Source organism: Rana temporaria, chromosome 2 (genome assembly GCF_905171775.1).
Source record: "Rana temporaria chromosome 2, aRanTem1.1, whole genome shotgun sequence".
In the NCBI taxonomy this organism is placed as follows: Eukaryota; Metazoa; Chordata; class Amphibia; order Anura; family Ranidae; genus Rana; species Rana temporaria.
In genome coordinates, this window is record NC_053490.1 from 398,048,739 (window position 1) to 398,192,917 (window position 144,179).

The 144,179-nt window shown below is 44.7% G+C and overlaps 1 protein-coding gene across 1 annotated transcript; it reads right to left on the reverse strand.

The window, feature by feature from the left end:
• Window positions 1-3,254: 3,254 nt before the first annotated feature.
• On the reverse strand, window positions 3,255-44,606 carry ATP6AP2 (ATPase H+ transporting accessory protein 2). The gene is made up of 9 exons (XM_040338109.1): window positions 44,379-44,606; window positions 24,150-24,277; window positions 21,808-21,936; window positions 20,108-20,203; window positions 18,422-18,559; window positions 12,941-12,994; window positions 10,980-11,129; window positions 9,370-9,489; window positions 3,255-6,250 (listed from the first exon to the last, which is right to left on the reverse strand). Exons 1-9 carry the CDS (start codon window positions 44,419-44,421, stop codon window positions 6,056-6,058), a joined length of 1,053 nt encoding a protein of 350 aa, XP_040194043.1. The 5' UTR covers window positions 44,422-44,606; the 3' UTR covers window positions 3,255-6,055.
• Window positions 44,607-144,179: the final 99,573 nt, after the last annotated feature.

The window sequence follows — 144,179 nt, forward strand, 5'->3', positions numbered from 1 at the left end:
CTCTAAGGGGGCCTGTTTTATGTAATGGGCTTGACCTTACGTTTTTGACTTTTTTTTTAACTGCGCATGCGCCGGGTGCCTACATTTCCCAGTGTGCATTGCGGCTAAGTACGCCACACGGGTCATTGATTTCGACGTGGACGTAAATCCCTATTCACGGACGACTTACGCAAACGACGTAAAAATGTTGAATTTCGAAGCGGGAACGATGACTTTAACATTACTATTCCATCTATTAGATGGAATAACTTTAGGCCTGATAATGCGTTACGGAAACAGCGTAAATGTACTGCGGCGGCCGGGCGTACGTTCGTGAATCGGCATATCTACCGATTTGCATATTCTACGCCGACCGCAATGGAAGCGCCACCTAGCGGCCAGCCTCAATATTGCAACCTAAGATGGGACGGCGCATCTTAGATATGTTTAGGACGTCGTATGTTAGATATGTTGAAGGGTATCTCTGTTTGAGAATACACTTAAACATAAGTCGGCGTAGATTCTGAGTTAGGTCGGCGTATCTACCGATACGCCGGCCTAACTCTACCTGAATCTAGCTAAATGTGTTAAACAATGTTACAGGTTCCTGTGTCTTCCATATCACACAGCCTGGGTATGGTTCCCCAATGTGCAACTGATCTGGTGTCCATTATTATATTGCCACAGTGGTGTCAATGCAGCCAGAGGGGGAGAAGGATTTCTCCATCTGAAAAATCGTGTGTTTTCAGTCTTCCAGAAAGATAAAAAAATTACAAGCCAGAACCTGCTCTTGCTGGAGAGAGGTGACTTATCACCCAAGGACGCTAGCAAAAAAAAAACAAAAAAAAACTGAAGTTTACTGGGGGTGGGAGGAGGTAAATGGGCTGTGCTGACAACGCACCTGAAGGTGGCAGCATAAAACCCATAATCAAGACTTCAAACGGCCCATATCCTGTACTGTAGGATTGGGAAATTTAAGTTTTGCTAGACTGTAGGGGAAAGGTGTGTTACATCAGCTATTTATAACTATACTGTATAGAAGGGGTCTCCAAACGGTGGCCCTTTGCTAGCCTTAATCCAGCCCTTGGGGCACAATTCCTTTCACTGATATGAGGCACTATTCCTCCCACTGACACCAACAATGGGGCACTATATCTTCCAATGATGGGATACTATTCCTCCTACTAATAGGGGCAATGCTCCTCCTATTGACCACCAACCCCAAGGCCATATTTATTCTCACTGATGCTGAGCCCGTGACATTTTTTTGCCCGCTGCTGGCCACAATCCAGCCCTCCTAACATCTGAAGGACAATAAAGTGGCCCTTTGTTTGAAAAGTTTGGAGACCCCGGCTGTATAGTATAGGTTTGGTGATTATTTTATTTTTTATATATTATATATAATCTCATTTCCATTTGCTCAATATTCAACAATAGTTCCCCCCCCCCCACCATTGTAGAGCATGAGCAATCATTGTTCCAATAGAATTTGTTTGAGAAATGCTCAAACATGAAAACTGATGTTTGCCCCTAAAAATAAAAGATTTTATATGCGTCTAATATATATATTTCTGGACAGTGTACAGATGCTCCCATTGTTTTGAAAGAGTCCTGGTCCAACACTGCACCTAGGCTTCATCAATTAAAGTCAACAATAGCTTGACCATTTGAAATATTTGCCCTATGGCATGTATGATACTACAGTGCCATCTAGAGTTTGAGTTAGAAAATGCTTCTTTCAAAGCAAAGAATGTAAAAAAAAAAAATGGTAAAGGGATACGGTCACGTGAGAATGGCTACCTAAACTAGCCTAGCAAACAAGGACTAAGAAGGAATTTCTGTGCCAGAGGGGACTTCACAAGACCAAAGAAGGAACTTCACTTGGGACGGAGACTACAAGAGCCCCTCGTTTTCTGCAACAATCGCTTGAAGTAGCCCGAGTCCGTTTGTTACAATGTGTGAACTAAGCCCCCAACACTAAGTAACTTTCTAGTGTATCCTTATTACATACATGCCATTGTCAAACATTTGCTAGGAATGTTAGGTAGCGTGTGCATATATGTTGTATGCATATTTGTAATAAATAATATGTCTTCTATTGTATTGTTTTTGCACAATTGCAGGTAGTATGTATATTCCTGTTTAGTAGGAACACATTAACCGCTTCAGCCCAGAAGATTTTATCCCCTTCCTGACCAGAGCAATTTTTTTACGATTCAGCACTGCGTCGCATTAATCGACAATTGTGCGGTCCTGCGACGCTGTATCCAAATGCCGTTTCACACAGCCGAGCCATGCTGCTGCAGTAAAACTGTGGTGGCTGGTCGGCAAGTGGTTAATATACTACATGGGTTTTGGCTTCTACGGGTAATTTCACACTGAGGCACTTGGTGCTGCCATTTTAAATGCCGCTTTACCGCTGTGTTTGCCGCGATTTTCAGCCGCTAGCTGGGAAAATTTTAACCCCCGCTAGCGGACGAAGTGTGAAAGCAGCCTACCGCAAAGTAACCTAAAAGAAAGAAAGAAAGAAAGAAAAAAAAAAAAAAGGGAGCCAGCAAAGCTATGTTCCGACATACAGTGGGACCATGGAGAATGATCGTAGCAAATTTATAGATTTGGAGGAGGCCGAGCAATTAAATGCACACTTTTGGAACATTGGCTACCAGGCTCCAGACAATTGTCTGGTCTCTGGGTATAGGTTTATGTACTGATGGATATGTACTCATACAGATGATATGCTGAGGGGTTGTGGAATAATAAACAAAATAAAGAGGCACAGAACATCCTGGGATTTTTATTGGTTTTAAAATTGTACAGTTGTTCAACCCTTACAGGAATAGTGGTTCAAGTAAAGCACACGGTCAAACATACACAGCACATTTAATATTAGAACAATAATTCAAATCTTAATAGATAGATAATTTAAAAATAAACCTGCACAGTCCACTAGACCACACACTCATTTACAAATGTACCCAGGGGGTGGTGAGAAAGGCTTTGTTTCAGGTACTAGAAATTGGGACTTACCATAATTACTTGAAACTTATTTTTTTTTAACTAGAAAGACACCAAACATTTAAGCACTTTTAGGGCCCATTCACCGCAGAAACTGCACATAACTGGGTGTTTTTGACTGCATTTTTGCATGTATTTGACACGCACTTGAATGCAATTTGCGCTTAGCACTGCGTTTGCAGTGCATTTTGATACTTTTTGGGGCTTGGTGTTTGTATCAAGTTACCTGCATTTGCAGTGCAGAAAAATGCAGCATGCTCTTTTTTTTTGTTAACTGCGATGAACTGCACTGCAATGATGTGCACTATGCCCATAGGATTACCTTGATTGTGGGCTGTCTATGCATAAAAAGGTTTAAAATTGAGGCACCAACTTTAGGGCCTGTGTAAATGGACAAATGCAGGGTACTTTCTGGCACATGGAATTTTTTTCACCTGCAGTTACCCTGTGAGATGCTTCAAGCTGCCTTTACTTTCCTAGGGACTGAAAAAAACAAAAAACAAAAACTAAAATACTAAGCTGGAATGTTGAAAAGCAGAACTAAACCCCCCTATCCCCTACAGCCAAGGAAGCAGACATCTAGCCCACTGTTTGACCTGCACTTGCCAGGGTGCTGCCTATGTGACCAGTTATGACACTAGCCATTTGATAGCTTTATAGTTCAGTTGAGACTTAACATAAATACACTAGTAGCTTTAGGCTACATTCACACCTAAGCGTCACATTTTCAAGTGTTTTTGAGCTTTTTTTGGAGCAGCTATGCAAATTTCTGCAGCTTTGAGAGGCATTTTTTCAACCAAAAAGGGGTGAATAGCTGCGGTTTGAGCAGAAAACATGACAAAATGATTGAAAGAAAAAAAAGCTTGGCGAGAAGCTCATGTCGTGCTTTTCAGGCATTTCCATTGAAATCTATGCAAAAACACACAAAATTCTGCCTGAAAAAGTAGCTTGTGTACTTTGAGCGACAGGCGTTTTGCTACAAGCGACAGGACATTCAGACGTAAAGAAGGGCTATTGGAAACGGTAGGTTTTTGCTTTAAGTGTTGTAGCTCGAAGTTCAATAAGCTCCAAAACGCACGTGAACTGGGCCTTAGGAGAGGGTTCACACAGGGGCGGCACAACTTTGGGGGCGACTCGGCAAGGCGATCTCAAGAAGACTTCAGAGGCGACTTGCAAAATTACTTCTGTATTGAAGTCAATGCAAGGCGCCCGAGTTGCACCCAAAGTCACACAAGAACCTTTTTCCAAGTCGGAGTGACTTGAGTCGCTCCTATTAGAACGGTTCCATTGAATAGAGTGAAGCGCGACTTGTCAGGCGGCTGAGTCGCCCCTGTGTTTTGGCTCTAACGGTTATCATTCAAGGCATGCCTAGAATGAAACCATTTTGGAAGCAGTTAAATTGGTGGGTTTAGTTCTGCTTTAAATAGCATAACAAGGGATTTGAAAACAATTTGATCGTTTTATGATCAGTCTAGAATTGAGGAACAGACCTGGATATTCTCCATAGGGGAAGGGTTCCCTATAATAATTATAAAGTAGCGAGTGTTATACCGTTTATTTTTTTATTTTTTCAGCCGCAACATTCAAATTGTTTAGGAATTTAACCACCATGCCAATCTTTCCAGATGTTTTTACTTATTAACATATAACCATGTATAAAGCATCTTCAGATCCCAACACTGTTGAAAATACAGCCTCAATATTTTGAGGTGTCTGCAGTTAAATATTTACATCAATTAAAATAAACCATTTACAACCATTAGAGGAATGCGAGATGAATACTTCCAACGGATTCTTGAAAAAAACAAACAAAAAAAACAAAAAAAAAACACGAATACCACTTGAAAGAGGCACAGAATAGAGCTGTACCATCTGCAGACAGGTGGTTGTTGGGCTGATTGCACCAAGATGCTTCAAAATTTCCCAAGCTTCTTTTTTGATGCCATAAGGAAATGTGTTTATCAAGTAAACAATGGCATGGCAGAATCCAGGCCAAAAAAAAAAAAAAAAAAAGTGTCCACAAGCAGAATATTTTATATCATTTGTGCATACGAGGCGAGACTATGGCCTTTTTTACATATGTAGCACAATGAGAATAAATCTAACATAAAACTTTAACTGTACACCCCCCTCCCTCCCACTTCAAGTTTTAAGTTGTTGTCTTTGTCCCTATTGAAAGGTTTCAGACAGAACACAAAAGTGATTGAAACCCCAATGGGGACAGAGGTAGCAATAAAACCACATTTTGGAAGGTTTAGAAACTGTGTGGTGGTTTCATTGCCGTCTGTGTCCCCCCTCAAGGGATATTTCACTTCCAGTCCAGATGATGGGTATCAGACATACAAATAGAGAGGAGGCATAGCTTAGATATTGGAATATCTATTAGTCACGGGTTAATAACCAACAAGTTACAGATTTTCAAAGTGAAAATATTGCTGCCCTTTGCCAACCTGTTTTCTCTGTGTCTCCAGTTACAAAGGACCATTTAATCTGAACAACCTCAGTAGTACATAATATATTTTTTGTATACCTTTTCTTTAAATACTCACAAATTCAAAAATGAGGAACAATGGAATTTATTTTTTAAATAATGCAGGGTAAAACCATGTTATTCCTCTTGCTATCCCTTCCAACACAGTAGGTGCACAGAGGCTCTTTTTGCTCCCAATCTCAAGACTCTAGCAATATGTAGATAGTAAATGTGAAGACGCAGACTGAAAAAAAGAACACCTTTTGAAAGCAGTCAGTTCTTCCATAATTTCTAATACAATGGCAGCTCCCTTACTTTCCAGATTAGCTAGAACCATTATTGAGGACAACCAACAGGGAAAAAAAAAAAAAAAAAACACACCCCTGTCTCCAATCAATAGGGAAAGAAGCGATGGTATGTGGTGGATTACAATGTTTCGCTGCCGCTATCTAAGGACGGTTAGAGATCTGTGACATGAGAGAGGTGCTATAAGGAGATTAGAGTCTCTACACGCAGGTACTGTTAGAGAGGTATAGGAATAAGCTGGGATAGCAAGAGGAATGGCATGGTTTGCTTTAGGAAATCCAAACTCTAGTCCATCCTAATCTTCTGATTGGTCATTCTGTAGATGATGCTGTCATAGCCAGGGTCCATGTTCCACAGGTTGTATGAGACTGCAATGACTGCTAGAGCCAGGCCAATCATAATCCACAAGATGATGTTGAAGACAACAGCGTAGTTAAAATTATATTCATAGGCCAGGTTGTATGGACTGCCAGGGTTACTCTAAAACAGATAATGAAAGACTTTAGTTAAGGTTTTGTGGCAAACAGGTTTTTCCACATAGTAAAGTCAGATGCCATTTATAGATAACGAGAAGGAATGAAAAGTGGAGCTGCTGCCAATGATGGTACTCCGGTGCATTGCACTGCAACACTGGACGAGGCAGTACAAGTAGCATCAAAAATTAAAAATGGGAACTTTTTATGCCCTGGGCAGATTATAAAACACCCCACCACATATATATATATATATATATATATATAAAGCTATGACTTGGAGCCATTTCACACTGGGGCGGTGGGGGCGTCGGCGGTACTATTTTAGCGGCGCTTTACCATCGTCAAAATCACCACAAGGGTCAAAAGCATCACATTGATTTCGATGGGCAGTGTATACACCGCTCCTACAGCGTTTCAAAGATGCTGCTAGCAGAATTTTTTTTCCTGCCAGTGCACCGCTCCAGTGTGAAAGCCCTGGGGCTCTTTCAGGGCGCTATTTTTAGCGTTCTAGCACCTGCAAAGCGCCTCAGTGTGAAAGGGGGGTCTAATGGTTTGCCAGTAATTTTACATTTATCATTGTGCGACAGACCCAAAAACCCAGGTCAGCCTCTCTTTATTGTCCTAAGCAGCTGCCCCTTTTGCTTCCCTTAGATAGGACCCTGGATGGCACCTAACCAGGCCTTTCTTCACTTTGAATAAAGCAGCCCTAGTACATTGGAACATTTATATCTGACATGCATAAGACTAGCTACACAATCTTCCTAAAAACACCCTTAGGCCCCTTTCACACTGGGGAGGGAGCCGCGGTGACGGTATATATACCGTCGGTTTTCCTGCGGGATTCGGCCGCTAGCGGTGCGGTATTAACCCCCGCTAGCGGACGATAAAGGGTTAATACCGCCCACAATGCACCTCTGCAGTGGCGCATTGCGGGCGGTATTACTGTGGTTTCCCATTGTTTTAAATAGGAAGGAGCGGTGAAGGAGCGGTATACATACCGCTCCTCTCACCACTCCAAAGATGCTGCTAGCAGGAGATTTTTTTCTCTCCTGCCAGCGCATCGCCTCAGTGTGAAAGCCCTCCGGCTTTCACATTGAGGTTGCTGGGCAGGAGTTTTTCAGGCGGTAAAGCAGCGCTATTTTTAGCGCTGTACCGCCTGAAAAACTCCTCAGTGTGAAAGGGGGTCTTAAAAGTAGAATTAAAGACAAACCCCCCCCACAAGGCAGAGTTAGAACAACCGGCATGTTTTTTTTGGGACCTGTGTCCCATCTGGGATGTTTCTCTTCACTTCCTGTCCCATAGCCAAAACAGGTAGGGAGAGGAAATCCCTCCAAAAAGGGGTGGAATCTCTGGTTGTCACCAGAACCAGCGTACTCACTGGAAGATTTCCATTTTACTCCTGTTCTGGCGACAACCGAGTATTAAGGGTTTTAATTTTTTTACTTCACTTTCAATAGGAATGGCAAATAAAACATGACAAAAAGTGAGGATGAATCTCCCCAACAGGGGCAGGGACAGTAATTAAAACCAGACAGGTGTTCAAATCTCTCTCCACTAATATTATATATACACACACACACACACACACACACACACACACACACAATAGCCTTTAGTTATAAGTTAATAGAGAACACAAATCTGCTTTGTAATAGAAGCAGGCCTTTTACACCTCTGAGAATAAACAAAGTCAGTGTCTAGTGCGCTCAGGAAAAATGGTGTTCAATGAACCATATGGTAAGATGTCCTTCCCTACTTTATTTAAAAGAGGTTTAATTGAAACAAAAAAAATATTGGTTTCATTAAAAAGTCTATAAAAAAGTCCAAAAACATGCAGTACCATATTCTTAAAACTGATGATTGATAGCCTATCCCTTTGTCACTTTAACTGTCTATTCTACCAGATCTACAACAGGGGTGCCCAATCAGTGGCCCGGGTCCACATGTGGACCGTGGAGCCCTCTGATGTGGCCCGCGACCTACTCTGGGATGGAATAAAATAGAAAAGAATACCGTTATTAAAAAGGCAAGTTTATTACTAAAATCATTGTATTTATGGGCATATCTGTTCTGCAGTGGTTACTGGGCTGCTATCAAACTGATCCGCAGAGCAGTGCACCTGCGGGTTACCTGCGAGTTTGGTGTGCTTTCTGAAAGTGCACCACACCTACAGGATATAATAGAAGCCTATGGTAAAGTTCAGCTAACCTACAGGAAAGCCACAGGTGAACTGTGCTTCACCCTTGAGGCGGGTAAACAGTGCATCACTATGAATGCAGCCTTTGGCCCCTTTCACACGCTCAGTCCGACCCAATCGTACCCTCCATTTACCTCCAAGTAAATTTGCTATAAAAAAAAGTGGACTACCACCCACCCTCTCCACTCATTGTGGCCCGCGACCAGTAATCAAGTCGCTTAAAGCAGAGGTTCACCCAAAAGTGAACCTCCGCTTTTCGGAACACTCCCTCCGGTGTCACATTTGGCACCTTTCAGGGGGAGGGGGGTGCAGATACCTGTATAATACAGGAATTTGCACCACTACCGGGTATAGACACCCGCGGGAGTCCCACCCCTTCGCGTCACCCCCCCTGGTGCGTTCTGGGAAACACACGGCTCCCAGAACACAGCGGGGACCACTGAGGACGGCACAGTGTGACTCGCGCAGTAGGGAACCGGGCAGTGAAGCCGCAGTGCTTCACTTCCAGATTCTCTCACTGAGGATGGCGGTAACTTGGCTTCGGTTGCCGATGTTGCGGGCGACCTGGACAAGCAAGTGTCCATTTTTTTTTTTATATAAAACTGGTGAACCTCCGCTTGCTCTTCAAAAAGGTTGGGCACCCTTGGTTTACAGCCTGGCAAACTTGCATAGCTAAAGAGAAAAAAACTGTAAAGGCACCTCCATTGTGCAACGCTACTAAGCAGGATGCAAAACATGTATATGTACAGAGAGGATTTTTAAAACTACAGATAGAAAAAAAAAGTTGTTTAAACATATTAACACTGTTTGGTAAAATATTTATATAAAAAGATTTCTAATGTACATGTAGAAAACAACAAAAAATAAAATAAATTACAATTTCCCCTTTAACTGCAGTCAAAGGGACCTGCTCAAGGTGCACTTACAATGGCCTGAGATTCCAGAATGGATCGGCTTTTCCTTACAAGGGGGGTTTCAAATGTTTCCACGGCAACAACTTCCACTATTGCATTTCCCCCATAAATACTGTACATATCATCTGCAAACTGGAAAAATATGAAATTAGTATACAGACTACTATCGCAACCTGCACATGGTAGTAAGGTCAGACATTATTACATATTTAGGTTGGGGAGAGGAGGGTGGGTGGGGGGAATGCAAATAGTTTAACCAATAGAAAAAAATTATTGGATATATAAAACCCTATACTAGCGATGGTGAACCTTGGCACTCCAGATGTTTTGGAATACATTTCCCATGATATGGAAGCACTCTGCAGTGTAGTGGAGTATCATGGAAAATGTAGTTCCAAAACATCTGGGGTGCCAAGGTTCGCCATCACTGCCCTATACCCATAGTTGATCTGGAGGAAGGCAAAAAACCCTATGGGGCAGATCCACAAAAGAATTACACCGGCGTATCTATTAATACGCCGCATCATTTTAAAATTTCCCGCGCCGTATCTTTGTTTTGTATCTACAATACAAGATATGACTGCATCTCGGATCGATCCGACAGTCGTACGTCTTAGTACGCCATCGGATCGTAGATGCATTTTTTCCGTTGGCCGCTAGGTGTCGTTTCCGTCGAATTCCTTGTTGATTATGCAAATTAGCTAGTTACGGCGATCCATGAACGTACTTCCGGCGCATTTTTTTACGTCGTTTGCGTTTTGGCTTTTTCCAGCGTATAGTTACCCCTGCTATTATGAGGCGTACTCAATGTTAAGTATGGCCGTCGTTCCCACATCGAATTTTGCATTTTTTACGTCGTTTGCGTAAATCGTTCGCGAATAGGGATTTGCGTAGAATGACGTCACCGTCGGAAGCATTGGCTTGTTCCGGTTTATTTTCGAGCATGCGCACTGGGATACCCCCACGGACGTCACATGCGCCCGTTAAAAAAAAAACGTTGTTTACGTCGGGTCACAACGTATTTACATAAAACACGCCCCCATCACATCCATTTGAATTCCGCGCCCTTACGCCGCCAAAGATACACTACGTCACCGTAACTTACGGTGCAAATTCTTTGAGGATTCGAAGAAAAAAAAGTTACGGCGGCGTAGTGCATCTTAGATACGCTACGCCCGGCGGATTAATGCGCCGATCTACGTGGATCTGCATTGAGCTGCATTTCCACTATCGAACATTAGGATTTCTCCATTTTCTGAAAGTGGAACCAAACAGGTTATAAACCAATAAAGCCCTGCAATGAACTAGTGTGAAACACAATAGAGCCTTCAGAAAACAGACTATAGGACCAGCCTGTATCTGCACTATAAACCAAATGGCTCTGGATGTACTTTTGGCCAAAAAACGGAACAGGATTATTTTTTACATGGTTCTAAAGAGGAGGAATAAACCCTTTTTTCAGTGATGTGTAAAGTCACATCGCAGTAGTGTGAACCTAAGCCCAAAGAGCAGGGTTAGTCCAGTATTTAAGCTTGCCCATTAGTGAAACAGCCCTGTGGCATTGCCGCAACCCACATTCACAAAAGCCGACTTAAAGGATGGAAATCTGTACATTTAGTTACCTTCTGAAGAGCTTCTGACAAAAGTCTACTTGCATCCTTGAATTTTACAGAGTCTTCACCATAACGCTTCTTGATCTCCTCCAAACCAGTCAGTTCCAGACAATAAATATCTGGGGCATTATCTTTGGCCAGATGCTTATGCCGAGAAAGCTGTATGAAAGAGGTGTGCATACTGAATATCAAAGTCTTTTAAAGAAATTTTCACAAAATATATTCACTCGAGTCTGCTTATACTCAAGTCTATACTCCCGACTGTGTACCCGATTATGTTGCAGAGTCAGACGGTCGCGCCTCCTTCTCGTTCTGTTCCGTGATAGGCGAAACACTTAGTTTCGCAGCATACATTGTTCCGCCTATCACGGACGTCCTCTTGTCCGAGGATGAAAGGACGTCCGAGAACACAGTGTCTGCTGGGAAACAGTGTTTCACTTATTACGGAATAGAAAGAGGAGGCGGCACAACTTTTTAACAATGGACGCCTGCCGTCTGACTATGCATGTCACTATAATCAGGTACACAGTCAGGAGTATAATCAGGAATGGCGATCAGCAAGGCTGCAATAGGCAAAGTGAGGCATGCAAATGGGCATGGTTGACCCTCTTTTCCGCTTACATTGCTGCTGCTGCATTGCTCTCCCTAGGCTTTAAGGGTTCTTTCACACGGAGCGGACCGTTTCTGGGTCCGCTCCGTGTGTCCGCCAAAGCTCAGCGGGATCCCCGCTGAGCTGTCGGCGGATAGGGCGGTCCCCGCACACAGTGCAGGGACCGCCCTGTCTCTGCTCCGCTGTCCCCTATGGGGGACCGGATGCAGACGGACCGTCTGTCCGTCTGCGTCCATTCCGCCGAACGGAAGAAAAATAGGGTTTCTTGCGTTCGGAAAACCGGATCCCGACTGACGCTAGCAGATGCTCCATCCGCTAACGGACGCGTTCCCATAGGGATTCATTACAAGTCCGTTAACGGACTTGTAATGAACGGACGAACGGTCCGCTCGTGTGAAAGGACCCTTACTCGAGTCAATACGTTTTCCAATTTTTTTTGGGGTAAAATTAGGTGACTCTGCATATATTCGGGTCGGCTTATACTTGAGAATATACGGTACTCATTTTGAATACCTATTTGTGTATTTATCTCTGTTAATAAAAATTATATTCAACCTTCAATGTAAATCTAGGTAAATATGGTGTAGGGCAGGGGTCTCCAAACTGCGGCCCGAGGGCCAGATGTGGCCCTTTGCTAGCCTTTATCCGGCCCTTGGGGCACTATGTTTTCCACTGATACCAATGATAGGATACTATTCCTCCTACTAATACCAATAATGGGGCACTACGCCTACTACTGACCCGCAACCCTGAGGCCCTATTTATTCTCACTGATGCTGGGCTCTGCACATTTTCTACCCCTGCTGGCCACAATCCGGCCCTAAAGTTTGAAGGACAGTAGACTGGCCCTTTGTTTGAAAACGTTTGGAGACCCCTGGTGTAGGGTAAAGAAGTGAGGTTTGACTAGATGGCCCTGAAGTCAGATTTGCCATCCAAAGTTATGAACATCAGAACGTAAACAGTAACACATGTAAAATGCAAAACTGTCTTTTCACCAAGTACAATTTGCCTTAAAAATTCGATATCTTAGCTGGATAACTCCCTTGATTTGTAGAATAGTTATTAGGGATTAGTCAACTGTTAAAAGCTCGATGCAGATACTGTTATGTATTTGAGATATCCAGCTTTGCTGCAATCCAAAGACATAACTGACATTCCAGCTGGTTCCCACCCAAGCACACCAATATATGAGTGCTTGGAATACAGATATTGAATTGCTGGATTCGTTGGGTGCTGGGACTCATTAGCTATATATTTTGTAAATCATAGCAAACATTCTCAATGGTATACAGGTAAACTTTTTTTACTTAAAATTCTGAAGTTGGATTACAGCTACAATAGTGTTTAATTGATTGCTTACCAGAGTTGTAATGTCCTGTAGAACTTGCAGTTCAGAAAGAACGAGCCGATCGGTCTATAAAAAAAAAAAAAAAAAAAAAAAAAGGATTAATTTACATTCAAAGTTTTATATTTCTTAAAAGCAAACTAATGTATAAAAAGGAAATAGAACAGAGATCCCTGCCATTTTTTTGCCATCTTGGTCCCGCTGGGGGCCATTGAGGAGATTTTGCTTTAGTTCCTGTCCTGTAGACACAACAGAAGTGAGGAAAAATCCCCTCAGAGCGGTCACTATAGAACAGATTGCTGATTGAAAGATTTCCATCCTGTTCCGGTGTAAACAATACAAAATGTTTGAATTCTCCCTCACTTTCAGGTCTTGAAGGCCATGCATCTCCCTAGCAGGACACAGGCTGCAAAAACCCTTCCCTATTCTATTCAAAACTAACAAAAAACTATTTGGCTTTAGATGCAGTTTAACCGCTTTAATATATCGCACACTTCCTGCCCAGGCCACTTTTTAGTGATGTTGCACTTTAAACAATTGTGTGGTCATGCAACACTACCCAAAATACATTTTATAATTTTTTGCCGCACCAAAAGCCTTCTTTTGGTGGTATTTAAATAACCACTGTTTTTTTTTTTAATAAAAAGAAGCGTTTTCATATAAAATCGGGTGTGGCAGTGATCAGGGACACTGACTGGTAAAAGCATGTGTAAAAAGTTATATATAATTTTTTTTCTTATTATATTCCCTCCCCCCCACACTGTGAACAGAGCAATATCATGTTTACTATACTGTACTATTCCAGGGAAGCGATCATGATTTTTTTTGTATCATGTAATCACTGACCAATCACAGCTACCGTGTTGCCCCCAAAAAATAAGACCTACCCTGAAAAGAAGAATCACTGTTATTTTCGGGGAGGGCTCCAATATAAGCCCTACCCCGGAAAAATAAGCCTTAGTTTAAAGTGCTGTAGTATATAATGGAAACTGTGTAGGTTTCTATAATATATATTTGTGTCAAGTACCTTCGGTACAGCGCCACTCAGCTGACCTCCCGCTGCTCTCCTCCACTTCTCCCAGCTTTCAGCGGGGGATCTCGGCCCCTCCCTCTGCAGTGCTCGGAGTGGGGAAGAGAGTGCCGGCGGGTCATGGAAGCGCCGAGCGGCGCCACAAGAAGGAATTTGACACAATTCTATTACAGAAACACACACACGGTTTACATTATATATTACTGTAGTAGAGTGAATTCTAGCATTTTACAATACTTTTACTCAGTTCCACTGGTGATTTCTGACAGACAAGGAGTGAGAGGGGGACAGACAACAGCACATGACATAAGACCTACCTTGAAAATAAGCCCCACTGTCTTTTGTTGCCAAAATTATTATAAAACCTGGGTTTATTTTTGGGGAAACACGGTAGCAACACAATTATATACAATGAAAGGAAGCCATCCATTGTTTACAATGGTCATGTAATCTACTGCGATTGGTTACAATGATCACAGAATACTGGCAGCAGGCTGGTACAGTGATCAGTCATAGCTGTGACAGATCTCGTGGCCGCCATTTTATCATACGCCGAGCGGGAAGGGGTTAATAAAAATATGATGCAGCAATGACATGGTAAGATTTGAAACATTAGGTTAGTGGGGCGTTGGTGAAATAATCAAGGAGAATCTGTTAGAACAGCACGCAACATTCTCTGAAAATTTTGACACAGCAGCCAGATGGGACCTCTAGTCTCCCTGCCATTGTCACCAGCATACAAAGTGAAGAGAAGTCCAAATATTTGCCACATTATGTCTTAAAGACTACTTTCATAAACATTATCTGGGTAGACTTTGGTGAGCAAAGTGTACGGTGTAAAATTCCACAGCATTCTTTGCAATACATGTAGAATAAACAAACTTTGCTCTCTACAGTTTACACCAGTATCCCAATAAGTTTCTGGCTCCTGCAATCTGCTCTGAATCATTGGACTAAGGTACTGCACCACACAGAATCAATAGGGATCCCCAATTACTGAAGACTCTGAAAAATGGAGTGCAGAAATGGGAAAAGTGCATTGAGTGTGGAGTTTTAAACCACTTGAGTCCTGGGCACTGCTTTAACCCCCTCATATGAGGTCCTCCGAGGATCAGGCCATGCTCCAGCGCAATCTGTCACCCACTTTATCTGTCTTCTCTGAAGATAGATGTATACATACATATGATGTTTTAGACACACACACACACACACACACACACACACACACACACACACACACACACACACACACGTAATGTTTAAGCAACTGACAAGGTTGATTACATATTTTATATTTAAATTAAGGGCATTTATTGTATTGCTGATAATTACAGTGCTTTTTCATTTGTACAATCAAAATAGTCTCTGCCTTTAAGGAGCTTACAATCTAAGGTCCCCATCTCACATACATAAAACACACACACACACACACACACACACACACACACGAGTAATTAACATTTTAGCACAGGAGTGCTAAACACCAAGCAATTTTGTATTCTTACCATCAAAATAAATAAAAGCAAAAAACACACACAAGGACAAAAGATATATGCATCTAAAGCCCTATCGGAGAAGGAACATTATATATTGTTTCAGTAGAGAAGGAGAAGTACAGTCAAGTCCATAAATATTGGGACATTGACACGTTTCTAATCTTTTTGGCTCTATACACCACCACAATGGATTTGAAATGAAACGAATAAGATTTACTTTAACTGCAGACTTTCAGCTTTAATTTGAGGGTATTTACATCCAAATCAGGTGAACGGTGTAGGAATTACAACAGTTTGTATAGGTGCCTCCCACTTTTTAAAGGGACCAAAAGAAATGGGACAATTGGCTGCTCATCGGTTCTATTGCCAGGTGTGTGGTATTCCCTCATTATGCCATTTACAAGGAGCAGACAAAAGGTCCAGAGTTAATTTCAAGTGTGCTATTTGCATTTGGAATCTGTTGTTGTCAACTCTCAATATGAGATCCAAAGAGCTGTCACCATCAGTGAAGCAAGCCATCATTAGGCTGAAAAAAAATAAAACAAACCCATCAGAGAGATAGCAAAAACATTCAGTGTGGCCAAATCAACTGTTTGAAACATCCTTAAAAAGAAAGAACGCACCGGTGAGCTCAGCAACACCAAAAGACCCGGAAGACCACAGAAAACCACTGTGGTGGATGACGGAAGAATTATTTCCCTGGTGAAGAAAAACACCCAACAGTTGGCCAGATCAAGAACACTCTCCAGGAGGTAGGTGTATGTGTGTCAAAGTCAACAATCAAGAGAAGACTTCACCAGAGTGAATACAGAGGTTTCACCACAAGATGTAAATTGGTGAGCTTCAAAAACAGGAAGGCCAGATTAGAGTTTCCCAAACATCATCTAAAAAAGCCTTCACAGTTCTGAAACATCCTATGGACATGAGACCAAGATCAACTTGTACCAGAGTGGTGGGAAGAGAAGAGTATGGAAAAGGAAAGGAACTGCTCATGATCCAAGGCATACCACCTCATCAGTGAAGCATGGGGGTGGTAGCGTCATGGCGTGGGCATGTATGGCTGGCTGCCAATGGAACTGGTTCTCCTGTATTTATTGATGATGTGACTGCTGACAAAAGCAGCAGGATGAATTCTGAAGTGTTTCAGGCAATATTATCTGCCCATATTCAGCCAAATGCTTCAGAACTCATTGGACGGCGCTTCACAGTGCAGATGGACAATGACCCGAAGCATACTGCGAAAGCAACCAAAGAGTTTAAGGGAAAGAAGTGGAATGTTATGCAATGGCCAAGCCAATCACCTGACCTGAATCCGATTGAGCATGCATTTCACTTGCTGAAGACAAAACTGAAGGGAAAATGCCCCAAGAACAAGCAGGAACTGAAGACAGTTGCAGTAGAGGCCTGGCAGAGCATCACCAGGGATAATACCCAGCATCTGGTGAGGTCTATGCGTTCCAGACTTCAAAGGATTTGCAACCAAGTATTAAAAAGTGAAAGTTTGATTTATGATTGTTATAATGTCCCATTACTTTTGGTCCCTTAAAAAGTGGGGGGGGGGGGGGGCACATATACAAACTGTTGTAATTCCTACACCGTTCACCTGATTTGGATGTAAATACCCTCAAATTAAAGCTGCAAGTCTACAAATTTATTGTGGTGGTGTGGTGTATAGAGATAAAAAGATTAGAATTGTGTCAATGTCCCAATATTTATGGACCTGACTGTATGCTGTATGTTGTAAGGAGAAGTATATATTGTTTCAGTAGAGAAGGAGAATAAGGAATATATATTGTTTCAGTACATTCCAAACACTTAAAAGGTATTATGCATGGAACAGAGATATTGCGGAAAGGAAAAAACTCTGGGACTCAAGTGGATGTAGGGAGAAAGGCCCAGAAACTCAAGTGGTTAATAAACATAGCATTAAGACCCCTTTAACACTAGGGGCTTGGCCGCTCGTTTTAGCACTCTTTAAGCAGCGCTTTTCGGCCGCTAGAAGGAGCCCAAAAGAAGTGGTTTCAATGGGCAGGGCATTTTGGGAGTGCCAAATTCAGCGCTCCCAAACATGCTGCTTGCAGGACTTTTGCCGCAAGTGCATCGCCCCAGTGGGAAAATTCACACCGAAATACATCGGAGGCGGTTTTCAGGTGCTATTTAGAGGCCATTTCTAGCGCTAAAGGATGCCATAGAGGCAAGAGTATTATTCTGTGAAAGTGGAGATCTGTGAATACTATGGGAACAGCAATTGATTAAAAATGTGAATGTTACCTGAACACATTAATGCGTACATGTATTTTTTTTTTGTAAAAGTCCATTAACACTTGCCAGTTTGCTTTTTGGGAAAAAGTCTATATAACATTAGTACCCAGAGAAAACTCTGAAGCTTGATTATCAATATTGTCGTCTTCTACCGATTATTTACTGGCTCATAGTGATTTCATGCACTCTTATGCCGATCAGATTTCTGATGGAATAAAATCGAATGGCTTTTTTTTCGTCAGAAATCCGATGAAGCTGACTTTCATCAGTCTTGCATACACACCATCAGACTAAAATTCCGACCGTGCCAAAACGCAGTGACGTAAAACACTACGAGGAGCCGGAGCCGAAAAAATGAAGTTCAATGCTTCTGAGCATGCGTGGATTTTCTCTCCGATGGAGTTCCACACAGACGATCGGAACTTACCATCAGTTTATTTGTCATCGGAAAAATTTAAAACAGGTTTTATTTTTTTACACCGATGTAAAAAAAAAAAAAAAAAGAAAAAAAAAAAAGATGGGGCCCACACACGATCGGTTTGTCCAATGAAAAAAGTCCATCGGACTGTTTTCATCGGATAAACCGATCGCGTGTACACGGCATTAGGAATACTGTATCGGCTCACAAAATAGCCGCCATTGCCATATGAAAGAACAGCTAATCGCTTCACTTTAAAAATATTTACATTCAGGACATAATGAACTTACCTCGTCATTCCTATATAAAGAGCTGGCAGGCAAAGAAGAGAGGATGGAGTTATCTTGTTCCAAACGGCTTCTCAGCTGTCTTAGGGTAACTGGAAGGTCTTCAAACACTGTATTGGCCTTCCCTACCATGTAAACTCTCTGAAAATACAATATTTTACATGTATTAACTATATGCAACTTCCAATTTTTTTATCTATAAATGGAATTCCAGGAAAATAGCTAAATACTGACTTGGACTACACAAGTGTAAATGTGTTTTTCTCCACTAAAAGGCTTCCTACTATCATTCCATTCAACAACTCTTGTGATTCAGACAACTCTGACACTGCAGACAGGCACAGGACACCAAGGATGAGCTCTGGCGTGTTCGCATAGAACACGTGCAGAGCCCGCCAGGAAGTATGCATGGCGCTGTGCCAATCACAGCAAGGGAGACATTGTGCCGATGCTCGGCTGCGGGGATCGTGAAATGTCTCCCTGGCTGTTACTAGCGCAGCGCCGTGCACACTTCCTGGCGGGCTTTCTGTGCCAGTCTCCTGTTCATTTGCAAACCAATCAAATAAAGTAGTTGTAACCCCTTTAAGGCACAGAGATATAGCACAGTGCTTTTGCCACGTCAATTGCCCCCTTCTATGCTGCACAATACCTGGCTGATCCTGCCTTCTCCTCTGTAAACTGACTATGGTTATCATGGCTGCTGATCCATGACAGAATGGTCAGTTTATGTGCCTCTGTCAGCCTGCTCTCTCCTCAGCATCTCCCCCTCTCCCTGTCACTTCCATAGTCTGTGTGTAAGCTGATCTCCTCCCCACCCCTCCCTTCTCCTACTGCCTAGATAGAGCAATGCTATTCCCCTGAAGCTACTCCTCCCCTCCTCTTGTTAAAACATTACCCCCAACACTTCATATTCCTGATATGTGCCTGCTGTACCATGTACTCGTATGAGAGAGTATTCTGTTCTCTTTGCATTCCTTCCTTTATGCAAAATCCCTGCTATCCTAATTTGTTTCTTAAAACAGACCACACTAAGCAGGAGAGCAAACCATGGTCAGTTCTGCTCTCCTCCAATGATCAGACTTGCCCTGACATGCCCCCACTGCACATCCATTCACTGGGAAGCTCGGTGTGCTTCTGCTTCTTCTTCTCCTCCAGCTCTTATGCAGCTGAGAATATATAAAGCTTTTTTCCCCTTTTTTATAGCTATACAATGTTTTGCCTCTCAGTTCCATTTTAAACTGAATGGGGTCGTTTTACAAGGTGATTGTTTACAATTGCTATAACCCGTTTCCACACCCAGGCCAATGGAGACATTCCTTTCCTACATGGAAAAAAAATATTTTTTTAGCTAGAAAATTACTCAGAGCCCCCCAAAAACATACATTTTTTGTTTTATTAAATTTGTTTAGGAGAGACCCTAGAAAAAACAAAAATGGCCGGCGTTGCAATTTCTTTTATGTCAAACAGTTTGTTTGTTTTTGCACACAAGGAGCAGATACGGGTCCTGCTGAAGTGTCAAGGACATTCTACGTAAAGTGTACACATTAATACTTAATGACTATTGTTAGTAAAATATGTGGCTAGCTTACACCAACACATGTACACTACTGCTTCTTGTTCCAGATTTTCTCCCATTCCTCATTCTCATTAAGGGTCAGCTGTAGATAAGAATAATTGATCAAAGCTTACCTCTTCTATTGGTGCCAACTGTAAAACGACTGGCATTTCCTCAGAGAATAGAGAATGAATAGAGTTCACAACACCATCAATAGTGAAAGGAACGGCCTTTGAAAAAAAACAAAAAATTAAATAAGAAAAAAAACAAAAAAAAAACATTGTTACTAGACGAGCTCCATAAATTCAATAGGCATGATTATTGCGAATAGAGAGCATGAAAACACCAGTGCTAAACAGTGGCAGAGGATGATAATCCAAACTATTGTGGGGGAGGCAAAAAAAAAAAAAAAACCCACACAACACACTTTTCTTAATAGCTGAGGTCAGGGCTCGACAAATCCCGGTCGCCAGGGTCCTGGCGACTTGGCTCGGAAGGGGGGGCAAAAAAAAAAAAAAAAAAAAAAGTTTTTTTTATGTGAGCTGGCGCCATCTGGTGGTGAGCCGTTGGTATTACAAATTATTACAACCGGATGTGTAAGCTGGCGCCATCTGGTGGTGGCCGTTGGTATTACAAGTTAAGCATTACAAGTTAAACAGCAATTCTAATGTAATTTTTCACTATTTTCACTGCCATCTTCTTCCCTCTAATTAGAACCCCCAAACATTATATATGTTTTTTATCCTAACACCCTAGAGAATAAAATGGCGATACTTTCTGTCACGCTGTATTTGCGCAGCGGTCTTACAAGCGCACCTTTTTGGGAAAAAATTACACTTTTTTTAATTAAAAAATAAGGACAACAGTAAAGTTATCCCCATTTTTTTTTAATATTATGAAAGATAATGTTACGCCGAGTAAATTGATACCCAACATGTCATGCTTCAAAATTATGTCCGCTCATGGAATGGCGACAAACTTTTACCCTTTAAAATCTCCATAGGCATTGTTTAAAAAAATTCTACAGGTTGCATGTTTTGAGTTACAGAGGAGGTCTAGGGCTAGAATTATTGCTCTCGCTCTACCAATCGCGGCGATACCTCACATGTGTGGTTTGAACACCGTTTACATATGCGGGCGCTGCTCACGTAGGAGTTCGCTTCTGCGCGCAAGCTCGTCGGGACGGGGCGCGTTTTCTGGCTCCTAACTTTTTTAGCTGGCTCCTAGATTCCAAGCAAATTTGTCAACCCCTGGCTGAGGTGATCAATCCGCCATTGCTCAAGGAACCACCGACAACCTCTGAAGGAACCGTAGGGTTCCACAGACGCCTGGTAGGGTTCCACAGACGCCTGGTTGAGAAAGGCTGGTATAGAGTGTAGAGCCCCAGTGTATGCAACGTGCAGCAAGCACAGTGTAGAGCAGTGATGGCGAACCATGGCACCCCAGATGTTTTGGAACTACATTTCCCATGATGCTTAATACACTCTGCAGTGTAGTTGAGCATCATGAGAAATGTAATTCCAAAACATCTGGGGTGCCAAGGTTCGCCACCACTAGTGTAGAGTGTCGTGCTACAGAGTATGTTATGCACAGCATGAAGTGGCCCACAGTTTATACCAGTTATTTTCCACCGCTTAAATCACCATCTTTGCATGCCGATTAAATTACCAGCAAATGTATAGTCAAGTACTCCCAGACTGCAGAAGATTAACATTTGCATTAGACAAAAAACACAATTTCACACACAGCTGTATTACAAATATTGTATCCACTTCATTAAAAATAGACCAAATCCACAACAATACTGAACCAAAGTCACCATCAAAAGACTCACATTTTCTACAGGGTATGAAATCTCATTATCCCCTACAGGCAATTTGTCCACACCGGTCACTGAAACTAGGACCGTTGCCCGTGGACGCTGGAAAATGTTGCCAACTCCTAGCCCCGGCCAAGACAGATCCTGCAAGAAACATAAAGAGAAATTCATATAAATAATCAGCAATGATTAAGTGTAGCTGATATGCCATCATCAGCAAATTATTATTTCTAATTTTTACAAAGAATAACTGCATAGTACATCAATACTTTCAGAACAGCAACAGACCAAAGAATATTTGACTACAAAAATAGAGAAAAAAAAAAAACATTACTATACATCTATAGAACATACACCCTGTTTGCTCAAGGAGCCAATGAGAAATAAGGGGATGAACTGGATCTCCTTAAAAGGGGTTGTAAAAGTTGACTCATGAAGGCTTCGCCTCCCTATAATTCTAAGCACATAAAAAAACAGACACAGGAAGAAGGGCTGTGAAACAGGCTGTCATTGGCAGAACCTCCCCCACTAGATACCCACACTATGTTTTTGCACAAAACTAATAAATATTTGTATGATTTAAAACATTTGATATTATGTCCCCCCCCCCCTGTATTCCAAAGGCTTTTGTTCAAACATGTGACCAGAAGTAGAGGACTACAACAGTGTTTCTCAGCTCCAGTCCTCAACAGGTCATGTTTTCAGGATTTCCCCCAGATGAAATGGCTGTAATAATTACTGATCACCTGTGCAAAATAATGGAAGGCCTGAAAAAATGACCTGTTGGGGCGCCTTGAGGACTGGAGTTGAGAAACACTGCACTAGAAACTCCTTCTGCTGGTCTTTTCCTGAAAATGGGCTGGGAAAGACCTGGGTCATGTTACAGCTGTATATCGAAGAATGGGGGTGGAGAGAAGGAAAGGATATAGATCAGTGGTTCTCAACCATTCTAGTGCTGTGACCCCTTGATAAAATTTCCCAACTTGTGGGGACCCCTAACAGTAGAATTTCCGTAGCGTGGGTTGTCAGCACCCAAGGCAAGACAAGTAATTTGCGCCCCTAACCCACGGACATTCAGGGCTCCCTGAGTCCCTTCCACTCAGTATTAAAACCCCTTGTGGTACCTTTTAGGATGTATCACTCTCTATGTTCTTCTTTCTTTCCCTTTTATCTCCATCTTAAGATCTTGTTTTTTTTTCCAAGATCCCTCTCTCTAGCCACCTTTCTTGTTCTTTCTCTCCTTTTCCTCTCCCTTCCATGTATTCTCCAGCTCTGTGGTGTCTTGCAGCAGTGACAACCCCTGGCAAATCATCATCCCCCGAGGGGGTCCCGACTCCGAGGTTGAGAACCACTGATATAGATATACATATACATTTTTGTGTCTATGTATATGTATGTATGTATGTATGTATGTATGTATGTATGTACACACACACCGTACTTATAGGCGTATAACACGCACCCTAACTTAAAGGCTGCTTTCACATTGGGCGGTGGAGCCGCAGTGACGGTATAGCCGTGCTATTTGTAGCGCCGCTATACCGCCGTATTTACCGCGATATTCGGGCTCTAGCTGTGGGCGGTATTACCACGGTTTCCTATTGATTCCAATTGGAAGGCGCGGTATAGGGAGCGGTAAATACACCGCTCCAAAGATGCGGCTAGCAGGACTTTTGGAGCGGTCCTGCTACCGCACCGCTTCAGTGTGAAAGCCTTCGGGCTTTCACATTGAAGCCTGCAGGGCATGATTTTTTCATGCGGTATAGCAGCGCTATTTTTAGCGCTGTACCGCATGAAAAACGCCTCAATGTGAAAGGGGCCTAAGAGGGAAGCTTCAGGAGAAGAAAAAAAAAAAAAAAAAAAAAAAAAAACTTTCCACAACCCCCTCCGTATAACACGCAGGCACAGTTTACCCTCAATTTTCAGGATAAAAAAAAGTGAGCGTTATACGCCAATAAATACAGTATATAAAAAAAAGTGTGTATATACACAAGTTTTTTTTTTAATTCCTTCCGCCCCTTTTTTGTTTAATTAAAAATAACCTGCCATCATTCATATACATAGAGGAAAAAGGATAATGTAAATTAAATTAAACAGTGTGCATTTGGTATCACTAACTGTAGCCCATCATTGGAGTATCTCACACACTACAAAATACCAAACTATCCATATTAATCAATCAATATATTTCACGTTGGTAGCTCTAAAATTTGATGCTACTTATTTAAAAGAACACATCTACTGGGAACATATGGTAAAGCACCAATGGGACACCAGAGGAGTAAATGATATTTGTGTAATTTCCACAGCTGTCAGTTCAATCTTTATATCAACCAGATAAGCTCCTTCATTCTTACCTCCTCCACGGAAAAACCCATTGATAGAGAAACCACATCAGTAATGCGTTCTCCAGGAATAGGCCAGTTTCCGGCTTTGAAAATTTGATTTTGCGGGCTTTTTAACACGCTAAAATCAGCTGCGGCAGCTACGGAAAAAAAAAAAATATATATATTATTTTCAGCTGTACACAAGCCTAAACTTTTCTACACTTTTTGTACAACTCTTCAGAAATCAACACTTCAGGGAGTGTCGCGCCCCCCCCCCCCCCCATTCACAATGGTCCCTCCTTTTGGCCCCTATGGCATCATGTCCTTTAGTAACATGGGAGGTTGGCAAGAGAAACCACCAAGCACAAGCAGGGGACCGGAAGATCGGCGCTGGAAGCATCGGCTTTCAAATACACTTCAAGAAATATTTTTTTCCCCCCTATGGAATGGCTTCTGCTGCTGTTGGAAGCAAGAGAGATCAGCATTTGCTTTCTTTTTTGCAGAGGCAACTTATATTCTGTGTTTCATTCAAAGTGGAGGTCCAGAACCGATCAAGCTAAGCATAAAGTATAACTTTTTTTTTTAGGTTTTGGATAGAGTGGAGAGAGATTAGAACACCTGTGTGCCCCTTCTAAAGGGGATTTGTCCCGTTTACAGTTATTGAAAAAAAAAAAAAAAATATATCCAGAATTTTGGGCCGTCCCCAGAAAAGTAATAGAGACTGGTTCTGGTGACCTGGGAATCCCCAAGATATTATGCCGCAATATCGCGGACCCACCACAAGTTGCTGATCACCGACATTACTACTATAAAATAAATAGGAAGTCCATAAATATATCTCATAGTTTGTAGACGGTTTGTCTATAAACGGTCACATGAACCAATCAATATACGCTTACTGGGATTTTCTTTACCAAAAACATGTACCAGAATACATATTGGCATAAATTTATGAAGACTTTTTTTTTTAATTGGATGTGTTTTATAGCAGAAAGTAAGAAACCTTTACCAAAATGTTCGGTCTTTTTTTGTTTATAGCACACACACACAGAAGTAATTTTATTTGGGTACAATTGCCAGTTAAAGTAACAGGGCCGTGTCAGTAAAAATAACCTGGTCATGAAGGAGGCAAATCTTCTGGAGTCCGAGTGGGTAAGCTTAGTTAGAGCTAACCTTGAATTCTACTTTGAGAGAGTCCCTAAACTCACACACCAAAATCTTATACAAGCTGTTAATATCACTGGAAAAGTCGTTTTTAATCTTTGAAATCTGCAGCCTGGTGATCCTGTCATGCAAGTCTCCATATCAGACACTCCCTGTTATGTGACAACGTTCTTCCTGTCTCCCAACTGTGCTCCAGTATTGTCACCCTGGAGGCTTCCAGTGGTCACTTCACACATTACAAAGGCATGGTCCACTGTTGTCACCTTTAGGAAACCTGCCCTAAGAAAAGCCATGCAGTGTATGTTGGAGTGCATGAGGGCAGACAAAGAGGCAATATGCTGCCTGTCTTTTTTGGGGCCGATATTCTGCTGCGCCATGTACATTAGATGCGGTTGTGATAAAGTCCTATTCACTTAAATGGGGCAAGTTTGTTGGTAGTACCAGCCACCAATATACGATTTTCTGTGACACAACGCCACCAATTTAGACAGACATGTCAGATGGCAATGTAACCTGCTGTTAGGCACTAAAAAAAGGCACTAAAAATGCAATTCAACTGTTTTTACTACCCACTGGTCGTCCATGTAAATGAGACTGTACTGTTTCAGAAACAAAAGGAGGACCTCGTGCTGACAAAAATGGCGAAGCTGAGGCGTTTATGAATGAAAATGGCTAGGCAATAAGAGACAATCTGCCGGTAAAAACTGATATCAGTCTAAAAAACTAAAAACTCAATTCAGATCGTATAGGAAAAGCATATACTACTTTTTGTAGTAAACTGTAGTATACTACCCATGCTATTTAGATAAACCTGCAGTTTAGTTATAAGAATGTGAGAAGTAAAGGGTCAACCTGATGTCCCTAAAGATAACCTCTACTGTCTCTTCTCTGGTAAAAACCTGAGTGATCCCACCACATCAAGTCATGTTTACAGCGTACACTGCCGATCCTACTCCACATCTCACATACTGTTTCTACATAAACACTGGTAATACGTTGGCTGCAAATAAAGAGATTTACGGTCAACAAAACCACCTCGTTCTCAGAAAAAGCCTTTCAAGTCTTCTCTGTAGTAGTGTACTTGTAGCAGTATATAAAAAAAAGGTAAAAGCTGTAATAAGCAGCTTTAATAACATCTATTACTACCTATTTTCTGCAGTATTACCATTTGTATATTGGAATAGTAAATAGCATGTTTACCCTGCTTTACAGTTTTATGGACAATAATAATTTAGCAGTTTTTTTTATGAGATGGGGAGCATAGAGGAATTTTGTCTGAACTTTTTCGCTTTAGCATACAGAAAAGCTTTTGGAAAATGGACACCGTTCCTGTGTGTGCGAACCTAGTAAAAAAAACGAAGCGCAATGTAGTGCAGCAATAGGCAGTTTATTAAAATGCTATAACAACTCGCAAAGTAAATATCTAGTTAAATACATGTTTCGTCCAGCCGATCATAGCAAACCACGGCCGCTGGAGGTGTTTAGAGGGCTGGAGGAAATGTCCAGCGGTCTGCCTGCAAGCAGACATCACGTCAGCCTTATACCTCCAGGTAGGGTTGCCACCTCATCCCTTTAAAAAGGAACACATCTGAATTACACAGATTCTGAGGCTAATTTAATGCAGATAAGGCACCAAGTGAGTTTAATTACCACCTTAATCAGCCACAGAACCTGTGTAATTCAGATGTGTTCCTTTTTAAAGGGATGAGGTGGCAACCCTACCTCCAGGAGTCCCGGAACTTCTCCAGCCCTGTGAGCACCTCCAGCGACCATGGTTTGCCATCATCGGTAGAACAGGGACACTGCAGATAGGGATTTGACTAGATATTTACTTTGTGAGTTATCACATTTTAACGTTCAACAAAAATTTGATAGCATTTTATGGAGCAAAAAGTTACAAAACAGGCAAGCCAATGTACCTATCAGCAAAATCACATAGGGGGGTTATTTACTAAAGGCAAATCCACTTTGCACTACAAGTGCAATTGAAATTGCACCGAAAGTGCACTTGGAAGTGCAGTCGCTGTAAATCTGAGGGGTAGATCTGAAAAAAGGGGAAGCTCTGCTGATTTTATCATTCAATCATGTGCAAGCTAAAATGCTGTTTTTTTTATTGTCCTTGCATGTCCCCTCGGATCTACAGCGACTGCACTCTGCATTTGTAGTGCAAAGTGGATTTGCCTTTCTTAAATAAGCCCCATAGTATCAAACAATTAGCGCCAGATTTAACAAGTCATAGAGGATCATAAACTCCAAGAAGCCACAGGCTGTTATGAGGTATATCTGATACTAGCAGGAGAGATCCACTGTTTTCACATAGGACAGGTATGTTGAACAACATTGCCCTAAAGAAGAAAAGAATAAATCAGCTACATAGGAGAAGAGAAAAGGGGAGGAAGAATTAGGAGGAAAAAGAGCAGCAAGAAAAAGCAATACAAAGACCTACAACTTTTGGTGGGCTGTGATGCAATCTATTCAACCAAGTACAGGTGACCAAGGGTATCTTAACATAACTTGCCCAGTACTCTGTTTGCTCAGTTTCTGTTTATACTAGCCACTTTTTCATGCAACACTTTCCAGGATATCTCATGCCTAGTACACACGACCGGGATTCCTGACGGGAAAAAGGTCAGTCGGAAATCTCGAGGGCAAAACCGAAAAACCTGCTCTCTACTTTTCCCCTGTACAGATGACCGGTTTTTCCGTCTGGAAAACTCCAATCAGAGCTTTTCCTCCGGAAACCCGACCGTCTTTATGCTCCATCTGAGTTTTTCCTCCCACAGAAAAATGGCCATTTTCTGCTACACGCGGCCAGGCTTTCTGACTGGAATAAGTCAGCCTTTTTTTTTTGTCCAGTGGGTTTGGCAGTTTTGCCGTCGGAAAAACCTGTGAGGGAGCATACACATGACCAGGATTCCCGGCCAAAATATCTTTCTCGCAGTTTTCCCGTCGGAAAACCCGGTCGCGTGTACAGGGCCATATGCTACATGCGACGGATAGACAAAGAGGGAGATTTCCAAGCACCAGCAATGTGATCTTAGCCACCAGTAGCATAAAACAAAACTAAACGTCTCGTATTTAATGCGGCATATTGTACCTTATTCCAATAACCCCTAATCCTGGGGCATTCCCACCATATATGGAGCATACCTCGTAGAGAGCACCCTCTACAGCAGTCTGCTGATGATGATGGGTATATCTTAGCTAGGCGAGTCGGAACCAGATACCACCTTGTCAAAAATAGAACGCTCGCCTCTATTAAAAAGAAATTCAATATACCCTTATAAGCAACCTGAAGCCTGGAATACCAGGACTCAGATTTCAAGTCGGTGTTGAGGTCCCTCTCCCATGCCAACATGTATGGGTGTTTCAGTGGTGAGGCCAGTAGTGAAGCACAAGTCATGGAAATGCCACCTCTGGTGCCCTGGTCTTGTACACCATTGATGAGGGGAGGGTCCGAGGGGGAACGAGGTCCCAACAGGAAATGCGTAATTTGGAGAAAACTGAACTGTCCAGTTATCACATTTTTAATAAACAGCCTATTGCTGCACTACATGGCGCTTTACTTTCTTGACTGGGTTCACACACAGGAGCAGTGGGGGAAATTGCATGCAATTCAGACAGGAATTGCACTGCATTCCTGTTAAGATCGCATATGTTTTTTTGCATTTTGAATTTTCATTTTGTATGGGTGCAAATCGCACCGCAATGTATCAATACTCGTATCGGCGAGTACTTGATTGAAAATATAGTTACTTGTCTAAAAAAATAAAAAGTCTCAAGGACATTAACAGACAAGTATTAAAATACAGTTCAGCAAGAATATAGTGAGGTCAATAAGAATAAAAGGTTAATCAAGAGATACAAATGAGGTCGGTTGTTGACACCAACAACAGGGCACCATTTCTCCAACTGACTCCAATAATGCGGCACTATTCCTCCCTATGATGCAGCACTATTTCTCCCTCCAATACCAAAATGTGACGATGTTTACTCCCACTGATGCCAGGAAAAGGCCTAGTTAGACTTACCGGTAACGGTATTTCTAAGAGCCTTTCAGGACAACCTTGGAGAGAGCGCAGCTCCGCCCACTTTTTAGGAAACACACATGATCCTTTAAGATCCCTCCTCTTCCACCATGGCCTCAGTTATTGTGGTCTCCGACAACTGGAAAACAAAGCACAGAAGAACCACAACAAACCATGATAGACATTTAAAACATACTCTTATTCAAATACCTAGGGAGGGAAAATAGCGGTTGTCCTGAAAGGCTCTTAGAAATACCGTCACCGGTAAGTCTAACTAGGCCTTTCTCTTATCGCCTTTCAGGACAACCTTGGAGAGGATAACCGAGTAACTTACCCTAGGGTGGGACCACTGCTTGCAGTACCTTCCTGCCGAAGGCTTGCTCCGCAGCGGACAGTAAGTCTAGCCTGTAGTGCCGTAGAAAGGTCGAATAGCTGGACCATGTAGCCGCCTTGCAGATTTGGTCAGGCGTAGCACCGGCTCTTTCGGCCCAAGAAACTGCCGTAGATCTTGTTGAATGGGCCGTGATTCCCGTAGGAGGCACCTCTCCTCTGGCTTGATAACTCTCTACAATGGCTTGTTTAAGCCATCTTCCCAACGTGCTTTTAGAAGCCTTCTCGTGACCCTGAGAATATTACGAACAAGGCGTTTGACTTCCTGAACTCTTTGGTGACAGAGAGGTATTGAAGTACACATCTTCTTACGTCGAGAGTATGAAAGGTTTGTTCCCCTGCATTAGAGGGAGCTGAACAAAAGGTAGGAAGGATTATTTCCTGAGACCTGTGAAAGGTTGATGAGACCTTAGGAAGAAAGGCTGGATCTGTTCGAAGAATTATCCTGTCCGGAAAAATTCTTAAATAAGGTTCTGTGACTGCCAAAGCTTGGATTTCGCTGACCCTTCTTGCAGTCATGATGGCCACCAAAAAAATTGTTTTTAATACTAAATTTTTCAAAGAAATATTCCCTATGGGTTCAAACGGAGTCCCCGTGAGACCCTGCAACACAATTGATAAATCCCAACTGGGAAAGTTTTTAAAGGCTATTGGCCTACTTCGACCCAGTGCCTTAAAAAATCTTGAAATTAAATGTTCCTTAGATAGAGTTCTTTCCAAATAAACTGAAAGAGCTGCTACTTGCGTCCTTAGGGTGCTAATTGCTAACCCTTTCTCCATTCCTGCATGAAGAAATTCCATGACAGAAATGACGCTATGAATCTGGAAATTTTTGGACGTACACCAGGAATTAAATTTTCTCCAGACCTAGAGGTAAATTGCTCTGGTTACACTTTTCCTGCTGTCTAGCAGAGTTTTTATCACTTTATCCGAGAGTCCCTTTGATCTTAAAAGGTCTTCTTCAGAAACCAGGCCGTCAACTGTAGACGTTCCACCTCCGGATGATTCACCTGACCCTGAGACAGAAGGTCTTTCCTGAGTGGTAGTTTCCACGGTGGTTTTGTGGCTAAATTCTGAAGTGATGCAAACCACGGTCTTTTTGGCCAGTAGGGAGTGATTAGGATCAGACTGGCTTTTTCTTCCCTGAACTTTCTTAAGACTAGTGGTATTAGTGTGAAGGGGGGGAAGGCGTAGCACAGCTGGTAGTGCCACTGCTGAGCTAGAGTGTCTATGGCTACTGCCTGGTCCTCTCTGTGAAGGGAGAAGAATTTTCGCACCTTCGCATTCTGCTGGTTGGCGAACAGGTCTATCTGTGGCTGACCCCATTCCTGAGTGATTGACATGAAAACTTCCATGTTTAAGCTCCATTCTGTCTCCACTATGCACCACCTGCTCAGTAGGTCTGCTAACAAGTTTTGAGACCCTTTTAGGTGTATTGCTGACAGGGACGCTACATTTAGCTCTGCCCAAGATAGCAGATGGTTGGCCAACTGCATCAGACTTCTGCTTCTGGTTCCCCCCTGCTTGAGGACGTAAGCCACTGCTGTGGTATTGTCCGACAGGACCTGCACGTGGTGACCCTTCACCGTTTGATAAAAAGCCTGAAGCCCCAGGAATATAGCTTTTAATTCCCTCCAATTTGAGGACCTTCTGGCTTCTGGTTTGGACCAGGTGCCCTGAGCAGTTTGTCCCTCTAGATGGGCTCCCCACCCCCAGGCACTTGCGTCTGTTGTGAGGTGCTTCTCTACCGGAAAGACCCAGGGAAGACCCCTGGTCAGATTGACAGGATTTCTCCACCACCAGAGTGCTCTTTTGACGTTTGATGTTAATCTGATACGTTTCTCTAGAGACTCCTGGTGTGACCAGGTTTGAAGAATGCTCCTCTGGAGAGGACGAGAGTGAAACCTCGCCCATGGAACTGCCGGGATTGAGGCTGTGAGTAGTCCCAGGACTGCCATTGCTGTCCTGACTGACATCCCCAAGTTTGTCTGGGCCTGAGCTACAGAAACCAACACTTTATCTTTTCTTGGGGTAAAAAGACTTTCTGAAGGATAGAATTTATGGTATATCCCAGAAACCTTGTCTCTTCAGAAGGTACCAAATTTGATTTCTCCCGGTTTAGTAACCACCCTAGACCTCTGAGATGGACCTGCGACACCTGGAGATTCGTCGCAACTTGATCCCGGGAGTCCGCGAAAAACAGCAGGTCGTCCAGATACGGGACGACCGAAATCCCTTTCAGCTTCAGCGGTTCCAAGGCTTCCGCCATGATCTTCGTGAACATCCTGGGGGAGGATGAAAGGCCGAAGGGGAGAGCCCTGAATTGAAGGTGCCATACCCTGGACCCCAGGTTCACCGCCAGCCTGAGATATTGCTGGGATGCTTGGGCAATCGGGGACGTGTAAATAAGCATCCCTGAGGTCCAGGGATGCCATGAAACAACCGGGGGTCAGTAATTTTGCTATGGAGTAGATGGTATCCATACGGAAATGTTTGTATCTGATCGACTTGTTTAACACCTTTAAGTTTAGGATCAGGCGAAATTTGCCCAAGGGCTTCCTTACTAAAAAAATGTGGGAATAGAAGCCCTGGCCTTCTTGATGTTTTGGGACTTGGATTACAACCCCCTGACTCATCAGATCCTGAAGCAGGATCGTCATTGCAGAAGCTTTCTCTTTGTCCCGGGGAAGGGCTGTGATATAGAACCTTCTCGGGGGACACTCTGAAAATTCCAGACTGTACCCCTCCGTGATGATTCTTTCCACAAAGGGGCTGATGGGCATCTGTTTCCACTGTGGGAGAAAGGCAGACAATCTTCCTCCCACCGGAAGCAGATCGTCATTTATTTTTGGTAGTCTGTTCTGAGGGGCTTTTGAAAAGGATACCCCCTCTACCTCTACCTCTTTGGGACCCCCAACGTTTCTTATTTTCTTCCTTATTCTTATGGGATTGTTGAAAAGGACGAAAATTATTTTTGGGGTTTTGACCCTTCTTAAGGGGAAAAGCCTTTTTCTTATCGGCCGTTCTGTCAAGAACCTTTTCTAGATCCTGACCGAACAACAGATCCCCTGAAAAGGGTAGACCACAAAGTTTTACTTTAGAGGGTGTATCACCCGACCAGGTCTTTAACCATACTGCTCGCCTGACTGAGTTCACCAAGGCTGCAGACCTTGCGGCCATTTTAATGGACTCAGCAGATGCATCTGCCATATATTTGATGGCTTTCAAAATTAACAGAAAGGATTCTAGCAGATCCTTTCTTGGGGTGCCTGCCTCTACATGAATCTGCAGCTTTTCAACCCAGCACTCCAAATTGCGGGCAACAACTGTGGCGGCTATGGCTGGCTTCAGGCTGGTTGAAGCGGAATCCCAGGCCTTCTTTAGGAGGGAATCAGCTCTTTTATCCATCGGATCTTTCAAAACCCCCATGTCCTCAAACACCAGATATCTATGATGCGAAACTTGCGAAAAAGCGGCGTCTACTTTAGGTCTTTTGTTCCATAACTCGGAATCACTGTCTTCAAAAGGAAACCTTCTTTTAAGGGTCTTGGAAAAAAAAGGAGCCCGTTCAGGGTCTTTCCATTCCTTTTTGATTGTGTCCGAGAGGACTTTGTGGACCAGGAAAACCTGGTGTTTGGTCTCATCCAATCCTTGATACATTTTATCATGTATGGATAGCTGGACTTTTTCTTCCTGGATATTCAGGGTAGTGTAAATTGCCTTAAGTAACTCCTGAACCTCTTCTAAGGACAATTTAAAATTAGAAGTTTTGCTACTATCATCTTCCTCTTGTTCCTCCTCATCTGAATCCCTGAGGGAGGGGAGAGTACTAGTTCCTTCATCTGCCGAATCCCCATCTGTTTGCCTAGACAACGGGATTTTCGGGCTAGGTGGTGGCTGCAGAGGCTCCCCCTGATTTGCGGAGCCTTGTGCAATCAGATCCTTGACCGAACCTAAAGAGCTTGCCAGTTCCTGAACTGAAGAGAATAGGTCTTTATATTGTTGTGAAGTTTCCTCTTCCACCAAATTTTTAATGCAGGATCTGCACATAGGTTTTTGCCAGGAATCCCTTAAAGGATTCTTGCAAGATGGGCATTTCCTTGGTGCATCCAAGTGTTTGGTTTTGCCTGCAGATTTTTCCTGCAACGAGATGACAAACCAAATTACCAACCCATTTTATTTATTTTTTAAACACCCAGTGCTGCCACCACCAGAAACAAACAAAGGGGAAAGTAAGTGCCACTACCCCTTACGGCTATACAGACCAAGAACATTAAAACTTGGTCTGGTAACCACAGGCTCCCTCAGGGAGGATCACAATAAAACATAAGGTAAGAATAAAAGGCACCATTGTACCCCTCTTACCTGGGCCTGACCGGTGCCTGCAGCGCCTGTATCCGCTGGTGCTGTCTGTCTCTCCTCCATCATAGAGCGCAGCGCATAGTAGCTGAAAAGCCCCGTTTTTTTAATTTTCCCGGCGTCCCGCGTCATCATCGGGGGCCGGAAACGGAAGCGCCGGTCACCTGACCCGCCCCACAGACGCTGCGTTCCAGGCGTCGAGAACCACTGCGCCACGCCCCCCCAGGAAGCAGCGTCACCGTGCGCGACGCATTCGCCGGCCTGGAACCGGAGCTGGAATGCGGAACACCGCCGACCTGCAGCGGTTACCGCTCGGCCACCAGGCCCTACCGCAGCACCCGGGCACACGCCGCCACCTCCTGGGAAGCCGAATGCTCCACTGAGCCGGAGCGTCTGGGGACTCCTGAACGCCCCCTCCCCATGGAGGGGGGCCGGGATGGTCACTGCAATAACAAAAAAAGGTAAACCAACAACCCCTCCGCCTTGGAGAGAGCGCAGCTCCCTGGTTCCCTATGATGCTTCCACCATGGCGGAGGAAACACAATAACTGAGGCCATGGTGGAAGAGGAGGGATCTTAAAGGATCATGTGTGTTTCCTAAAAAGTGGGCGGAGCTGCGCTCTCTCCAAGGTTGTCCTGAAAGGCGATAAGAGAAATATCCACTTTCGCTGGCCAAAGTCCAGCCCTCTAAAGTCTGAAGGACAATAAACTGACCCTTTTAGAAAGTTTGGAGACCCCTGTTATAGACCCTTAAAGGAGTACTCCAAGCTAAAACTTTTAACCCCCGCTGTGCCCGGGCTGTAAAACTATACAAAATAAACTTTCACTTACCTGCCTACGATCCCCCGTTGTTCCGATATCGCCGTCCCGTTCTCCGGTCCCGGTCTGTTCCACTTCCTGTGGGTCGGTGACTCACAGTGCGCTCAGCCTATCAGCGGCCGCAGCAATGTCCCGTCGCGGCCGCTGATAGGCTGAGCGCACTGTGAGTCACCGACCCGCAGGAAGTGAAACAGAACGGGACGGCGATATCGGAACAACGGGGGATCGTAGGCAGGTAAGTGAAAGTTTATTTTGTATAGTTTTACAGCCCGGGCACAGCAGGGGTTAAAAGTTTTAGCTTAGAGAACTCCTTTAAGGATTGCAATATTTGTGCATTATCTAAAGGATGTGCATAGTACTGTAAATAATCAAAAAACACAAATAAGTACCGTATTTTTATCGGCGTATAACACGCACCCTAACTTTAAGAGGGAAGTTTCAGGAAAAAAACTTTCCATAGCCCCCTGCGTATAACACGCAGGCACAGTTTACCCTCTATTTTCAGGGTAAAAAAGTGAGAGTGTTATACGCCAATAAATACAGTATATCAAAATATACACAATACATAAAATATTCTGTCCTAGAGACACAAAAAAAAAAAAAAAAAAAACCCACACATACCTTGCCAGGCCCACGCTGTAGATGCACTCCAAGAAGCACCTGGACTATGAGGGGACCCTCAAGGATGCCACAAAAACTGTAAAGTCCTTAGGAAGTGGAGCATCTCGTGAAATGCACAGACCAATGTATCAACCTCATTTGTATCTTGTTTGAACTTTATTCTTATTGCGCTCCCTATAGTCTTGCAGTACTGTATTTGAATACTTGTTGTCTGTTAACCACTTCAGCCCCAGACCATTTGGCTGCCCAAAGACCAGAGCACTTTTTGCTATTCGGGACGGCGTCGCTTTAACGGACAATTGCGCGACAGTGGCTCCCAAACAAAATTTACGTCTTTCCCCCCACAAATAGAGCATTATTTTGGTGGTATTTGATCACCGCTGCATTTTTTATTTTTTGCGCTATAAACAAAAATAGAGCGACAATAAAAAAAATAAAGCAATATTTTTTACTTTTCGCAATAAGCATTTATTGAAGTTATAGCATCTACAAAATGGGGAATAGTTCTATGGCATTTTTATTATTTTTGTTTTTTACTAGTAATGGCTGCGATCAGCGATTTTTATTGTGACTGCGACATAATGGCAGACACTTGATGCTATTTTGGGACCATTCACATTTATACAGCAATCAGTGCTATAAAAATGCACCAATTACTGTGTAAATGTGACTGGCAGTGAAGGGGTTAACCACTAGGAGGCTAGGAAGGGGTTAAGTGTGTCCTAGAGAGTGATTCTGTTAGGGGGCGTGGCTTACTGTGACACGTCACTGATTGCTGCTCCCGATGAGGGAGCAGACGGTCAGTGTCCTGTCACAAGGCAGAACAGGGAGATGCTTCTTTACACAGGCATCCCCTGTTCTGCAGATCCGTGACACAATCGCGGGACACCAACGGACATTGAGTCTGTGGGTCCTGCGGGCACGATCACAGAGCTTGTGGCAGGGGTGCGCACACGCCGGCAAATTTAAAGTGACGTATATTTACGCCGATTTGCCCGTCCATGCCATTGTGCCAACGTAAAAGTGCGTGACCCGGTCTTTAAATGGTTACTGTCATTGAGACATTTAATATGGAACTTAATATAATAGTACAGGGCTCGACAAATCCCAGGTGCCAAGTAGCCATGGCGACCAGAAACCGCCCCAGCACCTCTGCTTCCACCATCCCACTCACTGTTGGCACGAGCAACTCCAATCACCCGATGCCCCAGAATGCAGTATACAGTCCCTGACAAAAGTCTTGTCGCTTGTGTACAAATTGACTTGAAGTGCCGCTAAAATATATTTCTAATCAAGATTTTGTTACAAGAAATGGGTCATTTTAATCCCAACAGCTTTTGTAATAATGTTTCAGTGCAAAACGAAACTGACAAAAGGTATTCTAATATTCACAGCTTGGTAAAGCCCATTTTTGCCAAGACATAAGTTTTGTCGCCTTCCTATATGAGCTTCACCTGTGACTAATAATGGATCAATTAGGTCTCAGGTGTGTATAAAAAGAACACCAGTACACTAGACCTTCTCAACTGCAACTAGACCTCTGCAAACATGCCTAAGATTCACCCGGAGACTAAAGTGTTGATTATCAAGAGGCTGAAGACCAGATCCACTGCTGATATGGCAGACACCTTCAATGTGTCTCAGCGTCAAGTTCAGAGAATAAAAAAAATAAAAAATAAAATAATAAAAAATAAAAATAAAGATTTGAAGAGACTGGAGACGTTTTGGACAAAGCCAGGCCGACCCCGCAAGACAACTGCTCGAGAGGACCGTTTGTTGGCTCGAAAATCCAAGGCCAGCCCATTTTCCACTGCAGCAGAGCTCCACGAGACCTGGTCACCTGAAGTCCCTGTGTCAACCAGAACAGTTTGTCGGAATCAGTCTCGAAATGGCCTCCATGGTCGAATCAGCGCGCATAAGCCAGCATTAAACAAAAGACAATTGAAAAACCGTGTGGCATTTGCCAAGGGCTACAGCCTGCTAAAAGGATGGACTCTGGAAAAGTGGCAGAAGGTGGATTTTTCAGATGAATCTTCTGTTAAATTACACCACAGTCGCCACAAATATTGCAGGAGACCTACTGGAACCATCATGGAGCTGAGATTTACCCAGAAAACAGTGAAGTTTGGTGGAGGCAAAATCATGGTCTGGGGTTACATTCAGTATGGGGGGTGTGTGAGGGATCTGCAGGGTGGAAGGCAACATCAATAGTCTAAAATACCAAGAAATCTTAGCTACCCCTTATATTCCCAACCATAAAAAAGGCCAAATTTTGCAGCAGGATGGTGCTCCATCCCATACTTCCATCTCCACATCAAAGTTCCTTAAGGCAAAGAAGATCAAGATGCTCCAGGATTGGCCAGCCCAGTCACCAGACATGAACATCATTGAGCATATGTGGTGTAGGATGAAAGAGGAAGCATGGAAGACGAAACCAAAGAATATTGATGAACTCTGGGAGGCATACAAGACTGTTTTCTTTGCTATTCCTGATGACTTCATCAATAAATTGTATGGATCCTTGCCAAACGGCATGGATGCTGTCCTTCAAGCTCATGGAAGTCATACAAGATATTAAATTTGGATCTCACAGCACCACTACTTAATTTGCTGACATATTTTTGGATTTTCGGTAAAGTTGTTCAATTTCTGTATAGGCGACAAAACTTTTGTCTTGCCAAAATTTGACCCTTCTGTCTTGATTAAATGATAAATCTTTTTTCAGTGAAACCAATTTATTTCAGTGCATTAAACATCATTGGGGAGGGCTGTAGCTTTTCATATGAGCCATTTCCAACACCAATTGATTAATTGAAAGTCAGGTTAATAGCAGGAGTTTCTACAAAATAGAGAAGCGACAAGACTTGTCAGGGACTGTACATGCAGCAACTTAAAGTGGAAGTTCACCTAAAAATAAACTTTTAACATTGCATTTATGAGATTAATGACGACAATTAGAATCGGCTGTTTTTTTTGAAAAAAAAATACGTTCGTACATACCGTTTCCTATATGTGTTCTCCCCGCCGCTTCCGGGTATGATGGTCGGGGCTGGGCGTTCCTAATTGATTGACAGGCATCCAACCGACGCATACAGCGCGTCACGAGATGCCGAAAGAAGCCGAACGTTGGTGCGGCTCTATACGGCGCCTGCGCACCGACGTTCGGCATCTCGTAACGCCATGTATGCGTCGGTCGGATGCCTGTCAGATAGGAACGCCCAGCCCCGACCATCATACCCGGAAGCGGCGGTGAGAACACATATAGGAAACGGTATGTACGAACGTATTTAAAAAAAAAAAAAAAAAAAAAAAAAAAAAACCACAGCCGATTCTAATTGTCATTATTCTCATAAATGCAATGTTAAAAGTTTATTTTTAGGTGAACTTCCACTTTAAGTTGGACGCTTTTTGAAGTTCCTTCACTCGTCACTTGGTTCAAACCAGGCTGTCATCAGCGCTTCAGCCGTCCGTCTGCCCACTTTCAGATCGGCACCAGGGAAGTTCACACCCTTTGCCTCCAAACCAGCGATGAGCCGCCAGTTCAGGAACTGTAAATAGAGTGCTTCTATACATACCTAGTGCAGCCGGCCTGCTCAGAGAGCTCCACAAGGGACAGCGTCTCCTCTAAGTTAGCTGCCGACTCTGAAGACAGCCAAGACCTCTTACCCAACAATCCGCTCCCTACTGGCCTCTCCCCAGATGCATTTACCCTTTCCCAGCTCTGTAAAGTGGTGCTGGAGGAGCTGGCCAAGGCATCAAACACCATTACTGACAATTTCTGGCGGGAACTCAGAGTTTGGACACTGCGCTTCTTTGCTAGAGGTCCACATGAGCAAGACCTGGAAAATAGGACCTGCAGAAGCAACCTGCACATCCGGGGCCTCCCAGAGACAGTAGTTCCAAGAATTAGCACCTGTTCTTCCCCTCAAATGCCTGAAGAAGGATAGGGTTCATAGAACCCTGGGACCAAAGCAGGACTCATGCTACAAACGGCCAGGCTCTCATCATCCCTTCAATTCCAGGGCCATAAAAATAGCCTCTATGCTGACCTCTCACAAGTTACCCTGCAGCAATGCAGCCCTATTTGATGGCGCTACAGTCAGCTGACAAAAAAAAACAACACAACACTCCAGCTCTGCTGCTTACACGCAGCAGAGCCAAAGTTTCTCTCTTCCTCTCCACAAACTGGCACCCCCATGCACCTCTGGGGCTCCTAGATTCAAAGGTAAATTTGTCAAGCCCTGAAATAGCATATGTATTTTAATGGTTTGTTTGTTTTTTTTCTAAATTAAAGTCACATTATTTTTTGGTTAAATATTTAGTGTCAGATTTTGGCATAATGCCTCCTATAGTATAATTCTAATATACTATTTATGCCAAACTCCCACCGATATCAGTGGCATTGCTGCCTTGTTGAATGAGCGTTGCGTCACTCCCTTACCGATGAGAAAGACCCTGAAGCTTTTCCATCTGTAAGCAACACTTCCCTCATCTGGCTGCCGAGGGAGTGATGCTGTGGAAACAAGCAAGTTTTTCTTGCCCTACATAGTAATCCCATTGCCAGCAACTAGATCGCTAGTGTGCCATAGCCTTTCGTTTACCATAATAACAATGTGACGAGTAGCACTATAAAGGAAAAAGAATGGTCTGTATTTCTGGATGTTGCTCACCCATACATAGCAAAAATAAAAATCTACAACAATAGCACTTTATATCCAAGTAGAAGTCCACTAATAATACCTTGTGATACAGTATTCATTAGTTCCAGGACATGAGCGACTGTCTTCCTCATATTCTCAGAATCAGTATACAAGACAAGGGGGGGGGGGGGGGGGGGGGGGGGGGGGGGGGGAGCTACAGCAAGAGTCTACATTTATTGCTAAATTCTTCCCCGTTTTAGGGAAAAGGGAACTTGAACATCAGACGACAAATGACTAAGCAATGCTCCCAAACATGCAAAAAGTATAACAGACCACAAATTAATGAATTTACGGATATATATACATGGTTTATTAATGAATACCTTGCTGAACTGACTTGTGATGTTGCATGACAAGTCAAAAGCCATGTATTTCAGGAGCCTCCGTTCCAATTACTGCAACTGAAGTTGCAGAGACTCAAAAAAAATGGTTCCTACACTACTTTGATGTGACTTGCTTGCGACTTGGGTGCCACAGGAGTGTAAAAGTTGCATGAAAGTCACACTCCAAAGTGGTACTGAAAATCGAACTAGTGAGAACGAAGCTGAATACTGAAAGGTCTTCAATGTAGAATTAGCGGGCTGAGGGAGGTCATGAGACCACAGTCATTGTCCAGATGGGTTTTCAAACAGAGCCATTGATTGGCTGGCTTGATGTATCAACCAATCAAGGGCATTGGTGGCTCAGCTTTCAAGGACTTCCTGAATTATCACAGGATCCCTCACTTTACCAGCTACCACCGTGCAGACATTAGCAAAGCTCAGAGCCCTCATTTTAGTGTAATTCAGGTCAGCAGGTGGGGGTTGGTATAAAAAAAAAAAAAAAAAAACAAACAAACACACAAGGTCATTATTGGGTTCACTTTAAAGCAGTGGTTCTCAACCTTTCTAATGCCGTGACCCCTTGATAAAATTTCTCAAGTTGTGGGGACCCCTAACAGTAAAATTATTGTTGTAGCGTGGGTTGTCAGCACCCAAGGCAAGACAAGTAATTTGTGCCCCTAACCCACGGACATTTAGTCCTTCCTGAGTCCCCTCCACTCGTACAGAATTTAAAACCCCTTATGGTACATTTTGTTCTCCTTTCTTTCCCTTTTATCTCTCTCTATGACAAATTTCTTGTCCCCCCATCCCTCTCTCTAGCCATCTTTCTCTTATTCTTTCTCTCCACTTTTTTTTGTTCCTACCCCTTTTCCTCTCCCTTCCATGTATTCTCTATTTTTATTCCTTCTCTTACTCCTTGGTGGGGGGGGGGGGGGATAGGATGAGTAGCAGTCCTGGTGGGGAGTCCTGATGAGTGGCAGTCCTGGTGGGGAGTCCTGATGAGTGGCAGTCCTGGTGGGGAGTCCTGATGAGTGGCAGTCCTGGTGGGGAGTCCTGATGAGTGGCAGTCCTGGTGGGGAGTCCTGATGAGTGGCAGTCCTGGTGGGGAGTCCTGATGAGTGGCAGTCCTGGTGGGGAGTCCTGATGAGTGGCAGTCCTGGTGGGGAGTCCTGATGAGTGGCAGTCCTGGTGGGGAGTCCTGATGAGTGGCAGTCCTGGTGGGGAGTCCTGATCAGCCAACTTAGGTACTCCTGATCAAGGTCATCTGCTGATCTGAGAACTGTAGTGGGGACTTTTAATGGCAACTCTAATCGCAGGTAGTGTTACTCACTGTGTCTCTGACTGTTTGGAATCTCGTAGCAGTGACACCTATGCCAAAATCAGGAGATAGGATCTCCTCTAGCCCCTCTGACTTCACATTCCTCACCAGTCAACTGACCTCTAGTCTCTGTCCCCCAGCCATGCCGTGAACTGAATGGGCGGCTGCCGCCTCCAGGAACAGCCAACTGGGTGGCCACAGGCTCCAGGGACAACCCTGCTGAGTGGCCACAAAAAAAAAGGCTGGGAGAGCAGCGTGGGCTTCAGGAACAGCCCAGGATTTGGGGACCTCTGGCAAATCATCATTTGACCCCCGAGGGGGTCCCGACCCCCCGGTTGAGAACCACTGCTTTAAAGGATAAGTTTACATTTGGGAAGATATTTATAGTCCGTTGTCCCTATGCTTCAGAAAAAGTCCAGTGTCGGCCATCTTATCTTTCTCCCATCCCTTTCTTCTGCCTTAGGGGTGGGAATTTATTTGGACATCAACCATAAGCCTATTTTACATGGATGCCTTTGTGAAGTGGAATCTGCTTGCTCAGCGGGGGATCTCTCCTCTGATCAGATGGGCGACAGGTCTGTGTCTGCTACGCTATGCAAACTGACGGCTTGTCCATTTCCATTTGATCCGCCAGGTGGATAGGGAATAGGACCACCATCTGTCTGTTTTTTGGCAGACAGGATCGGATGGCGGTGGGTTTCATTGGACATGCGTCTGCCAACATCCACCACTCCACAGAAGAGACTGTAGGGTCCGATCGGGTCCGCCTAAAACAGAGATAGGCAGACCCGATCGGATCACCTGTGTGAAAGATGCCCCATAGTAAGTAAGGATGAGCTCTGGCGTGTTTGCATAGTACACATGCAGAGCCCAACAGGAAGTGTGCACGGCGCTGCGCTAATAACAGCCAGGGAGACATTTCACGATCCCTGCAGCCGAGCATCGGGACAATGTCGCCCTGGCTGTGATTAGCGCCATGCACACTTCCTGGCGGGCTCTGCACATGTACTATGCGAACACGCCAGAGCTCATCCTTAATAGTAAGCCTACAGTCCTCATTGACAGCTGTCTCTCCTCTACACTGAAGCCGGTTTTCTGACAAAATGTCAAACCTGGCAGAATGAGCAACCCGCGTCACTCCCGTCTTCTTTAAACCATCATGAATTGCAGATTTTGACAAATAGCTGTCTATTTTCACAAATTGGTGTTTGGACACAACACCTGCAACCGAATAGCGTCCGATGCACGATATCATGAGTGGAGATTTTTACTCCGCTCCGAAACTAAGCAAGAAAATGGCCACCTCTGAGGCGGCGGTGACAACTTTGTCCTCATTAGCACCAGAATGGATTCGGTAGCCGGTGTTGTGTCCAAACACCATTTGTCCAAATCAGCAATTACTGATGGGTGAAAGAAAGCGGAAGTGACATGGTTCGATTTTCTGCCGTGTTGCCTATTTTGTCAGGACATCGGTGTTCTATCGACAACATCATCCCGTCGGATAATGCCTCAGACGATGTGCGCATGACACGTCACTCCAGCTGATATGTAGATCAGCTGGCGTGCCGTCAACACCGCACATCGTTGGAGGCATTATCTGACGATCTGCAAAGGGAGAATGTAATCGTGCAACACACTGAAATCTGCACGTCACGTGATCAGTCAATGCTCTCGCATGAGAGGCAGGCAGAATCTCCCCTTGCAGATCGTCGGATAATGCGTTTTTGGAGACATTACCTGAAGGGGATGCGCCGATGACTTGTCGTTAAGTTTCCCCAACGAGAAAGTTCCTTTAAGGACTGCGCAGGCGCAATCCTTGCCGACGGAAATCTCCGAACCTCGGCCGGCATCCAGGCTCATTCTTTAATATCCCCGTGGATTGGAGGATGTTAAAAAAAGAGCCAGGAGGCCGAGCGAAGCGAGGACGTGAGGCCGACTGGCCACTTTCCTCAAAATCCACGTCACCCTGGACGCCGGCCAAGGTTCGGAGATTTCCGTCGACAATGATTGCGCCTGCGCAGTCCTTAAAGGAACTTTCTGGTTAACCGGAACTATATGGGCAGATCACCGGTGCGGGAAGCTGATCATGTGACCGGACCAGCTTCTGAATAGGTAAGTATAGACATCTTTCCTTTACAAGGTAGATATAATGGGATTAGAATGGGGGTGGAAGTAGGTTTTGGTATAGTTAGGGGTTGGATGAACTTCCACTGTAAAGTCACCTTCATATTCTCACGCCTCGCGTAAATGGGGCTTCAGTGGGCGATGATGGAACCAAAGCGTGCCACACCCAACACCCCCCACCGCAGCAGCACCCACAGATCCTGATCAGTGACAATCACACTCACCAATCACAAGGGAAAAAATAAAAAATCAAATGTGACATTGTAAGAATAAGGATTTTCCATTTTAAAGCATATAAGGGAGCTCAGGACCCCCAGCCATCAGGACACTGGAGGGAGAGTCTTATGACATATAGAGAAGCTGGGTCAGCTGACATAATACATCCCTATAGGGGAGGAGGGGATTACAGGTTACCTGTTATGAAGGCAGCCAGAAGGCTGAGCGCTGGACGAAGCATAACTACGAATGACCGTCTAGTGATGACCGATTACACAAATGTATCGCCACCGATCTTCATCCCACGAATGAACCCGGTGAAAACAGAAAGCCTAGGTCTTCCTGGGGAGCTGCTGGACGAGCAAAGAGCAAGCCAATCAGCGTTCGCGCTGTGTACAGCCCAGCCCATTCTCTACTCACATGACTGCGAAGGAGAAGGGGAGGGAACATCATGTGATGGACAGCTGAAATGTCCTCTGAGGTTGTAGCATGAAGAACAGCGGCACGCAAGCACGGAGGGACGTAGATATCCCACTTTACGTGGCTGCTCCCGAGCGCGTCCCCGATTCTCACTGCGCATGTACACTTTCCCCTCAGCGCGATTCTAACACCAAGATGAAAGGCTGGTCACATGCCATAGAACAGCCTCAGCCAAGCTCCCTGGTGACGTGATTGTAGGATTGTCAGGAAAGCGATCTATTGCTGCCCTCTAATGGTGTATCGGTATATTACATTGGTAGTTATGTTATTGTAGCTTTGTTGGTGATGATAATTGATCCTCACCTAACCAATAGCTACAATTAGAATTCCCTTAGGCCCCTTTCACACTGAGGAGTTTTTCGGGCGGTTTAGCACTAAAAAAAGCGCCTAAATACTGCCTGAAAAACTCCTGCCCTACAGTCTCGGTATGAAAGCCTGAGGGCTTTCACACTGAGGCAGTACGCTAGCAGGACCGCTCCAAAAGTTCTGCTAGCCGCATTTTTGGAGCGGTGTATTTACTACTTCTCCACTGCTCCTTCCCATTGAAAACAATGGGATACCGCCGGCGTGCATTGCGGGCGGTATTAACCCTTAAACATACCTCCCAACAAGCACGGATTCTGCAGGATTATCCCGCACTGACTGCATATTCCAGCAAAAGGGTTAGATTTCCCGCACTGACAGGATCCGAGCCTCCCCCCCCTGCTCAGGACTGTAGGAGGAGGCGGGCGGAGCTGAATGGGCAGTACTGCTGGAGGAGGCGGGTGGAGCTGAACGGCAGCCTATAGGAGGAGGCGGGCGGAGCTGAATGGCAGCTGTCATATCGGAGGAGGCGGGCGGAGCTGAACGGCAGCCGTACTATTGGAGGAGGCGGGCGTAGCTAAATGTACTATGGCGCGTCGATGACTGCTGAGAGGGAGGAGACATTCTGTGCAAAGGTAAGAGGCATCCACTTCGCCCCCCCCGCTCAACAACTTCGCCCCCCCGCTCAACAACTTCGATCCCCCGCCCCGCTCAACAACTGTCCCGCAGTGGACTTTTTAAATGTTGGGAGGTATGCTTAAACCCGCACTGCTAGCGGCCGAATATCACCGCAATTCCGACGGTATATCGCCGCTAAAAATAGTGCCGCTATACCGTCAGTGTAGCTCCCACCCCAGTGTGAAAGGGGCCTTAGGCTCACTTACTGGGAGTTATCTTCCAAAACAAGTGTTTTATTCGTGTTTTTTGAACCTTCAGAATGCCCTGTGTTATTTACAGAGCGGGTCACCGGGACAGTCGCCTGCCCGATCGTAGAGTGTGTGTGTCTGTGGGCTCAGGGCTGCCACTGCGGGCGGTACGATCAGGGCTGACGCTAGGTCAGTGTGTGTGTGACAGACAGTCTCACTGTCTGTCTCGTCCGCCCTGGCTACGTGGCGGCGGCGGTGAAGTGTAGAGAAGGAGGGAGGGAGGGGAGTGCTGCAGCCACACAAAAATGATTTTTTTTTTGTCTTTTTACCTTGGTAAGGTGTCTCAGTGTTAATACTGTGAGCCTGTAGAGCAGCACCGCATCGCCCACTCAAAGATGATCCACAACCCAGGCAATAAATCGGATCTCCACGCTGAATAAGACCCGTCGCTCGACACCACAGGGGGTCACCCCCAAACAGGGCCGGGTCAAAGATGGAAAGACCATGCAAAAACCCAGGAGGGGTGTGGAATTGTTGGCAGAAGGGAAGAAGTTTAATAAAGAGGCCTGTAAGCAGAATAGCAACATTGGTACTCTGAATTGTATATTTGTACATACATATACAGGCGTATATTAAGGGATATAGTTGTTAAGGCAGAAATATACCTAGGTACCTTTCTACCTAAAATATACACCGCCACTTCCCTCTTCCCCCCCCTCACTCTCACATTCTTCCTCCCCTTTTTCTTTCTCCCCCCTTTTTTTTTTTTCTCTTTTTTTCCTTTTTTTCTTTTTCTTTTTCCTTCCTTCTCCTCCCTTTTCTTCATCTTGTTCTTTTTTCGTTATTTCCCTTCACATTTGATTTCACTGCACCTCCTTCAGGTATCACTTTTTTCACTATTTCCCCCCTCCTATTTCTTTTTCCTTCCTTTTGTTTCTTCCACATCTTCCTTTGCACTTGATCCTCACTGTATTTCTTTCACTGTTTCACTTTTCACCCGCTCTTGTCACTATTCTTATCCTTTCTTCCCCCTGCTCCCCCATCCAATTTTCTTCTTATTTCTTTGCCCTTGTCACTTTATTTCACTCGCCCCTGTCCTTATTCTTATCCCCTTTTTTTCTTTCTCCTTTCAACCTTCCCTTTCACCCTTTTTTTTTTTTTTCCCATGTCCTTGCTCTCTCTTTCCTCTTCCCCTTCTTTTTTTTCCCCCCCCTCTTTAGGGAGAACTTTGTTTCTTTATTTTTGAGACATATTATTTTAAATTTGCAATCTAGCACTCCTGAGCATTTATTTCTTATTCTTTTTAAGCCTCATAAGGTTTACTCTGTCAACTTCTACCTTCCACTCCAGAGCCTTAACAACTATATCCCTTAATATACGCCTGTATATGTATGTACAAATATACAATTCAGAGTACCAATGTTGCTATTCTGCTTACAGGCCTCTTTATTAAACTTCTTCCCTTCTGCCAACAATTCCACACCCCTCCTGGGTTTTTGCATGGTCTTTCCATCTTTGACCCGGCCCTGTTTGGGGGTGACCCCCTGTGGTGTCGAACGAGGGGTCTTATTCGGCGTGGAGATCCGATTTATTGCCTGGGTTGTGGATCATCTTTGAGTGGGCGATGCGGTGCTGCTCTACAGGCTCACAGTATTAACACTGAGACACCTTACCAAGGTAAAAAGACAAAAAAAAATCATTTTATTTCATTATTATTGTTTTGTATATAAATATAGAACATACTGTCTCTTTTTCATATATTGTTTTCCTATTTCATAGGTTTTTTGTAAAAGTAGACGCAAATTCTAAAAGTGTACCTCCTATTATTTGAATGACTATGAGATGTCTAATCAATATGTGTTCCCTTTTAGGCCGGGTACACACGGACAAACATGTATGGTGAAAGCGGTCCGTCGGACCGTTTCCACCATACATGTCTGCCAGAGGGCTTCTGTACGATGGTTGTACACACCATCGTACAGAAGTCCGCGCGTAAACAATACGCGGGGCGTGTCCGCGGTGTCGCCGCGTCGATGACGCGGTGTCGCCGCGACAATGACGCGGCGACGTGGGCGGCCCGCCTTTAAAATGCTTCCACGCATGCGTCGAAGTCATTCGACGCATGCGAGGGACGGCGGGCGCCTGGACATGTACGGTAGGTCTGTACTGACGACCGTACATGTCCGAGCGGGCTGAATTCCAGCGGACTGTTTTAAAACAAGTCCAGGAATATTTGTCTGCTGGGAAAAGGCCCGGCGGGCAAATGTTTGCTGGAATTCGGCCCGCTCGCGCCCACACACGACCAAACATGTCTGCTGAAACTGGCCTGCGGGCCAGTTTCAGCAGACATGTTTGCTCGTGAGTATGGGGCCTTAGTTACACAATTCTCTGAAGAAGACCTTGTAGGTCGAAACGTTCGTTAGATTTTTTATGCTACAATACATATTTTTGGCTGTATAAACACTATTTGTGTACTGTATTGCATATCTATGTAAACGCTGACTGTGTACTTGTCATAGCTCATATTCTATCCACTTTTGCTATTTCATTCTTGCCCGATTTTTTTTTTTTTATCATGTGAATAAATATAATTTTTTACTACATGGTATTATATTCTTCTACACTAGCTGCCTAATAACCCCACCTGGGAAAATCCGTTCATCATTCATATCGGGGTGAGCAGCCATTTTTCACTCCACGTTAGTGTCCATGTCCCTTCTATAGAGAAGGAGTGTATATAGGCTGTATGTAAGAAAGTTGCCCCTGAAGTTGTCTGAAGTCAAGTGGGCATCCCATTCATTTCCTACCCCCATCCAATTTCTAATCCCTCAATAAATGATAAAAACAATGCACTGTACTGATTTCTGAATCAAGTGTGCCTGTGAAAATTTGGTGTGCCTGGCTGTGCAGGGGGGGGGGGTCGCATTTCACTTGTGGCTCCTTAGGTGGTGCACTACATACGTATTACAGGTCAGCATTATTGTCTTTCAATGCCAGCACTGCACTATTTGTAATGTGATATCACCATAATAAAAAAAGATTGAAAAACGGAACTCTCAGATGCTTAGTGGTCTGTTTTATTTTGTCAACATTGGGTCAATAAACTAGTAGGATAGTCTCATGTTTGCTCAAGAGCCTATGTAAGATCAGCTGTAGAGGTGTCAGATCTGGGATCTCCAGGCATTTTACTGGCCATCAATACCTGAAAAGGGATAGAAAGAGGGGATAATTTTCTACACTGTTAAATGGTCAAATGGCAAAAAGTTTTGATGCACTTGGGGGCACTGCGGTGCTGCCCCCCGATGCACTTCTTGCACACATAACAGTGATACCAAAAGAGGGGAAGGAGCCGGCAGATTGTGGCAGTTACAGGCCAATATCATTATTAAATGTAGACTTAAAACTCTTTTAGAAAATAATGGCGACTCGGCTCCAACCCTGGTTAGCGCAGCTAGTGGACCTGGACCAGGTAGGGTTTATTTCGGGGATCCACTACGCTGAGACAAAATAAATTCCCTGTGTATTCTTGAACACCGATGCGGAAAAGGTGTTCGATAGAGTGAGTTGGCGGTTCCTGGAGGAGGTGCTGAGACATGTGGGGCTGGGGGAACACATGATTAGGCGGATTATGAGTGTTTACACGACCCCACGTGCCTCAGTAAAAGTAAATGGAGTACTATCACGCCCATTTAATATTTCAAATGGAACGAGACAGGGATGCCCTCTCTCACCCTTGTTGTTTGCTCTCTCATTGGAGCCCCTATTAAATAGAATCCGCCAAAACCTGGACATTCAGGGAATACGGATGGGAGAGCAGATACAAAAGGTGGCAGCATATGCGGACGACCTGCTCTTTTCCTTGACCAACACACATATCTCACTCCGAAACCTTGTAAGCGAAATTGAGTCATATGGAAGGATGTCCAACTTAAAAATTAACAGTATTAAATCTGAAGCAATGGTGGTGGCAGTACCCGCTATTATGGGGGATACCATATGACGGAACTTAGGATTTAAATGGGGGAAGGCCCTGAAATATCTGGGTACACATATACCATCAAATATAAAGAATATTTTTGGGTTGAATTTTCCATCTCTGTATGATTCAATACGAAAACTCCTAGACAAATGGCAACACGGATTGCATTTATGGTTTGGCCGGAGTAGCATAGTGAAGATGAGTATTCTGCCAAAAATGTTGTACCTTTTCCAGGCACTGCCAATTACTATCTCAGCATCCTTTCTCCATCAAGTAGGTAGTTTTTTATGAAATTTATATGAGCGGGCAAACGGCCGAGAATAAAGAGAGATCTGCTGAGAATGCCAAAGAGAGCGGGTGGGATGGCAGTACCAGATATAGTAAAATACTACCGAGCAACACATCTGACAAGGTTGGTGGACTGGTGTAGACACAGGGAGATGAAACGTTGGGTAGATATGGAGCAACAGGTTAGCCCAATACCACTATCTAGGGCACCGTGGTGTTATGCAGCACTACCTATCCACATTAAGAAACACCCTACAATAGGACCCACGTTACAAATCTCAGCAAAGATATGCGGGAATCAGAAATTGTCATCAAATCATTCACCATTGTTACCCATAGTAGGAAACCCTAATTTTTTACCAGGTCTGGAAAAGGGTAAATTTGACAAACTTAGAAAGAAGGGCGTCTATCAGGTGTCACATTTTATGCAGTCAGGATCCTGGCCATCCATAGGCGATCTGACAAAGGCAGGGGGCGCTTTTGAGCTTACATTCTGGCAGGCAATCCAAGAAAGCCACTTTGTGAGATCGCTGGGGCTGGCTGTGGAATTTCAAAGGCATTTGACAAAGTTTGAACTACACTGTAGTGAGGAGGAAACACTCTCGCGAGTGGTATCCAAGATGTATGGCCTGTTGAATGCACCCTCGGAAGATTATGTGATGCCAGGAATTAGCAAATGGGAAGAGGCTTTGGGGAGGAATTTTACTTCAATCCAACGCAAACAGATTATCCTGTCGACATTTAACTCCTCGATCTGTACAAAAACTCAAGAAGCCAGTTATAAAATTCTTACACAATGGTATTATACTCCAGTAAGGCTCAATAAATTTGCAAAAGAAAATTTGGATCGGTGTTGGAGATGCGGGAGAGAGCTAGGAACACTCTTGCACATATTTTGGTCCTGTGAAAAAATGAGGCACTATTGGGAGGAGGTGAGGAGAATATCCCAAAAATGTATAGAATACCCGATACCAAATGACCCCGCCTTTTCCTGCTTCATTGCTCTCAGATTCCGGTTTGGAATTACAGGAAATCAGTGGTGTGCCATCTGATCAATGCGGCAAAGACAGGAGTCACCCGGAGATGAAGGGACTCTAGACCTCCCTCCATAGCAGGATGGCTTAATAGGACTCAGGAGATAGAGGCAATGGAGAACCTGGTCCTCTCAGCCCAAAACAGGATGAAACAATATAATGAAACCTGGATAGGATGGAAAGTATTTATGAACTCAGAGGAAGGGAAGAGAACGCTGGAAGAGAAATAAGAGGAGAAGTGTAAATTCTTTTGAAAGTGGATATCTGCATACGTGTATAAGGGGCTATATAAGATCGTAAGTTCTACATCTCGAGGGGTAATGGGAGATGGGGGGGGTCCCTTTTTTTAGGGGGGTTTGTTTTAGGGAGAAGAGGTTAAAGAACGAAGGAGAGAGGGATATAGAAAGCTGCATGTACATATACGTCGGCAAAATGGCACGGACAGGCAGAACGACGTGCCCGCACGTCGCTGCCTTTCCGTGGGTCGGGGGTCCGATCGGGAACCCCCCGGGACATGCGGTGGTTGGTAAGCCTCAGGGAGAGATCCGGGATGAGGGACGCGGCTATTATTTTCTAGCCGCCCCCTCGCGATGTATGTAAACACGGCTTCCCCGTGCTTCACTGTGGCGGCTGCATCGATCATGTGATCCCTTTTATAGGGAGACACGATCGATGATGTCAGACCTACAGCCACACCCCCCTACAGTTCTAAACACACACTAGGTGAAACATAACTCCTTCAGCGCCCCCTGTGGTTAAATGTGTCAAAATTGTCCGAAGTGTCCGCCATAATGTCACACTCACGAAAAAAATCGCTGATCGCCACTATTAGTAGTAAAAAAAAAAAAAAAATGCAATAAAACTATCCCCTATTTTGTAAACGCTATACATTTTGGGCAAACCGGTCAATAAACGCTTATTGCGATTTTTTTTTACCAAAAATAGGTAGAAGAATACGTATCGGCCCAAACTGAGGAAAAAAAAAATGTATATATGTTTTTGGGGGATATTTATTATAGCAAAAAGTAAAAAATATTGAATTTTTTTTCAAAATTGTCGCTCTATTTTTGTTTATAGCGCAAAAAATAAAAACCGCAGAGGTGATCAAATACCACCAAAAGAAAGATCTATTTGTGGGAAAAAAAGGACGTCAATTTTGTTTGGGAGCCACGTCGCACGACCGCGCAATTGTCTGTTAAAGCGATGCAGTGCCGAATCGCAAAACCTGGCCTGGGCATTTAGCTGCCTAAAGGTCCGGGGCTTAAGTGGTTAAGTGTCCGATTATGCTGCTTAGACGGATAGAATAAGAAAGAATAGGTTCAGAAGTGTAAATGGACGTGTTATATCTGTAATATCTGGACATTGAATTTTATGGAATATGTATTCTGTTTTGTATGTCTCTCTTTTTGATAAAATAAAAATATAAGATATGAAAAAAAAAGAAAGAGGGGATATTTTTACATCTACAGTTGTGCTCATAAGTTTACATACTCTGGCAGAATTTATGATTTCTTGGCCATTTTTCAGAGAATATGATTGATGGCACAAAAACTTTTCTTGGCTGAAGCCATTTATTATCAATCAACGGTGTTTACTCTTTTTAAATCATAATGGCAACAGAAACTACCCAAATTACCCTGATCAAAAGTTTACATACCCCAGTTCTTTATACCATGTATTGCCCCCTTTAACATCAATGACAGCTTGAAGTCTTTTGTGGTATTTGTGGATGAGGCTCTTTATCTACTCAGATGGTAAAGCTGCCCATTCCTCTTGGCAAAAAGCTTCCAGTTCCTGTAAATTCTTGGGCTGTCTTGCATGAATTGTACGTTTAAGATCTCCCCAGACTGGCTCAATGATATTGAGGTCAGGAAACTGAGATTGCCAGTCCAGAACCTTCACTTTATTCTGCTGTAGATACTAGGCCGACTTGGCCTTGTGTTCTGGATCGTTGTCATGTTGGAATGTCACAGTACGTCCCATGCGCAGCTTCCTGGCTGATGAATGCAAATGTTCTTCCAGTATTTTTTGATATCATACTGCATTCATCTTGCCATCAATTTTGACCAAATTTCTTGTGCCTTTGTAGCTCACACATCCCCAAAACATCAGCGATCTACCTCTGTACCTTTCATCATAGGCCTTGTTGAATCCCCCGTTTATGGTTGTGGCCAAAAAGCTCAATTTTGGTCTCATTACTCCAAATGACTTTGTGCCAGAAGGTTTGAGGCTTGTCTCTGTGCTGTTTGGCATATTGTAAGCGGAATACTTTGTGGCATTTGCATAGTTTCTTCAAGTGCCTTCTTATTGTGCATCTTGAAACAGCCACACCACATGTTTTCAGAGAGTCCTGTATTTCACCTGAAGTTAGTTGTGGGTTTTTGTTTGCATCCCAAACAATATTTCTGGCTTAAATTTTAGTTGGTCTACCTGACCACGGTTTGGTTTCAACAGAACCCCTCATTATCCACTTCTTGATTAGAGTTTGAACACTGCTGATTGGCATCCTCAATTCCTTGGATATCTTTTTATATCCCTTTCCTGTTTTATACAGTTCAACTACCTTTTCCAGCAGATCTTTTGACAATTCCTTTGTTTTCCCCATGACTCAAAATCCAGAAACGTCAGTGAAGCACAGGATCAAAGATTCAAGGGTCTGTCAGGAGTCCAGAAACTCATTGACCTTTTATACACACACACTAATTACATGCAAACAGATCACAGGTGAGGATGGTTACCTTTAATAGCCATTCAAACCCCTTTGTGTCAACTTGTGTGCTTATTATCTCGCCAAAATGACCAGGGTATATAAACTTTTGATCAGGGTCAATTGGGGATTCTGTTACCATTATGATTTTAAAAGAGTAGACACAGTTGATTGATAATAAATGGCTTCAGCCAAACACTAACCATGAGTGAATGAAAAGTTTATGTTATCATTTATATCCTTTGAAAAATGGCCAAGAAATCATCAATTCTGCCAGGGTATGTAAACTTATGAACACAACTGTATATGCTCATGAAAATCTGCAGGGATTAAAAAAAAAAAGTACTATGAATAGCAGGCAAACCCCAGTTGGCGGCTCCTTTAATTACGAGAAAATTGGATTTACATGACGATATAACAGTTATAGGCCAAACAATTACATCATAAAATTGACTTAGGAAAAAGTTCCTAGCAAGACCTTACAATGTAAAAGTAAGACATATGAAACAGAAAATAAAATGGACTGCCAGCAGTACCTGTATGTGTGCAGTGGTTTCTTACCTGAAAGTAGAGAAGTTTTTGAATAGACAGATGAATGTAGAAGCTGTGAACTCAGATCATAGGCTAGTCTGGAGAAGTGAGTATTGAGAAACTGTTTAAAGACTTGGAGGAGAGCATCTCATGTCACGAGGCAAGACACTCCACAGCAGGGGTTCAGTATGGGAAAAATCATTGATATACCTCAGTGAGAAGAGGTGAGTAAAGAAAATGGGAAGTAATCCCTGTCACAAATAAAGGCTCTTAAAACAGAAGTTATTATTATTATACAGGATTCATATGTCTTTAGTGAAGTTTTTAGAATTAAGCAAGCTTGTATAGCAATGTGCTGTTTGGGTATACAGTAGAAATGAACTAACGGAGTTATACATTGGGGAATCGGGTGAATTTTGTGTATCTCATCTTTTCCAACAAATCACAAAATCTTGCTTTGCCTTAAAAACAAACTCAAATGGTTTGTTGTAAATTTTGATAAGGTTTAAATAAGAGTTCTATAGCTTTTTTTTTTTCACAAAATTTGTGTTACAAAAATATGTATTACACAGTACATCCATGACACTGCATATACAGAGGATTTTGTGTTTTTTATTTTAATAATACAGAACAACAGAAGCTTTTGGATTTTCTCTGATTGAAATTCTCTATTGGCTCTTGTGCACAAATTAGGGAGAGAGGCAGAGGAAGGGGGATGAGTTTCTCCTCTAAATCATTCAACTCTGTGTGTAAGTTGAATCTTGTGCGACTAAGCTTTGTAAACAGCAAGGTTTTCAACAAAGCAGATGATAACCAAAACATGTAAAGGAAAAGAAGCCTATTATTGCACATGCTGGCTGGAATTATAAATATGTGAAAAAAAGAAACAATTTTTAAAATGTAAATAGTTTAGTCCTGATGACAATAAGACAAAATAACTCATTAACAAAATCACTATACTGTGGATTCCCTTGAATATACCTAAAAAAATGCAGCACGATTAAAAATAAAATATATGAAAAAAGCACCCACTTCTATGTGTTAGTGCAAACCCAACACTAAAGCCTTGTACACACGATCAGATTTTCAGACGGGAATTGTGTGTTGACAGCCTTCACTTTCATCGTCTGCTCCATCCAGCACCCAAGTCGCATCATTGACCTCATCCTCATCATCCCCGCTATCCTCATTATTACTGGAGCCAACTTGGCAATACGCTGTGGCTGGGGAACATGACTGCCAATTTGTTGTTTATCCATGTTCTCCCCCTCTGTAGGCTCATGTTCCTACCTTCCTCAACCTCAGAGTCAGAACCAACATCAGAATCAAGTAATGCATGTGCATCATCAAGGAGCAAGTGGCTGACGCTGTGTTGAAGTAAGTCAGCTGACTCCTCCATGCATGATGCTTGGGCTATAGCAGAAGCTGCTCTGGCAGCTGCGGTGGAGTGTGAACTAGTCTCTGCTTGGGTTATGGAGGTTGAGGAGGATGAGGATGGTTTAGTAAGTCAGGCCAACACCCCTCCTGCATGCTGTGGCTGGATATCAAGGGCAACATCACTAAACAGATATAATGGTGCCCTGCCTGAGGATGTATCATGTCCACCTTTGCCTGTGGACACAGATGCCGCCGACCCCCTCATAGTGGCTTGGGGACTGTCTGCCTCTCCTTGTTGGCCTCCCTGATGGGGGGCTTATTACCCAAATGTAATAGAGACAGGAAATGTTTAATTGGATGCACTTTAATTAATATAAGTGGTGTTTGGTGCACTTTAACAGCACTGTATACATTACTAAATGTTATGTGGTGCGGTGTAAAACACTGCACTACACAGACTTCATTGACATACTACAATATACTGCAGTAAAACTGCCATGATGCACTACAATATACTGCAGTAAAACTGCACTGAGGTACTTCAATATACTGCAGTAAACTGCACTGACATACTACAATACCTGCAGTAAAACTGCAATGATGCACTTCAATATACTGCAGTAAACTGGACTGGCATACTACAATACCTGCAGTAAAACTGCAATGATGCACCTCAATATACTGCAGTAAAACTGCACTGACCACTTCAATCTATTGCAATAAAACTGCACTGACACACTTCAATCTACTGCAGTAAAACTGCACCGATACACTTCAATATACTGCAGTAAAACTGCATGGACGCACTACTGACACTATAGTAAAACTGCCCCAACACAATACACTGACACAATTCAATATCCTACAGTTAGGTGCACTGACGCACTACACTGACAATACAGTAAAACTGCCCTGACACATTAGACTGACACTACAGTTAAACTGTGCGGAATGCACTACATTGACGCTGCACTATCACTATATTCCCACTACACTGACACTCTACACTCACAATAGCACACTAACTCGCTAGTATCAATGAACAGAGCCCTGTTCTAAACTGTATATCTCCACTCCAATATCACAATGCAAATGGCTCCTCTGGGAAGGTAACTTTTATAGTATTGGGGGGTCTATGAGCAATGAGCCATAATTGGGCATCATTACTTTTTCCAATCATGGCTCAGACAGTACTCTGTGCCTTGATTGTTTTTATTGCATTAGCCAATGAGGGCTTAGAATGCACTGTGTTAATATTTTAAAGCACAACTCTAGGAAATTCTCCCTTGCTGTGGCTGCACTACAGGTGTTAACTGCTAGGGGACAGTAACATTCCTGGATTAGGAGGGAGGTGTGTGTATGTCATTAAAGCATATGCCCCTTTATGTCAATCTTGCTGTTAGAATTTACAACTTTGCACTGCTGTATTACTTCAGACATTGTGGAGGGGAGATGCAAAAATAAATAAATATTACCAGCCCAAGGTGCCAGATGTGTTGTGTTAGGTACACCACCACTATTTTATTAATGCCATGAAGACAAATATGGAAATACAAATAAGCTAGGATGCAATTTGCTATAGAAGTCCTGAAAATCTGAAAAAAAAAAACAAAAACATGCATTTATGCAACAAACAGTTTCCTTAGGACAAGGCTAGGAAGTGGTATGTAGTTCAATCCGCTGAATGCTATTGACACAGTTTTCTGTTGGGATAACTATACAATGTCTTACAACCTACAGCTCTACCTTACGAACTTTGCCATCATTCCTAGAACTACTCTTTATAATGAGCCCCATTGAACCAGTCAATTCTCCCAGCTTGCTGGTCTTTGAGCAGAAAGTAATGTTCAACTTGTAGATTTGGGTTGACTTAAAGGGGTTGTAAAGGTTTGTTTTTTAATTTCTAAATAGGTTCCTTTAAGCTAGTGCATTGTTGGTTCACTAACCTTTTCCTTATATTTCCCTTCTAAAAAGTGTTTTCTTTGTTTTCTTTGTCTGAATTTCTCACTTCCTGCTCCTCCTCAGTAAGCTGTTTTGGCTGACTAACCCCCAGCCAGATAATAGGGCAAGCTTACTGAGGAGAAACAGGAAGTGACAAATTCAGACAAAGGAAAGAAACATTTAGAAGGGAAATTGAAGGAAAAGGTAAGTGAACCAACAATTTACTAGCTTAGACGATGTCTTAATACTTCCTACGTCATTGCTGACATAGGCATAGAAGCATTAGGTCTGCTTTTATATGTAGCCTAGAACAAATTGGCTATCTGTGTAGAGCTTGATGCCATCTATTTTAGCACACATAGCACAAAATCTCCAGTTTGCACAGATAGCACAATCTCACAAAGCTCGAGCCTAGAAAATGCATGCACAGGCTTAGGTGCAAGCTTAGCTTTGACGGACAGAAACCCAACATTGGTTTGGTTGCAAGCATCTTTTACCTTGTGGTTGGCAACAGCTTCTATGGCCAAGTAGATATATTTAAGAAAATGCAAATCTCCTTTCTTTGGATCCCTACACACTGGCTTAAATATCATTGTTTCTACAGGAAAACTTTTCTAAACACGCCTAAACTGTGTACAAAAAATGCTCCATATGAGTGTTTTTTTTCTGCCAGTGTGCATGGAGCCCAAGAGTTGAAGCAAGGAAACAAGGGAGCAAGGGAAGATGTGACATGTGTATTCCATCTAAGGCATGTATATTTTGTGTCCAGTGCTCCCATTTTGATTGTTTGTTGGTTGGTAGCCGAGAGTCCTAATCTTTAGTAGCCTCTGATCAGTGTCTTAGTAAGGATTGTATAGTGATGTGAGCTACAAACCCCAGTGGATGACATAGACTGTTCACCACTGACAGAGCACCAGATTTGATAATTGGATTGTCTTTAGAGATAATTTAAGAGCTGAATTAGTCTTTTAAAAATTAGCTCCATAAGCCCAGACATCTCTGTACTGGTGGTTTATCCACTCCCAAATATAGCCTTTAAATCCTGTGGAATGATCACTCTTATTGAGTCAAAGGTTGGCTTCAGAAAGCATGCCTTGTTAACTTTGGAGAAGGTTGATGGTTTCCCTACCTGTAGGTAAAGATTTAAGTCCGTCATTAACAACATTCTCCTAATGAAATGTTGAGGATTTGCTCCATACACACTTTCACCATCAAGACTCCATTGAAGGCTGTATGTTGCAACAGCAGGTGAAGAACTGTTACATCTGTCCGGTCTCAGCTGTAATGGCAACTGGCTCTCTCCTGAACCTGTGGTAGAGATTTTTTAAATCCATATTTATAAGATTTATATGAAGATGTATATGTCATTCTTTTACAAGGCTTTTTTTATTAATGAGACTGGGATATGTCGTTAGTCGATTGGCCTGTTTTTTTAGTCAACAGAGTGACTCGATGTTACAGTTCACCTAACAAAAGGCTTTTAAACCTATATTAGCATAGGGAGGTTATCTCAAAGGGATGGGGATCTGATAAGAAGTGTCCTCATTGAAGTACAAGAATTTCCTGTCATCTCCTGTTTGAAGACCACATTTAGGACTGTGTTAATTAGATAATAATACCAGGTGTGTGTGTATATTAAAAAAGGGTCCTTAACTGCCAATCACATTAGAGGGGTTTTTTCATTCTTAGAGCGGGAAAAATTACATCTGAAGGGTATAAAAAGTCAGTCCTAGATTGACTGGAAAACAGACTGGATCATGATCTGATTGGGAAAACTTGGTGAAGTACTCTGTAAATATCCTCCTATAATTTCCTTATTCTCTCCTATAATCTGTTTCTCCCTTTTCCTACTGCTTGTCTTAACTTACTGTTGAATCCTTTACAGCAATATTATTGTTTGTATCTTATATGTTATAACTAGTGGTGCACCGAAATGGAAATTTCAGAACCGAAACGAAACCGAAATAAAAAAAAATGTCAGGCCGAAACCGAAACCGAAAATTACATATTTTTTTTAAATAATTGTATGTTAAAACATACTCTCACTGTGCCCCCAATTGCCGACTGTGCCCCCAATTGCCGCCTCACTGTGCCCCCCATTACCGTCTCACTGTGCCCCGAATTGCCGCCTCTTGTTTCTTTTTTTTTTATTACTTTATCACTTTTTTTTTGTAGCTTGTTTTACTTTTTTTATTTTTGTATATTTTTTTTATTTTTGTATAATTTTCTTTTTAATATTATTTTTCTTATTTACTTTTTAATTACTTATTTTAACAATTTAGCAATTGTGATAGCAATTGGAGGTGACAGGTTCTCTTTTTTAACCCTGTCACCTCCAAAAACATGTTGTATGAGTGTGGTGAGGAGACAATGAGCACAACCTGCTGCCCATTCACTAAGTGCAGAGAGCATACATCTCCTGTAACAGCAGTAAGAGGAGCATCCAGCATCCAGCAGGTCTGTCCTGGTGCCACCACCATCCTTCTAGCAGTACACAGGGATGGCACTAGGACTGGGCACAGTGCTGCTGTGTATAGGCTGTCTCTCTCAGCCTTGGTACGGATGTGTGTGCGGAGTGCAGAGAGCCCCGTGCAGGAGCTGGAGCAGCCCGCAGCCTGAGCCAACATTACTTAATACAGCGCGGCCCTGACTCGGGGGATGGTCTCCAGATAGGCAGATGGACGGCTCCTGGATGCCGGGCTGTGCTCTATTTCTCTCCCCCTCTACACGCTGGCCTGCAGTCCAGGAATTCCAGCAACAGAGACCCGCCGGTTAGAAAAGAAACTCACCGCCGCCCGTAGGATGAAACTGTCTTCGCTCTGCTACACAGCCCCCCTCCTCCTAACCCCACGCTGCGATAGACAGAAAACATCTTAGCATTAGAACAGCATTCTGTTTAACACAGCGTGGTTAGGAGCAGGCGGGGCTGTGTGCGAGCAAAGCGAAGACAATTTCAGTGTGTTTTACCGCTCTGCAGCCACTAGTCATATCGGCAATTTTAAAGCTGTTTCGGCATGTGCCCAAAACAGCTGTTTTCGGCCGATATGTTTCGGCACCGATATATCGGTGCACCCCTAGTTATAACACTACTTGTATGTTGTATGTGTATCAGCGGTATTCTCTCTGATCTAAGTTTGTATCTTATATGTTATAACACTACTTGTATGATTGTATGTGTATCAGCAGTATTCTCTCTGATCTAAAGTAATATCATTTCTGTTATGGTTATGGGATTAATACAAGTTTATTTTTCTGTATAATAAACTAATTATTTTCTTTTTCCACTGCTATCGTGTGCTTTAATTTTATATAGACAACAGGTTATTAACCAATCATTTTTATGTATCATTAATCATTTAAGTGAGGTGTAAACTGTGAGTGTGAGGAAGCTTGACGTTTTGGGCCATTAGGATTTCTTGTGTGGAGCACAGAACAGAACCAGACGAATCTAACTCCAAACAAGGTAAGCATTTTTTTTTCTTTTCTACTCTGTCTGAACACCCTGACTAGCAAGCTTCTGTGAACATTGTTTATAGGTATATAACCTTTTGTCTGTACTAACAAACTTTGATGAGACTGATATGAACAGTATAAGTAAAATAAATTATACTGAGAGTGTATGAGAAGACATCCTGTGTGATAGGCCAAAATTGCAACAGGGTGTCAGTGTGAATGATATGGGCTCTGATTGGATGCTTGAAGGCAGTGAAAAGAATTGGAATCTGGGCCTTTCTGCTGACAAGCGCTTCCGATTGACCCTTGTATGAGTCTAGGTCAAGACGCTTCCCAATCTTTGAGATTGAATTGCACCTGTGGGCCTAGGTCACCCTGAATTGTCTGGATGTATGTGAATCTATATTTCTATATAAACTACTAACTGGATGTTGTAAGCGGTGTAATAAGATCTGTAAACACTGACTATATTGTAACTGCTATAAATCATTATTAGGTAAGCGTCAGTTAAATTAGTGCAATTAGGTGCCTCTTGCACTGCAAGCAATCATAGCAATCTAATAAGTAAGCATTTATTTTAGAATATTGCAGAAAAGTTCACGGGGGGATTAAAACTAATTTAGTTGGGAAAATCCCCGGGCTAATTTTTTGAAGGACTATAGTCAGTCATTGTTCTGACAAGTAGTGAAAAAAGTTCAGTAAAGGGGCAGTACCGGTCAACTCAATCAGTGGTCAAAGCGTAGCTAGCTTTGGGAAAAAGCGACCTATAAGGTTTTGCGGGATCAGCTCAAAGTCCTTCGTCCGCAAAAAGGATGGGAAATCAAATCGCTTCAAAACGGATGTCGAACCGTGGGGAACCTTACCACTTGACTCCGAAGGAAGAAATGGGTTGTGAAATAAATAAAAGATTGGGATCAGTGGACAGGAAAGCAATATTCGAAAAAGGGTACTTTCAAGCCAAGCGCTTGGGAAGCCCTGTGGTACAGTCACCACGGGAAGATGATACGAACAAATGAAAAAGATGCTTGGAGTGCATGGATGGTAGAATCCATGAATAGAGCCGATGATGTGAATATTTTCACAGTCGGAGGTATGGAGAAAACACACAAAATGATGCTGAGAAGTAATGACAAGCAGGGAGAGCCACCTCTCCAGAATAGTGACAGTGACGAACATGGAGAGGATGGGGCAGTGTCAGGAGTGGGGCCTTATGCAATTGCCAGGTCCTGGTTGGAAAAATGTTTAAAGGCTGAGAGGAATTGTCACCTATCAGCAGATGACAAAACCAGGAAGCCACAACTTGCGGCCCAATTTGACACCCCATTAAAAACCCAAAATGAATCACAGAGAAACTCTTCCTGTGAAGCATTGAAACAAAAGGAGGGAGATAGCGTAGCTCGCCAGGGGAAGGGAGTGCTGGACCCAAGGGAGAAAATATTCCCCAGTTCCAGAGATCATATATCATCAAAAGGCATACCCTCTTCTTCTTTGACAGAAGAACCTCCCGAATACAGTAATCCTCCATTTACTGGCTGCGAACCAACATTCTCCCCTAGACAGCAGTTAACAAACAATTCCGCTGCTACAAGCAACACTGGCAGTTCTGCTACAGGGCACACTGCCTATGTACCTTTATACCCCCAAGTAACTAGCACCCCACAACAAGGACCTATGTGGGGTCACTCTAATGAGGAAAGAATATCACCCAATGTGGGCACACCTGTATACCATGGAACTGTTAATGCCACGCTTCAGGGCACTTTGCAATTGGATAAAGTGCCCCCACATGGCAGCAACAATCATCCCCAGTCTTGTTGGGAACCTGTGACAGAATACCAAAAGACCAATCAACAACTAATATCTTTTCCGGATGACACATCTGTCTATCCTGTAAGAGAACAGGTGGTTTATGACAACAGCGGGAGGTCCACTGGAAGAATGATACATCATGTACCGTGGACTCCCTCTGAGATGAAGGGATTTCTGAGTGTTATCCCCCATCCAAGGACAGATCCCGTTAAATTTGCCAAAGAGCTGCTGGACATCCAGGCCAGCTACAATGCAAACTGGGGTGACATGCTTCAAATCATGAAAAGGGTTTGCAGAGATGGGGACTTTGATGAAATCCTCAATAAAACTAATATTCCACGAACCCTGTATATGGACTCCAGACAGAAAGGAGATATACTCACGAAGCAATTAGCACAGTTGATTAAAACCGTCTATCCTCCCCAGTCTTGGACCAAGGTGTCAGGAGTGATCCAAGGTCCAAAAGAAGATTGTATGACATACTACAATCACTTTAAACAAGCTGTGGAATCGGCGGGTGGGGACATTACTAACAGTGCCCTATCACCCGTATTGATACATAGCTTCATTACCGGGTTGAGAGGAAACATCAGGGAAAAATTGATGACTGCAAATCCAGACTGGAGAGATAAACCCCTCTCCTCTTTGTTGTCACTTGCCACTGCTATTGAAAGGAATATAGCAGATTGGGAGTCACAAAAACCTCAAAAGATCTGCCTTGTCACCGATCAGGTGAACAGTGCAGATCTTGACCAGAAACCGAGATGGAAATCGGTTTGTTACAACTGCCGCAAGCCCGGGCACTTCAAGAAAGATTGTAGAGCTCCAAGACGAAGTAGGCAACCACGACAGGAGAGTGAATCTGAAAAAGACCTCAAGTGACGGGGAGAGCTCCCGGTGTTACCTGTAATTTCGACCAATGAGCAAGGTAGTGCTTATGTACAGATGAAATTAAATAATCAGACCCTAAGGCTTTTGGTGGACACCGGGGCTGCTCGTACCATATTAAAATCCAGTGAAATAAATCTTCCCATTCGAAAGACCGTGAGAGGGGTTGGGTTAGGGGGTATTTTTCCTCCTTATATCTGGTTACAAACTGTACAGAAACAAATGACACCCCCCCCACCCAGGGGGCCTTCAATACACATACTTTGAAAGAATGACCTTCCCTTGAGCCAATCAGCCGCTAGACGTTTTGGCTCCTCAACTTAACTTGATCAGACAATAGAATTCAATTAACCTTTAAAACAATTATCACTCACACATAATCCCCCTCAGCAGACACCTCACAGGAGGCTGTTACCTCCACAAAAGAGAGTTCATTAGCTATGCGAAGGGAACATTAGCATTCAGCAGTGAAAGAGACCCTTTGTCCAGTTAACCCTTTGAGCTCAGAATACAATGTGGTGCATCCAATTGTGACAAGCCATGCAGTTCCTTGTAGTCCTCCCTGAATGAAGATTATCGATGTCCCGGCAGCAGGCATATGTCCGTTACACTACTCCCCTTTTGTGGAACACTCCGGCAGACCCGGATTGATCTTTTTCGGATCAACTTGGGGATGTCCGGTCTGCTGTTAGGGTAAAAGTTCAGTTTGCCTGGACAGTCCGTCGGCATTCCCATTGAATCTGCCAGGGCGGTATTGGATAGAAAAATTGTAGGGTTGTAGGGCCAAGCTCCATCTTAGCAGGCGCCCATTATCTCCGGCTACCCGGTTCAGCCATACTAGGGGGTTATGGTCCGTGATCAGGGTGAATTCCTGACCATACAGGTAGGGTGTGAGCTTCTTTAAAGCCCAAACCAGGGCTAAACATTCCTTTTCCACGGCCGCGTAGCTCACTTCCCTGGGTAACAATTTTCTACTCAGGTACGCAACAGGGTGTTCTCCTCCATCCTCCCCGATCTGGCTTAGAACTGCCCCCAGTCCGTACATGGACGCATCTGTATGAACGACAAATCTTTTGTTAGGGACGGGGGCAGATAGAACAGGTGCGTTGATCAATGCTTGTTTCAAGGTTTGGAATGCTGTTTCACAGGCGGGAGACCACAGGACTACTCTAGGAAAATTCTTTTTGGTCAAATCCGTCAGGGGTTTGGCAATGGTACTGTAGTCAGGGACAAATTTTCTGTAATACCCCGCTGTCCCTAGAAATGCCAGTACCTGGGTCTTAGTGTGGGGAGTTGGCCAATTGGCTACAGCCTCAACCTTAGCGGGTTCTGGTCGTTATTTCCCACACCCCACTCTGTGTCCCAAGTACTGGACTTCTGCCATCCCGAAATTACATTTTTCTGGCTTCAGGGTTAGGCCCGCGGCCCTAATCTGATCCAGTACAGCCTCAACATGCCTCAAGTGTTCCCCCCAAGTGTCAGGGCTCCATTCCCGGCTCCATTGAGTTCCCGCGCATGCGCGGGGCGACAGGGCACGGGCGCATGTCCGTGCGCGGTACAGCGGCGTGCCGTGTGCGTGGACGCGCGCACGGCCGTGCACGTGACAGCTCTGTGGCCAATCAGAGGACTGGCTCTCCTATTTAAACTGGCCTCATCCCCTGAACAAGTTGCTGGCTTGTCTTCAGCTCCTATGTGTTTACCTGTTGCCGTACCTGCCTGTTTTGACCCGGAATTCCTGACGACTCTCTTCTCACCTGGAACCTCTGACCCTTTGGCTAACGTTACCTGGGTTGCTGTTGTCTCCTGCCCCTTGACCTTGGCTTGCTCTCATGGACTCCCTCTGAACTCTCCTGCCCTTGACCCTCGGCCTGTGACTCGGATTTGCCTTCATCTCCTGTGGACCCTACCAGACTTACCTACCAGTTCCTGCCTGACCAACGCTTGTCTCCAGTCTTCTGCACCTGCCCTGCTTCTGTCAGCTGCACCAAGTCTGCCTGCCAGCTCCCGGCACCGGTGCCTCCTTGTGCCGTCCCTCCTCTGTCCCAACTCCAGGGAGAGGTCTGCACAGGGTCGCAAAGGTGAGCCGCCCTCAGCATCTCGGTCTCGGTGAGTACAGGTTCTGACAGTACAAGCCAGCCAGATGTCTGAGACCGACAGGGCGCGCTCACCCTTTGAGACGCTGTGCCAACAGGTCTCCGCCTTAACAGAAGCAGTCCAGAAGCTTCAGGAAGGCTACCTCCAGATTGATGGCCGCCTCCAACAACTGGCCGGTTCCCCAGGTCCATCCACTGCAGCCCTAGCCTCTTCACCCGGACCTTCTGCTGCCCAAGCTCCTGCAAGCCCTGCCATGATGGGGAGTAATCCCGAACCCCGGGTCTCCATGCCCGAGCGATTCTCAGGCGACCGCCGGAAATACTGGGCTTTCAAGAATGCCTGTTCCCTTTACCTGGCCTTGCAACCTAGAACTTTTGCGACCGAAGCTGTTAAGGTTGGATTCGTAATCTCTCTCCTTTCTGAGGAGCCCCAAGCATGGGCACACTCCTTAATGGAACAACGCAGTCCAATACTTGACTCTATGGACACCTTCTTCACCCACATGGGGAAATTATACGACGATCCTCTACGTGCAGCCACCGCAGAGGGTACTCTGCACAGCTTAAATCAAGGGAGACGGCCGGTGGAAGACTACACCGCCAAATTTAGAAAGTGGTCTGCTGACACAGGCTGGAATGAGTTGGCCCTCAGGTACCAATACCGCCAGGGCCTCTCTGAGAACCTAAAGGATGAGCTTGCAAGGTCGGCACCCCCTGCCTCTCTGGAGGATTTAATCCAAACCGCCACTCAGCTGTATAGGCGCCTTCGAGAACGTCGTTCGGAGAGGTTCCAGTCCAACCGGCCTAACTGGGTTCCACCAAGATATGCTCCAGTACCTCCGCCTCACCCAGCTCCACCAAACACCTCATTACCCGACCCAGAGCCGATGCAGCTTGGTATAGTACGGGCCCCTCTGACTCCAGAAGAGAGACTCCGGAGGCGTCAATCTAACCTCTGTCTGTACTGCGGAGCCGCCGGACACTTTTTGCGCACTTGCCCAGTAAGGCCTTGTAAGTCGAAACCTCCATCTGCTATCAATTTCCCTGTTACCAGTTTGCCTCAGACTTATGTTATCCTCTTTCTTTCCCTACAGCTCCCGGAAGGGGCAACACGTCTGCCGGCGATAATTGATTCCGGGGCCTGCAGCTGCTTCTTGGACTCATCCTTGGCCCAAAAGCTGCATATCCCCTGCCGTACCAAGGATTTTCAGCTGCAAGTTCATCTGGCTGATGGCTCTCTTCCCCGTTCCGGATTGATTACCCAGGAAACCCTTCCTCTTTGTGCCATCTCAGATTCTGGGCACCGGGAGTTCCTCTGTTTGGACTTTATCCCGTCCCCCATGTTCCCTATCATTCTGGGTCTCCCTTGGCTACAAGTTCATCTGCCCTGCATTGATTGGCTCAAGAAAGAAGTCAGCTTCCCTTCCACCTACTGTTCCCAGCACTGTCTCGCACCCGCTCCAGTCGCCTGCTCCACGCTAGCTACTCCACCTGAAGACCTACAGCATGTTCCTCCAGCCTACCTAGACTTCAAGGATGTCTTTGACAAAAAACAAGCCGATTGTCTCCCACCACATCGGTCATATGACTGCCCCATTGACCTCTTGCCCGGATCTGAAATTCCCTTTGGGCGCATATTCCCCTTGTCAGAGACTGAGTTGAAGACCCTCAAGGCCTATATTGAAGAAAATTTAAGTAAGAAGTTCATCCGTCCCTCCTCCTCGCCAGCGGGGGCGGGGATCTTCTTTGTCGAGAAAAAAGATGGATCGCTTAGACCCTGCATTGATTATAGGGAGTTAAACAAAATTACCATCAAGAACCGGTACCCGCTGCCTATAATCCCCGAGCTCTTTCAAAGGTTCCGATCAGCTCAGGTTTTTTCTAAATTGGACCTCCGGGGCGTCTACAATTTGGTCCGAATAAGGGCAGGAGATGAGTGGAAGACTGCGTTCAGGTCCAGATTCGGGCACTTCGAGTATCTGGTCATGCCCTTTGGGCTTTGTAATGCGCCCGCCACCTTCCAGCATCTAGTCAATGACATTTTTCGACAATTTTTAGATGACTTCCTCGTAGTCTACTTGGACGATATTCTCATCTTTTCAGCCACAAAAGAATTACATCGGCAACATGTCAGGCAGGTTCTCACCATCTTGAGACAACACCGGCTTTATCTCAAATCAGAAAAATGCGAGTTCGAAAAGACATCAGTGCAATTTTTAGGATTCATCATTTCTGTGAATGGGGTAGCCATGGATCCCCAGAAAATCAGTGCTATTCAGGAGTGGGCACCTCCAACAGACAAAAAGGGCGTTCAGCGCTTCATTGGCTTCGCCAATTTTTATAGACGATTCATCATCGGTTTTTCATCAATTGTTTCTCCCATCACCAAGTTGACCCGCCAGGGGCACCGCTTCCAGTGGCCACAAGAGGCTCAGGAGGCCTTTATCAAACTCAAAGCGGCCTTTACCTCGGCACCTGTACTTTGTCATCCAGATTCTACGTTACCTTTTGTTCTAGAAGTGGACGCCTCGGAATCTGCTACAGGCGCTATTCTTTCCCAGAGACAAGTCGCTTCTTCACCCAGTAGCCTACGCCTCTCGGAAACTAAGTCCTCCTGAGCGCAATTACGACGTAGGCGATAGAGAACTACTGGCCATAAAATTTGCACTGGAGGAGTGGAGGTACCTGCTGGAGGGGGCAGCGCATCCCATTATCATTTTCACTGACCACAGGAACCTGGAATACTTACGGTCTGCAAAACGCCTTAGGCCCAGACAAGCCCGTTGGGCTCTTTTTTTTGCTCGCTTCAATTTCCATATTACCTATCGTCCTGGCGCAAAAAATGGAAAAGCTGATGCCCTCTCCAGGATGTTTCCAGAGACGCCCGATACTTCCGAGCCCAGTATGATCCTGTCACCTCAAAATTTTTTGCTTCTCCCTCAAACAGATTTGTTGACTGCTCTAAAGACCGCATGCCAACGGTGCCCTGATCATGAGGTTTCCTCCTTGGAGAGAAAGGACGACCTGCTGTGGTCTCGTGGGAAGATTTTTGTTCCAACAGAGGCAAGACAGTTAATCCTCAGCACCTTCCATGATCGTAAATTGGCTGGCCATTTTGGTACCCGTAAAACTTCCGAACTGATCTCTCGCTCCTTCTGGTGGCCTAAATGGAGGTCGGACTGCAAGGATTATGTCTCTTCCTGCATTCGCTGTCAGCGGAGTAAGGGGCCAAACACGAAGACCTGGGGGCTGCTGAAACCCCTTCCTATCCCAGAACGGCCCTGGATTGACATCTCCATGGACTTTATTGTCGATTTGCCTCCTTCAGCCGGGTTTACCACGATCCTAGTCGTGGTGGACCGTCTGTCCAAGATGGCGCATTTCTTGCCCATGGTGGGTACGCCCTCCGCGGCAGACACAGCCAAAATCTTTTTTAAAGAGATTATCAAGCTCCATGGAGTGCCCAAAAGCATAGTATCTGACAGAGGTACTCAATTCACATCCAAATTTTGGAAGGAACTTTGCAGAGCTTTGGAAGTGAAGATCTGTCTGTCCTCGGCCTATCACCCTCAAAGTAATGGCCAGACAGAGCGCACTAATCAAACGCTAGAACAGTATCTACGATGCTTTTGCTCAGTCTCCCAAGACGATTGGTCCTCCTTGTTATCTACAGCCGAGTTCAATTACAATAATTCCATACATTCTTCCACAAACCAAACCCCGTTCTGGGCTAACTTCGGTTTCCACCCTTCCTTTTTGCCGGACTCCATCCCGGAAACATCTGTGCCAGCGGTCCAGGAACGTGTGACCTGCATCCAGCAAAACTTTCAGAAGTTACAGGAAAGCATGCAGCAAGCTCAGCAGGACTATAAGAGGTTCCATGACAAGGGGAGGAAGGATTGCCCTGTCTTCAAAGTGGGTGAGAAGGTCTGGCTATCCGCCATCAACCTCAAGTTACCTATTCCCTCTCGGAAGCTGGGTCCAAGGTTCATCGGGCCATTTGAGATCAGGCGAGAAATCAACCCAGTAGCTTTTGAGTTGGCTTTACCCAGGTCCTACAAGATCCACCCTGTGTTTCACGCCTCCCTGCTTAAGCCCGTTGTGTCTGACCCCTTCAACGGTAGAGAAGAACTGCCGCCACCACCAGTGGAGATTGAGGGGGAAAAGGAATTTGAGGTGGAGGCCATCTTGAATTGTAGGAAGAGAGGAAGACAATTACAATACCTCATCAAATGGAAGGGGTATCCCCCTGAAGACAACTCCTGGGAGCCTTCCCGAAATCTCCATGCCCCTCGTCTGATTCGGGCCTTTCATGCGGAGCACCCTGAGGTGATGGACAGTTTGGGCGTCCGGAGTCCGCCCCTTGGGAGGGGGCACTGTCAGGGCTCCATTCCCGGCTCCATTGAGTTCCCGCGCATGCGCGGGGCGACTGGGCACGGGCGCACGTCCGGGCACAATATGTGCGCGCGCATGCGCGGTACAGTGGCGCGCCGTGTGCGTGGACGCGCGCACGGCCGTGCACGTGACAGCTCTGTGGCCAATCAGAGGACTGGCTCTCCTATTTAAACTGGCCTCATCCCCTGAACAAGTTGCTGGCTTGTCTTCAGCTCCTATGTGTTTACCTGTTGCCGTACCTGCCTGTTTTGACCCGGAATTCCTGACGACTCTCCTCTCACCTGGAACCTCTGACCCTTTGGCTAACGTTACCTGGATTGCTGTTGTCTCCTGCCCCTTGACCTTGGCTTGCTCTCATGGACTCCCTCTGAACTCTCCTGCCCTTGACCCTCGGCCTGTGACTCGGATTTGCCTTCATCTCCTGTGGACCCTACCAGACTTACCTACCAGTTCCTGCCTGACCAACGCTTGTCTCCAGTCTTCTGCACCTGCCCTGCTTCTGTCAGCTGCACCAAGTCTGCCTGCCAGCTCCCGGCACCGGTGCCTCCTTGTGCCGTCCCTCCTCTGTCCCAACTCCAGGAAGTGGTCTGCACAGGGTCGCAAAGGTGAGCCGCCCTCAGCATCTCGGTCTCGGTGAGTACAGGTTCTGACACCAAGTCTCACTATAGATCGCAATGTTATCCAGGTACGCGCAAGCGAAATCCTGGAAGCCATGAAGGAGGCGGTCCACTAAGCGCTGAAATGTGGCTGGGGCGTTCTTCATCCCAAATGGCATGACCTTGAACTGGAATAAGCCAAATGGGGTGACAAATGCCGACTTAGGGATAGCCTCTTTGGCCAGGGGAATCTGCCAATACCCTTTGCACAGATCGATTGTGGTCAGATAACGTCAAGCTGCATCAGGTGTAGGTAGATACGCCGAAGTCAGAGGGCCAATGTCATTGCCCAGCACAACCTCGGCCGGTAGGTTGTCCATGATACCAACTGTGGTCTTTCCTGACCCGACTCCCCAGTCTAAGTGCACCCGGGCGGTGGGTAAGCGGAATACAGCGCCCCCCTGTGACCCGGACGGCAACTGTATGAGTGGACACGTTCTCTGGCTTTACCAGATGTTTTTGAACCAGAGTGATAGTGGCCCCGGTATCTCTTAAGCCTTGTGCTACTTGTCCATTCACCCGTACCTCCTGACGGTGATGCTGACGGTTATCTGGAGAGGCGGCTTGTATTGGGTCTGCCTCATACAAAATTCCCAGACATTCCTCGGGGGCCCCCCTCGGTCTCCAGGCAGTGGGCCGCAGAGGGACGTGATGGAGTGACCTCTGTGTTGGGTGTTGTACGTCTCCAGTTGTTATTTGTAGCTCTTAGAGGGCAATAACTAGCAATATGTCCCATGTTGCTGCAGTGATGGCACGTCACCCTAGATGAATCCCGGGGGTAGTTGTTAGGCCCCTGAGGACGTGGTGGTCCTGGTGGAACTGGAGCCCGAAACTCTGAGCGTGGGGTGACGGTTGGAGTACGCGGTTCTACCTTCTGAGCCAGCCGTGTAGTACTCTGGCTTACTCTCCTTGTTTCCGCGTACTCATCTGCTAGCCGAGCCGCCTCGTTTAAGTTAGCGGGACGGCGATCTCGTACCCAGTCTTGTATGTCTGCGGCCAGGTCTTGGAAGAAATGTTCCATTAGGAACAGCTGCAATACTTCCTCCCCGGTGTTGGCCTTGCACCCTTGGACCCAATGGGATGCCACCCTTTGTAACTGGTTTGCCCATTCCATGTGGGAGTCCACAGCCTTCTTCTTGGACTCCCGGAAGTGACGGCGGTAGGCTTCTGGAGTTACGGCGTATCGGGTTAGCAGCGCCTTTTTAACTTGCTGGTATTGTAAAATATCCTCTGGAGCGAGAGCCCGAAAGGCTTCATTGGCTTTGCCCGACAATTTCCCCGACAAAATAGTGACCCATTGGTCTGGTGGTACCTGGTGTAGTGAGCACTGCCTCTCAAAATCCGCCAAATATCCATCTATTTCCTCCTCACTTTCTACAAAAGCTTTAAATGCAGTGAACGGTATTTTCTTTCCTGTAGCAGCAGGTGGGGGGGGGGGGGGTAGGAACTGCAGGTGTAATGGGCTGTCTCGCTCTTACCAGTTCCAGTTCTTGTCCCGTCTTCATTTGTATTTCTTCCCTTGCTTCCCGGAACAGCTGGTTGATTAGTTCCACGGACGTTTCTGGATACAAGGATAATCTCCGCTGTACAATCCCAGTAATTACATCTTCCTCGCTGACCGGTGCAAGGGGCTCCGTTCCTTCCATGGATCCATCCATTTCGTCCAGCTCCAGCAGTTCAGCTATCAGCTCCCTCCGTGGTCTGTTGCTGGCGCTCCTACCACGACTCTCCAATAGATCTTTTAGTGTGGATCTTTTCAGCCTGGCGTACTGCGACTCCATTCAGAACTTGCTCTTTGGATAAAAGGACCATCCCACCGCTGCCAACCAATGTAACGGCTACCCACTGGTAGTGAGGGGTATCGGCCGTTGGAGACGTCCTTTTTGCTGACAAGTTATGATATGCAGGTACCGCCGGTATATCCCATCGAACACCCTTCCAAGAAACGAGACGGGCTACGTTTGCAGAGTCAAGCAGACAGACCTTTAATGCCACATTTTTCCTCCTTATATCTGGTTACAAACTGTACAGAAACAAATGACACCCCCCCCCACCCAGGGGGCCTTCAATACACATACTTTGAAAGAATGACCTTCCCTTGAGCCAATCAGCCGCTAGACGTTTTGGCTCCTCAACTTAACTTGATCAGACAATAGAATTCAATTAACCTTTAAAACAATTATCACTCACACATAATCCCCCTCAGCAGACACCTCACAGGAGGCTGTTACCTCCACAAAAGAGAGTTCATTAGCTATGCGAAGGGAACATTAGCATTCAGCAGTGAAAGAGACCCTTTGTCCAGTTAACCCTTTGAGCTCAGAATACAATGTGGTGCATCCAATTGTGACAAGCCATGCAGTTCCTTGTAGTCCTCCCTGCATGAAGATTATCGATGTCCCGGCAGCAGGCATATGTCCGTTACACCTGGGATAGTATCATTGCTTTGTGAAACTTGGAACTGGACGCAAGTTTCACAGAGAGCTTGCCTAGTGATTTAGTTGAAGGCACCAATCCAGATGTTTGGACTACAGAGGGGAACACGGGACTTATGATCCGCTGCCCCCCTGTTAGGATCAAACTAAAACCAGATGCTATCATTCCTAGGTTACCTCAGTATCCATTAAAATTGGCCCAATTGGAGGGAATTAGAGACCAAATTGTACACCTCCTGAAAGAGGGTATACTGGTGAAGGTGAATACCCCATTGTACCCTGTGAAAAAACCAGGCCGAAACGTGTACCGGATGGTACAAGACCTGAGAGCAATTAACAAAATCATCCAAGAGGATGCTCCGGTGGTACCAAACCCTCACACTATTCTGAGTAACATCAGCCCTTCTAATCAATATTTCACAGTTATGGATTTGAAGGACACCTTTTTCACGGTACCACTCCACCCTGACTGTCAGTACCTCTTTGCCTTCAGCTTTGAACGGCAACAGTATACCTGGAGTAGATTGCCCATGGGCATGGTATCTAGCCCAAATGAGCACAGCAAAGCTATGAAAGAATGCCTGGACAGGTGGCACTGCCCAGAGGATACCACTCTACTCCAATATGTGGATGACTTGCTGATTGGAGGCAACACGAGAGAGGCATGCAGAGATGCAACTATCTCCTTGCTAAATCACCTAGCAGAGGAGGGATGCCGAGTATCCCCCGCCAAATTACAATACAACATGGACCGAGTTGTGTTTTTAGGTCATTGCATCTCCCAAGGAAAAAAACACCTGACACAAGACCGAAAGAAGGCTATTCTGAACAGCAAAATGCCACAAAATGCAAAACAATTGAGGGGATTCCTAGGATTGGTGGGATATTGCCGACAATGGATACCAGAAATGTCCAATGTTTGTAAACCACTCTATGACTCTGTGAACACACAGGGGAAACTGGAACTCAGTGAAGGGCAAATGCATGCTATTCAGACCTTGAAGGCTGCAATCAGTGAAGCACCTGTTTTGGGCTTGCCAGATTATACCAAGGGATTCAGGCTCTACTGTCACGAGTCCAGAGGCCACGCTGCTGGAGTTCTGACGCAGGACCATGGAGGACATGACAAGCCAATTGGCTATTACAGTTGTCAGATTGACACTGTTGTCAATGCGAGGGCACCCTGCCTGAGGGCAGTAGCTGCAGCTGCAGAGATGCTGACTAAAACTGCAGACATTGTGCTAGGGAACCCATTGGAAGTTTACATACCTCATGAAGTCCACGTGGTCATGCAGAACCTGACAACAAAACACATTTCATCAGCGAGATTGACCAGATATGAACTGGCACTTTTAACGCCCACAAAAATTACCCTCAAAAGGTGTGCAAAATTAAATCCAGCTACATTGCTACCAGAGACAGTACAAGATGAACTAGAAAGCCATGACTGCAATGCAGAAATGGAGGATCATTATCTGGAAGCACAGAGAGTGAGAGACACCCCCATTCCCAATGCTGACCTCACTGTGTTTGTAGACGGGTCCGGCTTCTATACTGAAGAAGGGCACCCTGTTACGGGATATTCTGTGGTCACCCAGGATGAAATCCTTTTCCAAGGAAAATTACCTGGGCATCATTCCGCCCAGGTGGCAGAGCTTATGGCTCTCATGCAGGCTTGCATAGTAGGAAAAGATAAAAGGCTCAATGTCTACACTGACTCAAGATATGCGTATGGAATATGTCACGATTTTGGCCAGATCTGGAAATTACGTGGATTTCTGACCACCTGTGGAAAACCTATCAAACATGGTGAGCTCATTAAGAAAGTCCTTGAGGCACTTTGGTTCCCCGAGGAAATAGCAGTTCTAAAATGTGCAGCACACACCAGAGGCACGGATGAGGTTTCACTTGGGAATGCTAAGGCAGATGTCGTGGCAAAGACCGCTGCTGTAACTGGCACCGAGTCTGTGGAAGTCTTCATAGCCACACCTTGCTCTGACAGTCCTGATCAGGTAGATTTGACTGTCCTGGCGAACTTGCAAATGCAAACCGATGAAAAGACAAAGCAGAAGTGGAAAGATCAGGGATGTAAAGAAACTACTGGACTTTGGGCCCATGAGGATGGAAGGTACTGTGCCCCTCCAGCACTGTATCCATATTTGGCAGAGGCATCGCATGGCCCCTCTCATCTATCCAAAGGAGCAATGGTCTCCACAATCACGTCTCACTGGGTGGCCCCCGGATTCACCACTGTTGCAGAGAGATTCTGTCAAGGGTGCGAAACATGTCAGAAACATAATCCTGGGAGGCTGGTCAAAACCCCAACTAAACACTTGCCCAAAGCACAGTATCCCTTCCAAAGACTGCAGATTAATTACATTCAATTGCCAAAATGCCAACAATTTCAATATGTCCTAGTGTGTGTAGACATGTTTTCAGGATGGGTAGAGGCCTGGCCGGTAGCCAAGGCGACGGCATCAGTCACTGCAAAGAAACTCTTGCAGGAAATTGTGTGCAGGTATGGCCTAATGGAGACTGTAGAGTCTGATCAAGGGAGCCACTTCACAGGCCAAGTGATGGCTGAGGTTATGGGAGGACTCCAAATTGAACAGAAGTTCCATACTCCCTATCACCCACAGGCGTCAGGGAAGGTCGAAAGATATAATGGAGTGATTAAGAATAGACTAGCAAAAATTTGTGAAAATACGCGCCTCACCTGGGTGCAAGCTCTCCCTCTGGTTTTGAAATCCATGCGACATACTCCTAGAGGTCCAGAAAAACTGTCTCCATTCGAGATATTGTTTGGAAGACCCCCAATGACAGGATTGTTTTTCCCACAAGAAATTACATTAATGCATTGTTCCTAAAAAATGTATGTGCAGGAATTACACCAGCAGCTCACTAAGTTGCATGCCCAAGTGTTCTCTTCTATTCCAGACCCAAATTCTGACGGTAAATCCCACTCCCTACAACCTGGAGATTGGGTGGTGATCAAGAAATTTCAACGAAGAGGACTGGAGCCCAGGTTTGAGGGTCCCTACCAGGTATTGCTGACCACCCCCACCTCAGTAAAGGTAGAGGGAAAAATCTCTTGGGTACATGCTTCTCATTGCAAACGAGTTCAGAAGGAGGTTTAGGGAATCGGGTGGAATGGGCACGTTTCCCCTCTTGTTAGGTATACTCAGCAGGTATGTTCTCAGTTCTGCTCAAGAACTAACAGCTCCTATGACACCAGCCACCTTTTTAGATGGACCAAAGCCAGTACCCTGGACTCCACCGGAGGAGTATGGGGAATGGGGAATTAAACCTGAGGGGTGGAGTCCCACACAGATCCATAAGGCAGAGTGCAAACACGGACGAGTACTTCCCCGATACCCAATGTACTTTCATGGGTATATACTCATTCATGCCATAGCAGGGTTGGGATTTGATGGGTCCTTCCTAGAACATACCACTGGCCTCGACCCACACCCATACAGATTTCATACAGCCCGTGGGGACATTAAGGCAGGGAATCTACTAGATAGGCTTTGCAGTCTTACATACAGAATGGCCAATCTTCGTGACCAGGTAAGAATACAGCAGGTGGTGAAAGATAACCCTGACACCATAATGTATGTCACCTATCACATAGATGAGGACATTGCCTTATGTGAAGGGGATTGGGACCCCAAGGATAGGTTATGTCTTATCCCCGGAATTTTTCCTGAGACATCAAAAGACAGCCAAACTACCAAGAGAATGTTCGTAGATCTTGATACCGAGACCTATGAAATGTCCATAACTAATTTAACCAAGGGGTCAGATCTATGGAGGGTAAAATGCAAACAGGGCAGAGTATATCCCATAGATCCCACAGGGGAGAACTATGAAGGGTGGTACATAGTTTACATCATCTTTAATCAGGGGAAAAAGAGAGAACATAAGAGGTACTATTATGATTTCCCCGAACTTGTTCAAGGGTCACTAGCGGACAAGTGTTTCCACCCCGAGGAGGGAACCCTTGAGATTCTGATCACTAAACATCCCACCTATGATAGGAAGACACATCCACTAAACTACTTGTCAAAGAAAAAGGTTGTACTGCAGTTGAATTGTAGTACCACCCATCAGGCCGTATGGTATGAACGAGCGAATGTGACTCTCTCTACCAAATATACAAACACCGTAATCTTAAAAATTAGGACCGATGCTAAAAACAAACAGTACGAGGTCATGGATTTACAACCACGACTGTCCATACATGCCTTTGTGTTGCAGGTAATGAGGGATACCTGTGTCCCCGAGACAGAGGGTCACTATTTTATCGACACAGCTTACTGTCCCCCAAATCAGTCCTTGGCTTTTAACAGTCCAAACCCATGGAAGTGGGATGTCTTATGCAACGGGGTGGATCTGCCTAGTGTGAATGAGTGGATGAATGGAAGGCCAATGAATAAAGAAATGAGAGGCGTGCATATGACTGTGGACTGGCAAGACCCCCAAGGATACGATCTGGATCTAGACTTACATCTAGATGGCCCATTTGTGTGGCCATTCTGCAACGCATTTGACGAAGGCTGTTGGACCTTTAGGCAAATGACAAAGCTTAAGAGTGATGACCTGTTGCCCGGAATCAGTACCCCAGTTATGGATCCTAAACGTTGGTATCCCTGGAAAGGGCGAGGAAAGATCTGTGTGACAGTGATACGGGTACCCAATGAAGTAGATGTTCTTGTGCCGGCAAAACGGAAAATTGTATACTCACCTTTCCGTAATTTTCCTTTCCTGACGCATCTTCATGGCAGCACACACTGGGTTGTGACTCCGCCCCCACAACCTGACAGGATTGGTTAGCTATAAATTTGAAGGGGAGACGCCCCGCACCATTCTCTGTATATATCATCATAAAACAATAGGGCGGGCATCTGTGTGCTGCCATGAAGATGCGTCAGGAAAGGAAAATTACGGAAAGGTGAGTATACAATTTTCCGTTTTCCTGACGCATTCATGGCAGCACACACTGGGAAATAACTCGCCAGTCGGGAGGGTGCAAGAAAACAGTAATATTTATTCTCTATAGCGCTGAGGAATTGGCTCTAAGAACAGATCTGCCAAAGTCGACGGTAGCCAGGAGAGCAGAATCCACTCTGTAGTGAGAAATTAAGATGTGTTGGGAAGACCAAGTTGCTGCTCTACCTATGGTTTCCGGTGAAATCCCGCAAAATGCTGCCCAAGAAGTGGCCACTGCTCCTGTCGAATGAGCCCTAATGCTCTTTAGGAGTCGTAAGTTGCTGGATGGAATAGGTCTCCGCGATAGCACTAACAACCAAGAGGTAATGGTACGGGAGGTAGCTGGCTGACCTCGTCTGCTCCCGTGTGGGATAATTAAGACAGAATCCGTCTTCCTGAGATGTAGCTGTGAAGTAACTGGAGATGGTAGACTTGACATCCTAGTCATGGGACTCGCCCCTCTCATTAGTAAAAGATGGAAGGACGATGTCCTGGTTATAATGAAAGGAGGAAGTTACCCTTGGATAAAAATGGTCTGAGGGCTTCAGAACCACTCTGTCAGGGGAGAACACTAAATAGGGGTTCCGTAGCCATAAGTGCTTGTATCTCCGACGTCCTCTTAGCTGAGGTGATCGCAATACGGGAAGCCATCTTCAGAGCTAGGTTCCACGGTGAGACTAAGTTGAATGGAGAAAAGGGTGGATTGGACAGGGCCTCGAGTACTACACAGAGATCCCCTTTTGGAAAGGCTGGCCTCCTAGGTGGTCTGATCTTACGCAGGCCCTGAGGAACAGAGTGACCGGATGATGAAGAGCCCATCTAGTACCCGTCATGCTGAAAGGGCGGATACTTGCACCTTCAGGGTACCCGGGCCCGGGCCCTTGTTAAGCCCTGACTGAAGAAATTCAAGAATTTGAGATGGGATTCCAATCTCTTTGCTGCGACGACACGAACCTCTCCCAGATCCTAGTATAGGTGACATCAGTGGAGCTCCTTAGAGCTTGTAATAAGGTTGATATTACCTCCTGAGAGTATCCTAGTTCCCCTAACCTAGCCCTCTCAACTTCCAAGCTGGCAAATGCAGCTTCTCTGGGCTGGATGGAAGAATTGCCTCTGATGTATGAGATCCCAGGTTACTGGAAGATGTATTGGAGGCCGCGTACCTAGTTGTAGCAGGGTCGTAAACCATGGCCTCCTCGGTCGTAACGGTATTAGTACAATAACCGTGGCTGAGGACCTCCGAAGTCGGGACAGGAATCTTGTAATCCGAGAAGTTGGAAGAAAAATGTACCCCAGCTCGAAGCTCCATGGAAGAGCTAGGCAGTTTGTCCCTTCGGCTGATGGAAAGTGAGCTCTGGACAGGAACCTCTGACACTTGGAGTTCTTTGGCGTGGCCGCTAGGTCGACTTCTGGTATTCCACAAGTTTTCGTAAGAATGGAGAATACCTGTTGGTTCAGGGACCATTCGTTGTTTGAAAGTGTCTCTCGGCTTAGGTAGTTGGCCAACGAATTCTGTGTTGCCGGGACATACACTGCCCATAGATCTAACAGGTGCACTTGTGCCCTTTCCAATATGGGCAAGCTTCCTCTTGAAGCGTGCGACTCCTGATGCCCCCCTGTATCTGGATACATGACACCGCTACTTGTTGTCCATCCTGATCAGGACACTCTTCCCCTCTAGAAGAGGCGCAATGGCCAGGAGAGCCTGAAAGGCTGCTCTGAGCTCTAAAATATTTGACACTATGCCCTGAGCCCGAAAGTGCCACTGTCCTTGGGCTACTTGGTCTAGATAGTGTGGACCCCATCCCCCCTGGCTGGCGTTCGATGTTACTACTTCTGGACTTGGGGGAACTATTGGAATGGACTCCCTGAGGTTGGACGGGTGTGTCCACCACCATACTAATTGCTTTACCCAGTTCGGGATGTGAATGGTTTGGAGTATTGACGTTCCATTCCACTGCCTGAGAAAGGAGTTCTGTAAGACTTGCATGTGTCACAGGGGCCACTGTATCAAAGGTATGGATGCTGACATGGACCCCCGGGTACTGAGGCAGGCTCTGACAGTAGACGTCTGGATGATAGCAGATTCTGTACCTTCTGGAGTAAGGGCTTCAGCCTCTCTTGAGGGAGTTGCACCCGGTACAACCTGGTATATTATTCTGCCCCTAGGAACACCCTGACTTGCTGAATGCTCTGGGTGCTGAGGCGATGCCGAATGGGGGGCACCAAAATTGGAAATGAGATTAATAGATTGAGAACCGAAGGGACCTCTGGAAGGCGGGATGATCGGGACGTGAAGGTAAACGTCCGAAAAATCTAGGAGATAGCATCCAGTCTCCCACGTCCACTGTCAACAAAATGGACTGAAGGCTTTTCCAATCTGAGGGCCTCTATTTTGATCGTCTGTTGAACCTCTTTAGGTCCAGGACTGGACGTAGATCCCCTGTTTTTTTTTTTTTTTTTTTTTTGTACCAGAAATAAAGGGGAATAAAACCCCCTCCCTTTCTGGTGTGGAGGTACTTGGTAGGCTGGAATGTGTTCCCTGGCAATGTGCCCATGAATTTCCAATTGTGACCGGTCTTGATAGAGGATAGTGTCCATGAATCTGTTATACGAGTTGCCCATATCCGAGCGAATCTCTTGAGTCTGGTGCCCACCTGAGCTGGGTGGGCAGACGGACCCTCAAAAAGGACTTCTGCTGTTCCCCGGCTGTGATAGCCTTGGCTTACTGTAAATACATGGAGGGTCGAGTATTCCAGTCCCTCCTAAATTTCCTGCCGGGACGGTAGGATCTAGCATCCCTGTACTTGACAGGAAGATCGCGTCTGTAAGCGGGGCCCTTCTGGGGCTCTGGTCTCCTATCGGAGGGAATCAGCCCGGATTTTCCCCCGGTAACCTTGGAGATGACCAAGTCCATCTTTGTGCCAAATACACTTGAGCCGCCATATGGAGTTTTGCACCAGTAGATTTTGATGCTGTCTCCGCTATCCAGGGTCTCAGCCATAAGGCTCTTCCCAGTCATGAAGTCGCCCCCTCAGGAGCCGTAAGCCAACTTAATTTCCCTGCAGGGAGGAGAATATCTTCCCCTGGTCGGCTCCTTCTAGAATGGAATTCTCAATGTTAGCCGCCCATGCAGCGATAGTTTTAGCTACTGCCGCCGTGGTGATAGCCGGCCTACTAGCGTCTCCTGTCGTGGAGCAGGCTTTCTTCAGTTCTATATTGATTTTACGATCAAGAACGTCCCGGATGGTAACTGCATCTTCAATCGGTAGAGAAACGTCTCTAGCGAGTCGCATTAAAGATGAATCGACCGTAGTTGCATTGATCAAAGAATTGATCCTAGACTCCCACAAGGGGTACAATCTGCAAACTTGTTGCTCATACTGGGCCGCTTATGCGATCTCCCCCACTCATCCTTTATGAGGTTTTCCAGCTCTTTGATGAAGGGAAATGATTCAGGGCCCCCTTTTCAGCACCAGGAAATATTTCTGAACCTTCAGAGGTTCTGCCATAACCCCTTCCCAGCCGATCGCTTCCTCGACTGAATGGGCAAATGGTTCAACTAAAGAAGAGACAGTCCGACGCCTGCTCACACTCCTCATTCTTAGAGAGGGTTTTTGCAGCCTGGCGTAACGGCCGGGTGCTGGGCGATGTGCTTGGGGAAGGATCGCCCACAATTGATCCCTGTGCGATTCTCCTAGGAGCTTAGTATATACTCTGGCCTCTGAATCCTTGGTTACTTCAATGAAGCACGAGCGGCAGGCCAATTCCCCTGGCAAGGCTGGCGCCCCGCATATTTGGCAAACATTTGCTGTGGTGCGGGTAAGATAGCTCCATCTGGGATGAAGGTAATTGTCTGCGGTGGGACCGACTATGACAGGAGTGGCTGTGACGCGAGCGGCTATGCCTTGATTGAAGAAAGCAAGAGGGTAACCTTGAGTGACTTCTTGCGCCTTCTGCCGGAAGCATGGCTAGAATCTCCCTCTGTGCCGCAAACTTGCGTCTTTTGACCCGATAGGGCTACCAAAACTGTAGCGTCAGTGGCCAAGCTCTCTTTTTTGTCTCTTCTCTACTTACCACCTTCTGGACGGCCTCTATACCTGGTCAGCTGATGGTGGTCTGCGAGGGCAGTGGCCCCCATGAGGATAGCAGGGAGACAGCCCGGAAAGGTGGGAAAAAAGAGAGAAGGGAAAACATTACAATATGTCCCCCCCCCCCAACATTTATATTTATTAAATATAATGATTTATATACATATATCTATCCTTATTTTATTTTTTATTTTTTGGATTATATTAATTGTTTAATTATGGATATACTTTCTCCTATAATATGTTATAAATTAATATATAAATGTATTATATCTTCTATCCTATTTGTTCCTATTTTTTTTTTTTTTTTGTGTAATCAATTGGCCCAGGCTGAACTGGGACGAGCCTGCACACACCTGGTGCAATCTTCACTCTGAGTAGAGCAGAGCAGCAGGACTGCAGCCAGAACTACAGAGCGATAGGAGTGTTTCCTTTTTTTTTTTTTTTTTTTTTTTAAACGGCGCCGCCATTTGGAAGAGGGCAGAGGAGACCGCGGCATCATCACTGAGCTGCGTGCATGCGCAGAGCGCTGAGGGGTACGCGGCGGTGACCCCGAGAGTATGGGGTGTCAGAGGAACCACAGGGCTCAGCAGAGCTGAGAAAAAAACAACAGGCAGGCAAAGGTACAAAACGGACTAACCTTAGGTGGCAAATGTAATGATACAAATACCTTTGTGGAAGCACACACTGCACTGGAAGGAAAGACAGAGCGAAAGTGGGGACCACTGCGAGATTTGAAGCTTCTTTAAAGCTTGCTACAGATGCCAGTATAATTCCAGAGCCCCTGAGACCACCAGAACGGGGGTTCCCACCATAAAGCTCATTTAGAGACTGTACAGGAGGGACTTCCAAACAGGAGAGGCTGAACCTGCTGGGGCGATCTGCGGTAAGAGGCATGCTTCTTGCTTGTTCGTCCAATCTGTCAGGTGAGGATAAAAAAAGAGAATGGTGCGGGGCGTCTCCCCTTCAAATTTATAGCTAACCAATCCTGTCAGGTTGTGGGGGCGGAGTCACAACCCAGTGTGTGCTGCCATGAATGCGTCAGGAAAAATTAATTCGGACTCCTGTAAAGCCCCTATAGTGAAGGCTGCAGATCTAGTCAGCCCTTTACTCTCCTCTCACTGGACAGTACTAACAGAAACACAATTTATGTTATACACATGGAGGATAACCTTATCTGATTTCCGAGTTGATAAATGGGATCAACGGTGTGCAGCCTTCATAAAGAATCAGGTATACATGTTAAAGGAGTGGATGCAATTGGGATATTCAGAATATTCCCCCAAGAGAGCAAAGAGAGACCTAATAGATACTGCCTTAGGAGCAGGAGGTGTTGCCCTGAGTAGCCTAAACACCATGGATTTAGAGGTACTCAGAAACAAGCTAGGAGGGTTGGCACAGCATGTGGGGGAAGGAGTTGAGGTGCAGCTAGATGTGAATCATATTCTTGAAAATCTACAACATGCTCATATTGATGCTACTGCCTCATTGTCTGAGATAATGAAACAGAAGTTCACCGGACTGATAGCAGGAAGACAGGAAGACATCCAACTTGCTTTATCTTGCACCCAGGTACAATCAGAACTGTCCCAGGACCTCAGAGTAATGATTGCTTCTTTTTCAGCAGGACAATTTCCACTAAATTTGAGAAAACAAGCAGGTAGGGTAGTATCCAAGTTTGCTATGAGTCATATGGATTGGTGGATGACTCAATTCCATGGCTGTCAAAACCTGACTTGCACAGTCTCATCCCTGATTCCGGTCGCCGGGACTGAACATTGTGCTTATACCACGGTTAATTTGGGTACTATCCTATCGGGCACTACTGTGTTACACCCCCGAGTCCATCATGATCTGATGGTTTATGAGTCTGAACAACCTCAAATGATTGATACTGATGGGTGCTGGAGGAAGGAAGGGGTGGTATTATGTCAAGGGAAACAGGATAGGATCATGAGACAACAATGCTGGCACAAGGAAGAGTCATGTCTCATGGATGCCGAGGAATTGTCCCAACCTTATGTAAAATACTTGGGGCAAGGGTATTGGTGCTGGTATCAAATGTCCAATGATGCTCTATATTCTGCCTACGGGTTGAACTGTACTCAACGGGGTACATTACCTCAGGGAGTCTACTGTACATCTTCCCCGGTCCTGGGAATAGATATATCTGGGACACAAGGACGTACCCCTGTTACCCCAGAGAAAAGGCTTGATATTAAACCTGACACCCCCATACATCTACAGAAACTTCCTCTGGGATTTGGGGCTGAGTTAAAGGCTTGGCTGGTAGATTTTGGACAACAGGATGAAATATTAAATGTGCTGAGAGATGCTGAGAAACAAGCCACTATACGACTCACCCATGATCAAAATAAGTTGATCCAAGTATCCCACGCTTTAGAGGAAGACGCTAAGATTTCCTGGTGGGAAAGTATATTTGGGTATAGTCCTAACGCGTCAGCTTTCCTAAACATTTTGCTCCACCCTGTTGTTGTCCTAATCTGTGTAGCTTTATTGCTTTCCCTGATGCAAGTAATGATGTGCATTACTATCAGGAGAATGAACGCCAAAACTATGAGAATGTGCACCTCAACAAGGTATCTTCTCTCAAGGAAAAGAAAAGCCACTAACTCAGAAACAAATTTCTGAAGAAGCCTGTCCAAATCCAGACCAGTACAAATGTACCGTTTTTTTAATACTCCCAGTTTAAATTTTTATCATGTTCATGTAATTTTTTTAATTTTTATTTCTATTTTTTTTTCTTTCTTCTCATTTTTTATCCATTACAATTTTTTTACTTTTAATTTTTATACATTTTTTTAATTTTTGTAAAAGTTATTTTTTATTCACTTTTTTTCTCTCGGTTTTATTTAAATTTTTTAGGAATTTTTAAAAAAAAATTCTCATTTTTTATTTTATTTTTGTCAGTTTTATTTTTTTTTTCTTCTCTCATTTCTCTCCCTGAAGTGTTGTGGTTATAATTTTTTGCTTTTAATTTTTTTAATTTTTTTCATTGTTATTGTTTTTCTTCCCTCTCATTCCATTCAGGTGAGAAAGGTTCCAAAAGGTTTGAACTTTTTCCACCTGAAGGGGGGAGTAGTGCATAGACCTGGAAGGAAAAGAATAAATAATGCATTGTTTTTAATTGCCCTTTTGCTGGAGAACTATATATTATTTTTTATTATTTTTCTTTGGTTTGGGGAAGAGCCTCTAAAATTTTTTTTTAGTAAGAAGTACAGTCGGGTTTGACTAAATTCTAAAAAGTTTGTTGGCAACCATTGTTTAGTCGCTCCTTTTTAATTACTTAAATTTTTTATGTTTTTAACCCGACTTGTACATTGTTAAGTGGCCATGATCATGTCCACCTGTTGAACACCAATAGGGCAGAAGAGTAAATTTTTTTTTTTTTTGTTTGTTGTTTTAGTTTTTTTTTAAGAGAGGACCCTAGAACTATATTTTTTTTCCTGTTGATCTAGGAATAAGCCTCTTCAATTTGTAATAATAACGTGCGTTCAGGTTTACCCAAATTCTACAAATTTAAATTATCTCGACCAGCAAAAATACCACCAATTACTAGTAGGAGAGAGGGGTAGTTTTTTTAACGGAACAATGTTCTATTTTTATTTTTTTATTATTATTTTTATTTATTTTTCTCGCTGTCAGCTAAAATTGACAGGGCAACTAGGTATTACGTTTTTTGAATACCGATTCAATGCTCTTTAACAATCGAAAGTGGAATCTAAACTGGAGAGCTTGGTTGGAGCAGCATTAAATCTGTAGGGCCATATTCTCTCTAAATATCCGCCTGCTGCACTTAGGGCACTTACACTCCGCTGTCCCAACTTACTGGAGCAGGTGTTGTATTCCCCAAACACTTGCTCCATAAGTTGGGACAGCGGAGTGTAAGTGTCCCGGCGTAGCCTGGCGGATCTCCAAGGGGGCGGCTTCTATTCAAATGAAGCGCGCCCCCGATGCGAAAGAACTGGGCATGCGCCGGGCTGAAAAAAGCCCAGTGCGCATGCTCCAGTTCTCGGCGGAAAACGTCAATGACGTCGACGTGTGCGTCATTGACGTAAAGTCGTATTCAAGAACGACTTACGTAAACGGCGTACCCGACGGAAAAAACACGACGGGGACCCGACGCCATCCGTAACATGGCCTACGCGAGACTTGCGGAAACTTACCCCTCATATAGCAGGAGTAAGTTTCCGCTTACGCAAACGACGTTAGCGACGGTTACGCGACGCGAACTCGTTCGGGAATCGGCGTAGAAGGATCATTTGCATACGCAAATGACTCCTTCACGTAAATGCCATCTAGCGGCGGCCGGCGTCATTGCATTTAAGATCCGCCAGTGTAAGTGACTTACAGATGGCGGATCTTAAGTGTATCTATGCAAAAATGATTCTGAGAATCAGGAGCATAGATACACTGGCCAAAAAAGGGAGTTACGATGGAGTATCTGACTTACTCCATCGTAACTTCACTGAGAATATGGCCCGTAGTTTTTATTTTTTGTTTTTTTCTATTCTCCATATTCTTTTTCATTACTCACCTCTCTTCCTTTCCTCCTTTAATATTATGCTCTCTAAGTTTTTATTTTTGGCTTCTATCGTACATCTTCTCAGGATAATGTAACTAGAACTTCAGTCATATTTTGTTTTTAAGGCACGTGAGCATTCCTGCCCGCCAGTGCCATATTGTACACCCATTTGACCAAAGTATCCCTGGACATCCAGGTTTTCATGTCTTAAAGTAATTCTACCTCCCCTAGTCTACCTACGGCTTTATAGTCATAAAGGCCACCCCACGGCTCCTGTCTGACATTCCTCCAATAACTGTACACTGACGTTCTCCTTTCTCCTTTTGTATTCATACATGACTGTCTGGAGGCCCACCCAACCACCACCTGAAGAAACAACGACAACCAAGTCACTTTTTTGAAGACAAACGTGCCATGAATAAGACACTCCGAAACCCTTCTTCATCATGCTGAAAAAGTGCTGTCTCGCGGTCCGATCCAATGGTGACAATCAGAACACCATCTTTCCAAGATACAGGACTAAATATAAGGATCCCGCCATCAATGTTGGAATTCCACTCCTCCAATGCAGAGGGGCGATGAAACATTGCAGTACAGCCACTCAGGGTTTGGATCGGAAGTCTCAAAGGCACTAGGACTGTCTCAAGTCTACCTTGATGAGTTCAAGAAAGGAAGATGCCGCAGTGGTGGTGGGGGAAGGGTCGGGGCTTCTGGGCCGCTGTGGGTGGGTACCGGATCATTGAAGGAGGACATAAGTTCAAGGATGAACTTCAGGGGGAACTGTGGTAGAGATTTTTTAAATCCATATTTATAAGATTTATATGAAGATGTATATGTCATTCTTTTACAAGGCTTTTTTTATTAATGAGACTGGGATATGTCGTTAGTCGATTGGCCTGTTTTTTTAGTCAACAGAGTGACTCGATGTTACAGTTCACCTAACAAAAGGCTTTTAAACCTATATTAGCATAGGGAGGTTATCTCAAAGGGATGGAGATCTGATAAGAAGTGTCCTCTCATTGAAGTACAAGAATTTCCTGTCATCTCCTGTTTGAAGACCACATTTAGGACTGTGTTAATTAGATAATAATACCAGGTGTGTGTGTATATTAAAAAAGGGTCCTTAACTGCCAATCACATTAGAGGGTTTTTTTCATTCTTAGAGCGGGAAAAATTACATCTGAAGGGTATAAAAAGTCAGTCCTAGATTGACTGCAAAACAGACTGGATCATGATCTGATTGGGAAAACTTGGTGAAGTACTCTGTAAATATCATCCTATAATTTCCTTATTCTCTCCTATAATCTGTTTCTCCCTTTTCCTACTGCTTGTCTTAACTTACTGTTGAATCCTTTACAGCAATATTATTGTTTGTATCTTATATGTTATAACACTACTTGTATGTTGTATGTGTATCAGCGGTATTCTCTCTGATCTAAGTTTGTATCTTATATGTTATACCACTACTTGTATGATTGTATGTGTATCAGCAGTATCCTCTCTGATCTAAAGTAATATCATTTCTGTTATGGTTATGGGATTAATACAAGTTTCTTTTTCTGTATAATAAACTAATTATTTTCTTTTTCCACTGCTATCGTGTGCTTTAATTTTATATAGACAACAGGTTATTAACCAATCATTTTTATGTATCATTAATCATTTAAGTGAGGTGTAAACTGAGCTGACACACATCTGTCCGGTCTCAGCTGTAATGGCAACTGGCTCTCTCCTGAACCTCATAAGAACTTCTACAAGGTTGTTAATCAAATTGGGACCAGTGAGAAGAATGTTATTTAAGGATATACCTTGATATTTGGTGCTGGAGTTGAACACTACCCTGATTCGTTTTGGTTTACTTGGGTTAGATAGGGAGACACCAGCAATCATCATGTTCTTGTAAAGGTGGAGCCAAATCAGCATCATTGTCATAAACCTTTTTATAAAAGTAACAAAATAGATTTAGAGTTGTTCTTTAACCCTGGTTTACGCCAGATGAGAAGGATCCGGGCTGCTCTGTGCACAACCACTGCACAGAGCAGATAAGTATAACATATTTGTTATTTAACAAAAAACAAACACGATTTTAATATCACTTTAAGTTCCTATGCTTAGCTGCTATATTGTCATACCTTGATGATGATGGGGCTTGCAGTTGGGTTCACTTGATCCTTGTTGGTTATTTCTAGAAAGGTTTGAAGTATCCTACATAAAGCATTTTCATGGCTTCAGAGTTACCATAAGTCTGTTTGGGCCTTGCTTATGCAGCAGCAAGGCCCACATCTGCGTAGTGTACATATACTGCTTTTAACATGATCTGCAGATTATGGCCCTAGTCACTTAACAAGCAAATCAAGTTCCTCCTTGGAAGTAAAGTTGAGATTAGCAATTGCAGCTAAGGTTAATCTCCAAGCCCTATAGTTTAGTACTCGTAGCTTGAGAGACAGATATTAATGAGCTTGCAACCTATCAAACATCTGGTGAAGTCAGAAAGATCTGATCTCTCACTCTTTTTGATACCAAAGTAACTTGTGGAACTCCTTGAGCATGTAAGTTCTCTGGTTAATAAAGGTGAGACATACCAGGATCAAACAATGTTTGAAGGGTATTAATCTATGGTTTAGTCTCTAAGGTCTCTGCTGGCTGTAGTTTGAATGGTGGCTTGTCACTGGAAGTCACCTTGTCAAAGGGGTTGTAAAGGTTCGTGTTTGTTCACCTTAATGCATCCTATGCATTAAGGTGAAAAAATACCTTGCTATCATGGGCCCCCCAGCCCCCTTGTTTTACTTACCTGAGCCCGTTCACCTGCTGTGCGCGTCTTCTCCACAGAGTCTGACCGTTGATTGGATAGATTGATAGCAGCGCAGCCATTGTCAGACTTTGCGCGTCTTCTCCACAGAGTCTGGCCGTTGATTGGATAGATTGATAACAGCGCAGCCATTGTCAGACTTTGCATGTACCTGGTCTGCAAGCCCAATGGAGCAGAGGAAGTGTCCCCATTCACCACCACACCAGTCCCAGTGTCACCATTAGACCTTGTTTACATGTGCAGGGCTCTATGAAGAGCAATCAATGTTTGGATCACTCTTCAGAGAGCATTTGACAGGCAGTGAGGAGGAATTGTATCATTTGGATGCAGTGTTGCATGACTGAGTATTTGTCATTCAAACTGTAACAGTGTAGAAAACTGAAAAAATTACCTGGACTGGAAGGGGATGACACAGTCTGGTCTTGAAATGGTAAAAAGAGAGCACATTGCTCTCTAACATATAAGAACAATATATACCTATTTTATATTGTGCAATATACATATATAGACATATACTATACCGTATATACCAAGGGCCTTCAAACTATGGCCCTCCAGTTGTTCAGGAACTACAATTCCCATCATGCCTAGTCATGTATATGAATGTCAGAGTTTTACAATGCCTCATGGGATGTGTAGTTAAGCAACAGCTGGAGGGCCGTAGTTTGAGGATCCCTGATATATACAGTATATATACAGTATTTGTATATACAACAGCTTAAAGGGTAACTCCACCTTTGTTGAAAAAAAAATTGCCCTCTGAGTGATCTATGTACAGTAAAAGGATTTTAAACAAACTTTGTTGCAGATTCCTACCTTTTGTTATGCTGAAGAAATCCCTGTGTGTTTCTCTGTGTCCATGTGGTAAGTGAATCCAATGGGAGTGACTTCGTAATTATCAACAAGCTGCTGCACCTTTAGGGATCCAATGAGGAAAATTGCAGGGTCTGCATCCCTTTAGACATGATTTCCTATTGGGAATATCTTAGCAAAAATTTAATTTTTGTTGCAGGGGATGCCAAAAATCAGACTTGTATCTTAGTGCAAACTTCTGGAAAAATGAGTGAGCCAATCACACAAGCAGGAAATGATGTTTACTGAAAACTACAGAGCTGAAGATTGAAAAGGAAAGGTAATTTTTAACCACTTAACCCCCTGACCATATTGCTGGTCAAAGACCAGAGCACTTTTTGCGATTCGGCACTGCGTCGCTTTAACTGACAATTGCGCGGTCGCGCGACGTGGCTCCCAAACAAAATTGGCGTCCTTTTTTCCCCACAAATAGAGCTTTCTTTTGGTGGTATTTGATCACCTCTGCGGTTTTTAGTTTTTGCACTATAAACAAAAATAGAGTGACAATTTTGAAAAAAAATTATATTTTTAACTTTTTGCTATAATAAACATCCCCCAAAAATATATAAAAAATTTTTTTTTCCTCAGTTTAGACCGATACGCATTCTTCTACATATTTTTCGTTAAAAAAAATCGCAATAAGCGTTTATTGATTGGTTTGCGCAAAAGTTATAGCGTTTACAAAATAGGGGATATTTTTAGGGCATTTTTTTATTAATATTTTTTTTTTTACTAGTAATGGCGGCGATCAGCGATTTTTTTCGGTACTGCGACATTATGGCGGACACTTCGGACACTTTTGACACATTTTTGGGACCATTGGCATTTTTATAGCGATCAGTGCTATAAAAATGCATTGGACTACTATAAAAATGCCACTGACAGTGAAGGGGTTAACACTAGGGGGCGGGGAAGGGGTTAAGTATGTTCCCTGGGTGTTTTCTAACTGTAGGGGGGTGGACTGGCATGGGGAAATGACTGATCTTCTGTACATACATTGTATGAACAGAAGATCGGCATTTCTCTCCCTGACAGGACCGGGAGTGGTGTGTTTACACACACAGCTCCCGGTCCTCGCTCTGTAACGAGCGATCGCGTGCGCACAAGAGTCAGGGGCGAGTGGGGGTGCACGCGCGTGCCTCCGGCAGCGTGCACGCGCCCCTAGTGGCCTGCGCGAGAGCCGAAGTTATATTACGTTCTCTCGCGCAGGGGAGCTGACCTGCCGCCGTAAAACGGCAACCAGTTAATAACATTCAATCTCAATATGACTTGTGTCGCAATTGTATATGCTATGTTATTTTTTTTATTTGCTATTTTTTTCCCATGAATGTGGAGTCACCCTTTAAGGCATACTGCAGGCAGAGCTTTAATTGTTATATACTTCCCTTAAACGGAAATTTTTTAGTAAATGGTAAAATTATTTTTCTAATTGACGTACGTGACAAAAAATGTAACAAAGTCCCTATAATGCCACTAGATGGTGCTGTCACACCATTCATAGTAACAGAAAAAAGTCCTGCATGGAATGTGTGTTTAGTCGGGGAAGATGAAATTGGAATGTAGTCATTAATCCTTCTAGTTAGCAAGTGGGAAATGATAGAATGTGTCAAACTGGTCTGAGAGGAGATCTTGTATTTTCAAAGGAAACCTTAAATAAGGAGATTTTCCTTGACCTCTGGGGGGCACTGTGTTATAGGAAATAAGCGTACGCGAACATTTATTGTACTCCATTACGTTTAAATTGAATGCTCCTGACCAATTTTGGATTAGGATTCTTAATTTGCCGATACCCAACAATTTGTGTTATGTCTGTTATTCATGAGAGCACATCAATATTATTTTCACATTGTTTTGGTTGCGTTAGACATTAAAACCACTATTTCTGTTATAGCAAAATTTATGTAAAAAAAAAAAAGGCAAAAACTGCAATTAAAGGTCAGGGATACTGCGTTCAAAAAATAAAATAAAAAATCCGTATTTTCTACATAGTGTCCGCAATTCAACTAATACATTTAGTTTCCAGATATGGCGTTTTATTAGAAATGGTTAATTTTTTATAATGATAAAAACATAATTATCTGAATAGATTCTCTGCGAAGGAATAAATGAGATACAGTACTGATGTATACGCATTTATCTTCGTATTTATTTATTCATAGAGCGCTCATATTCTGCGGCACAGAGAACAGGGAACCATCAACATTAGTTACTGCGGCGGAGAAACTTGCAATCTAATATTTGTTCCACAGTCGCAGCGGCACGGATAGATTCAATTTCTGTTATTTGTCAGTTTGTGGGAAGAAATGGAACCATCCGGAGGAAACCCACGCGAACACAGGATGAATATAAACGCCGTGCAGATAACGTATAAGAATCAGTCGGAATTAAACTCAGGATAACAGCGCTGCACGGCGATCATTATCGAAACGACTTCGTATTATGCCTCGGCTGAATACTTTACGCTTCCACGTTCCATTTGGCAGAGCCTTTAGGAACTTGATCCATGATTTACGTCCGTCTAGCGCTTGGAATTCTCAAAATACAGAAATATGGAAGTCTCCGCTTCAGGATCTCTCCGCTGATTCGTTCAAGTACGCGACGGGTTAACTGTAGTCAGAGGCAAGGCGTCATTGTCGTGCGGTCTAACAGTTCCTTTGATACGCCGCCGCCTGCGTGAGTGATCAGCGTTGGAGGGGGCAGAGGAGGTGCAATTAATGTGACACATCTGATGATATTGGATTAGTCCGGAGTGCTATTGAGATTCTTCGCTATGGCTTACCAACGGTCTCCTTTCTAGATATTTAAATCAGAACGACTGACACTACTTAACTGCTTTTTAGCAGCATCGCTCCTCCAAGGCTAAGCAGCACGTTGCCTTGTTGGCCACTCTTACAGCACAAGGATTAATCACAATATGCTCTCTGCCTGAATGCCCGCTCTTGAGAGTAGCAGTAATTCATAAATTTGTGCATAGCGCAAAAAAGGATGGGCATCACGTTCTGCCATGTCGTTGTTTCAAAGACATCGCTCAGCTCGTTCCAAGAAAGACTACGGCATAATGCATGCTAGGCTTGTCTGGAATCTAATTACATGGTTCAGTCTGTTTGGTTGTCTGTAGATAAAAGTGTCCTTTTTTTTTTTTATGACTTCAAACACGTGTCCTACATTTCATAAAGTTGGAAAACAGTCTGGCAGCGCAGTCTGGTAGCGCAGTGTATAAGGAATGTACAGTAATACGTTGAAGATGATGAGATGTTAAAATGACCTGTCATCGCCGCGTAAAGAGACATGGATTTATTTATAAAGGGAACTGAAGATGTGTCGAGCAGTCTCTTGTTACCTGCCCTTTACTCCCATCACCATGTAGCAGCAGCGGTCATCACTTTTTTCAAAGGTCATATCCTCTCAGAAGTAATAGCTCTGCTCCGGATAGGCACTAGTTAAATCACCTGCAAGATTTTGATATCACTTAGAGACTCCGCTGTTGGTATTCTCCTGCAGAACTTTGACCCAGCCTTCTCCTACTAGACCATAGAGAAAGTGGATTCTCTAGCTTTTTTCCTCTTTATTTTGCAGAATTCACCATAGTAGAATGACACCATCACTCGGCTTTTTACTGACCGTGGCAGGTTTGGTGGGGATGTCTTGCCATCGGAAATTGTTAGGCCTTGTACACACGGTCGTTCCAAACCGATGAGAATGGTCCGATGGGCCGTTTTCATCGGTTCACCGCTGAAGTGGTCTGATGGTCTGATGTGCGTACACACCATCGTTCCAAAAACCGTTCGGGTCAGAACACGGTGACGTCAAACGACGTGCTGAATAAAACGAAGTTCAATGCTTCCAAGCATGCGTCAACTTGATTCTGAGCATGCGCGGGTTTTGAACCGATGCTTTTCTGTACTAACCATCGGTTTGGACCGATCGGGCAGCGGTCCATCGGTTCGGTTTTGAAGCATGTTTTAAAATTTTGGACCGAAGGAAAACAGACCGATGGGCTATACACACGGTCGGTTTGGACCGATGAAACTGAACCTCGGTCCATTCTCATCGGTTTTGTCTGACCGTCAGTGCTGGCCCAAGACATTGTGCTGCCTGGTACCAAGAATGAAATGCTGCCCCCCCCCAAAAAAAAATTACGCCCACCAAAATGCCCCCACATCCATTATTTTATATCATGATAACTAAAGTGGACCTATCACGGCTCTATACATGTATTTTGGAGTATAAAAAGGACCTGTTATGGCTCTATTCATGCAATTAACCCCACAGTTGAGCGGAGAGCGGAACGGGAGGAGCGGTCGGGCGGCAATTAGCCCCACAGTGGAGTGGAGAGTGGAGCTGGCAGAATGAGATGGCGTGCAGGCAGGAAATTTGCTGCCCCCCTGAAAGTGCTGCCTGGTACAATGGTACCATCGGGTCCCATGGTAGGGCCAGCCCTGCCGACCGTGTGTACGGGGCCTTAGAGATTCAAGTAGTTATAAAAATCCCCCCATGCAATACTTCAAACACTAATACAGGGCACTTCCACCCCCTTCCTGCCCAGGCCAATTTTCAGCTTTCAGCGCTGTTTCACTTTAAATGACAATTGCGCGGTCATGCAACACTGTACCCATATGACATTTTTATAATTTGTTTGAGACAGATAGAGCTTTCTTTTGGTGATATTTTCTATTTCTTTCTAAACAAACAAAAAAAGATTGAAAATCTGTTATACAGTTTTGCAAATAAGTAATTTTTCTTCTTCGCTGATGTGTGCTAATAGAGCTGCACTGATGAGGCTGTACTGATGGGCACCAATGAGGCTGCACTGATGGGCACCAATGAGGCTGCACTGATAGGCACTAATAAACTGCACTAATGAGGCTGTACTGATAGGCGGCACTAATATGCTACACTGATGGGCACTAATATGGTGCACTGATGGGGCTGCACTAATAATTAGGGCACTGATGATCAGTGCCCTGATTATCAGTGTAAGGCCACTTTCACATTGAGGCGTTTTAAAGGCGTTTTTTCTCCAAAAATAGCGCCTAAGAAGCGCCTGTAAACTACGTCTTCTGCATCCCCAGTGTGAAAGCCCGAGTGCTTTCACATTGGGGCAGTGCGCTTGCAGCACAGGAAAAAAAGGTCCTGCAAGCAGCATCTTTGGTCCGGTGTGGGAGCAGCGAATCCATTGCTCCCAAAATGCCCCAGCCATTTAAATCAATGGCCAGCATTACTGAAGCGCCTGCAAAGCGATTTGACAGCGGTGCTTTGCGGGTCCTTTAACCCTTCTTCGGCCGCTAGCGGGGGTTAAAGGCGCCCCCATAAGCTGCCAAAATGCGTCGCTAAAACTACAGTAAAGCGCCGGTAACACTTAACGCAGCCAGCGCCTCATTGTGAAAGTTGTCTAAATGTCCCCTGTAACTGGAAATCTACACTAACAGCACTGAGGAAAGGAAGTGACGATAACTGGCGTTTGTTTATATGTGATAAACTATGATTGGATACAGCTGAGGTAAGGTAAAGAGCCTACATCATCGACTCTTTACCCTGATTGTTGATGCGCTGTATCTGAGGGACACAGCTCACCACTGATCGCCGCACTGGGCGACCCCGTGGGACTCGCACGACCGACGCGGTATGAAGGTTATCGTATGACATCCAGTCAGAACAGTAAAGCCACCACCTGGCACTCATTCTGCTATAGGCCGGGCTGGAAGGTGTTAAAGTATGTGTAAACCCAATCAATTTAATTTCATAAAAGCCTTCTTGTGTTAGTTTAATCTGAAAAGTAGTTTTTACATTTGCAGCTCCCATTACCAATACCTGGTGATCATGCCATGAAGGTCCCAGTAAAGGCTTTTTCTCTTATAGCGTGAAAATGCTGTGTCTCGACTTCCCAACTGTGCTCTGTACTGTCACCCTGTCACGATGTTTCAACACACACATTATGCAGGCATGATCCACTGTTTTTTCTGTTGTCAAACCCAACATCGGAAATGCCATGCAGCCAGACGTAGATTAAAAGCGGTTGCAATGATGCTTCAAAAGATCAGCAGCACTGAATCCCAACAAACGATGAAAGAAGGGGTCAAGACATAATAATAAAAAAAAAACATGTTTATGATACAGTGATTTGGCAAACAAAATATAATTTAGTAGGGTTTACATGTATTGTAAAATGGAATTCTGGGCTAAATCTAACTATTCCTAAAAATGTCACTTCCTCCCTTCTAACATCTATGCTGACCAACTGCGTGTATAAAAGATGTACGTATATACTTTCCTATTATCAGCCGACTCCGGTCCGGTCACATGATCCCCTGTGTCACCCAGTGGCAGCTGCAGGGGAGAGTGCTTTAAAACAGGTGGTAATGCCTGGCAGTGGTGATGTCACCCATAGGCTCCCATGTTTCAGCAATTGCCAGGGCTCCCTCCTCTCCCCTGCAGCCAATGCTGGCTGGCATAAAAGAACCAGATCTCATGATCAGACTGGAGTTGAAAATAGGTAAATAATATACATCTTTCTTACACACAGGTTAGTCAGCATGGGTGGATGGAAGATTTTTAAGACCTGTTAGGCCTCGTACACACGACGGGACATGTCCGATGAAAACGGTCCGCGGACCGTTTTTATCGGACATGTCCGCTGGCGGATTTTGGTCTGATGGCTGTACACACAATCAGACCAAATTTCCCGCGGACAGCGAACGCGGCGACGTGCGCGACCCTGGAAGGTCAATGCTTCCACACATGCGTCGAATCACTTCGACGCATGCGAGGGCTTTCGGCCAAGCGGACATGTCCGGTGAGTCGTACAGACGACCGAACATGTCCGATGGACAGGCTTCCAGCGGACATGTGTCTTAGCATGCTAAGAAACATTTGTCCGCTGGAAACCTGTCCGATCTGCCGGAAAATTGTCCGGTCGGCCGTACAGACGACCGAACATGTCTGCGGAAACTGCTCCGACGGACCAGTTTCAGCAGACATGTTCGGTCGTGTGTACGAGGCCTTAGGTTTAGGCTGGAATTCTACTTAAAATATGGGATTTTTTTTTTATTTATTATTATTATTATTATTATTATTATTCTTACTCTAAATGGTCTAAGGTTATGGTTATCAGTGGGTTAACCCGAGGTTCAGTGTTGGGACCCTTGCTCATAATATAACTGAATACCTAACATTTATAGGTAAATTTGACCTAGGAAATATCCAATTGCCTCTCAGGGAAACAGGAAAGATTTTTTCCCCTACTGGAGCAAATTGGATCATGCTCTGCTGGGGGTTTTCACCTTCCTCTGGATCAACTGCGAGTAAAGGATTGTGTATATGAGATTGTATGTTTTTTTCCCCCTTGGTTGAACTAGATGGACTTGTGTCTTTTTTCAACATGATTAACTAGGTATAATTATGTACTATGGCCCGGATTCACAAAGCTCTTACGCCGACGTATCTCGTGATACGCCGCGTAAGTGCAAATATGCGCCGTCGTATCTATGCGCCGTGCTCACAAACCGAGATACGCCTAAAAATAGGCTTCATCCGACCGACGTAACTTGCCTACGCCGGCGTATCGTGGGTGCATATATTTACGCTGGACGCAAATGGCGCTCCCATTGATTTCCTTTTCAAATATAGAAATGAGGGAGATATGCCGATTCACAAACGTACTTGCGCCCGGCGCATAATATACGCGGTTTGCGTAAGTCTTACTTCCGACGTAAAGTTATTCCCCATATAGGAGGCGCAACCCATGCAAAGGTATGGACCAGGGAACACAAGCCGTCGTATCTTATGTCGTTTACGTTGTACGTGAATATGACTAGGCGTAGGTTACGTTTCACGTCGTAGGCAGTGATCCGTTGTATCTTAGGGAGTAGTTCTGACGTGATTCTGAGCATGCGTGGTGGGATGCGGCCGTTCGTTATTAGTATCTAGTATGGCGCTCGGCCCATCATTTGCATGGGGTCACGCCTCATTTGCATGGCTCACGCCCACTTCCACTTACGACGACTTACGGCCTAGGAAACCCAGCGCAGATTTGGCAGCACTGGCTTTGTGAATCCAGTGCTTGCCTCTCTGCGCTACGTCGGCGTAGCGTATATGAGATACGCTACGGCGGAATAAATATGCGCCGATGTCTGTGAATCCGGGCCTATGTATTTTAGAATCATACTTGCCCAGGTGAATGCAGCATTGCTCCGATGCTGCATCTGCCCATCACTGGCTCTAAGGCAGAGAGATCCAAGTGATCAAACACCGGTGATCGCTTGGTTCTCAAAGCTCCCTGAGCAGAGAGCCGCTGACTGTCTGTCACCCCTGTCTGCTATGCCCCTCCAGCGCTCACTGGAGCGCTGGGCCGTGGAGGGGGTGGGAGAGGCAGGCTTATGCTCTCAGCAGCTCACTAAGAGGCTGAGCCGAGTGGCGGTCCACGCATGTGGGCTGATCAAGACCATATAGTCACAATCATTCCCAGGCCTGGACTGGCTCTGTGATGTCAACCAACCTTCAGCCCGCTGTCTGCTAAGAATGGGTCACAGGAGTGCAGAATGAATTGCACTCCTGTTATTCACAGAAGAAGTAGAGCCAAACAAACTTTGGCTGTACTTCTCCTTTAAAGATTTGTTTTTACTTGGTTATCACTGGCACTGGGAAGAAACATAGCACCAAACACTTCCTGTACATTCCAGTCCTATTACCGTTTTATATTATGTCCTTGCACGGCAGCTTCCACTAATTTAGGCTTCGGGAAATGTTTTAGTTGTTTGTAATACATGCACTGCCAGGTTGTTGTATACTTATGCTAATAATACCTGTGTCAGATTACAATATTTTCCATGTACAATACCTTGTTCAAATCTGAAGTCAGGTTTTAACTGTTTGGGCTTAAATACAATTGAGGCACTGGCTTGAAGCAAGTGTGCAGCCAGGGAGGTCAGAGCTTCTGCTCTGCACACTTGTTCTGGGTCATAGATAGTATTAAGGGCACTGATTCAACATGACAGCCTGGGAAATAACACTTTTAAGCCTCCTACATATGATCAGATTTTCCGACAGGAATTGTGTGATGGTAGGCTGTTGTCGGAAAATCTGACCGTTTGTATGCTCCATCAGACAATTTTTGTCGGATTTTACGCCAACAAATGTTGGACAGCATGCTTTAAAATTTTCCAACAACAAATGTGTGTTGTCGGATTATCCGATCGTGTGTACAGAAGTCCATCGGACAAAAGTCCAAAGTACAAACACGCATGCTCAGAAGCAATGCTAACCATAACACAACATTAGCAAAAGTTGCCGAAAGGGTGGCGCTAAAGAGCTGAAAAACTACGCAGTTTTGTGTTTGTTGACCGACAATTATTTGCCATTTGTATGCAAGACAAGTTCATGGCCAATGCCCTTCGGACAAAAGTATTACGCTTTGTCCGATGAAAATCTGATCGTACCAAGCTTTAGAAGGAAAAATTGGCAATTGCAGCTCCATCTTTCCCCAGTACAAGTTTACTTTAAAATAGTATTGTGTCTAAATGTTTATTTTTACCTGGATGCATTTTCTGAATCAAAGTAAAAAAATACCCCACCTGTTCTACTTCCCATCTTTCCTACACACCTATCTGGCTTCATATGACCTCTTCAAGGCTTTCTCCCACTCCAGGGTCGTTATCCTCACTTCTTATGAAGTGGTGTGACTTACCAGCGCTGTGTGTGTCTTTGAATGCAGACAGCTCGGCACTGGACCCGACAGTAGTGCACACGCGCCTGGCTTGCTTCAGGAACCTGAAGGAAGGGAGACTGCCAAAACAGAAGGAAAGCGACATTTATATGCAATATCATTGCACGGGGTAAGTAAGTGTTATCTTTGTATATCTATGTATTTATTTTGACTTTAATGTCACTTTAAGCTTTTTTGATGATACTGTATATTATCTGGGACAATAAGTGCCACAATAAATGACAATCATGAGAACAACCATTTGACAACTACAAATAAGGCCCTTAACAGTGCAAAAATGGAGGGGCAGGCACACTCAGTAATGGAACAAGGGGCCAGATTCACGTAGCCCAGGCGCAACTTAACTTTTCCGATTTAAGTTACCCCGCCGCAATTTTTCCAAGTTAGTGCCCGATCCACAAAGCACTTACCTGGAAATTTGCGGCGGTGTATCCTAAATCCGTCCGGCGCAAGGCGGGCCCAATCGAATGGGGCGAGTCCCATTTAAATTAGGCGCGCTCCCGCGCCGGACGTACTGCGCATGCTCCGTCGGGTAAATTACCCGACGTGCATTGCGCTAACTGACGTCGCACCGACGTCATTTGCTTAGACGTTAACGTAAATGGCATCCAGCGCCATTCACGGACGTCTTATGCAAACGACGTTGATGTTTAAATTTCGACGCGGGAACGACGGCCATACTTAACATGACTTAAGACAACTAGGGCTCAGCCCTAGTTTTACGCGGCGTAACTCGACGGAAACGGCGTAGAGTTAGATCGACGGGCCATTCGGGACGTTCGGGGATCGCCGTAAGTATTCATTTGCATATTCTACGCCGGCCGCAATGGCCTCGCCACCTAGCGGCCGGCCTAGAATTGCATCCTTAAGATCCGACAGTGTAATTCAATTCAGTGTAACCCCTTCACTGCCAGTGTAATTTTTACAGTAATCAGTGCATTTTTATAGCACTGATTGCTGTAAAAATTACAATGGTCCCAAAATGGTGTCAAAAGTGTCCTATGTGTCAGCCATAATGTCGCAGTCACGATAAAAATCACTGATCGCTGCCATTACTAGTAAAAAATTATTAATAAAAATGCCTTAAGACTATGCCCTATTTCGTAGACACTATGGCCCGGATTCACAAAGCACTTACGCCGACATATCTCGAGATACGCTGCGTAAGTGTAACTATGTGCCGTTGTATCTATGCTCCGTGCCCACAATCTGAGATACGCCTAAAAATAGGCTTCCTACGACCGACGTAACTTGCCTACGCCGTCGTATCGTGGGCGCATATTTACGCTGGGCGCATTTGCCGCTCCTATTGATTTTCTATGCACATATGCAAATGAGGGAGATACGCGGATTCACGAACGTACTTGCGCCCGGCGCATAATATACGCGGTTTGCGTAAGTCGTACGTCCGGCGTAAAGTTATTCCCCATATATGAGGCGCAACTCATTCTAAAGTATGGACCAGGGAACACAGCCGTCGTATTTTACGTTGTTTACATAGTACATGAATAGGGCTGGGCGTAGGTTACGTTCCTGCCATAGGCAGTGATTCGTCGTATCTTAGGGAGTAGTTCCGACGTGATTCTGAGCATGCGCACTGGGATACATCCACGGGACGGCGCATGCGCCGTTCGTTTTAAGTACTTGTATGGCACTCGGCCCATCATTTGCATGGGGTCACGCCTCATTAGCATGGCTCACGCCCACTTCCACCTACGACGGCTTACGCAGAGGGAACCCAGCGCAGTTTGGGAGGCAAGTGCTTTGTGAATTCGGTGCTTGCCTCTCTGCGCTACGTCGGCGTAGCGTATATTAGATACGCTACGCCGGCATAAATATGCGCCAATGTATGTAAATCTGGGCCCATAACCCACGGCTCCCGCCCCAGTGTGAAAGGGGCCTAAGGGTACATTTTCCATGCGTTCTTGATTTGTTGGTGTGTTTGTAAAGCAATTCTATCCTTATCATGACTTAGGTGAATGCCGTATACCATTAAAGCCAAGTGCACACAATGGGGCAGATCCACGAAGAAGTTACGACGGCGTATCTATTGATACGCCGCGTAACTTCTATTTTGCTCCGGCGTATCTATTGATACGCCGCGTAACTTCTATTTTGCTCCGGCGTATCTTTGTTTTGTATCCACAAAACAAGATACGCCTGAAGCTGGGCTAGATCCGACTGGCGTACGTCTTAGTACGCCGTCGGATCTAAGGTGCATATTTACGCTGGCCGCTAGGTGGCGCTTCTGTCGAATTCCGCGTCGAGTTTGCAAATTAGCTAGATACGCGAATCCACAAACGTCCGTCCGGCGCATTTTTTTACGTTGTTTCCGTAAGGCTTTTTTCGGCGTAAAGTTACCCCTGCTATATGAGGCGTACTCAATGTTAAGTATGGACGCCGTTCCCGCGTCGAATTTTGAACATTTTTCGTCGTTTGCGTAAGTCGTTCGCGAATAGGGCTTTGCGTAGAATGACGTTCACATCGTAAGCATTGGCTTGTTGCGGGTTAATTTCGAGCATGCGCACTGGGATACCCCCACGCATGCGCCGTTCAGAAAAAACGTCATTTACGACGGGTCAAGTAAAATTAACATAAGACACGCCCACATCTTTAACATTTGAATTCCGCGCCCATACGCCGGCAGATTTACGCTACACCGCCGTAACTTTAGAGGCAAGTGCTTTGTGAATACAGCACTTGCCTCTCAAAGTTGCGGCGGCGTAGCGTTAATATGATATGCTACGCCTGCCGAAAATTACGATCCGCTACGTGGATCTGGCCCAATGAGATTATATGACAAATGATCGTCTGATTTTTTTGGATGCTAATCTCCATATCTAAAACTAATAGGTTGCTAAAGTATGAAAATTCTCGTATGACAGAATAAAAATTTAAGAGTGATGTAATGTGTTGTAGTGTATTTGTATTGTATTTTCGGATGAAAACGTTACTGATTAAATGAAAATCGTACGTCCTGGTATCGCACGAGAAAAGTTTTCGTGTTTGTCCGTTCGGAAAATTTCACACGACATCTGTGTACTAATGATCAGTATGATCGCTTCAAAAGCGGTATTTTTTGTACGATATTCTGATCGTGTGTACGGGGCTTTGGGATAGATTTTTTTTTTCTGACAACTTAAAATTATTGGTGAACCTTTCACCTTTTGCACATTGTAAGGTATTAAACTAATTACATGTTCTTGTTATTCCAACATTACTAATTGCACCCCTCTATCCAGCCATACTGTGTTCTGCCACCAAACAGAAGAGAATTGAAATAGGTCAATGAATACTAATTGAATTTAGCAGTTATTCAGTTGAAGGTGAATGCAGCCCAAAAAGAGATTAAGACACAAATTTTAGCAGACCAAAAGATTGAAAACTTGTATTTACACTCCTTATAGCATCTTATCAGAACAAAATGCACAGCAATAGCTCTACTGCGTCTCGCCTGGGCATCACCACACAGAACACGCTGATATGTTGGCATTTCAATAAAAACAGATTAACATTAATTCTTTAAAACCTGCCCTAACACGGCTTCTTTTCTGAACACTGACTCAGTGTTTTCTTTGCCTTTGAAAATCCCTGTGAGTCTATCACCAGGCCCTTAAATATAATTGGAGGGTGGAGCTCAGCATCACGCTGATTCAATTAACTCTCTATCCATTTGCGGTATGTGACTCAGCTTCATAGGTCTACGCAAGAAATGCATTTCTTTGAATTTGTTCTTAGAAGTCACACTTTGTTCATATTTAGTGATTTAGAACAGATGATAAATAAAATTGTATTTGATGTGTTTATTTGCAGGTGAACAGTCACTAATACCTGAAAGTACACCAGTCACATGGTTTGCCAATGCTGGTATCCTTGTGTAAGTGTTAGTTGCCTATCTGTGTCTGGGTTCTGGGTTTTTTAAATCAGAACTGAAATAAGTAAATGAATGTCAGAATGGTGTAAGGAAGTTCTTACATCTATACTTGTTCCATGTCAGTGACTAAAAAAGTCCATCAGCATGACAGCCAGGAATTAACATTTAAAAAAAAATAGTAAGTCAACAATGGTACGCTCCTTAATTCTCCCACGGGAGGTGTACTTTAACCGCTTGCCGACCAGCCGCCGTCATTATACCGCGGCACGTCGGCTCTCCTGCGCAAACCGCTATAGGTGTACGTTGGTCTTTGCACAGGTGATAGTGGGAGCGCTGCAGGAGCAAAGGGACTCGATGTCTGCCGGCGACCCACGATGGCGGTGTACAGAGGCAGAACAGGGAACTGCCAATGTAAACAAGGCAAGTCCCCGTTCTGCCAGATGACATGTCAGAGATCTTCGGTTTCCAGTGATCGGAGCGATCTCTGTCATGTCCCTGGTAGCCCACCCCCGCTACAGTTAGAACACACCCAGGGAACACACTTAACCCCTTTATTGCCCCTAGTGTTAACCCCTTCCCTGCCAGTGTTCTTTTTACATTGATCAGTGCATTTTTATAGCACTGATCAATGTAATAATGTCACTGGTCCCCAAAAATGGTCATTTGGGGTCAGATTTGTCCAACCAATGTCGCAGTCCAGCTAAAAATCGCAAACCAATCAATATACGCCTATTGCGATTTTTTACCAAAAAGATGCAGAAGAATATATATGGGCCTAAACTTATGAATACATTTGTTTTTTATATATTTTTGAGGATAAGTTTTATGGCAGAAAGATTTTTTTTTTCAACATTGACATTTTCTTTTGTTTATAGCACAAAAACGTAAAAATCGCAGAGTTAATCAAATACCACCAAAAGAAAGCTCTATTTGTGGGGAAAAAAAGCACAGTGCCACACGACCAGTTTGGGTACAGTGCCGCACGACCGCGCAATTGTCAGTTAAAGCAGTGTCGTATCGCAAAAAATGGCCTGTTTGTTAAGGGGGCAAATCCTTTCCGGGGCTAAGGGGTTAAAGCGGAATCAGACATACTGCAGCTATTGTTAAACTACAACAGTTAGTGGAATATAAGAACATAAGTTAATCCTTGAAAATACTTTTTGAAATCATATTTTATTGCACTTTTAAGCATTTTTTCCTTTTCCCCACTTGTAGTGGTGAACATAAAAATAGTTAAAGCAGAGTTCCACCCAAAAGTAGAACTTCCGCTTTAAGCACTCCTCACCCCCTTACATGCCACATTTGGCATGTAATTTTTTTTGGGGGGGGGGAGTGGGGGCTTTAATAGGAGTGGGACTTTCTGTTCCATTTCCTACTTCCACCTATGGACCGCCTAGGCGACTCCTCCTCTCGCCTTAGGTGGCCTCTCCCTCTAGGCGATCTCCTGGGACACGTGACAGGTCCCAGGAGATCGCCTGTCCACTCCTAGAGTGCAGCGTGACTCGCGCATGCACAGTGAGTGCCCGGCCGTGAAGCCGAAAGCTGTCACGGCCAGGTGCTTACAGTGTAAACCGGGCCGGAGAGGGGGGGAGCGACGCTCCGGGCAGCCGCATCGCTGGACCGTGGAGCAGGTGAGTGTCTGTTTATTAAAAGTCAGCAGCTACACTTTTTGCAGCTGCTGACTTTTAGTAAACATAAAAAGGCTGGAACTCCACTTTAAAGTAGTATTAAAGAGGTTGTAAAGGTAAAAGTCCTATGTATTAACCTCCCTGGCGGTATGATTATTTCAGAAAAAAGGTGCTGAAAGCGGTACCATTATTTGCAAGGAAATTTGGCGTTTTATACTGTAGGCCTGTAATTCTTAGGAATAACTCACTTAAATCTGTCCAAACAAGAGTCTAGTAGACATCCCGGGTATGACTTTTTTTTAAAAACAAAATTATAAATTATAATATAATAAATAATTATAAATAATTATAACAAATAATATTATAATTATAAAAAAAATTATTCAATAATGTAATCAACTCAAAGTCACTGAAATTTGCTCAGTTGCAGAATTGTCGCTGTCATTACTTTTATTTTTTTATGACAAATTTCCCCACAAATCTCTATCGCACAATTCTGCAAGTGATTATAATTTATTATCGCTGTTTTCTAGCTGCTCTAAAACCATTTTTGACATAAAGGGACACTTTTGGTTGCTATGGACAATCTACAGTTTGCAGGCAGAAAGAACAGTTTTTAATATATAAAAGTACATGTAGGGCACTGGGCAGACCACTAGGGACAAGGGGGGTGTGTATTTTTTACATACAGTACTGTAATCTATAAGATTACAGTATACTGTATGTAAGGTGTTTGTTTACCTTTTTAAATTTGGCGCCGTTCTCCGCTCCCATGCGTCGTAACGTCACAGGGAACGGAGATCGGCGGCACACAGAGGCACTGTGTGAATCGAGCGAGGTCCCACTCGCTCACACAGCGCAGTGGCATCGCTGGATCCAGGGACAAGGTAAGTAAACCAAGCCTGTGGATTCTGCAAGACGAGCCCGAGTCTAACTCGGGGTTACTGATCGCAGCAGAAAAATGTAACCCCGAGTCAGACTCGGGAATACCGCCAGGGGGGTTAAGGTAAAAAAACATCTAAAAGCACCGCCCCCCCCCGAGCCCCCGTTTTACTTACCTCACTGCTCGAAAGTCCCGGGCGCGTTCTCGTCATCCTGTCCGTTTCCTAGCCTGGTCGTTGATTGGCTAGGCTGGGCGAATTGATAGCAGTGCAGCCATTGGCTGGCACTGCAGTCAATCACAGTGGATGACGTGGCGCGCCGGGGGGCAGGGTCGAGTTATATAGTCGCGGCTATGGCCACCGCTGTATCACGGGAGCCCGCTCGCAAAAGCTTTCCACCATGCGAGGGAGCTCGCATGAAGGTGGAAAGCTTTTGCGAGGAGGAGCAGAGACAGCCACCGAGGGACCCCAAAAGACACGGATCGGGGCCACTCTGTGCAAAACGAACTGCACAGCGGAGGTAAGTATAACATGTTTGTTATTTTTAAACCAAAAAATCTTGCCTTTAGTGTTCCTTTAGGCCTCGTACACACGACGGGACATGTCCGATGAAAACGGTCCGCGGACCGTTTTCATTGGACATGTCCGCTGGCGGATTTTGGTCTGATGGCTGTACACACCATCAGACCAAATTTCCGGCAGACAGCGAACGCGGTGACGTTGCCGTGCCGTCGCCGCGAACATGTCCGACGGACAGGCTTCCAGCGGACATGTTTCTTAGCATGCTAAGAAACATTTGTCCGCTGGAAACCTGTCCGATCCGCCGGAAAATTGTCTGGTCGGCCGTACAGACAACCGAACATGTCTGCGGAAACTGGTCCGCGGACCAGTTTCAGCAGACATGTTCGGTCGTATGTACGAGGCCTTAAACCCTTAACATTGTTTAGCTTAGCACATTGAGCATAATATTATCAACATTCTCCAGTAAACTATGCAGTTTTCAACTTTCAATGCTGCTGGCTCATGCTCTCTGTAAAAAAAAAACTGTAAGGGAAAGGCATAATGAGCTAGTATGCATGAAATACTTACCTTTAGAATGAGGCATCAGCATCTGATCCCGGTCACCGCCGAGGGAGCTGACATTTTCCCCTGGGCGTGTCTTCCGGGTTTGTGACTCTGGCGCTGTGAGTGGCCAGAGCCGCAATGGCATGTGCACGGAAGTCTTCTTTCCGACAAAGTCCGGCAGCATCCGCCGGACCTTCAGCCAGAAATTCCCAGCGCATGCGCCGCTGACGTCAACGGCTGTATGCAAAGTGAATATCTACTAAACCTTCAGGTAAGTCTTATTATAGGCTTACCTGTAGGTAAAAATGTACAACAAGGGTATACAACCACTTTAATAGTGGACAGTGTCGTCTCTCCAGTCAGTCTGTTAGCCTGGAGAAGAGAGGAGAAGGGAGGAACATTGTAATGCCTTGCTATTCAAGGCAACATGACTCTGTGTTTCCATTGATGCACACAGTCTAGGGAGACACAACTCTAGTCCCTGCATGCAAGGGTGGCTCCATAGGATGGTGCAAGAGAAAGAAGCCACTCTAAAACAGGAAACTAGGGGCTATGACCATGTCATAAGCTTTAACTGGAACATAAGCAAGGATTAAAAGATAAAAAGAAAAAGTTGCATACTAAATAACTGAACAAATCAGCTGCCGAAAATGCTTAAAAAACCCTGAGGGTTTAATATCACTTTAATGTAAACCATATAGGTATCTAGATAAGTAAGCAAGAATTTCTCCTGCATACCAGGAATTTCTTGCCCATAACAGTTTATTATGACGTACAATTCCAGAAACTCTTTGAGGGAGGAGCCAGTAGGGGGCTGTATACTCTATCAAAATAAATTGTTACGAGCAAAGACGTACAGAGGTGTACAGCTAAACTTCTTCTCGTCCCATTGAGACGTGTGGGTTTAAAAAGCCGTATGGTACACATGCAGGACAGAAGGCTGCTGACTTTGATTAGATTTTGGAATAATGAACTCTGGAAAAGCGGATATCTGGATATGTCAAATCAATTCTAATTAAGAGAAAGGGTTCTCAAGATCTTTCAAGTACAAACCAAGCTTTGGTAGGTTGGGAAATTGTGCTACGACTAGTCTGTGAATTTAAAATCTGTCATCAATCACTAAAGTCATCATCACCAGCAGCTAGTAAATTCTCCAAAAGAATAAGTATTAGAATACAGATAGATTTGAAAGAATCCTCTCCAAAAAGGGGAAACCTGGAAGTTCAACCCCTAGCGATGTCTTTGTATTTAAGGAAAGAAGTGGAAACCACAGGTAATGGGACTTTATAGGCACTGTATCAAAAACAGAAAAACATAAATAAAAGGTAAATATTGTCTTTTATTAGAAAATAGATTAAAAGCAGGTTTAAAACATAAACGATAATAACCCATAACTGCTATGTGAGCATACCTAACCCCTATATGATACAGGTAGGGTACCTCCAACGTAGTAACACTGGCAATTGTGCAAGAAAACAAACAAGATCAACAAAAGCCAATAATAAAGCGGGGGGCTATGGCTGTAGAATGGTTCGTAGTTTCACACTAGGCGGACAGTGTGCTCAACATGTTTCGCGTTGACAATTAACGCTTCTTCGGGAGCGTGAAGGGTAAATTACAATATTAAACCCTGTTCAAAAATAAACACAGACAGAGTTAAGAAAATAAAAATGTAAACAGATGTACTATATTATATACTAGAAAAATAAACCTAGGTACTTACAAGCAACATGTGTGGATCACAGAGACCAGAGAACAGAGCTAGCGGTATTTAAGGTGATTAAGACAGATATAAGGAAAATTCTGTCCAACAGGTACACAAATAGCAATACAAACTTGATGGAAGAGATAACCCTTCCTTAGTCTACCCACATCTAATGGTATTTTTGATCACTTTTATATAGAACAGCAAAACAAGTCTGGCGCCAGGAAACTTGGATGTAACTTGGATGTATATGACAGTGGGAATAAAACATGGCATCCTACATGTGCCCAATAAGCTGCTATGTGGAAGAGCACATCAGGAGAGATGTGATAGAAATGTAACCATACAAAAAAGAGCTATTTGGGCCAAGTCTTGTGCGGACAAAATAAAAAATAAAAGCAAAAATCAATAAGCAGAACTATTTATCGATTTAATGTTGCCATAGATTAATATGTTAAACAAATAAATCCTGCTTTGCATAGATGGTCAACAGTCAGCGTGCTCAGCACTATAGTGATACCTTATGGAGGTGGCCAATAGACCGGTTGGTGGAAAGTTTTCTGCAGTGATGGAATCCTCCTGTGTTCCCTGTGCAGTCCACATGGGCGGGGAGGGGAGAGAAAAACAGCCCAAATCCTGTGTGGAATGGGAGCCGAATCAAGCTTCAACCGAACCCCAGCAATGAGTGGTAAATCACTGTGGATGGAAAGAGGAGCCAGAAGGTTTTTATCTTAATGCATTCTATACATTAAGATATAAAAGCCTTCTGTGTGCAGTAGCCCCCTTGTCCCCCTAATACTTATCGGAGCCCCATCTCTCTCCAGCGATGTCCACAAGTGCCTCGGCCATCCGGGATTGGCTGAAACACAGCAGCGGTGCCATCGGCTCCCACTGCTGTTAATCAAAGTCAACTAACCAATCAGGAGAGAGAGGGGGTGGGGCCGAAAAGCAGTTCCATGTATGAATGGACACACGGAGCTGCAGCTTAGCCTGGGTGCCTCTATAGCAAGCTGCTTGCTGCGGGGGCACTGAACAGGAGGGAGGGGGGAGCATAGAAGAGGCACCCAAAAAGAAGAGGATCTGGGCTGCTCTGTGCAAATCTACTGCAAAAGAACAGGTAAGTATAAAATGTTTGTTATTTTTATAGAAAAAACTTTAAGCCTGGTACATACTAATAGTTTGTTCAATCGTTTTCAACCCGCTGTATTTACAGTCTGATGTTAGTACAGCGATCTTCCACACTGAACTGTTGTGTTCTGACAGGGGGACAGCCCTCCGCCAGAACACTCTGGTTAGCGCTCTCATGCATTGGCTGAAAGCAATGATCGGGAGCTGGTCGACTGCAGGTTTTTAGTGAACCGGCCAATGTCTCCAGACATTCGACCTGTGTGTACTAGGCCAGGGCCGGTCCGAGGCGGGGTGCACGGGGTGCACTGCACCCAGGCGCCACAGGGGAGGGGGCGCCAAAGGAGCACTGTTGGTCCCGAGTGTGTTGCCAACGAGTTGGCTGCCGCAGCGCCGCTGGTGGTAAATAGCGCTGCTGAGCGGCGCGCCAATCAATGTGTTGTGCTAGGTAAGTCATGAGCGCATGGATGTCAGTGAGGGCGCCGTGACCCGCCCGCAGCAGTAGCTACATCTCCTGCCCCGGCGCCCACTGTATTCCAGGAAGGGAAGAGGAGGTGAGTTAAGCCCGCCCACCTCCTCCCCATGTGCCCGCCTAGAACCCCTTGTGCAGCCAATCTGTGCCTGGGAAGGGGTGTGGGCGGGAAATTTCAAAGCAGCCAGCGACACTGATGTGATGTCGCTGGACATGTCTCCTCCAGGCTCCAGCATCAGCAGGAGGACGAGGACGAGTGGGAGGCGCGCCGCGCAAGCTGCCAGGGAGCTGCTGCAAGAAGTAGCAGAGCACCTCCCGGAACAAGAAGGTACTTGGCATCAGACACGAACACAGACCTATTTTCCTATCCCTCTCTCTCCCAGCCATCCTCTCTCTCTCTTAGCCTCACCTCTCTCAGCCCCACATTTCTCTCAAATCCACCTTCTGACCACTACCCTCTCTCTCAGCCCAAGCACTCTCACTCAGCCCCCCTCTATGTCCACTATCCTCTCTCTGAGCCCCTCTCTCACTCACCCTCCCTCTCTTAGCCCCCCTCTCTGTCCACTACCCTCTCTCTTTCTCAGCCTCATCTCTCTCAGCCTCACCTCTCAGCCTCATCTCTCTCTCTCTGCCTCATATCTCTCTCTGCCTCATCTCGCGCTCTCTCTCTCTGCCTCATCTCGCGCTCTCTCTCTCTGCCTCATCTCGCGCGCTCTCTCTCTGCCTCATCTCGCGCGCTCTCTCTCTGCCTCATTTCGCGCGCTCTCTCTGCCTCATCTTGCGCGCTCTCTCTGCCTCATCTTGCGCTCTCTCTCTCTCTGCCTCATCTTGCGCTCTCTCTCTCTGCCTCATCTTGCGCTCTCTCTCTCTGCCTCATCTTGCGCTCTCTCTCTCTCTGCCTCATCTCGCGCTCTCTCTCTCTGCTTCATCTCGCGCTCTCTCTCTCTCTGCCTCATCTTGCGCTCTCTCTCTCTGCCTCATCTTGCGCTCTCTCTCTCTGCTTCATCTCGCGCTCTCTCTGCCTCATCTCGCGCTCTCTCTCTCTGCCTCATCTCGCGCTCTCTCTCTCTGCCTCATCTCGCGCTCTCTCTCTGCCTCATCTTGCGCTCTCTCTCTCTCTCTGCCTCATCTCGCGCTCTCTCTCTCTCTGCCTCATCTCGCGCTCTCTCTCTCTCTCTGCCTCATCTCGCGCTCTCTCTCTCTCTCTGCCTCATCTCGCGCTCTCTCTCTCTGCCTCATCTCGCGCTCTCTCTCTCTCTCTGCCTCATCTCGCTCTCTCTCTCTGCCTCATCTCGCTCTCTCTCTCTCTGCCTCATCTCGCGCTCTCTCTCTCTCTGCCTCATCTCGCTCTCTCTCTCTCTCGGCCTCATCTCGCGCTCTCTCTCTCTGCCTCACCTCGCGCTCTCTCTCTCTCTGCCACACTTCGCGCTCTCTCTGCCTCACCTCGCGCTCTCTCTCTGCCTCACCTCGCGCTCTCTCTCTGCCTCATCTCGCGCTCTCTCTCTGCCTCATCTCGCGCTCTCTCTCTCTGCCTCTTCTCGCGCTCTCTCTCTCTCTCTCTGCCTCATCTTGCGCGCTCTCTCTCTGCCTCACCTCTCTCTCTGCCTCACACCTCTCTCTCTCTCTCTGCCTCACACCTCTCTCTCTCTCTGCCTCACACCTCTCTCTCTCTGCCTCACACCTCTCTCTCTCTGCCTCACACCTCACCTCTCTCCCTCTCTCTCTGCCTCACCTCTCTCTGCCTCACCTCTCTCTGCCTCACCTCTCTCTGCCTCACCTCTCTCCCTCTCTCTGCCTCACCTCTCTCCCTCTCTCTCTCTCTGCCTCACCTCTCTCCCTCTCTCTCTCTCTGCCTCACCTCTCTCTCTCTCTCTCTCTGCCTCACCTCTCTCTCTCTCTGCCTCACCTCTCTCTCTCTCTCTGCCTCACCTCTCTCTTTCTCTCTCTGCCTCACCTCTCTCTGCCTCACCTCTCTGCCTCACCTCTCTTTCTCTGCCTCACCTCTCTCTCTCTCTGCCTCACCTCTCTCTCTCTGCCTCACCTCTCTCTCTCTCTCTCTCTCTCTGCCTCACCTCTCTCTCTCTCTCTGCCTCACCTCTCTCTCTCTGCCTCACCTCTCTCTCTGCCTCACCTCTCTCTCTCTGCCTCACACCTCTCTCTCTCTCTCTGCCTCACACCTCTCTCTCTCTGCCTCACACCTCTCTCTCTCTCTCTGCCTCACACCTCTCTCTCTCTCTGCCTCACCTCTCTCTCTCTCTCTCTCTGCCTCACCTCTCTCTCTCTCTCTCTACCTCACCTCTCTCTCTCTCTGCCTCACCTCTCTCTCTGCCTCACCTCTCTCTCTCTCTGCCTCACCTCTCTCTCTCTCTCTGCCTCACCTCTCTCTCTCTCTCTGCCTCACCTCTCTCTCTGCCTCACCTCTCTCTCTCTCTCTCTGCCTCACACCTCTCTCTCTCTCTCTCTGCCTCACACCTCTCTCTCTGCCTCACACCTCTCTCTCTCTCTCTCTCTGCCTCACACCTCTCTCTGCCTCACCTCTCTCTCTCTCTGCCTCACCTCTCTCTCTCTCACCTCTCTCTCTCTCTGCCTCACCTCTCTCTCTCTCTCTCTGCCTCTCTCTCTCTGCCTCACCTCTCTCTCTGCCTCACCTCTCTCTCTCTGCCTCACCTCTCTCTCTCTCTGCCTCACCTCTCTCTCTCTCTCTCTGCCTCCACCTCTCTCTCTCTGCCTCACCCCTCTCTCTCTGCCTCACCCCCCTCTCTCTCTCTCTCTCTCTCACCCCTCTCTCTCTCTCTCTGCCTCACCCCTCTCTCTCTCTCTGCCTCACCCCTCTCTCTCTGCCTCACCCCTCTCTCTCTCTGCCTCACCCCCCTCTCTCTCTGCCTCACCCCCCTCTCTCTCTCTCTCTCTCTCTGCCTCACCCCTCTCTCTCTGCCTCACCCCTCTCTCTCTCTGCCTCACCCCTCTCTCTCTGCCTCACCCCTCTCTCTCTCTCTCTGCCTCACCCCTCTCTCTCTCTGCCTCACCCCTCTCTCTCTCTCTGCCTCACCCCTCTCTCTCTCTCTCTGCCTCACCCCTCTCTCTCTCTCTGCCTCACCCCCCCTCTCTCTCTCTCTCTGCCTCACCCCTCTCTCTCTCTCTCTCTGCCTCGCCTCTCTCTCTCTCTGCCTCACCTCTCTCTCTCTCTCTCTCTGCCTCACCTCTCTCTCTCTCTCTCTCTGCCTCACATCTCTCTCTCTCTCTCTCTGCCTCACCTCTCTCTCTCTCTGCCTCACCTCTCTCTCTCTCTCTGCCTCACCTCTCTCTCTCTCTCTCTCTGCCTCACCTCTCTCTCTCTCAATTCAATTCAATTAAGCTTTATTGGCAGGACCAAATACATGTTAGCATTGCCAAAGCAAGGAAAAGGGGAAGGGGGTAATATAAAGGGGAAGGGGGTAATATAAAGGGGAATGGACATAAGTCTGTGAAAGTCCTCAGGTTTTTCATGTCCCTCTCAGTCTGTGACACGCTGTCACATATTGGGCAGCTATCTTCGCCATTGGCTCCTCTTCTCCTAGTAGAAATTGGAGTTTCCTCTTCTCTTCTGTAGAATTGAAGTCCGGGATGAGAGCGGAGAGTCTCTGGAAGTGAGTATCCCTCACTGATGAGTACTTGGGGCAATGTAGCAGGAAGTGTTCCTCATCCTCCGGGACCCCCTGGTTACATTGCTGGCACAGTCTCCTCTCCCTGGGCTTGTAGGTCTGTCTGTGCCGCCCTAATTCCATTTCCAGGCTGTGGGCGCTCAGTCTGTACAGGCTCATTGTCTGTCTTTCTTTGGGGTCTTGTAGTACCTCCAGGTACGGGGCCTCTCTCTCTGCCTCACCTCTCTCTCTGCCTCACCTCTCTCTCTGCCTCACCCCTCTCTCTCTCTCTCTCTGCCTCACCTCTCTCTCTGCCTCACCTCTCTCTCTCTGCCTCACCTCTCTCTCTCTCTGCCTAACCTCTCTCTCTCACCTCTCTCTCTCTCTGCCTCACCTCTCTCTCTCTCTCTGCCTCACCTCTCTCTCTCTCTCTGCCTCACCTCTCTCTCTCTCTGCCTCACCTCTCTCTCTCTGCCTCACCCCTCTCTATCTCTCTCTCTGCCTCGCCTCTCTCTCTCTCTGCCTCGCCCCTCTCTCTCTCTCTCTCTCTTTGCCTCGCCCCTCTCTCTCTGCCTCGCCCCTCTCTCTCTCTCTGCCTCGCCCCTCTCTCTCTCTCTGCCTCACCTCTCTCTCTGCCTCACCTCTCTCTGCCTCACCTCTCTCTCTGCCTCACCTCTCTCTCTGCCTCACCCCTCTCTCTCTCTCTCTCTCTCTGCCTCACCTCTCTCTCTGCCTCACCTCTCTCTCTGCCTCACCCCTCTCTCTCTCTCTGCCTCACCTCTCTCTCTCTCTCTCTGCCTCACCTCTCTCTCTCTCTCTCTGCCTCACCTCTCTCTCTCTGCCTCACCTCTCTCTCTCTGCCTCACCTCTCTCTCTCTGCCTCACCCCTCTCTCTGCCTCACCTCTCTCTTTGCCTCACCTCTCTCTCTCTCTCTGCCTCGCCCCTCTCTCTCTCTCTCTGCCTCGCCCCTCTCTCTCTCTCTCTCTCTCTCTCTGCCTCACCTCTCTTTCTCTCTGCCTCACCTCTCTCTGCCTCACCTCTCTCTCTGCCTCACCTCTCTCTCTGCCTCACCCCTCTCTCTCTCTCTCTCTCTCTCTCTCTCTGCCTCACCTCTCTCTCTGCCTCACCTCTCTCTGCCTCACCTCTCTCTCTCTCTGCCTCACCTCTCTCTCTCTCGCTCTCTCTCTGCCTCACCTCTCTCTCTCTCTCTGCCTCACCTCTCTCTCTCTGCCTCACCTCTCTCTCTCTGCCTCACCCCTCTCTCTGCCTCACCTCTCTCTTTGCCTCACCTCTCTCTCTCTGCCTCGCCTCTCTCTCTCTCTGCCTCGCCTCTCTCTCTCTCTGCCTCGCCCCCCTCTCTCTCTCTCTCTGCCTCGCCCCCTCTCTCTCTCTCTCTCTCTCTCTCTCTCTGCCTCGCCCCTCTCTCTCTCTCTGCCTCACCTCTCTCTCTGCCTCACCTCTCTCTCTCTCTCTCTGCCTCACCCCTCTCTCTCTCTCTCTCAGCTCCACCTCTCTGCACTGCAGTGTGTAGAGGGGTATCCAGGGGTGTAATCAGGGTAGTGGTATGTGTGATCAGAGTGGGGGGCACTGGTAGGCTTCATTTGATGGGCACTGGTAGGTTACAATTGGTGAACAATGGTAGGCTGCAATTGGTGGGAACTGGTAGGCTGCAGCCTACCAGTGCTCACCAATTTGGTCAGCACTAATAAGACTGCATTTTTTGGGCACTAATAAGGCTGCATTTTTTGGCCACTAATAAGGCTGCATTTTGTGGGCACTGGTAAGGCTACAATTGGTGACCACTGGTAAGGCTGCATTTGGTGGGCACTGGTAAGACTACAATTGTTGGGCACTGGTAAGGCTGCATTTGATGGGCACTGGTGAGGCTGCATTGATCTCTTTTACCATGTCTGCAGTCTCTGACCATCTTCTTTGGGGGCTCTTTATAAACAGACTCTCTAACAGAGGCCCTTTCTGTGTTCATTAGAGAGACCCCCCCTCCAGGTCCAATTAGAGTACTCTGCTTCTCTTCCTGTATTTTGTTTATTGGGAGGATCCCAGGGTAACGATAACTCCTTAGGGGGAGCATCTCTGTGTTTGAATAGTTGCCATATAAACATTTGTAAAGGGGGAGGAGTTAGTAAGGTGACCACGCCCTTGTAGGGGCGCCAGAAATATTTCTGCACCCAGGCGCATGTGACCCTAGGATCGGCCCTGTACTAGGCATTACATTTAATAATAAGTCTATGCTTTTATAAATGTAAATAGCTCTTAAAGCGGCAGTAAACCACGGCATTTATAAAAAAATAAAAAATCCCTGCAAGACAATAGCACAATATGAAATACTTATCTTAGAACAAAGCACTCTAGCAGTGCACTGTCACTGCTGACAGGGCTTCCATCTTCACCCGGTCTAACTTCTGGGTTTGCAGGCTTGAATGGCTGAACTACACAATGATGTTACTCCCACGTGTATGCCATGGCACAGGTAAGCCCTTCCATGAGAGCGCATGTGCCAGTGACATCACCGGCTGCCAAAAGAGCAAATATTGCCTAAACGGTGCATGTTTAGGAGATCTTCATTTTACCTACAGTTAAGCTTTAGGTAAAAATCACAAAGTGGACTTTACTACCGCTTCAAACAAAATGCTTTCTATAGTATCTATTTGGACCTGCAGAGGTTTAGGTTTAGGCAATCGCAGTACGCAAAGCTATGTCTGATAATGCATGTTTGTGAGGTGTCTTGTAAAAAGCGTATTTCAGATCACACCACAGCATTTCAAAAGGATTGAGGTCAAGACTCTGTCTTTGCTTTGTTTTATAATGCAGATACATTTACTCCTGTATTCTAAATATTTGTCATGTTGCATGATCCACCTTTTTGAGTTTTACGTCAAGAACAAAGCTCCTACTATTTTTCTTTACAGTTTTCTCAAACAGCTAGAAATTTTGAGGAAGCTATTCAGGCTCTGAAGGAGCAAAGCAACCAAAGTCCACGATCGTTCCTCCACTATGCTACTGTAGATGGGCAATATTTTGTTCTTTGAGAACATGTCTATGCAAGATTTATCTCATTTCTCCACAGAAGACTGTTCTAGTAGTTCTGTAGAACATCTACGGCAGTGATGACGAACCTTGGCACCCCAGATGTTTTGAATCTGCATTTCCCATGATGCTCAACTACACTGCAGAGGTAATGAGCATCATGGGAAATGTAGTTCCAAAACATCAGGTGGTGCCAAGGTTCACCATCACTCTAGGTGGTTGAGCTAACATGAAACTTGTTCTTCTTGGCAACCCTCAATTTACAATAGTGTGTTCCATATTTTTGTTATAGGAGATTTATGAAAACAGATTCTATCAAATGGAAGATATACCTGGAGGCCTCAGCTGTCAAATTTATCACCTGTATGAAAACTTTAAGGTAAAATTCAGATAATTTTTAAGCATTTATGGTAGTGAGAGGCATTATATACAAACTACTTGTGTTTGAGTACAGTGGGCCGTTAACTTTACCAGTTCACATGAATAGCCACTCACCTAATCTAAAGCCCCATACACACGGTCAGACTTTTTGACAACAAACTTCAAAATGAGCAGGTTTTCAAACAAATCCGACCGTGTGTACACTCCATCGGACAAACTTTTTTGGTTTTCATCGGGCAAAAGTTCGCTCTACAAACAAACAAACTTTTCGGCAACAAAAGTCCTACGGTGCAAAGTCCTATCGTGTGTACTTTTGTCCAAAGTACAAACACATATGCTCAGAACTAAGAAGGAGCCGAACTCCCCCCCGTTCGGTTCGCACCAGAACCTGCAAACCAAAAGTTTGTGTGAACTTTAGAACCCCATTAAAGTCTATGGGACTCGAACGTTTGAAATCTAAAGTGCTAATTTTAAAGGCTAATATGCAAGTTATTGTCCTAAAAAGTATTTGGGGGCCCAGGTCCTGCCCCTGGGGAAATGTATCAATGCAAAAAAAGTTTTAAAAAAGGCAGTTTTTTGGGTGCAGTGATTTTAAATGACTTTTTATCCTTCAGAAATTACACTTCGTGCAGGGACAGTTCTAAGCACGGGAAACAAGCGCTGCTTTACAGGCATACTTTACACCCCCCCCCCAGGTACGAAATTTAAAGGAATATTTCACTTTTATTGTTTCACTTTAAGCATTATTAAAATCACTGCTCCCAAAAAAACTGATGTTTTTTTTAAAACGTTTTTTGCATTGATACATGTCCCCTGGGGCAGGACCCAGGTCCCCAAACACTTTTTATGACAATAACTTGCATATAAGCCTTTAAAATTAGCACTTTAGATTTCTCCCATAGGCTTTTCCTGGGTGTTCTGCGGCTTTTCGAATTTGCCACGAACACCCCAAATTGTTCGCTTTTCGGCGAACAGGCAATGTTCGAGTCGAACATGAGTACGACTGGAACTCGAAGCTCATCCCTACTCAGAATCAATGTTAAAATCAACCAACAATAGCAGAAGTTGACCAAGGGGTGGCGGTAAAGAGCAGAAAAGAGCTGAAAAACCACGTGATTTGGGGAAAGTTTGCTGAAAAAGTCCTGCCGTGTCTATCCAAACCAAGTTCACGGCCTAAGCCCTTCAAACAAAAATCCACGTTTGTTTGAAGTCCGACCGTGTGTATGAGGCTAAAGTTGAATGTCAAGTTTGCCAACATTGAACAATGAATGTGGCCAAATCCCTTGACAATATTAACAGGCTGTCTGTAATTGCCTTATTTTCACAGGTTAACCTGTATATGTCTGTGTAGTTTTAACAGTTCTTACAATTCATGGTTTGCCAAGGATAAACTTTGTTTAATGCCTAGCCAGATGGAACTAGTCATTTAAATACTATAGGGATCAGGGCCGTCTTTAATATGGTTTGGGCCCTGGGCAAACATTTTTTTTGGGCCCCCCTCCAGCTTATTTTGGGCCTGGCTGGTTCACATGTATGTTTTGGGCGGTCCTCATTTGTGCAGGTACAGCAGCCCATTGATTTGAATGGGCTGCCATGCCTTTGTTTCCTGCAGAAAAAAGGTGCATTCAGCATTTTAAAAATACAGTTGCCTTGAAATCCATTCTGCTTTTGCACCATGCTACTTACCTGCAGTTCTTGCACACACAAACGCACTGTGTTTTTAAAAGCGTGACCTAAACGTCTAAAAATGCAGCAAGTTTGACAGTGCGGGAACTGCAGATAAGTCACAGCAGACAGCAGAATGGACAGACAGTGCTGTATTTCAGTGCTTGATGGGCATAGACGTGCCGTGTGCGCAGCCTATTACATGAGGCATGCGCTTTTCTTTGCAGGAAACGCAGGCATGGCAGCCCATTCAAATGAATGGGCTGCTGTGCCTGCGCAAATGTGGGCCTCCAAAACACATACATGTGAACCAGCCAGGCACGAAATAAGCCCATCAAGCAGTTAAATACAGACAGCAATGCCATGTGCTCTGAGGCCTTACTCAGCCTGGACTGCAGGTCTGGTCTGTGATTTAAAGAGTTCCTCTATTTTACACATGGCATGGCATGGGGTCCCATGGTGCTAAAGCAGAATGGACAGACGGTGCTGTGACCCCATGCCATGCCATGTGTAAAATAGAGGAACTTTTTAAAACACTGACCAGACCTGCAGTGAATCATCAAATATTATAAAGACTTTGGGCACACTCTACAGAAAACTTCTATTTACAATATAGATTAGCAAACAGTGACATACCTTGAGGAGCAGGACATGAAGAAGTCAGCCTCGGGAAGAGCAAACTGGGGATGTTATGAAATCACATTCTAATTCACTTTTATATACAAGCAGCACCCAGTGGCAGGAAGGGAGAAGTGCACGTCTAAAGGGAAGCCAGGATGCTGTACATTTTAAAACACTGGGAAGGGAAGCAGTACTATCACTGGCTGCGTGCCGCTGATGATTTTCAGCCTGATTTGTGGGCAGCACAGGGGCTTAACGGGCGGCAGGGCCGCCATCAGGAATTATGGGGCCACTTACACAGCTTCAGGCATGGGCCCCCTGGAGCAGAGAACCGGGATGGGGGGGTGCTGCCGCCTGAAATTGAGAAGCAGGGGGGGGCTGCCGCGAATTTAGAAGCGGGGGGCCCTTTACAAAAAAGAAATAAAGAAAGAAATAAAGAAAAATATATATAAAAAAAGGAGTGTAGCCATCCGGGGCCCTGGGGACCTCTGGGCCCTTTAATAAAAAGAAAAAAATAAATAAAAAATATATATAACAAATATATTTTAAAAAGGGGGTTGCCATCTGGGGCCCTGGGGACCTCTGGGCCCTTTAATAATTTTTTTTTTAATAAAAATAAATTACAAAAACAAGGGGGTTGCCATCCGGGACCTCTGGGCCCTTTAATAAAAAATGAAAAAAAATATATAAAAAATAAACATTTATAAAAAAAAGGGGGGTTGCCATCCAGGGCCCTGGGGACCTCTGGGCCCTTTAATAAAAAAAAATATATATATATATAAACAAAAATAAATAAATAAACATTTATAAAAAAAATAAGGGTGTTTGCCACATGGGGCCCTGGGAACCTCTGAGCCCTTTAATAAAAAAAAAATATATATATAAAAAAAAGAAATAAAAAGAAAAAAAAGAAATAAAATAATATAATAACATTTTTTTTTTATAAAAAAAAGGGGGGTTGCCATCCGGGGCCCTGGGGACCTCTGGGTCCTTTAATAATAATACTAATAATAACATTTATATAATATATATATATATATATATATATATATATAAAAAAAAAAAAATATATATATATATATATATATATATATATATATATATATATATAAAAATTGGCCCTTTAATAAAAAATAAAATAAAAATATATTAAAAACTTTTTTTTTTATTTAAAAATAAATAAAAAAAGGGGGGTTGCCATCTGGGGCCCTGGGGGCCTCCGAACCCCTAAAAGGGGGTTGCTTTGGGCCCCCAACAGTGACAGGGCCCAGGGCACCTGCCCCATTTGCCCTGCGGTAAAGACGGCCCTGATAGGGATGATGGTTCCTAATGCCTCGGTTCCACTGAGCGGATCAGTACGGTACGCTATTTTGGGTGTTTCTATTATGAAAGCGTGCCATAAAACCAAACCGTACCGCACCATTCAGGGTCCTGCTTCAGATGTGGGGCCATAGAAAATGGAACGGTACGGTTAGGGCGGAGCTACTGGCGTCACACGGTACATTCCACTGATTGGTGGACAGAAAACATCAATGCTGACGTCAAAGCAAAGCACCAAACAAACACCACATCGCCTTTCAGTCCATATAAAGGAGAAGGATGCCGGCAAACAACAGCAGGGTCTGGTTATCTCAGGAACTATCTACTTTCTTAGCAATAATTGGTGATAGCGTTATTCAGAGTGAGCTTGATGGATCAATGAGAAATGAAAAAGTATATAAATATATTTCTCAGAGGATGGCAGCCGAGGGATTTGAATGGACGTCGGGTCAGTGTAGGACAAAGCTTAAAAAGCTTAAAGTACAATATAAAAAAATTAAGGACGCCAACAGCCGTAGTGGAAACTGTCCGAGTACTTGGAGGTGGTACGACGCAATGGACGCATTTGAAAAAAAAAATATAACCAAATGTTTATTTTCAGAAACAGTTGATGGACTCTAGAATGATGCGTCAAACTTTTCAGATGATGGACCTTCAACGTCTTTCAGCAGCACCAGTAGTATTTCATCAAGCCAACCACAGAGTAGCCAACCACAGAGTAGCCAACCACAGAGTACGCCCAATGCACACCGGGAAAATGGTAATGATAATGGAGACATTTTTAATTGTGCATTTTCTTAATGTAAATCAGCGGTGGGGCAGATGTGCATGGGGTACAGTGGTGGAGGAGATGAGAAGGGGGGTTCAGCAGTGGGGCAGATGTGCAGGGGGTACAGTGGTGGAAGAGATGAGAAGGGGGGTTCAGCAGTGGGGCAGATGTGCAGGGGGTACAGTGGTGGAAGAGATGAGAAGGGGGGTTCAGCAGTGGAGCAGAAGAGCAGTGCTGTGTGGAGCAGATGAGCAGGGGGAACAGAGCTGGGGCTGTCGATCAGTGTGGTACAGTCTAGTGGGGCAGATGAGAAAGGGGCTTACAGTAGTGGTTTGACAGATGTTACCAAAAAACAATATTTTGGTCTTTTGTATATTACAGGTGAAAGGAGACGGTTGCAGTTGGATCTGCGCACAGTCATGGAGGATATGTGGGCAGCAGAAGAAAGGCAGCTGGAAAGAATGGAGAACCTTTCTGAGAGGCGGTTTCAGGCACTGCGTCAGGATGCACAGGAAGCTATGCGCCAGGAGGCAGAAATCGCCCGGCAGCAGATGGAGCAGTTGGCTACCTTCAACCAGGCCTTCCTTTGTGTCCTTGGTCAGCTTGTTCAAGTGCTTGGATCCAGTTGTCAACCCAGGTCAACACCCAGACAGTAGTGCCTTTCATGCAGCACAGGACCTGTACCCATGTTTTTGTTTAAAAAAAATTAGTTGAAGGGGTTTTTAAAGGTTAGTTTTTTTACTTTTTTATTTTCTAAATAGAATCTATTTAGAAAATAAAAAAACAAACCTTTACAACCCCTTTAAGTTTTTGTAAAAAATGTTTCTATATTTTTAAAATTTTTACTTTAAAGAATATATAAAAAGGTGAGTTTTTTGTTGAAAAAAAACATGAGAGACTTTTTTGAGTATGTCTGATTTCATTTAACACTTTATTAAAAAATAGCAAAAAATAATTAAATTTTTTAATAATTAATGGTAAGAACTTAAACGTTAAGGTGCCGCATCAGAGCCTGCACTCTTCTTCCAAATTCTGTGCTGCTATTACTGGTACTGGCTCCTCTGGAGATGTATTCCAATCCTGGTCAAAGTCTTCTCCATGACTTTCACAAAGATTGTGAAGAGCACTGCAAGTTAGTACCATGGATTTGGCAAGTTTAATGTCACTGTCATTCCTCTTCATAAGACACCTCCATATACCCTTAAGTCTTCCGAAAGCATTTTCCACTAGGACACGTGCCCTGGATGTTTTCTTGTTGTAGGTTTGCTGTTCTGTTGTTAGGCGGCCAAGCACATAAAAGCAAACATTCACCCCAAAAATGTTCTTAGTGCAAACAGGGTACAGGCCTCCCTGGCCAACCCAATCCCAAAATGTGGACAATCGTAGAACCCGAGCATCATGCAAACTCCCAGGCTTTCCTACATTCACATTCCAGAATAGTCACCTTGCCATCCACTACTCACTGGAGGATGATGGAATGCCAGCCTTTTCTGTTGAAGTAGTAAGTGTGGTATTCTTTGTGGTGCTATTATTGGTATGTGTGAGCCATCAATAGCACCAACACACTGTGGAAGGCCCCACCTGTTCTTAAAGTACTCAGCCATGTCTTTAAGCTTTTCCCTGTCCGGAAAATGAACAATTTCAGGAGCTAGCAATGTGCACACAGCCTTACAGAAGTCCTGCACACACCGGCACACCGATGATTTACTGACACCAAAAAGATGACCTATACTTCTGTATTCACTGTTGGTAGCCAGCTTCCACAGTGCAATGGCAACTCTTTTCCTCACAGGCAAACTGGCTCTGAAGTTGGTGCTTTGCTTCTCCATCACTGGACGTAGCTTGGCACAAAGGTATGAGAAGGTTTCCTCCGACATTCTTAAATTCTGCACCCACTGTGTGTGTGTGAATCCTGGGATGGTCACATGCCACCACTCATTGGCATGGGGGGAAAGCCCAAATGACTGGTCGGCGGCACTGCTTTGCCAAAAGGAGAAGCATCTAAAAAAAACACACAGATGGTAACATATCACAAAAAATAAAGCATCATTCAACATATATAACATAAGTGTCAGTCAGTGTGTGTGTGTATGTCTGTGTGTATGTCAGGTTGGTGGGTAAGTGTGTGTGTGTGTGTCAGGTTGGTGGGTCAGTGTGTGTGTGTATGTCAGGTTGGTGGGTCAGTGTGTGTGTGTCAGGTTGGTGGGTCAGTGTGTGTGTGTGTATGTCAGGTTGGTGGGTCAGTGTGTGTGTGTCAGGTTGATGGGTCAGTGTGTGTGTGTATGTCAGGTAGGTGGGTCAGTGTGTGTGTGACGGTATCGGTATGATATCCCCGTCAACGTTCCCTTCTTCCCATAACGACAATCACCCCAATATTCCACGAGGAGGGATATCCCTGGAATCGCCCAGAAAGCCACACATGAGACAAGCTTACTGCTGGAACCAAGACACTTTATTGACACAAAAACTCAGCTTATATGTGGTTACAGCCTGTTAGGAACGCCCCCCTCACACAGTGGGGTTTCCCATACAGATTATAGGAGACAAGTCGGAGCCGATCCTGCAGACACGTTTCTTTAGATAAAGACATCAGCAGAGTTAATTACTAGGTGTAACAGCCTGACCACAATGAAGCAATCAGAATAATTAACATGAGCCCCTCATCTAATCATTGTAAACAGTAAGGCCGGTCTCCTTCCCACACACAATAAATCAATTACCATTTGAACTAGGGAGCTGGCTGAGGAAGGGTCATTAACATGTCAATAGCTTGTGACACATGAATCCATCTAACCCACAATTTAACCAAGCAGGGAGATTTACACTGACATCCTTCACAGTGTGTATATGTGTGTTTCAGGTAAGTCGGTCAGTTGTGCTTACCCTATAGCGTAAGGTGACCAGATTTTTAAAATGAAATCCGGGGACATATTTTTTCTTTACTAGTAATTGCAACAATCAACAATCAGCGATTCTCTGCCCGTCGTCGCCCGCCTCACAGCCTCTTAAGTCCTACTCTTCGGGCCCCAGCTACTACTGGATGGGGAAGATCACTCCGCCAGGGAAGGCAAGGAGATAGGCAGGTGGCTGGCCAGGATTTGAGCCAAGGCAGAAGAACATGCGAGCGAAGCTGAATGGGCATGCGCCCGAAAACTGAAGAAATATTCCCTCCACTCCGACCAGCACATGATCATCAGCACGGGGCACAGATAATGGGAAAAATACAACCCCCCTATGCTAGTAGTCATGGCGGAGCGTGGTGTGTAATTCAATTTTTTTTATTTTAACTCTGCACTGATTGTCTTTGAAATTGTCCCTGCCCCCTTTTAAATCCAATCTGGGGACAAAACCAGGGACAGACTTGGTCCGGGGACAGTGTCCTCAATCAGGGGACTGTCCCCTGAAACTGGGGATGTCTGGTCACCCTACTATAGCGCTGCCGTTATTGTCTTAGCCGCACAAATGTGTACTTCTCCTCCCGGCTAAACATCCAAGCTAGAAGATTTATTTTCTGCTGTGTTTCTCATTCCCGCTCGCAACCTTCTCTCATACAGTACGGCATCTATTTAGAGAAAAGACGAGCTGCTGAATGACCTCCATTGTTGTTGTTGTTTGGCTGACGCTGAGTGACGCTGCATCGCGTTTCTCCTCGCACTAGTGCAGTGGTTCTCAACCTGGGGGTCGGGACTCCCTTGGGGGGTCAAATTACTATTTGCCAGGGGTCACCAAATGCTAGGCTGGTCCTAAAGCCCGCACCACTCTCCCAGTCTTTTCGCGGCCGCCCAGCAGAGCTGTCCCTGGAGCCTGCGGCGGCCCACTCAGCCTCTTCGCAGCTGCCCATTCAGTTCACGGCATGGTTGGGGGGCAGAGACTAGAGGTCTGCGAGACAGCACAGAGCTGGAGACACAGTACAGTTCTCAGATCAGCAGATGACCTTGATCAAGAGCACCTAAATTGGCTTATCAGAACTCCCCCCAGCACTGCTACTGATCTCATTCCCCCCACTCCCCACCAAGGAGTAAGAGAAGGAATAAAAATAGAGAATGCATGGAAGGGAGAGGAAAAGAGGGGGAGGAACAAAGAAAAAGGGAGAGAAAGAACAAGAAAGACGGCTAGAGAGAGGGATGGGGGAAAAAAAAACAAGATTTTGGGATAGAGAGAGATAAAAGGGTAAGAAAGGAGAACAAAGAGAGAGTGGTACATCCTAAAATGTACTATAAGGGGTTTTAATAATGTACGAGTGGAAGGGACTCAGGGAGCACTAAATGTCCGTGGGTTAGGGGCGCAAATTACTTGTCTTACCTTGGGTGCTGACAACCCACGTTATGAAAATTTTACTGTTAGGGGTCCCCACAACTTGGGATATTTTATCAAGGGGTCACGGTGCTAGCAAGGTTGAGAACCACTGCACTAGTGTGACATCACAAGAGGCATTTTTTTGACTTGCAGTGGAAACGCTCACCAGAATAGACCGGACCATTCTAAACGTTCCAAACTGTACCGACCCGAACCGATCCGCTCAGTGGAAACGAGGCATTAGGTATTCCTTTATGCCATTAACCTTCAAATTATCATTCCAAGCTTTACACTACACAGGGGACTTGTTAACGCTATGTTTTTTATATAATGTGCTGCTATCAGCGTGCTGCAAAGAAACCTTATGCTTAGCGTGTCGCAGACGGGAACCTGTATATGCAGCCTAGTAAAGATTAAAACATGTAAACAATACTAAAATGATTAAATACAGCGAGCGAAGCACACAAAAGAAACCATAAAAGGCACATCTAAGAGACCTTTCTATATTACGCCACCCAATAGTAAATACACCCAGCAGCATTCGAATGCCCACACCTCCGCTTCATAAACACTTTATTGTTTCCATTTTACAATTAACCAGCCCAACTAAGTTGAGCAATTAGGCACAGCGGGGGCTTCCTATTATTTTATATTATTTCAATCTCTTCCATAATCAATGTCAAAAGCAACATGATGGCAAGAGAAGCTACTTACTTTTTACAATCAAACTACAAATAATTATATTACACAATAAACTGACAAGAACCAAAAAGAAAGACATTTAAATTATAATAATACACTCGAGCTGCAGGTAAAAAAATAATACCGCAGAAAATAATCCCATCAGTACTGCAGAATGTCAAACAGACATCATATTCTATAGTGTGCTGCTATTTTGTATTTTTCAAGACTTTTCTCTCCTCTAAAGCAAATCCTTTATCTTTTGCTCTTCACCCTATGTCAGACGGCTTGCATTCTCTTTTGTATACCTGTCTAGGGATTCAAACGCTTCTTTTTGGTTCAGTTCCAAGACCCTCAGCATCAAGCTCAAGGTCTTTTTTTTTTTTGCAATCTTCAGATTCAATGCGGTTCGCAGACTCCCTTTCAGCCCCTGACTAGTGCAGTATGCCATTAGCCTATTCCCTATTGTCCTCACTACAGCCAGTGCTAGGCAGCACGTGCATGTGGCAGCGTGTCGTGCTGGTGTGCTGAAAGCCTGCTTTTCTCAGCGCAGACTGCAAAGTTCAGGCACAGCAGGGGAACATATAATTAAACAGAGCCAGACTGTTCAGTGGGCAGTCAGTCACGGATATTTAATTAGCCAAGGCTGGCGGCTGGTTGGTTTCTTGGCTGTGGTTTGAAGATCAACAACTGGCAGGTTTCATAGGTTTAATATACGCGGCGGTTGCATTAAATTTGAGATCAAAAATGCTGGCTGATATGTCATCATGAAGCATTCCTAAAATTGACAGACTTTTATGGCATTATGTTACACACAGAGACAAATTTTCTAAGATGAGCTCTCATGAGCATTTTCCACTCTGTTATCATTGTGGTATACTGTAGTTATTTTCTTCACTTTTCTTGATTTGTGCAGAAAAAAATCCTAATAAATATAGAATGGTTTATATTACAATATTCTATAACGATTAGATACATTTGTGTTGCACTATAAATATACTAAATGTTTGCAAAATGAATTAATACCTTTTTATTACCAAAATACAACTTGGGCCTTTTATATGCGGCTCACAGCAGGGGTCTGGTGCGTGCTGGTTCACCGGTTAATGACCGATTTCCGCCCAAATTATGGGCTGAAATCGAACCTGAAACACACCAAAAAAGGCACGCGATTTTCCGGCACACCGCACCGGACCCGCTGCGGAGATATGTGAACCAGCTCCATAGAGAGCCAGTCACATTCACCTGCTATGCGAATTGAATGAGGGGAAACACGCATTCAATTTGCATAGGTGTGAACCCGGCCTAAAGGGTAAAGTTTTATGGTTTTGTGTCAAAGTTACTGTTATATTTATTTTTAAGTGTATTACATTTTTAATATGGACATTATTTGTTTTACAAATAAACATTTAATGACAATGGGTTCTCAGGGCACTATTGGTTTTCCATATAGAAACCACAGCAATTGTTTTGTCCTTTTAACCACACTATGGGGTTTATTTACTAAAATTGGAGAGCGCAAAATCTGGTGCAGCTGTGCATGGTAGCCAATCAACTCCTAACTTCAGCTTGGTCAATTAAGCTGGAAACTGATTAGTTTCTATGCAGAGCTGCACCAGATTTTGCACTCTCCAGTTTTAGTGACCTGTGGGCTTGCAGGACCCACAGGTCACTGGACAGGGGCATGCAGGTTCCCACAGGTTAGCATCCAGCAAGACTCCACAGGTCAGCATCCAGCAGGACCCCACAGGTTCGCAGCCAGCTTCAAGCAGGATCTAAAAGTGGAGTGTGTTTCCGCGCCAATGTGATAAGCAAAAATTATTATATCACTACGTGAAATAAAGATACTTATAATACCAAGCTGCTCCTCTGAAAACAAAATATATATATAAAAATATACTGTGCAATGGAATAGAGAGTGTGGAAGAGGGCGCTAGTGAGGATAATCACCTATTGTGAATATTCCTAACAATTGGGACGCACCAGCTGGGTGGATCCCAAATGTCATGGTGATAATACTATAATAAACACTCAAATACGTATGGATCCAACAGTCAATAAATCTCTAACGAGAGATATCTTCAGTGTACACAAATATAACAAAAGAATAACGTCTGTGAAAAAATAAATAAATGCAACAAAATTGTATGGTAATAATAAAATGTGAAAAAATGTGAAAAACATATTTTTTGTGTCTCTTAAATAACACAATATATTAGACACAGTTCATAAGGGATCGCCTTCACAGGATACTTCAATTAGTGTTCATACAATCAATCCTGGTGATAAATGCAGCCTCCACCATCTATTAGAACTTCACCCGATGTGCTCTTAACAGGGAATGCGCTTACCAGATTTTGTGGATCACTTTAATGAAAAAGTAGGTCTGCTAGGCAGAACAGGTTTCAGTGCCTGTACACTATTTACCAAACGTTGACACTGCCACGATGCTGGTACTCATGATATCCCAGAATTGCATCCACAAAAAACAAGAAGAGGTCTATAGTGTATTACCGCTTTAATAAAACATCATTAAAAAACAAGCTGAATGGCCCCTTACTTGTGTGGGTGCCTACCCGGCACTAGGACTGGCGCCCCCCTGATGACGTGGATTCCACGAAACATATGTCGGCGGCACAGGTCTGACGTTCAGTTCCCAAGCTGATCCCGCTCACAGCCTCTGCAGCTACGATTTGGACATCTAACCACACAGCTTCCTGTGCGATTGAGATCGAGTCATTACGCTACGCATGCAGAGGTCTATAGTGTATTACTAAACCTAATAAAAATATAAAAAAAAAAAAAAAAAAAAGATTAATCTGTCACCTGATCTCAACCCAATTGAGCATGCATTTCACTTGCTGAGGCAAAATTAAAGGCAGAAAGAACAAACAAAGAACTGAAGACAGCTGCAGTTAGAGCCTGGCAAAGCATCAGAAAGGAGGAAACCCAGGGCCAGTTTCACAAAGAAGTTACGCTGGCGTATCTATTGATACGCCGCGTAACTTCTAGTTTGCTCTGGCGTATCTTTGTTTTGTATTCACAAAACAAGATACGCCTGAAGCTGTGCTAGATCCGACTGGCTTACGTCTTAGTATGCCATCGGATCTAAGGTGCATATTTACGCTGGCCGCTAGGTGGCGTTTCCGTAGAATTCCGCGTCGAGTATGCAAATTAGCTAGATACGGCGATCCACGAACGTACGTCCGGCCGGCGAATTTTTTTACGTCGTTTCCATAAGGCTTTTTTCGGCGTATAGTTACCCCTGTTATACGAGGCGTATCCTATGTTATGTATGGACGTCGTATTTTGAAAATTTTACGTCGTTTGCGTAAGTCGTTCGCGAATAGGGCTTTGCGTAGAATGACTTTCACATCGTAAGCATTGGTTTGTTGCGGGTTAATTTCGAGCATGCGCACTGGGATACCCCCACGGACGGCACATGCGCCATTCAGAAAAAACATCATTTACGTCGGGTCACAACGTATTAGCATAAAACACGCCCCCATCTCATCCGTTTGAATTGCGCGCCCTTACACCGACACAGATACACTACGCCGCCGTAACTTATGGCGCAAATTCTTTGAGAATACGGGAAATACGCTGTAAGTTACGGAGGCGTAGTGTATCTGAGATACACTACGCTGGCCGTAAATAAGTGCCGCGCTTCGTGGATCTGGCCCCAAGTCTGGTAATGTCAATGGATTCCAGACTTCAGGCAGTCATTGCCAGTAAAGGATTCTCAACAAAATATTAAAAATGTACATTTTATTTATGATTATATTCTTTTGTCCAATTACATTTCAGCCCCTGAAAATGGGGGGACTGTGCATAAAAATGGTTGCAGCTCCTAAAATTTGTACTTGATATTCATGTTCAACCCCTTGAATTAAAGCTGAAAGTCTGCTATCACGTACATGGATGGAGTCTGAAGTAATGAGGTCAGCCTCTCTTGTATCTCCGGCCCTGGTCCCGCTGAGAGTGGAGACAGGAGAAACCAAGGGACCGGAGGAACATGAGTGCCTGCAGATGTAGCCCTGGAAGCCTGAAGCAGCTGATGTGACTCTTGGAAGGCTGCAAGTCGCCATTTCTTCACATGAACGGAGTTGCAGATACCCGGGAAGCAGAGTACAGCCAAACAGGAGACAGGAGTGTAGTCACACGGATAGCCAGATTCAGTAACGGACAGGCAGCAAGGTACAAAGTCATCAGGCAGGTGCAAGATCAAGGTAGGGAGCTGAGATCAGGAACCGATAATCAGAAGTGTAGCAAAGTCCAGCAGCGGAGTCAGGGAAAGCCAAGGTTCAGTAACAGGTGACAGGCAGGTAAACAACAGGATACGGGTACAGGAACAGCTGAGATCCGTCAGCACTAGACTGGGGTCAGTGTGCCCCTTAAATAGGCCGTCTGGCACCAAAGGAACGCATGGACGCGCTCCCTCAGATGTGCACGCTTCTCCGTGCATGCACATTGGCGTCATGGGCGTCCGCTCCATAGGGCAAAGGGGGGCAATTGACCCCCCCTGGAAAATCGAGTTTTGCGACCACGGGCTGTCTAAACGGTCCCGGGTTGGAAGTCACACAGGCACAGCGAGCAGAGTGAAGCTGCCTCCCCTCCAGTGTTTATGTGTACACAGGGGGAGGGAACCTGCTGTGCCTGTGCTGATGGCTGATCTGAGGTACTAAATAGGATGGGGGAGGGGGGTTTGTGCTGAATAGGGGGTCCATCTGTGCTGAAGGGGGGGTCTATACTGAAGGGGGGTATGTGCTGAAGGGGGGTCTGTGCTTAAAGGGGCTCCATCTGTGCTGAAGGGGGGTCTGTGCTGAATGGAGGGGTCTGTGTGTAATGGGGGGGGTCTGTGCAGAATGGGGGGTCCATCTGTGCTGAATGGAGGGGTCTGTGCTGAAGGGGGAGTCTGTGCTGAAGGTGGGGTCCATCTGTGCTGAAGGGGGTTCTGTACATTCTCTTGGCTATATTTATATGGGCATGGAGTGAAGCTGAATTATCTCAAGAGCTATTTCACACTGCCAGTTGGCCGCATTATCGGTAACGTGGCGCTTTACCATCGTTTTAGCTGTGCTATTCGGCCGCTTTTAACCACCGCTGGCATTTGAAGAAAGGGTTAAATGCGACTGTGTATCGCCGCTGCCGAAGCGCCCCTCCCTGAAAAAAATTCAGCAGACGCCCATGATTGGCGTGTCTGCGATCCACTGAGTTCCTTGAGCGCATGTGCGTGTGCGAGTGCGCCCGGAGCGCGCTGACAGTTCTCTTACATCTGCACTTCAAATTCATTTGGATTGTTTCATTTTATTCTGGTGACATACAGAGCCAAAAGTATGAAAATTGTGCCTGTGTCCAAATATATATGGACCTAACTGTTTAACTTTTGAATCTTGATAAGGATCCCTTACTCTGTGCCAACTATAAACCATTTACTTAATACAGATTTTAAATTGTTTACAAAACCATTGGCATTGAGGTTACTACCGTATTTGTAGATAATTATTAATTTAGATCAATCTGGTTTTGTGCCGGGCAGAGAAGCGAGAGACAATACCATCAGGGCTCTCAGTCTTATTCACCTCTGCAGTTCCATTTTATCTTCTGCACTCCTTCTCCCCACAGATGCTGAGAAGGCGCTTTTGTGCACTTTCCAATATATTGGGATTGGGGCAAATGTGATGAAATGTATAGACGCCCCATACAATTATCCAACAGCAGCGGTTAAAGCCAATGGTATTGGCTAATCTCACTCTGGCAAATGGTACACGTCAGGGTTGCCGCCTTTCACCGCTTATATTTATATTTACCTTGAAGCCATTGTTACGACGTATTAGAAAAAACGCAGATATAACAGGGGTACCGATAGAGAAAGTGTCTTACAAAGTCGTTGCATGATATGCAGATGATCTACTATTCGTTATCGCCAGTCCAGAAGTAACTTTACCCAATTTGATGACAGAATTCACTTTGTATGCACAAATGTCAAATTATAAAATTAATTACGCAAAATCAGAAGTAATGAATCCTGCAGTCCCTGAAACTAGAGTTTCTATATTAAAATCGTGCTTCCCGTTTAGATGGGGGGCAGAGAAACTTAAATATCTAGGGATATATCTTACAAAATCCCTAGCCAATGTATTCCAACATAATTTTACAGAATTACTTTCCAATAATAAAAGTGATTTTCAGCGCTGGCGACAACTCTTTCACACAGCTTGATAACAACTGCATTTTAAAAATGAATGCACTCCCCCGAGTGCTGTATCTTTTTCAGACCCTGATAGTACCGAATAATTTGCTGCGAAAAATGAAGTGTGAGTTTGTGCAGTTTTTGTAGGCAGGTCATAGACCAAGGATTAGAGCAGACATACTCACTATATCTAAGTGGGCATTGGGCATTGGATTTCTGGACCCAGTATGGTACTTACTATCAAGCTGCACATTTACTATGGATACTGCACTGGTGCACTCATGGTCAGGAAAAGAGCTGGAGCAACATATATCCTCTATTCCACTCAAGGCCCTTCCATTGATTGATACTCTGTGTCTGGCTCAGGTGCGGGAGCATCCAGTCCTAGGTACTACGTTTAAAGTAGTTCGCTCAGTAAAATCTTTAGGGATAGGTCCTATAACATCATCACTTTTGATGCCAGTAATAGGAAACTCAGGTTTGACTGATCCCAAATTTCATCAGTTCTTAGAGGTAGGTAAGTTCCGATTGTGGTATTATCAACACTAAAATGATTGTAAATCCATAAGGGATATACATTCCATGCTTACACTATCGTTACTGACCTGGCAGGCAATACAACTATGAGGCCTCGTACACACGACTGAGTTTCTCGGCAAAAACCAGCAAGAAACTTGCTGTTTTTTTTTGTTTGTTTGAGGAAATCGGTCATGTGTACATTTTTCGACTAGGAAACTGTCGAGGAACTCGACGAGCCAAAAAGAGAGCATGTTCTCTTTTTCCTCGACGGGAGTGAAGAAAATTGGCACGTCGAGTTCCTCGACAGCCTAACAAGGAACTCAACGAGCAAAACGATGTGTTTTGCCCGTCAAATTCCTTGGTCGTGAATACGAGGCCTGAGACTTAGTAGACTTATTTCAATACCACAGAGTTCAGAATTTTTAGATTCGCCCACTAGTTTTGAGTGATTGTGTATAGAGGGCCGACAAGTATTTATGGGACTATCTAAGGCGTACACTGTGTTAATAGCACCCTCTGATTCACATGCTCCCTTTTTTATGTCTGATTGGGAAAAATATTTGAAAACATGATTTTCAGCTGATCAATGAGATTGTATCTATTATTTCATACATAAATCTTCTATCTCTTAAAAACTGCAGGAAGTAGGGTACACGCTTCTGACCAGATGGTATAGATCTCCAGAAAAGCTGCACCGAATGTTCTCTAATGCTGACCCTATTTGTTTGCGATGCAGAGAAGAAAGGGAACACTTTTCCTATTTTTTCTGGACAGAATTTGCCCCTTTTGGCAAGAGGTGTGCGCTTTGATTAAATATATCTCTTGTCTCTCTGTTTACCAGGACCCAGCAGCATGTTTGTTACATCTCAGCCCTCTCTCAAGGGGTAGAAATTGCCAATTGGTGGTAAGACATCCCCTGAACGCGGCAAGGGCCTGTATACCGGCACATTGGAAGTCCTTCTCTTTAGGGCAATGAATGACATAATGCATATGGAGGAGCTAACAGCATCGCTGAAAAGGCAGGAAGCCTATTTCCGTAAAACCTGCAATAGATGGATTCATTTCACCTCAACAGTGAAATATAAGGCATTTTTTCCCTGATCCTGTGTTCAAAATACCATCATTTAATATGGCGGTCAATAACACTATGACAAAATCATGCAGGGCTCTGTGTATCATCCTTGCAAATTAAATATACATAATGTTATTAAGTAGAAATGTAATAGTCATTTATTGTTTTTTTTTCTCAAGAGTCATGGGCCTAACAGAAGCGCCAGGTACATATGGGTGTATTGCAAATATGTATGCTGTACTTGACAAATGGATTGTATAGTTTATATTTATAGTTATAGGACTTTAGTCCTACTGAATATTGAACATTGAATATCAGACCGGGGTCACACGACAGTCGTACCACTGTGGATCTGACTTTGCCCTGTAAATTGAAGTCCATGATTATATAAGTAGTGGCACACCGCGCACCCAGCATTAGAGCAGGAGAGAGCATTGAGTCAACATTGGAAGAAGAACAGAGGGAGAAGACAGTAGAGAAGACCCGGAAAAAGAATGAGAAGGCAACGGAGAAGACCCGGTAGAGGCAGAAGACAGCAGACAGAGGAAGAAGAACCGGAATGAGAGCGGAGAGAACCCGGAGAGGGGAGAAGAACTGGTAGAGGCAGAATACATCAGCGGAGGAGGCAGAAGAGCTGGGGAGGGGAGAAGAGGTCGGGAGAGATGCCGGAGCTGCCATAATAAATTACTTTAAAAACCTGTGTACTGCGTTTTATTTTTGACACTTTTTTTTTGATGCTCGCTCGTCCTCACCTCCTTTCCTGACCTGCTGGGCTGTGTGCTCAGATAAGGGTCTGGTATGGATTATGGGGGGACCCAAATTTAATGCCCTTATGCAGGCCATCATGGGTTGCCAGACAACCCTGGCAGCGAAGATTGAACAAATGCAGCTGGATATGGGGCTTATACGGAGAGACATGGATAAACGCCGGGACCAGCTGTTGGAAGTGGAACGGAGAGTGGGCGATACAGAGGACTCGGTTTGTGAACATCATGCTTCCCTCCGCACTTTGCAGCTCAAGATAAAGGTGATGGAATCTCGTGCAGAGGATAGCAACAACAGGAATCAAAGGAATAACTTACGCTTGGTGGGCCCCCACAGAAGGAGCTGAGGGTAGGGATCCTGAGGCCTACACAGAACATCTACTCCGCACTTTCTTCCCTCAAGCGCCATTTTCTCCCCACTTCACAGTTGAAAGGGCCCATAGGATGTCGTCTGTGCGCGGCCCTCCTGGCACCTCTCCACGCGCGTTTATTTTCCATCTACTGAAGTTTCAGGCCCGGGACCTGGTGCTGAGGGAGGCACAGAAGCTGGATGAGTTGTGCCACGAAAATGCAAAAATTATGATCTTTCCTGATTATTCAGTGGAAACTCAACACCTCCGCAGAACCTTCGACCAAGTTAAAGCACATCTCCGCACCAAAGGCCTGAAGTACAGTATGCTGTTTCCGGCTCACCTGCGGGTGGTGGATGGTAAGTCTACCCATTACTTTACTTCCCCAGAAGAGACTTTGCAGTGGCTAGAATCTATCCCATGTGTACATTGAATTGGCCAGCTGTGTGGATGGGGGCGCTCAGTCCCCCCTCACTCTTTTAGCTTGTTTTGCTGTACTCTCCATTTACACCTATGGCCCTACCCTACTTTACTGCTGAGTACCTAATGGGTTGTTGGGACTAGATATGCTGCACTGATTCGGTCCCCCCAGATTGGTGGTGAGCCCTGGCGCTGGGGCCTACATTTCTGTCTGTAACTCTCAATTGGCCGTTTTGGAACTGTGACTATTGTACTCGCTATTATCAGGTGACTCTCCAACCCTTCTTACAGCATATGCTGAACTAGCAGGATGTGCTTTATTTCCCCACAGTCCATGATCTCTTTCCAGTGGATGCCATCTATCTTGCTGGTGGAAGGTGAGCTATATCCCACACTCTGTTATTTGCTGCCACCCTGGTTATGCCACAACGCAGAAGAATGTCACCAATACGCAGCAAGTACCCATGGGTGCTCACAAGGAGCCTTTCCGGGGTATGGATGGGGAGGTGGGCTTTTTTTCCCTGTTCCTTACCGGATTCCTGTTGTTACTAAGTTTGTGCCCTTGGTAAAAGTCCAAGTGAACTGAAGAAACATACTTTCTATACTTAAGTAAATGTGAGAGGGGGTAATGGTGCTACCTGTCACTAACAAACCCAAAGGTCTGAGTGATAGAAAAGGACCAAGATGACCTGGTAAGTGTATGTGAGGTAAAAGTGTAAAAACACAAACAGGTGAGGACCGTGTAAGTGTACAACATATAAATACCACAGGACTAAATCGCCTATCATGGGGTGAGTAATCCTCTTTAAAAACTCTCCCAAACCACTTAAATAAAACGAATACAAAGTAGCTAAAGGAAAACCTCAGCGAAAAACAAAAAAAATGCATATCACAATACTATACACTGTAAGGAAGTGAATCCAGTGACAGCGAATACATTAAAACTAACACTATAAACTGCGCCTTGTAGCAGTGTGCAAACAAAAGGGCTCCCATAGTGAAGTTCCAAATGGTAATTTTATTTGAAATGAAATGAATAAAAACATATAAAAGAAAGCACTGAAGGACATGCAAAAGGTCCGCAACAGCTAGATATGTTGATCACTCTATCTGGAGCATGGGAACTGTGGCGTGCGTTCCAACGTGCGTACCAGCCTGCATGCCACAATGCTCTCTGGATCAGATTGATGTAGTGTGCGTGACTCTGGCTTACGTGTTTCGTCATAAGACGTCATCTGAGGCGTCACTGTTGGGAACTTCACTATGGGAGCCCTTTTGTTTCTATCCATCTAAAGATCTCTCTGATTGGCATTTGCCATTGGTTCTCTCTACTGGACACCGTGTGAGCTGAGGAGTGATCGTTGCCCACCTGTACCCAAGATCCATTGGCTGGAGACACAGAAACCGGACCGTATGTGCCTAGTACCCCTGCAGGGGTTATATGGTCTGGTAAGTGGGGACACATGAGGGGATCACCGAAGTCACTGATATCCTGACTGAGAGCAAGCTCAGCGAAGCTGGCCCCCCTACAATCAGCACAAATAAAAACGCAAGTGTGTTTCTTTAGTGCTACGTTTGTGCTGTTTTGTGCCGCAAAAATTTACGTTTGTGCTGCTTTTATTTTGAAGATATTAGCAATTGTTTTTTCCAGACTATGACATCACACAGCCCCCCTACAATAGCCAAATGGCACAAAACTGGTCTCGTTGGTTAGTGCTACGTTTGTGCTGTTTTGTGCTGCTATTATTTCCGTTCTATCTTTTATCGTTTTTGCGTTATTAATGACTTATTAAAGGTCACCAAAGGTCACACAGCCCCCCTACAACGCCCAAATGACACGAAACTGGTCTCGTTGGTTAGTGCTACGTTTGTGCTGTTTTGTGCTGCTATTATTTCCGTTCTATCTTTTATCGTTTTTGCATTATTAATGATTTATTAAAGGTCACCAAAGGTCACACAGCCCCCCTACAACCCTAAAATGACACAAAACTGGTCTTGTTGGTTTGTACTACGTTTGTGCAGTTTTGTGCTGCTATTATTTCTGTTCTATCTTTTATCGTTTTTGCGTTATTAATGATTTATTAAAGGTCACAAAAGGTCACACAGCCCCCCTACAACCCCAAAATGACACGAAACTGGTCTCGTTGGTTAGTGCTACGTTTGTGCTGTTTTGTGCTGCAAATTTTTTTATTTGTGCTGTTATGGTTTTAAAGTTATAACAGTTTATTTATTTTTTTCAAACCCCACTCACTTTGCCCACCTTACAATCAGCACAAATAAAAACTCAAGTGTGTTTCTTTAGTGCTATGTTTGTGCTGTTTTGTGCTGTTTAAAAATCCTTTCTATCTTTTATCGTTTTTGCGTTATTAATGACTTATTAAAGGTCACCAAAGGTCACACAGCCCCCCTACAACACCCAAATGACACGAAACTGGTCTCGTTGGTTAGTGCTACGTTTGTGCTGTTTTATGCTGCAACCAACCAGCCCCTTTTCATTTTGTTTGGCTGTTGTAGGGTTTTTCAGCAAAGGCTTGCCCATAGCACAAATGATGTCTCCCTGTGCATACATATGTGCATGCGCAGACTGGCAACTGGTCAGGCAGATGAGCGCGAGCCTGTCATCAATGCTGGCGCCAGACAGACTATTTAAACAGGCTGCAGTTTGGTATGCAGCTTCTGTGTGTTCGTTCCTGATTGCTGTGTTTGACTTCTGATCCTAACCCAGCTTGCTCCTGACCTCCGTTTGACTGCTACCTTCCCTGACCATGGCTTGTCTCTGGATTCTGCCATCTGTTCTTGCCTGATCTAACTCCCGTTGCTGATTTGGCTTGTGACCCGACTATCCTGTTGTCTGCCGTCTATGCCTGATCTGCCCGACCATTATGGACCCGGCTCATCTGACCCTGCATCCTGCTCATCAAGCCTGCTACAGCTCTTCAGTCCAGCAAGGTCTCGCCTGTCTCCTGCTTCCAGCTGCTTACCCACAGTCTGCTGCCAGCCAAGCTCAGTGCAGGCTTATATGCCACCAGCCGGTTCTGCTGCCACCACGCAGTCTACTGGACTGATCACAGGCACCCATACCTCGCTGTGTTCCAATAGCTGCTGTCTAACCGGGAGATCACTAACCAGGTATGGGACAGTAGGGCAGGGTGATGTCATTGTTTGGGAAAAAACAAATTCATATTATCTTAAAAATAAAAGCAGCACAAATTTGTATTTTTATGGCACAAAAAAGCACAAACGTAGCACTAACAAATAGTATGTTTGTTTTTAAGATTTAATAACATTGGGTGCAAAGTGAGTGGGTTGTTATCATATAAAAACAAGCTGCTATATCTTAAAAACCATAACAGCACAAATAAAAATATTAGTAGCACAAACATAGCACTAAAACATTTGAGTTTTTATTTGTGCAGATTGTAGGGGGGGGGGCAAAGTGAGTGGGGTTTGAAAACCAACGAGACCAGTTTTGTGTCATTTGGGTGTTGTGGGGGGCTGAGTGACCTTTGGTGACCTTAACGATAAAAGATAGAAAGAAAGTTTAAACAGCCCGAAACAGCACAAACGCAGCACTAAAGAAACACACTTGAGTTTTTATTTGTGCTGATTGTAGGGGGGGACAAAGTGAGTGGGGTTTGAAAAAACAAAAAAACTGTTATAACTTAAAAACCATAACAGCACAACTAAAAATTTTAGCAGCACAGACCAGCACAAACGTAGCACTAACCAACGAGACCAGTTTTGTGTCATTTGGGTGTTGTGGGGGGCTGAGGGACCTTTGGTGACCTTAACGATAAAAGATAGAAAGAAAATTTAAACAGCCCAAAACAGCACAAACGCAGCACTAAAGAAACACACTTGAGTTTTTATTTGTGCTGATTGTAGGGGGGGACAAAGTGAGTGGGGTTTGAAAAAACAAAAAAACTGTTATAACTTAAAAACCATAACAGCACAAATACAATTTTTAGCAGCACAAACCAGCACAAATGTAGCACTAACCAGACCAGTTTCGTGTCATTTGGGCGTTGTAGGGGGGCTATGTGACCTTTGGTGACCTTTAATAAATCATTAATAACGCAAAAACAATAAAAGATAGAACGGAAATAATAGCAGCACAAAACAGCACAAACGTAGCACTAACCAACAAGACCAGTTTTGTGTCATTTGGGCGTTGTAGGGGGGCTGTGTGACCTTTGGTGACCTTTAATAAATCATTAATAACGCAAAAGCGATAAAAGATTGAACGGAAATAATAGCAGCACAAAACAGCACAAACGTAGCACTAACCAACGAGACCAGTTTTGTGTAATTTGGGCGTTGTAGGGGGGCTGTGTGACCTTTGGTGACCTTTAATAAATTATTAATAACGCAAAAACGATAAAAGATAGAACATGAATATTAGCAGCACAAAACAGCACAAACGTAGCACTAACCAACGAGACCAGTTTTGTGTCATTTGGGCATTGTAGGGGGGCTGTGTGACCTTTGGTGACCTTTAATAAATTATTAATAATGCAAAAACAATAAAAGATAGAAAGGAAATTTAAACAGCACAAAACAGCACAAACATAGCACTAAAGAAACACACTTGAGTTTTTATTTGTGCTGATTGTAAGGTGGGCAAAGAGAGTGGGGTTTGAAAAAAATAAATAAACTGTTATAACTTTAAAACCATAACAGCACAAATAAAAAAAATTGCAGCACAAAACAGCACAAACGTAGCACTAACCAACAAGACCAGTTTCGTGTCATTTTGGGGTTGTAGGGGGGCTGTGTGACCTTTGGTGACCTTTAATAAATCATTAATAACACAAAAACGATAAAAGATAGAACGGAAATATTAGCAGCACAAAACAGCACAAACGTTGCACTAACAAACGAGACCATTTTCGTGTAATTTGGGCATTGTAGGGGGGCTGTGTGACCTTTGGTGACCTTTAATAATTCATTAATAACACAAAAACGATAAAAAAAAAAAAGGAAATGTAAAAAGCACAAAACGGCACAAACGTAGCACTAACCAACAAGACCAATTTTGTGTCATTTGGGCGTTGTAGGGGGGCTGTGTGACCTTTGGTGACCTTTAATAAGTCATTTATAACGCAAAAACGATAAAAGATAGAAAGGAAATTTAAACAGCACAAAACAGCACAAACGCAGCACTAAAGAAACACACTTGAGTTTTTATTTGTGCTGATTGGAAGGTGGGCAAAGTGAGTGGGGTTTGAAAAAAATAAATAAACTGTTATAACTTTAAAACCATAACAGCACAAATAAAAACAATTCCAGCACAAAACAGCACAAACGTAGCACTAACCAACGAGACCAGTTTTGTGTCATTTTGGGGTTGTAGGGGGGCTGTGTGACCTTTGGTGACCTTTAATAAATCATTAATAACGCAAAAACGATAAAAGATAGAACAGAAATAATAGCAGCACAAAACAGCACAAACGTAGCACTAACCAACGAGACCAGTTTTGTGTAATTTTGGGGTTGTAGGGGGGCTGTGTGACCTTTGGTGACCTTTAATAAATCATTAATAACGCAAAAACGATAAAAGATAGAACGGAAATAATAGCAGCACAAAACAGCACAAACGTAGCACTAACCAACGAGACCAGTTTTGTGCCATTTGGCTGTTGTAGGGGGGCTGTGTGATGTCATAGTCTGGAAAAAACAATTGCTAATATCTTCAAAATAAAAGCAGCACAAACGTAAATTTTTGCGGCACAAAACAGCACAAACGTAGCACTAAAGAAACACACTTGAGTTTTTATTTGTGCTGATTGTAGGGGGACCAGCTTCGCTGAGCTCCTCCCCTGCACTCCGCACTCTGCCCCCACCTGCACTCTGCACCCTGCACCCACCTGCACTCTGTACTAGGGTTGTCCCGATACTGATACTAGCATCGTTATCGGGACCGATACTGAGCATTTGCGCGAGTACATTTGCGCGCAAATGCTCCCGATGCCTTACCTGATACCTGGTTGGCGGGTAGAGTCAGTGGCCGGAGAGGGCGGGAGGAGTCAGTGACTGGAGAGGGTGGGTGGAGTCAATGGCCGGAGTGTGCGGGTGGAGTCAGCGGCTGGAGAGGGCAGGCAGAGTTTGTGGATGGAGAGTGCTGTCTATCAGTGCCCACAAGTGCCACCTATCAGTGCAATCAGTGCCATCTATCAGTGTCCACAAGTGCCACCTATCAGTGAAATCAGTGGCATCTATCAGTGCCCATAAATGCCGCCTATCAGTGCCAGCCACCTGTCAGTGCCACCTATAAGTCCCCATCTGTCAAACTGTCACATGACATTGAAAAAAATGTATCGGTAATCGGTATTGGCGAGAACTTGAAAAAAAGTATCAGTACTTCTACTCGGTCTTAAAAAAGTGGTATCGGGACAACCCTACATTTCACCCATCATATAAATGTCCACCTGAACTTTTTGCAAGCAAAATACAAGTCCAAGAAAACCACATATACAATGGGCAAAAAATGCATACTGTAACAACTAGTCAGTTTACATTCTGTTTAACTTCACTAGTCATTGTCACAACTGTATGTAAATAGAACATTTTGTAATACAATGATAATGCTACTTCCTGAAACATCCTATTAGCTATCCTTTAATTAGTATACACTTCTTAGGTCAACACTTTTATCATTAACTGCTATTGAGTCCTTTGTTCAGTAGAGATACTAGGGCGGTCCCTTACTGAATCTTAACAAACTTGCATTTTCTTAAAGGTCCTTACGAACAAAGAAATCTAATGTGATGCTGACTGAAAATATTTTATTTACTACAATTAGAAATGGAGTGTGCATGTAGCCATGAACATACAGTATAAATTAACTAAAACCAGAAGCTGCCGCAAACTGGTAACAGACAAATGTACACTGACTGTTTTTCAGGTTTTGCCCACTCCAGGCCTCTGCCATGTTCTGTTCCCCCTCCCCTGCCATTCACCAATCAACTCTGTATACATTGAACTCACTCAGAGTTGAGCACTTCTGGGTTCAGAGCTGCAGTGTGTTGGTGCTCTGAGTTGGCTTACATGCCGGTTGAAGACTCATGTAGGTAGATTCAGTAAGAGTTAGGCCGGCTTATCAGTAGATAAGTCGACCTAACTCAGAATCTACGCCGACGTATGTTTAAGCGTATGCTCAAACAGAGATACGCTTAAACATATCTAAGATAGGACGACTTGCGCCGTCCTATCTTAGATTGCAATTTTTCGGATGGCCGCTAGGTGGCGCTTCCATTGCGGCCGGCGTAGAATATGTAAATGAGTTT

Excerpts from the sequence above, each read along its gene's own strand:
- ATP6AP2 (XM_040338109.1), bottom strand. The coding sequence starts at position 44,421 with ATGCTTCGTCCAGCGCTCAGCCTTCTGGCTGCCTTCATAACAG. Across the intron at positions 20,204-21,807 it reads TTTCATACCCTGTAGAAAAT|GCCGTTCCTTTCACTATTGA; the intron begins GTGAGTCTTTTG and ends TTTTTTTCAAAG. Across the intron at positions 11,130-12,940 it reads TACAGGACATTACAACTCTG|CTTTCTCGGCATAAGCATCT; the intron begins GTAAGCAATCAA and ends TCTTTCATACAG.